The following is a 144,179-nucleotide window of genomic DNA, read 5'->3' as shown; positions in this document are numbered from 1 at the left end:
GTCTCACAGGACACAACGATGTATGCCTCGATGTTCGAGCCTCTGAACAGATCTCTCGAAACATTCATCACCAAACTCTCGAAGTCAACCGAGAGAGAGAGAGGTCAAGAAGGACACTGACAAAGCCGAAGTCATATAAAGACGAGTCAGACGGCTGCATTGATACTTGGATAGAGGTGATGAAGTTACACTTTGAGGAAGAGAGTCTCTCCAAGAAAACAGTATGCAGCGCGCTAACGAGCAACCTGGAGGGTACTGCACTAAATTGTGTAATGGCGAAAAGAGCCAATGATAGAGACAGCGCTCGCAAGATATTCGACTTCCTGCTGAATCGTTTCGGCTCTGGAGTACAAGGGCACCAGGCTATGGTGAAGTTCGAAAAGAGGCGTCAAAGAGCTGACGAATCCATAGACAAATTTTTGGACGACCTTGAATTGCTTAGGAGGAGAAGCAATCCCGATGAGAAATAATGAGCGAAACTTGGCAATTGCTTCGAAGTTCATGGACGGAGTAAAGAGTGAGGAGTTGAAGACGATGTTGGCCACACAATTCACCCTTTCACTTGACCAAGTACCCACACCCGATGATTTGCGTATGAAGTCACGCGAATATTTACTCATAAAGCCAAGGGCGCAGAACCGTTACAGCAATTATGATAACTATAGCGGGACAAACACTGGTGCGAATTCCAGTTGGTACAAACCTCGCGATGACATGGATAAGAGGAGGTCATGTGCGAATTGTGGTTTGATGGACCATCACGTTTCCTCGTGTTCTGCATACAAACAGAACATGAAGGCAATAGGCTACTTTCTCGAGGACGCCGACGCGACCGACGAGGATCCCGAAGAGTACGTCAGAGGGCTCATCATGAAATATGGTCCGAGGTGTTTCTTCTGTAATTTGGAGGGACACTTCAAGTCGGATTGTACTCAATTTTGGGATGCAGTGGCGGACGCGAAACATCCCCGCCACGAAGAGGCGCTTTCGGGTGTCAAGGCCAGTCGAGCACGTCTGATGAACGAGGCCGAGTCTCGGAGAAAGGAGACGATACCGAGCACCTTCACGACCAAAAAGGTAAAGGCACTGCCTGATGAGGTGGTAGCCTCGAACCTGGAGGCAGAGTCGTCTAGCCCACTCAAGGTGGATTACAGCCTGCCGGCAAGAACAGCGCTGCAGAATGTCAAACAGGACCTAGCCACGAAAGAAGTGGAGCAATGGGTAAGGTCGGAGCTGGAGAGCACAGATCTTCGGGAAAGTTTTAATATTCTGGGTAAAACGACGAAAGTAGAAGACAAAGAGGAACCCAGGAAACAGGGACTAAAACTGAACGTTATATCTGGGAGAACTTTCGGCATGACGAAGGAGGGGACGAAAATAAAGTCCATTATCTCAGTCGCAGGGCACCAGGTGGTCAAGAACTTGAGTGAATCATCCGAGATTACACTAGTCCACCTGGACATCTATGCCGACTACCTGAAGGGCAGTGCGAGCGCTGCTCACAACAGGAGGTCCGAGGCTGATGAAAGGGGATGGACATTATATCGATGTCCATGGCCCTTACCCGATTCTAATGAATGTGGATGGCATCAATATCTACACAAAAGCTCACATAACTGATGAAAACGATCAGATTGGCCGGATATACATTGGTCAAGAGGAGCTGAAGGTGAGACGAATCGGACACAACGCGATGCTCGAACAAGATGCGGTGCACATAGGTTGCGAGGCCGATCTGGCCGCACACGTGCTGGATGTGGAAGGCAGGCAACTTTCAGTAAAGGGACTGCTAGACACGGGAGCAGTGGTTAGTGTCATGCCAGTCAAAACTTGAACCGACATGGGTTTCGAAAGGTCGGATCTCATATCGACAAACATCAGGTTGGCAGCTGCCAATCAGGGAGCGATCTATGTGACTGGACGAACCCCGATCATTTCACTGCAGCTCGGAGGAAGACATCTTTGGATGAGCTTCCTAGTAGTGGAGAATTTGGACGAATCCGATCAGTTCATCTTAGGAAGGGATTTCGTGCGCAATTTTGATGTCACGATCGATCTCAATGACGGGTTGATTGGGATCAAGGATCCTGAGAGAAAGTATGAAAAGAGACCCCTTAATAAGATCTTAATTAACCAGGCCAAGGTGCCGATTTTTCTGGATCGAAAAGTTAGATTAAAACCAAACCAAGCCGTAGTAGCGACGTTTAGGATGAGGAACTTGAATGAACTCAGCAATGACAGACAGGTGTGTCTGGTACCAAATCCAAACAGTAAAAGCTCGGCTATTTTAGGAAGAAGCTTCTCACTCACTCAGAGCGGTTTGTGTGTGAGTGTGTTATTGAACACAGAAGCAACAACAGTGACAATACAGAGGGGAAAGAAACTTGGCTATGCTTTGCCTCTGAACACAGACTTTCAGAGTGTGGAGAACTTGAAAAAGTTTGATGTAACTAAATGTGCATTGCATGCGAACCAAGAATGTATAATGAGGAGAGTGAATGAATTGAAATCTTCTAGGAAATTGTTTTCAATGAAGTCGGAAACAGATGATGGGCTGTCTAGTTGTTCCAACTTTCCTGAGAGGCCAACAGAAACAGAGTTAGCAGCAAATAAACCAGTCCTACCTGAGATAGAACATTAGAAGGGTGAAATATCAGACAAGGAACAAGATTCGCTCAGAGCGGTGCTAAATCGGAACGCAGACGTTTTTTCGAAACATAAGGCCGACATAGGTTGCTGTAATTTTGTAGAACACGAGATTGAGATAGAAGAGGGCTCCGTACCTCATAGGGAAGGGGCGAGAGGAATGACCCATAACAAGTCAGAAGCGAGTAGGAAGGAAATCGAGATGTTAATGGAGTACGACATGATCGAGCCGTCGAAGTCCCCGTGGGCTTGTGGCGTGGATATGGCGAGAAAAAAAGGGGGACAACTCAGATTTTGTTGTGATTTCCGTTATCTGAACGCAGTGACTATAAAGGACGCATACCCGATTCCCCGAATCGATGAGAGCCTATCCAAGCTGGGAGACGCGAAGTTCTTCACGACGTTGGATTTGGGCTCTGCGTTCTGGCAAGTGCCACTCAGAAAGCAAGATCGAGAGAAAACAGGCTTCGCGTGCGAGCTGGGATTGTTCCAGTGGAAGAGGATGCCGTTCGGATTGTGCAACGCGACGGCCACATTCCAGCGACTGATGGCCCAGGTACTCACGAGCGTTACTACGAAATACGGGAATCTCATCATGTGTAATATCGATGATGTCCTGATTGCAACACCAACCTTATAAGACCACATAGAGAGGTTGGAGGAGGTGTTTTCTTGCATGAAGCAGGCGGGTCTGAAATGTAAACCCTGTAAGTGTGAAATCCTCAGAGATTCCATAAAGTATCTGGGCCGCCTGGTGGACAAACATGGAGTGAGACCAGATCCTGAAGCGGTTGAAGCGGTGCTGACCTGGAAGGCACCTAAGACAGATACACAGCTGATGAGTTTTTTGGGATTCGCTAATTATTATCGAGAGTTCATCATGGGGTATGCTGACAAAATATACCCCATGCAGCGGTTATTGAGAAACAAGGGCAAAAAGTTCAGTTGGACTGATGAGGCACAAGTTTCATTTGAAAACATCAAACGTGAACTTTGCGAGGCACCGGTCCTCGGCATGCCAACAGAGAAGGGGATCTTCGTGCTGGACACGGATGCATCAGTGGTTGCGATATCGCACATACTTCATCAGGAGCAGGAGTGGAACGGGAGAACGGTTCTTCGTCCGATAGCCTACGGGAGTAAAGTCCTGAGTGATACTGAGATGAAGTACCGGCGCACCAAAAGCGGAGATGTTTGCTGTGATCACTTTCGTGGAAAAATACAGGGCCTACTTGGGGAGTGCTCCCTTCAAGTTACGTGTGGATAATTGTGCCATTGCCTGGCTGAAAACCTATTCGATGGACCAAAGTTATATTGGACGTTGGATCGTGCGCCTGGATGGATACCACATGATCATAGAGCACCGTACCCACCCGTGACAAGCACCAGAACGCAGATAGCCTCAGTAAAAAGACAGAATTTTATGAGCGCCTCGAGGAGAAGCAGGCTAACCAATCAGAAATCAAAGACGGGTTTTCATTTCTGGACAAGGAAACCTACGACAAGCTGCCACTTACTAGGTGGTTAGACAAGTCAGGGCATCCTATACCCGGACACCCTGACCTTCCAGCCAGAGGCGAGCCCGTTCCGTTGGATCTGCTAGTCCAATCCAATTTGCAACAGCAAGAACTTACCAGGCTGGGTATAAACAGCATGGCTCTATTGAACAGGACGGTGAACGTGGCGCCGGACGTCATGGGAAAGCTCCGTGACTTGTTGGACAGGGAAGTGGATAGGCATGATCGTGAGTGGATGGAGACCATGCAGCGGTTGACTGTCACCGAGAGAACAGAGAAGATGCCAGTGTCCATTCGCAGCCGAGGCGTTGAACGGGATTGCAGGTCGATAGTCAACCAGCTGGTGAGCTCGATGCCGAAGGAGGTCTTGTTGAGAACTTCGTTCACTGAATATGGGACACTGAATCAGACCCAAGCCACTGAGGAAGTCAGGATCAAGTCGAAATCTAGCTTCGCTAGGAGAGTGCATTTCACGGATGCAAAAGAAGAATACGAGCCGAGCCCAGATTGTTCGTCCGGGGACGAGACAACGTCCGGGGAGTCTGATACCTTCGAGCCAGTCAAGGACGACTTGTCTGAGGAGTCAGACACCTTTGAGCCCGTGCAGGACGACTTGTCCGGGGCGAGGTTTGTCGAGACCACCTAGGGGCAGAATTTTGTCCGGGGAGTCGGGTTCAAAGCGACCAATGGACAGAATTTTGTCCGGGGAGTCGAGGAACATCTCAGACAACTTGGAATATGATGTTGCGGAATCAGTCGGCTCAAGTGTTGACTCGAGGTCCCAGTCCTGGGACAACACATCTGAAACAACTTCCAATTCCGATATGTCAGAGATCAAAATCCACTCCTTGTTGGTAGACTGGAAGCAGCGCGGGCTGGACCGAGAAAGGCATCAGGATCCAGACAGGGACAGATACACCTCAGATGAAGAGGGCACTGTAGTAGATAATGCCGCAGACGAGCTCGAGCTGATAGCAATTCGAAACGACCAACCAGATTGCTGCCACATGGTACGGTCGTCCGTACCAATCTGGAACCATCTGTGCAGGAAGCGACGCCTTTGAAAAAGATATGGTGTGTCAAGTTGATGGACGATGCTCATGCTCCGGAGATAATGAGTGGGCAAATGAACGTGGTAAAGACGTATTTGAAAGCCAGATACAGGCGGTCAGATCTCCTAAGGGCCCAACGAAATGATAGAATGACGAGCAGTCTGAAGAGATGGTTCGAGAATGGAGCACCTGACAAGGGAGACTTGGAAGAAGACAGCTACAAGATCTTGAAGCAATTCTACCTGAAGAGCAACGACTTGTTGTACCTGAACAAGGACGGAATCGTAGCCTGTAAACGTAAAGAGGAGGACAAGGTCCTTTATAAATACAATTTAATAGTGTTACCACAGTTGTACCAGACCGAATTGCTCTTTCGCTCACATGATCAGATGGGCCATCAAGGCGTGGACAAAGTGTACAACAGGATACAGAAACGATTCGAATGGCCGGGATTGAAGAAGGCTTGTGAAAAGTGGATCGCCGCATGCCTGTCATGTCAGCAGGCGAAGGATCCCAGGAAACTAAGGTTCCCCCTACAGTCAATAGAGTCGTCGGGTTTCAACGAAGTGGTGCAAATTGATCATCAGAAAATCTGCATGACAGCAACGGGCTATAATCAGGTGCTGGTAATGATCGACCATTTTACGAAGTATGCGGAGGCAGCACCCTGCATGACAGCGTCGGCGGAGGAAACATGCGATCATTTGATAAATGTGTGGATAGCGAGGCAGGGCTGCCCCATCACGTTCCAATCGGACTATGGCAAAGCATTCGTGGGTGATCTCACGATGTAGTTAATGAAAAGGTCGCAGGTAGCGCAGGCCCACTCGACCACTTATCACCCGCAAACGAATGGCCTAGTCGAGAGGCAAAATCGTACACTGATATCCATGCTGAGAGTCTATTGCTCGCGTTACATGGATGACTGGGACAAGCACTTGCCGCAAGTGATGGGTGCTTACAACAGCACGGAGCATTCCACCACGGGAATAAGTCCGCACATGATGGTAACGGGTCACGAAAAAGCGCTCCCGTTGACGTTTTTCTACCCTGAATATGAGGGGAAGAGGACATCACCGCAGCAGGCGACAGCAGGGCCTCTTATGCAGGAGGAACACGCAACAGGACTTATGCAGGAGGAACACGCAACAGGCGCAAATTAGACAAAAAAGGAGGTTTGACAAAAGGACAGCCGATGCGAAAGCCTACTCAGTTGGCGACTACGTCTGGGTGTTCCAGGAAGTGGTTCCACCAAAAGGAACCAAGAAATTATTAAAGAAATGGCGTGGTCCATTTCAGATAACAGAGGTGCACCAAGGAGGTCGCTTTTATCGACTGAGCACTGGAAGAGCAGCTCATTACGAAAATATCAAACCACACAATGCCTCGTCAGAGGACAGGTGCATCCCATCGGACATGCAAGAGGGAGATTATTTGATAGTGGATCCTGCTTGTGAAGTGAATGAAAGGGGTACTCGCGACAAAAACGAAGGGAATGAGGTGGTGGACAATTGCGACCTACCACTGGATCTGGAGTTGACCGAGCGAGTAGAGGTGGACGACGAAACTCTATCTTATGCCGAGGAAGACTGGGACTGCCCGGAACAAATCGAAATTGACAAAGGAATACAGCCTGACTTTCCTCTCACCATGGAAACACACCAGAGCAAGAGAGGAAAAAACAAGAAGAAATTTAATCCGTACGGCAAGGATTTCGTTGTAGACAGGATAGTTGTAAGTGATGTCATGGACTCGCTAGTGGGACTGGACAAAGTGGCGGTGCTCGACGAAATCGACTTGGTGAATGATATGGATCAGGATTGAATCGACGATCGATCAGAACCGGAAGTGGAGTTCGAACCAGAAGCGGAACAGACTCATGAGCAAGAACTAACGAATTTGCGCGTGCTCGAATGGCTCCATGATCTGCCGACAGATCCAAAAGAGACAATCCTGACGATTCAGGACGTCGATAAAGACGGCATCAAATACATCAGCCATGACAATACCGAGTCCAACTGGGTCGCACCAGATGGTCCTCTACGTGTTCCACAATCCAACCTTGATCTCCTAGACTTTGGGCGATCGACGGGGACGTCGATGGATATTTTTGTCCGGGGAGTGGGGGTAGGACTCACCCACACCAAAAATCTGATAATAAAAAAATTGAAATCGGCAAGAGAAACCGGAGAACTAGAGACAGAGGGCGAGAATGCTAAAAAACCACCTTTTGGACAAATTTTTGAATCGTATTCTGATCTACCGAACCATTATTCAAAAAATATCGTCATAACGGACAGCGATTTCATACTCACGGAACGCACGTGCGCTTTAGCGATAACCGCGGACGTAAGCTTCAAAACAGCACTAGCGGCTGATTTCAAAAGAGGTTATAAGAACATCGAACTTTTATGGAAACAGAGGCCTGGTGTGGGAGGGATGATAGCTCTGCCCCCTGTTAAATCACAGATACCAGGGAAATATTTATGTTTCCTGGTTACCAAGGCCACTGATAGGCAACACGTAGATCCAAAGAGCTTGGTATTGGCCTTGACTCGACTTAGGGATTTTTTGGTTGAGAGAGGAGTGACCTCTCTCCCGTTACCAGTATATGATCCTAATAGGGAAAGCTACATCGGAGAGAGTTGTACGAACTTGTACATGTGACATTTTCAGAAACTGACATAGAGGTTTACTTGCATAAAAAATACTATCTGAGCATATGCTAGGAATTGCGTTTGGCGATAAGTGATTTTTATTAAGTTACTTGATAAGAATTAGTGTCAGGTTTTAGATTAGGTTAGGTTTTAGGTACAATATTAGGGATTATGTTTTTATGTGATAATATAGATGTGTGATGTTTATGTGTTTATGTGTTATGTTATTGTTATGATATGTTTTATGTTTTGTGTCATAAAAGACCTAGAGTACTCCAGGTCATCAAGGTGACAGCGCTCATTTGTGCTACCCTGACGCAGATACAGGTGGACGATCCACCTTGGTGCTAAATTTTTAAATCAAAATTGAGAAGAGAATTTCAATGGAGAGTTTTAAAGAATTGAATGATGTTGTATCCAAAAATGATGGTTTTAAGTCGCGACTTGTTTTTTACATCTTGATTGATCGGAAATTGATTATTGAATTAATTGAATCGAACGAACCAGGAAGAAACTACACGACAGCAAGAATCAACACAATAAGAAATGGGTGACACGAACGAACTTATGGAATTCCTCTCAGCGAGTCTAGGAGCGACTCTAGACGAGATCTATCAGCGGCTGATCGATTGTGATTTTACACGAGAAGACCCGGGGCTGGCGATGTTTGTGGTCGCGCTCATCAATGCATTAGGACGAGAGGGTCGAGGGAATTGCCCTACAGAAGTCGTGTTGATGTTGGCCTTCGGTGAGTCCGGGACCGCCGAGAGAGGTCGAAACCGACTGATGAGATGGCGGCGTGGAGAAATGTCTGTCCACGACCTGGCTCGTGAGCCAGGACTAGGTGAACAGAGGGACCACCGGCTAGGTGAGGTGCCCTTACCCGTCCAACCTGCGCAGCCACTCATCGGAGCGAAGAGACAACGTGATGGGTCAGGCCCGTCACATTCGGTCGACTCTCCAACAGCTTCTCCTCCTCCGAAGAGAGTGAGGGTGAGTGAAATAGAGATCCAGACGTCGGAGACGATCGAGACGCTGGAGAAGAAGGAGAGATATCAGAGCGAGCTGTGTGCCAAACTCCAGGAGTATAGGGCGATAGCTCGAGAAAGAGACGATTGGAAGAAGAAATATGAAGATCTGCAGGTGGCCTACAAGGAGGATGAAATAAAGCACCTGAAGGAGCTGTATATGGCAAAGGTGAGCCAAGTGTCACAGGAAGTTCTGGCGACAATGAAATCCTCAGAGGGATCCAGCGACACACGCCCCAAGACAAGAGTACAGGAGCTGTGTGCGTCGAGAGGGCCCGAGGCTCCTCAGCAGACACAACAGTCTGCTTCCAGTCAGAGGAACACGATACCAGACCCTTCTGACACCTATCTCGCTCCTCAGTTCCAAGAATCATTCAATCAAGTGGCCAGAGCAACAATGGATGAGATCAAAAGCACCACTGGGCGGACATTGGGTAGGATCGTTCCTTCCCAACGTCGTGATCATTCATCCAATAGCTCGGAGCGAGCACCCGCACGGTAGCGTCCTCGGGGACTGCGCATGGCGGAACCTTCCAAAAGTCCCTTGTGGTAGACATTAGGAAGAATCTGATGGCACGTCACCAGTTCACGCAAGTGGCTGCGGAGCATCCTCGAGCCTGCCTGAATGACATGAGCTGGAACCCCGCTACGAGCGACCAGGTAATTCCCCCAGGAAGTCGCCACTTGATCATCGGAGACAGTTTGGTGAGGGATCTGAATGAGATCTTCGTCTATGGTCAGACTACCACTCTGTCCTTTGGAGGAGCCTCAGTGGCTCAGGTCATCAAGATGATGGAATTCCAGAGCGAAGATCACCTGGATACACTGGTAATAATGCTGGGAACCAACGACGTCTCGAGAGCCCCAGTGACTCCGGAGAGCAAGTGGGAGTCTCTATTGGTATGCCTCCTGAATGAACTAAAGGAGAAGTACAGGCCCAGGCTTGTGGTGCTGTGCACGATACCACAAAACCCGCTGGTGGGCACCACACTGGCAGATTTCATGAATGGCAACGTGACACGGTGGAACGAAATGATCCGTAATCTGGTGAGAAACAATCCTGGCGAGCTGCGACTTCTGGATCTCGAGAACATGCTGCGCATGATTGATCACATCGCGCTTACCAGAGATGGAATACATTTCAACACCCAACGAGGGAGACACTGGGTCAATGATGTATTTCAGACGCAGTTGAGGGAAGTGGAGCAGGAGTCGAGGGCGACCAGTTCTCTGGCTCGGACCAGCTCGACCGGAGGAAGTAGAATAAGGGCAAGCGTGCCCGAATCCCTCGTCAACCGCCTAGGGCCCTTGGCAATGGAGACGGCTGCAGCCACACCCATCGCTCCGAGCTCAAACGTAAGAGAGAGGCTAGGGACTGCTCCTCCTCCCAGAACACAACAGCTTGAAAGCCGACTCGGGAGATCAGTGGTTCAGAACAGGAATAACTCCCAGACCGTGTCTAGGAGGAACGATCCGCCCACCACGGCAAACCCTGCTTCAGCAGCAGGACCGTCTACGAGCGCCGTGCCAGCGGAGAGAGTTGAACCAGGCAGCGTGCTGCTTTGGAACCGATCAGACTCTAGTCATTGGGGACAGTACAAGATGGACATGTCCACGAAGTTGAACATGAATACCCTGACGTGTCGGGAGAACGCAATGAAAATGATTGGCGGAGAAAGTCCCACAGTGTCGCGACAATATCGGATACCGGGCGTGGATTGGCTGCTAGCAGAGCAGGAGCAGTTCAGCTCTACGACTACGCTCCGGCACTCAGACTTGAATGGGTTGCCTCAGGACAATACCTTTGGACCTTTGAATACCCGGTCTCTTAAGGACGTCCGACCGAGAGCCCGGGAACTGACGCCACCTGCTCGCAGGGGCAAGTTTCAGGCAGAGAACAAGCCCTATAACAAGCATCACAAGATGTACAGGCAGTTTGCTAAAACACCCGGTCAGACGCCAGGCGAGTATTTGAGGGACTACCCCCGAACGACCACGGTGGATGGAGATGACAAGAGGTATGGGAAACTGAAGGCCCCAATAGGCGACGGCCTGTTTGCAGCTTATGATCCCTTAGATATGAAAGCTGCCAAGTATCTGATTGTGGCCAGTTCCGATTATCTCTATACGCCCCGTTCTCTCTTTTGGCCCGACGTGATTTTCTTGACGGCGCCTAAATTGGACTGGGGACAGGCAATAGGCATGATGATAGGATTGTAGCACAACTCGGTTGGTGCTAGATGAGGTTCTGGGGTTGGAGCTGTCCAACTTCGCCAGATTGCTGAAGTTAAGACTAGGGGTAGAAGATGATCATCTGTTAGTACAACAGGTGGCTGATGATCTCTGGTTCAGACAGATGGATCATGCAGAGAATGAGCAGGGAAGGACAGTCAGGAAAAACATGACGTCAGCGGAAGAAGATCTCATGGCAATGGCTTTGCGCACGAAGCCGCACAACAACGTATGGTTGTACTTGTCACCAAGGATGTGCACCTTGGGTGAGGACGCGTTCGAGCATGCGCCGGCAGTGATAAAAGAGATACACGTGTATCTGAAGAACTTGTTTGATGCCCGGGAGTTAGCTGGGGGTATGATGTTGAAATTGATGCAGGACGTAAACACGATGTCACTGGACAAGTTCCAAGCTGACGTGCTAGCCACGAGGGCACAGTATGAACGATCGGATGCCATCTTGGTTGGAATGGGACTGGGATGGACGCCATCCTTCCTGTCGACGTGCTATCCGAGGGCATCTCGGAACCTGATCGCGAGTTTCGTCAAGGACATCAGAAAGTTGTCGATTGGCCTGATATTAGCCCTATACGTGACATTTGGTCATGAAAATTTCGTGAAGGGACCGGCAAACCTCTTCACCCAAGCGTTGGCAGATTTGAGATTGGATGGACTCCTGACTCTGATTGCCATGACCTACGGTCGACTGGTTGATTTGCTTGTGCTGTTGCGTTACCCTGAACAACTCCAGGGAAGAAGTCGTGAGTTCAACGCGCAGTTGGAAACCGCCTCGCTCAGGAAGATGAAAGACTGGAGGACTCTCCTGCTCCAATATCTCTTGCAACAGAACAGAAGCGTCACGGGAGAAGATAAGGTGGCGACGGATGCGGGTGAGTGCAAGCAGTATTGTGGCATGCCCTTGCTGACCGATTTGGCTGTCATGATGCGGATCGATCCGTTGGCTCTGATTCACGGACTGCGGGAATTCGTCACTGTGGTGTATGGACCGGTGATGTCTTTCGCATTCCCAGACGTGCAAGTCAAGGCATACAGGAATTCTGTGTTGTATGTCAACCTGGTCTCAGTCGTGGACTGTTCCGTGCTGAATTGGGTAGAGCAGAGGGAGCTGAGAGGGCTGGCCAGCGACGATAGGCTGTTCGGAAGAATAGCGGAGCCAGGTCGGGTGTTGATGGATTTCAACAACCACTTCAAGTGCCGAATGGGCCGTGAGGACCTTTCCCACATCCAGTTTAACCCGAAGCTTTGGAAATTGAGGCCAGTAGTGAAGGATACAGGAGCGGCTATGAGAGTCCCACTCTTGCCAGAAGCCTACGCACACGCGAAAGAGAACCAGCAAGCGTGGCTTTCTGGGTCCAGGCCGCTGCCGGACCAATGCCCTCGATATCCACCGATAAGGAGGATGTTGTTGGGAGTCACATCTCACGTCATTGCCCCTCGCATCGGAGCCGCTCGTGATGCAGAGAAGAGAATGCTGAAGTGGAGCGAAGGGATGGAGCCGCGCTTCATCAGCTGGAATGTTGCAGCCGCGCACACGTTTGACTTCTCGTTTCCTGATGCTTGGAGTAGGAAAAAGATCAAGGCACTACCTTCCAGGAGACCAGAGGTCTCGGCTGAAATGTGGAACGAAGAGTATGCTCCCACAGATGACTTATCAAGACTGAAGTGGTCAGGAGAAGTGAAAGTAGTGATGCTGGAAGTGGCAAAGGAGAGCAGAGGAGGCTCATACATAACAATAGAGGACCTGGCACCAAATGGCGAGGAGTCTGTAGAATTCCTGGTAAACGATGAATTGATTTATCACGCAGGAGACATGACCGTATCGGCTCGGCCGGACTCGGGCATGGACACACGACAAGGCCCTTCAGGACCCAAGCCGAAACCTGATGCAGATGACGATGAATTGATGGATCAGGACGATAACAATAACGACATCGAGGGAAAGACGGGAAAACCGGGTGAGACGGATCTAGGAGCGTTGGAGAGAGACTTGCTAGAATACCGGTTCAGTGAAGACGACGATGGGGAAGTCGATGGGAGTCTATTGCTAATGACGCCATCGTCTTTCATGTCCCCTACAAAGGAGGCGTCGGCCGACTTATCCCCGATGGACCCAATAAGCCAGGCGAGAGAATGCCGAGACAGGGATCCGCAAAGATTGCTCCATGAGTCACCGAGGAGGAGAAAAATCGAAGAATCAATGAGGGTATCCTTCCTGAGTACGCTACCGGAAGAGGAATGGGAGAGATATCAAAGTGAGTTAGAAGGCAAGACAGGGGCAACCTGGAGCCGAGTGAATTTCATGGAAAAGTCATGCGACGTGATACGACGATATGGGACGCAGTCCATAATGAAGGTGGGATTGAACCAACCCATCATGCGTGAGGTCCTGGAGAAAATAGTGAACTCCATGGAGTCGGATGTACTGACCGAGTCAGTTACAGAAGACAGTGCCGATGATCAGCAGGTCACAAAGAAGTAACCTGTCAGACGAGCCAGAAAGGGGCTGAAGCGACTAAAAGGGAAGACAGGAAGGCGAGCCGTGAACCCGAGAGTGGTGAAGTCGAAAGCCAGCGCAGTGGTGGCCTCTCTGACGAGCGCAGGTCGTTCAGGCGAGAGCGGGCAAGGAGATGGTGCGACACTGACAGGGGGAGAAAAAGAGAATCTGATACCCCCTATGCTCTTGGCAGGTCTGACCACGACAGCCATGAAATCAAAGAAGACAGCACGAACCCTGGCAGACACTAAGTTAGAGATGGAGATCATCAGTCAATGTGGATCTGGAGGACTTGAAGATTACAGGCCCTCGCGAACCAACATGGCCAAGTTGAAACTGGAAGGACAACTCGACGTGGTCGAGTACAGTCGAGTCACAGTGCCGGAATCGGTCCACATGGGAGATCCAGCAGGGGGTTATGTGGAGATGTTGAAAGCGAGAAACTCCGCGAGAGGGCACCTGATGGCTTGGAGCGAGAAGCGAGCCATGCAGGAATATCTGAAAGAGCTTACGGAGAATTCAAACTTAAATCGGAAAGAATACGGCACGGTAATGTCCTCTGAAGCGAACGAAATCAGATTGGAAAAACTACTAGAAATTTCTTGGAGGGCGGCCCTCCAGAGATACTTCGACGAGACGATGCATGCACCTGCGACGGTGGCAGCGTACCTGGCTCATCCGTGCACGAGAACTGACCTGCAAGTGCGGTTGGCTTGGTGCTTGATGGGCATCAAGAAGGTGGAATATGAAGCCAGTAATGATTCGAAATCACGGGAACAGGAGCTGGAGTTGATGGAAGCTCTGCGAGCGTTGATTTCAAAAGACGATTCTGCGATAGCATGGGCTAAGCGTAAGGATGCTCTTTGCTTTGTCAGGTTCGTGGTGTATCGTATCCCCACTCCTGTTTTGGGAGAATGTATAAAGATCATTCGGCAAAAGGGAGTTGATTGCGAAAGAAACTTCCTTAGGGCACTCCTGGAACTATATCAGGATATGCCGCTGATTGTACCAAATAGGGAGTCGAATGACATGGAGAGCTATGGCAAGTTGGAAGAGGTGAGAAGATATTCCAACAAAGAATTGAAAGTGAACCGGGAGTTGATTGGAGCAGTCAAAGGACAGAAAGACTTTGCAACACTAGGTAAACTGAAGTCGTTCCAATAGGTGTCTGGCATACCGGGGATGGCGTATAATCCCTTCGTGAATGAAGCAGCCAGGGAAGCGTACTTCGACTATGAGCAAGTCATAGTACTCAATTTCTGGGTTGAACGGATTAAAGAAACTGGAATACTGATGGTGGAACAACCCAAGCTGGGAATTATCTAGGAAGAACGAGTGGTCGAACCCTCGGCTCCCGAACTAAAGGGGCAAGTGAGTTTTGATTGTGGTTCTTGGGACGGTCCCTTGAAAACCAGTCTATTAACGATGTGGGAACTCATGAAGTCTTCTTTGTGTCCTCATCCTAACGCCGGTTTAAACTGGGACATGACGGCGGATATCACGTTAGACCTGGATGATGACGCGAGTTTACATGATCTGGCCATGATACACCATCTGCTGGCCATGAGTTTGACGAAGCGGAAGAGCAACCCATCCACGGAGCTATCCGAGGAAAGTCCATCGAGCAATTGGTTGAAGCAAGGCACATGCTTGGCTCAACATTGTGGGATGGAAGGACATGTTTGCAACTTGGGGCACTGCCTGATTACGCTGAGCGAGCAGCATCGACAACTGGCACGATTGTACGGAAGGTTGAGCATGTCGGATAAGAGTGGCATGGAGTTGGTCGCGGACTGTCATGGGGTGACGGATGTAAACTTGACCACAGCCTTGGGATTTTGTAGCATGACGAATTCGATAGAATCACTTGAGCGCCTGGAGCGTGCCCATGAGCTAGTGCTGTCCCTCAGCGTGGAAGTATTCCCTGGAGCATTGCAGACAGAGCAGAAGATCGGAGGCTGGCGAGAAGCTCTGGAAAACGAAATGAATGTGAAGGATAGTGAAGCCTATCAAAAACCTACTGGTTCGAAATATCTGGTGGGTTCAAGCTCCGCGCCATATTGCAATAGTAGGTATCCTACGCACATGGTGGTGATGGATGCGAGGACGCAGCAGGTGTTGATTGACCAACTTTTCTCTGTGCCAAAGTGCGTGAGGTTGGCCAGAATGTCGGAGAGGTCATATGATTTGTTGGCAAAGATCTTTCGGGCAGTCCCGAAGAGATCTGAAGGCGAGTTGCAAGACGTAGTGGGTGAAGAGTTTCTGAGATTGAACGAAGGTAATGTGAGTGAGTTCCAGAAGCAGAAAGCGAGTGGAGCGTTACCCACTGAATTCCCCACCATAGAAGAGAAAGACGATTTACACAGAATTCTGATGGAGGTGGAACCGTTGCTGGGAGCCTCAGGGTATCGGACCCGAAGGAACATAGTGAGAACCCATGGGGAGTATCCTTGCCATTGCTTGGCGCAGACGTTGTGGTACCCCAAACGCGGGAATCTGATGCTAGTATGGGACGTGGAGGAGTTGTACTCTACGGGGTTGCCAGATCAGAATCAACAGGTTTCAATCGTGGTGGCTAGAGCCATGCTGGCAGTGAGATGGTTGGAGGTTAACGCGGACACAAGTGAGCAGGAGACGGCCGTGCCGACTCCTGAACAGCTGAGCAACGTGAAGATGAGTCATGAATTGGATCTTTTCAGAACCACCTGCAAGGTTCTGAGAATACCCAAAGCCATTGAAAGAATATGGTCAAGGCAAAGATTGATGCCTTGGTTCCGTGCCGTGATGACATCATGGATGTATGAACGCGCGAAGCGACACATGTCGAGGAACACGGAAGCCTATCAATCATTCCAGCTAGATATAGGACCGGGAGCCTATACGAGAGCATTCCTGACGCACAGAAACGCGGTCACCACGGCGGTGAAGCGAGTAGCTGGAGCGCCTTGTATAACTGAAGATGAGAAGAAAGAGGTCTTAACAGCTGACCTAGAAAGAAATGTGAGCCTATGTCTTCACAACAGCTTTTGCAGGAACCGGGAGCAAAAGGTGAATGTGGACTTGCTACCTTGTTGCAAACCGAGGCTGTTGGAACAGGAGAGTTGGGGCACGGCCCGCAACTCCATGGACATGCTGGAGAAAGTCCCAGAAGACAGCGAAGCTGAAGATCAGGATGGAGAAGCGATGGAATGAAGATGATGAACGAAAAGAACAAGTGAAGACGTGAGCAAAGAAGAGAAGAGAAGGAGAAAAAACTTGATTGTCTTTGTGTGTTAAAACTTGAACCAATCAACCAAGTTTTGATTATTGAACTTGTTAAACTTTTTGTTTTGATTTAGTTTGGTCAAACCAGACTTTTAAAATTGTTACAATTGTTAAAATTGTTCAAAGAAAATTTTAGTTATACTACTTATGTATATATATAGAACATAGGTGAGTATATTTACCTATTTAAAAATGACTGAAGTTTTTAACCTGTGTAAGACACAATTTCACTGTGTGGCGACATGGTAAGTTTGAGTAAACTCGCCGAGAAGGGTGAGTAACTCAATAACTTTCCTAGCCACAGAGTTTCTTAGTTTTAATATTGAGAGGACCGCATAAATAACTGATTATACTTGGTGAGTGATGTTAAGTTAATTTTAACGGGTGCGTGGCCGTGCCACGTCCCATTTTTTAATCACAAAGAGCGAAAAGAAAATTTTTGGCAAGACGACGGAAGTAGTCAGAAAAGAAATTTTATCTAGGACACTCCTCATGGTGCAAATTTTGTGAAAATGTTGAAAGGCAATGAGATGTAGTATGATGCCATTTGTGAACACGTAGTGAGTTGAGGTGGAGTAGATAAATTTCATTTTCCTATGCGATTTGTAAGATTGATTATAGAGAACTGGAACACTACTTGACGATAACCCGGTGTTATGCGATCAATACGGACATTGATGGGGACTTGTCCGGGGAGTATGTGCAATTCTGCCAGATTGACACAGCGCAACCTTCCGACGACACGAAGAAAAACGAATAAAAGCCTTATTAACGAAAAAGTATTGCGAAGGAGGGTAGGAATATTCTAGAATTTCTATTTTCAAAATTTCGATCGGAAGGGGAATATTTCTGAGAAATACAAAAAGACGGCCATTTTGACGAAAAAGGACGAAAAAACAGAACAGCGACAAATATTGTGGAAAACGGTCGCACAAGAGATGAAAAACACGAAGCCTCTTATCGTGGTAACAACACACGATAAGACTCTTAGCAGTGGATATTAGTGGAGAAGGAAGCTTCAGTGGGGAAGGAATATTCCACAGAACCCTCCCGTGCCATAAATTGGAAGAGATAAGAACATTATCTCAGGAAGATTACGGGAGCGGAGGCTTGGTCCCCCAGAGACTGTTTTATGTGAAGGGACCATATAAAACTAACTTTGTAGCTACTTGGATGTCGTAGAAGTCTGAATTAACACCGGTATTATTTGATATTTTAGAATATGAGTAGCTAGAAAGAGGAAAGGGTCAATCCATCTCCAATGGATTTAATTTAGAACTGTCACACAAAAACAGGTTAAAATAGGTTGTTCAACAAAAACAGGTTAAAATAGGTTGTTCGAGCCGTGTTTTTAATGGCAATCACGTAGTCTGAGGATCCGAGACTCAGCTATGTGGTTGTGTTTGCATGTAAACGAAAGCTGATCAAAAGTCGTTTGACTGATGGCCTAAAAATTGTAACTTTTTACTTAGCCCTAAACAGACCAGAAAATCAACTGGCAAGGTCGAGACGGTGAAAAACGAGTAGGATTAACATAACTGACGCCTGCCAGTCGTTAATAGGTACTTTTTCTACGCTCCGTCGCTGTGTAGTATTTGGGCGAATGTTACAAAAGTTATTTGTTCTGTGGTTGTTTTAAGAACTTTTGATAACGTCAGGCCTTAGGGGACTTCTCACGAGTAAATTTAACCGGTTCTTGTCTGTTATCTATTGGTTTTCGTTCAGTGCTAGGCCCGAAATGGCTGTGAAGTGAACCAAGTTTTTCATGTGCGTCCAGGTCCACCATGCTATGTACAAGATAACTGGTAGCTACCATAAGAATCATTCTCAAAACAAAAACATTTCAAAGCCATTTTTTTTTATTTCGAACATAGTGCCCGTTTGTGGTGAAACAGTTCAAACCCAAGCTTTCAGCTTCGCTGGGACTCATAAAAGACAATTGGAGTGTGGATTTTCCTTGCGTTTTTTTACTTATCTTTTATCTCCCAACTGACCTGTGCAGTGGTCGCTTTCTCCGGACACTGCCGTATTTGTATGCCTACTGGTTTGTCGACTTATGTTTTCTTCATTCCTTGTGGCCAGTTATCGATCATTTTGCCCAATATAGGTGGAATTAAACTCACAACAAAAAAATTTGTAGACAACATTGGATTTCAAATTTCCCAAAAATTGCGACTTCAGGTAGGGAAGAACGGTTTTATTTTTCCGGACCGTATGCCTAAGCTGTGCGTGTGATGCTGCGCACCTTGCTTGTCATCAATTGAGTTTGATTTCCTTGAGATTGAAGCATGAGCATCGGGGGTTTATCGTCTTGCTTGTCTTTTGCTGCTCGATTTTCCCTTTAAAATGACTTTTTTCTGCCCCAACTGTTTTTCTTAGTGTTTCCGACTCAACTTTGGATGATCAATCCTCTGGATGGGCTCCTATAAATCTTGTGCACCGTACTCTCAATAATCTTTTTTTTTCGACTTCACATATGTAACTACTGAAGTTAAGAAGAGTGCCTTTTATTGTTTGGTTTCGATACCACCCACATCTAATTTGCTTGTTGCCATCTTATTTTCTATCAATGTTCAAAAAAGCGTAGTCGACATTCTCATTATGTGTTTCAACGGTGAACTGTAAGTTAGGGTGCAATTTATTGGCGTTTTGGTAAAACACGTGGTCGCCTACTACTGTTCTAGCAATATCCTCTCCGTACCGTAGGAAAATTTTCAAACCTGTTAAGTTCACCTCATTCTCTCATTCCATAATATATATATTCAAACTTATTCTGATATGACTTTATACTCCTCAGCCGAGATCCCACGACCGTCTTTTTTCATGTCCAGTAATTCTTTGCTCAGATGGTTCTCAATTTTTACAAAAAAGGAATCATTCGTGTTCTCTTGTCTTAATTTTTCCTGATTAGTAATTGGGTAAGCTTTGCCTGATTTGTTTATGTTTTCATGAGGGAAAAACCAATGTCCCTATCAAAAGACATCGTCACTAGTCCGTTTTCAATGAGGTATGTTGTCAAAATATTGGCAAGCCTGTTGTAGTTGATGATACTATATTCAATCATACAGTAGCAGTTCAACTTTAAAAAAGAAACCCGGTGCAAAAAAAATTGACCATCCAAAACTCAAATGCGTTTTCATTCAAGATTGAACAACTATGGTTTTAAAGAACAAATGCAGATGGTTTTTTGATACAATACAGAGCTTGTAAATTTTACAAAGAACAAATTGATCAAAAATTATAATTTGGACGGAAATTTCACCAGTTTTAAAAATGTGAAAGAATTTATACGCACCGAAAAGAGTTAGCGTGTAATTCAATGTTCGAACATGATCAACTGATTCAGCAAATTCTTGAAAGTCATTTTTCTGTTGGAAGTCAAATTGATACGAATTGGATTTTGTATGCTTATTTCGTTAGCAAGAAACTCTTCGGACCAAATATTACCAAAATTGTGATTGATGGAGGCAAATACCTTCAAAAGATAAGGAAGGGAGGCAGCAACAACTTTATTAGCAATGATTCGGTACTGAATTACGCGTAGCAATGAATTACGCAAGGATTCCGTACAGTATTCTAGCTCATCATGGCTGGAAATGATGCGCGGAATCCAAATTGTTTTACTTATACAAAAATGAATCACATGAGTACAAAAGGAAAAGAGTCATTACAACAATCTTAATGCCAATTGATCTCGCGGTTAAAATTTAAAGCAATGAAACTCATTAAGGAAGTAAATTCGCTGCATAAGCAATGATAGCTGTGAATTTGATGCATCAACCAAGTCTTTCGTTTTGAAACCATCGTATTTAAACTGATCTTCTTGCTATCTTTTTGTCACTGATCTAGTGGCTAAAAAAGCTAAATTTTTTAAACTTACAATCTCGGATAAAAACAAGTTGAATTTTTAAAATTGGATTGGAATTGAAGATTTAGATTCCGAAAAAATGTTCCAAAGTTTTCATGCATTTGTATTGCAATGTACTAAAGCTTGTGCACCACCAAAAACAACATTTATTAGAAACTATATTTCAAAAAATAAACCAAAGCGTTTTATAGCCGGAAAATTGATCAAGAATGCTGGAAAATTATCAGTGGTGAAAAAAGTTCGAAAAAACTACCAAAAATTATCCCTGCTAACGAAATTTTTAGATTTAGTTACCGATTAATGTAAATTTGCCGACATATTAAACTCTTAATTTCAACATTGGCATTTTTTAAATAATTAAATAGAATGAAATGACTAAAGCACATAACTGTTCTCATAAAAATTTATCCCAACATAGAGTTTGCGATTTAAGTTTTATTTATCATTAAAATGTATCCATCAAAAAATTGAGTGGTACAATCATTCTTTGGTATATAGCGTTTATGTAAGACTGGCATGGACCTATCCAGCTTTTGCACGGAGCGTAACTACTTTATTTTTTTACTTATTTTGCTCATAAAATGTCCGTGATAGGAATATTATGTAGTGCCTGTTTTTCTCGGTTCGCAAGTGGCCCAAAGCTCAGAAAAGTTACTTCATATGAATTAGCTAATCTATTATATATTTAAATGCGGGCTTCACTATCTCGCCATGTTTAAGCTTTTTCAACGTATTATTGTTGCATGTTTAAGCTATATCGTATATTGCATTGGTTAAGATTTTTTTCGATTTTCCAATTTGATTTTAGTGGTTATTTTACCGAATTTAAATTAAGCAGCCCAATATCGAATCTATTATATATTTAAATGCGGGCTTCACTATCTCGCCATGTTTAAGCTTTTTCAACGTATTATTTTTGCATGTTTAAGCTATATCGTATAATGCAATGGTTAAGATTTTTTTCGATTTTCCAATTTGATTTTAGTGGTTATTTTACCCAATTTAAAGCAGCCCAATATCGAATTAGTGGTTGCGAATTTTGCCTCCAATTTTGAATGTCCGAATCATTTTAGTTAACGAGATAAGACGATTTTTTCAGAAGTTTCAAATAACAAAATAATTTACAAAACTTGAAGTTGCCAAGCCTGTAGTGGGTGCTGTCAGAGTACTCTAAGGAGTTACAAATCTTGCCTCCAAATATGACTGTTCAAATTCTTGTAGTTTTCGAGATATGACGTTTTTTTGTGATTTTTTCAAAAAACTTTCAGAAAACCTATATCAATTTTTTTCCGAAAATTCTGAAATTCCCAACCCTGTAGTTGGGTTCTGTCAGATTATTCTCAAAGATTGCGAATCTTGCCTCCAAATATGACTGCTCAATTCTTGGTAGTCTTGGAGATATGACGTTTTTTGTGATTTTTTCAAAAATTTTCAGGAAAACATAAATTGTTATGATTTTTTGAAAATCTGAAATTCCCAACCATTTAGTTGGGTACTGTCAGAGTACTATCAAGGATCGCGAATCTTGCCTCCAAATATGATTGCTCAATTCTTGGTAGTCTTCGAGATATGACGTTTTTTTGTGATTTTTTCAAAAATTTTCAGAAAACTTAAATTATTATGATTTTTTGAAAATCTGAAATTCCCAACCCTGTAGTTGGGTACTGTCAGAGTAATATCAAGGATCGCGAATCTTGCCTCCAAATATGACTGCTCAATTCTTGTTAGGTTTGGAGATATGACGTTTTTTTGTGGTTTTTTCAAAAATTTTCAGAAAATTTAAATTATTATGATTTTTTGAAAATCTGAAATTCCCAACCCTGTAGTTGGGTACTGTCAGAGTAATATCAAGGATCGCGAATCTTGCCTCCAAATATGACTGCTCAATTCTTGTTAGGTTTGGAGATATGACGTTTTTTTGTGGTTTTTTCAAAAATTTTCAGAAAATTTAAATTATTATGATTTTTTGAAAATCTGAGATTCCCAATCTTGTAGTTGGGTGCTGTCAGAATAATCTCGAAGATTGCGAATCGTGCCTCCGAATATGACTGCTCAATTTTTTGTAGTTTTCGAGATATGACGTTTTTGGTGATTTTTTTCAAAAATTTCCAGAAAACTTCAGAAAGTTTAAATTAAGTATTTTTTAAAATTTGGAATTTCCAACGCTATAGTTCGGTGTTGTCAGGGTACTCTAAAGAGTTGTAAATCTTGCCACATGCGACTGCTGAACGCGACTGCTCAAATGCTTTTAGTTTCCGAGATGTCACCTTTTTTGATTTTTTCAAAATTTCTCAAAGAACTTATCTACAAAGAAATTCAAAAAATATGAAACTAGTAACTTGATGAAGATACAACCTTATTGTCAGCGTACACCCAGGCGTCTTAAATCTTGCCTCATAACTTAAATGCTTAATCCTTTTAGTTTCCGAGATAAGACGTCTTTTTCTATTTTTTTTTTTTCGGGAAACAGGTTTAAAAAAATTCACAAAATCTTAGATTCCTAACCCTATAGTAGGGTGCTCTCAGGGAATCTCAGGGTTTGCAATTCTGGCCTCCAAATTTCTCCAGAGGCCCATTAAGTTTTCCAGATGACGCTTTTAATATGGGACTTAAAAAAAGTTTAAAAGTTTGAAATTACCAACCCTGTAATTGGCTGCAGTCTGAGTACACTAAAAGTTTGCAGATGTTGTTTCCAATAAATGCGGTTTTTCATGAGCTATCGAAAAATTTCGAAGCACCGAAGGTGTGTTAAACGCTAGTATAATTTAACCAAATGTGTTTTGTGTGGAGTTTTCATTTTAAAGGCTATGTATACACCCCTCCCTCCCTTCCCCCCTTCTCTCTCCCGTACCCCCCCCCCCCACCACACCCCCCCCCCCACACACCCCCCCCCCCCCAAAAGGCCAACTTTGGCAGAAGGTGACTATTATTTCCTACTCCTGATCTCGTCATCAAGCAGTAAAGCAGTACAAAATCATGCTATTTCGACTAGATAGAAAGTTCAGTAATTTCCCCTTGGGTAAGTTTTGCTCGTGGAACTTGCTCATCGCTGCTCAAAACATGAAACCAATAGTGATTATGCTGGGAGATTTATTATGGCATGGCAGTTTCTTTCTATCATTTAAAATATCTTCTCTTCTCTTAATATATTGCCTTTGGTTTGATAGTATAACTTTGATTAGTCTCTTATCAGGTTTTATCGGATTTGTATTTTCAGAGATTTCTGATGATGTACATTCTGATCTGATGGTTATGTTTGAATAGTTTGTTCATATACCTGCTATCTACAAAGAAGCGGTCACCAAAATTTAGCTTATTCGAAATGACAACTAGTAATGGACCTTCAGATGCCGTCGAGCTTAAGCGGGAAGTGGGGTTGTTCGGCGGTATTTCCTTTATTGTGGGGACTATGATTGGTTCCGGAATCTTTGCAAGTCCCTCAGGTTAGAAGAGACAAAAATCTGTTTTGTCAAAATATCGTTCAAATTTATTTTTAAAGGAGGATAGCCGATTGCTGTGCTAGTAGGTCAGAATGATCCTACTAAAAGCTTTTTCTACCGAAAAACAAACAAAATCCATTGAAAATTTTATCAAGTGAATTTCTTGACCCAACGGATATGATATGCTTTTAAAATCTCAAAATGCGCAGTTCTTTCTCAAAATGAAGAGTTTAGTTTGTAGCTAATTTGTGTCTGTATAGCCAGAAGTTCTAACGCCGAGGAACTGTTTTTATACAAGCTTTTGCCCAAAAGTGCCTAAAATATGCCGGCGAAACATCCCCCCTTTGCCATAATTGCTTATCATTTCTAGACGTGGAACAAGTAAATTCAGAGTTGGAGAACATAAACTCAAATTGGCTCAATTAATGCTGGTTTGTGGCCTGTTTAGGAGCTTTAGCGGCTTCTGGAAGTGTAGCTCTTGACCTCATTGTTTGGGGCCTCTGTGGTCTCCTGTGTTTAATGGGTGCACTGTGCTACGCCGAATTGGGAACATTAATAACAAAGTCCGGAGGAGAATACCAATACATCAAGGCTGCCTTCGGACCCGTGGCTGCCTATCTGTTCTCGTGGACAACAGTAGTGGTTTTGAAACCATCTGCCTCTGCTGCAATCAGGTAGGTGTGTTTTTTTGTTGACACAGCGTAGACTTTTAGGTTCGTTTGGCATGAAAGTCAGTGGAAGCGCAAGAAAGCACTGTCTTGGAAATCAGGCATTTATGATATTTATTTGTAGGTATTCTTAAAATCGTTGTACTCCGCTTTTCAGTCTGACCTTTGCTGACTACGCTTTAAAGATATTCCCAGATGAGTCGAACTCGTGTGAAGAAGAGATGGTTCAGACAAAAAGGCTGATCGCTATAGCTGTCATCTGGCTCATTGGCTTCATCCACATCTATAGTGTAAACCTATCAAACAAGGTAACTCAATTAAACGATACCTATCGCCCAATCGCAAACATTTTAAACTTAAATTCTACGGCCGTTTTAGTGATAATTTTTAGACGGAAATTATATCGCTTTTTAGAAAGTGGAACTGTATATTTCATGCCACTAGCATTGCTGTTGTCCAGTGTTTATTCTGAAGTACCTCGGTAGATTGCAGCGGAAGAAATTGAAAATACATCTGCTTCTGCGTTGAAATATATTCTTTGCTTCAGGTTCAATCAGTTTGCATGGTTGCCAAAATCCTCGCCATCATCTTCATTGTAATTCTGGGTCTGATTAAAATAATTAAAGGCAACACAGCTACATTAGCAAGTGGATTCGAAGGAAGCGAAACCAACGTGTTCCATCTCTCTCTAGCTTTCTACCAGGGTCTCTTTTCTTATGACGGTTGGAATCAACTGAACTTTCTGACTGAGGAGCTGAAAAATCCTCAGAGGAACCTCCCTCTAGCTATCATCCTCGGAATCCCGCTAGTCATGGTATGCTATCTGCTAATGAATGTCGCATACTTTGGAGTCCTAACTAAAGATCAAGTTCTAAACGAATCGGCACTGGCAATTGTGCTTGGAAATGAGATGTTGCCGAAATATATAGTCTGGGTGATCCCCCTTTCTGTATGTTTCTCGACTCTCGGATCCACTAATGGCGAGATGTTTGCGTGCGGAAGGATTGCTTACTCCACTGCGAGAGAAGGTCACTTACCCAGGATTCTGTCGTTCTGTCACGTCGATTTTCAAACTCCAGTGTTAGGTAAGTTAAAATAGCAATTGGTTGCCCTGATGTTGTTTGATTGGTCCAGGTTTTGCCTGAGTTATATGAAGTCGAAGATAGTAACTATTAGTTTTCTGGTATTTTGAACAGTTTTGATTTTTTTTTCAAAATCTAATCGACCCGGAATGGCGAATGAATAGTTGCGGTAAAGTACATAAATTCTTTCGAAATAGTGTCATTCATGCTTATTTTACAGGAGTTATCGTCACTGTATTTGTGAGCACACTCTACGTACTAGCAGGAGACTTCAATGACCTATTGGAGTACTTCAGCTTCGCCGCCTGGGTCTTCTACTTCATCACTGTTCTTGGTCTGATTGTGCTGCGCTTCAAGATGCCCGACGAACACCGAGAATTCAAAGTGCCCATATTCATACCAGTCATATTCTGCGTATGTGCGCTGTACCTCATAATCGCGCCTCTTATTTCGGAGTTCAGCTACAAGTACATAGGAGCAGTGCTCTTCATAGTTTTTGGATTGGTTTATTATATTCCGTTTGTGCATTTCGAACTGAAACTGCCGTTCTTGCACGGTGTGTTCAAAAAAATACAGTATTTGTTCAGTATCGCGATTTCAACTTATCACGAGGACGAAGGAAAAGGTGATCAAGTTGCATTAGAAAATGTTGCAGAAAAAGAAGCCTAAGTTTACCAATGATTTCATGTCCGTAATTAAACGATGTTTCTATTAAAGATAGCCTCAATCCTTTTTCCAATTTGGTTATAAGATCTCAAAAAAGAGATAATCTCTAGGATGGAGAAATAATGATTGGAACTTTTGTTATATTTTTATATCGCGCAATAAGTCTATGTTTATAACACCTACAAAAGTGCCTTTTATTTGGTAATTTTCAATTGATGATGCTAATTTTTGTATGTCTTGTATTTTGAAATTTAGTACTGTAAGGTTGATTTTGTGCCAAAGAGCCTTTTCAAAATCATGTTCCTCAAAAATTGTCATCATGCAATTCGTATATACCTCAAGTTAGCTAGCCGTTTCTGTGTTGTTTTACCTTTCTTCGTATCAATTTGGACCCAGTATTTGTGTTTGATGCTTTCTCGTGTATATAGTAATCCCAGATGTGATTGTTTTTCTATAGCTTCGTGAATTACAACAGCGCTATTCCGTTACCCTTAAACTGGATTCATACCTGTGAATGCTTTTTAGTTGTATTGATAACGTTTACCGTGTCAAATATGATTTCGCAGTTTTGTTTTGGAGGAGAAAATAAAATCACCCATGGGACTCGTTGACGAGAAACGTGTTATTTTTATGCGTAAACAACAAAAACATCGGAATCGTTGACGAGAAACGTATATTTTATGCGTAAACATTGTTTGAGAGTAATGAACGTAGTGAGTACTCTTATATAGGTCTTGCTGATTTTTTTTCAGGAAAAATTCTTACAATTTGTTCACGCTCAATTTTGATTTTTCGTGGTTTGACTTGTGGTTTCTTTTCAAGTTCAGTGCATTTCTATTGTTATGAGAAAGGCAAACCATTATCGAACCACAAAAAAGTGATCGACTTCTAATTTCGAAAATGGAAATTAATTATCAGATTTCCCAGCGAAATAAAAGTTGTCCCTATTAATCCTGTTTTCTCAAATTGGGTTAATTTTAACAAAAAAGTGTCCATCATACTTTGTTCTACAAATTCAAAGAGCTGTAAAGCCATCTATTTTTTTTCGAACTGTTTTTTGAAGAAACAAGTCAGTTTTTTTTCAGTTTCCTTGCGTTCATTACTCTTTTCAATCTGTCAGTTGGCTATGTTTAATTAATTGAAAACGGTTGTGGTGTAAAAGCTCAAAATTATTAAATTTCATCGCTCCAAGTTTTTGTGAATGAAAATAAAGTCAACCAATTGAAATAACGCACTGAAAACACCAAGAGACTGAAAATGTTTCTTGAAATGTGAGCCGTGTTTTTGTTTTGTTACCTCAAGTTTGCCGTTGATTGGCACCGAAGTCGTCTTAGAAAAATGCTAGGGATCTGACAATTGTAATGAACGAAGTTTTCAGCTCGAAGAGTGGAAAGGAAATATGGAGAAGGGTCCGTTTTTCCAATGTTCAAGAACGAAGTGATTTTCTTTTATATATGTCTCGATGATTTTTTTCGAGAAAAAGTCTTATTTGTCAAGCTCAGTTTTTATTTTCCGCTGTTTGTCTTGATTTCTAATTTTTTTATAGAGTAGTGAACGTAGTGAAGGCTCTTATATAGGTCTTACTGACTTTTTTTTCAGGAAAAGTCTGAATAACTACAGATGTGCATTCATACTATTGATGCATTTATGAATGCACTTAGGTATATAAGCACTTTTTAAGTTCAATTGAAATTAATCTGCTCAAAGTGACGTAAACAGCACTCTCCAAATACAAACGTGGAAATGGCGGGAAAAAAGGTGAACGATTTTTAGTTTCGAAAGTGGAATTTAATTTTTAGATTTTCAGTGGATTAAACAATTTACTTGTTTTCCAGTTTTCTCAAGTTGGCTTTATGTTATCTAAAAAACGCCAATCATAAATCTTTATAGAAATTCAAAGAGCTTAACTGGAAAACTGAGATTTTTTTAAAGAAAGTGTTTTATGTTTACTTGCGTTCGTTACTCTTTTCCAATCTTCGATCGGCTATGTTTTTTCATTTTTTTTAAATTGAAGCCAAAATCGACTATCGAACAGCAAAAAAGAAAAGATCTAAAAAATGTGAATGACTTCTAGTTTCACAAATGGACTTGATCCAGTTCTCTCTAAATGGTATAATTTAGATCTCACGATATACAATATTTAAAACTCCAAGAGCTTCAACGTGATTGCTTTTCTTCGAATTTCGAAATGTGGAAAATTTTAATCAAGATAAAAAGATAACATTTCAATCAATTTTTCGGTTTTCTTGTTTTTATACAGTTTCCAACTGTCTGTTGGGATACTAATAAGTCTTGAAAAAATTATGTACAAAAAAGTTCTGAATGTCTGTACCCCCAGCGAAGTTTGTTACCTCGAGGTCAATTTCCGTATTGACTTTTAAATATTATCAGATCCGGATCTAAAAAAATTGCACATAGAAACCTAATATGAAAATTGGTCATTCATTAAATGAAAACCCTTCCAATCGTGATTCGAGTTCAATTTTCATTTGCCGACAAGAACGACCCGTTACTGTGCAAGTAGCGCAGAATGTTCCGACCATAGAATAAAAAAATACAAAAAAAAAGTTTTTGGTTTTTTTTTAATATAGGGTCGTTTTTTTTCTGCGTGGCGTGATAAGAGGATCTGAACGAAAAACTGGAACTTAGAAATATTTGACATTTAAAGTAAAATAAGTAAAAATTGTAGAAAAATCACTAAGAAAACAAAAAAGTCAAAAAAAATTATTTTGCAGAAATTTTTAATTTCCAAATGGCGCTAAACAAACTCCAAAAACAACTTTAAGCCTCTACAACTAAGTTCTTTCGGCCTAAATTAAGCAAAAAAGCTATTATAAGCCTGCTCGATTGCATTATTTGCTCGAGTTTAGACTTAAAAAAAACCTGTTTTTCTCGATACTGGACTACTTTTTGGAGTTTCTTTAATGCAATTCTGATCACGACTGAAAGTGCTTTAATATGATATATCACTCGAACTATTCCCACTTGTTTTTCTCGAATTTGGCACATTTTTTGGAAATCGCTCGCCTTAATCGGTCGGGTCGAAATTTAAAAAAAATTTAAACCCGTTTTTCTTGACACTGGGAATGTTGTTAATGTCGTTCAAATCGCAACTGAAAGGGCTTTAATATGATATATCACTCGACATATTCCAATGATTATTTGTTAGACCTGATTTTGCGTTGAAAACAAAAAAGAAAGAACTAAAACACGCGAATACAAAGTTCCTCCCCATTATCAATGGTCGGAACAAAAAGTTTGTTTTAGTGTCGATAAAAAATGGTAATTGAATTAGATCTTACATAATTAGATTATGAAATTAACATGTGTTTCAAATTTTTATAGCTACAATTTGTTCACAAACGAAAAGTTTCATTCTTGAGTATATATATTTTTTACTTCACGTTATTGCGATACTCGAAACCAATCTTAAAACCAATCCAAACACTTTTTCACGCCTGTATTTTCGAGGGGGAAACTTTGAGTTCAAAGACGGTTAAAGTAGCTTGAATTGATTCACGAAAAGTTTTCCAAGCATAATTTTCAAACAATGAATCTTCGAAATATTCAAATTGATCTTAAAGATTGAAATGGTTCGCTAAAACGTATGAAAGCTATTCAAGTGACTACACTTCCGAATGATTCATTTGGTTGGGGAGCTTTATTTATTTTGCGACAAAAAAACTTGAGCAAATTCAAGCATGCTCAGCTTCAAATTATCTAGTTTCAATATCAGCTCATTTGAAATACCAATTAGAAGTGTTAAAACAGCGATGACTAAATTAGCAAATCATTTGAAAATATCAGGTTTTGATCAAATCAAAACATTTAAGTGATGGGAAGAAGCTATGGAATATGTATTGATGTTTTCCCCAATTTTAAGTTTCTCAAATAAGCTCGTTGGGGGATTGACAGATGTTTTGTCATATTGGTGCTCGATTGATCTTTACTCAGTATCTGAAAAAATATCAAAAATGTGTGTCGAAAAAGTTTTCCGTTTCTGACACAAATCTGACAAATGACACGAATCTGACAAATGACACGAATGTTTGAAGTTATCACCTTTTATTTTCCGTTTTAGGAATGTTCTAAAGAGAAGAGCTTTTCGACCGTTAGGGTTGATGAATCTGGGATAAATGTGCAATGTTCTTACTAGAGAGTGTCTGCTCCTGTAAGTGTTTTTAGTCACAAAAGCGGATACCATAAGAAATCTTGGAGTGATGTCACGATTTGAACTGCAGCGGAAACTTTTTTAAAAATTGAAACTGTGCCGGCAAAAATCGATCTAAAGTTTGGATGTCTGGACTATTTATATTCTATATACAATTTGAAGCTGAGAGCCAAATATCCAATCAATTTTTGATGTCTTCTTTACTTTCAGATATGGACAGAATGATTTGACAATTTTTGTGTTCAAAAATAGCGTAAATTAAGAGTGTCAAAAATAGCGTGTAGCCATGAACGAAGACGTGATGACGAAGTATTATGAGCGTGAGCGAATCACAACTGTCAAGTCTTCTGTGTTCTACCTGATGATGGCAGTTTTCATCGGATTTCCAATCTGGTGGCACACAACAACAGTGTACAGGGCTCAGCTGCCGGAGGCAAAAGTGAACGAATTTGTTTCGAAAACAGTCCAGCTTTCCATTCCATTGTACGTTTCATTCGCAAGTAGAAATAATGCGATGACTGATGAATTCAAAGACCAACTGACCTCTTTGTTGCAGTATGAACTGGCTATGACGTCACGAGAACAGCAATTGAGAGATGGCAAGCAGCAGTCGGCTGTCAAATTCAATTATGACGTCATAAGGGAGGATTGGCTAGGTGAGCGACAATTAAATGAAGGTACGCCTAAAAAACAAAAGCAACATGCTTTGGTCTAAACTAGTAATAGCACACGATGAAGTTGTAATGATATTGTTTTTTGAGTTACCTCACTGATTGTCTTGTTATCCAAGATAATCACTCAAAATTTTTGGCTCTTTCTTTACCCATCCACCAGAGATAATTATAAAGTTTACGGTGTTCTTTTTCATTTTACGGGGTTTTAAGCATAAGAGGACAAAATTTGTTTGAAATTGGATAATTAACCTACGTCAGTTTTAATCACAATTGGACGAAGTGAACAAAAGTTAATTATAACAAATCATGGGTTATGTGTGTGCGTGCATGCGTGGAGCGTGTGTTTGTGTGCGTTGGAGCTAGAAGAGCCAATTTTTATATACAATTTTCAGTTAATTAGTTTTCTTACTAATTTTTCTGAACTTTCTGAAATTGATCACTAACAATAACCAAAATAATTTGTTCGGTCGCTTTTTTTGTTGTTCGAAATGTCGTGGCCACAAGATTCACTCAATGTTCTATCTAGGCGGAGTAGAAAAGCATGAGAAAATGGATGGATACCTGGACGTGGTTTTTGACGTGCTGGGAGAAGATCAGGAAGTGACTTTGAGCGAAACAGAGGATTATCTCGCTGAGATCGACCCGAAAGCAAAAATAGTGGAAATATTCATAAGTGAAATAAATGTTGATCACCATTTTAAAAGTAATGAACGTAGTGAGAACTCTTATATAGGTCTTGCTGATTTTTTTTCAGGAAAAATTTTAAAAGTTTGTTCACGCTCAATTTCATTTTTCGCGGTTTGACTCGTTATTTATTGTTAAATTCAGTGCAATTCCATTGTTAAAAGGAAGGCAGACTCCACTATCGAACAGCAAATGTTTAAAGGTCACGAAAATAGTTATTAGTTATCAGATATCCTAGCGAGATAAAAATTTTGCCTATTGATCCAGCTTTCTCAAATTGGGTTAATTTTAACAAAAAAGTGTCCATCATAATTTATTTTACAAATTTTAAGAGCTTTATGGCCATCTATTTTTTTCTTCGAAATTCAAAAGTTGAAGGTTTTTGAAAAAACGCTTCAGTTTTTTTTTTCAGTTTCCTTGCGTTCATTGCTCTTTTCCAACTCAGTTGGCTATGTTTTCATTTAGAAAAAACAAATTATGATTATTACTGCTACAAGTTTTATTTATGTCAAGAGTCTTTTTGCTCATCTTTTTTTAGTATTTCAATGGGCTGCAAAATATACTAAGATTTAGGCATTTATAGCAAAAAGCTTTTAGGTAAGCGCTACTTGGGGTCAGGTCAGGGGGAGTGATGTGTGGGGTAAAAATTAATGTTTCATAAAATTAATATGCAGTTATGTAAAACTTGACTGATTTTCTTTTTATGCAGGAGACTTAAAATGCAATCTGGAGATCCTCGTCGCTAAGTTGTGCAAATTTATCAAGTACAGAGTGATCGGAGAAATTACATTATACAACGAGTATACATCCAACATCAGAGTCCAAACGTTTGACTTCAACAAGAAAGAGGAATACCGACGCCATAAAAAACCCGAGAAGCTTCTGGGGCCGAAACGAGAATATGATTTGGTGTTCACTCTTATAAACCCAGAACCAGAAAAGTACGATCGCAAATTGATCCGCTGGGATATTCAAGAAGCCGTGGCAAAATATTTAGAACCTTATCTTCATAGCTTAAGACATGTTGCAACGTTTAACGTGGCGTCTCAGATTATTTATCAAGTTAATTTGGGATCAAACCCGTCTCAAGATTACGGAGATGGTAAAGTGGTGTGGGCATTTTCAGAAGTGGATATTCCCCATTTGATCACGCCTGTTGAAAGGAAAATTGGGTTCACAACTTCAAATCACACTATTATTAATTTGGTAACTTATATAACGCCCTATGAGTTCAATCCGTGTTATTTTCAAACCGGCGCTGGAGACCTTAAATCATTAGCATACTACAAAGGATGGGGAGCTGTCGATTTGCATAATGTGCAAAAAGAAGTTATCGATTCAAAGAAACGAATTAAAATTGACGCCTTGAGGCAAATAGCCACATTCATTCCGGTAATTGATAATTTTATTGGTTTGCGGAGAATTGAAACGTTCAATCTTGCTCGTCAGTTTCAAAATAAAAAGCTTTCGATCTCAAATTTAGACCTGGAAAACTTTTACCGGAGAGTGTCTTTGAACAATCTTGCGACATCGCTTAGTACAATGGAATCTCTTATATCTTTATGTGATCATGTGAGAAACATGGTTATTCGTGATGAAATTAAAGATAATGTTGAAAAAGCAGTAAGTTTGATTGACGAGGCCCATAATGTGCTTGCAACAGGAGGCAAATTATCAGAAGCTCTTGAAAAATCCTCGATTGCAACTGAGTTAGCTGAAAAAGCGTTTTCAGATCCAACCATTTTGGCAATGCTTTATTTTCCTGAAGACCAGAAATATGCTATTTATGTGCCGATGTTTGTGCCAATGTCTTTGCCTTTGTGGACGTCAATGGGCATCGTGTTGGGCTATATTAAATCCAGAAAAGCTGGAAAAGTAACGGTCGAAGAAAAGCAATAAGCTTCAATTATAAGCTGTTTTATGGTACTCCAATCAATGCAATTGATATCAAATCTCGTATTGGAGATCAAAAACTGTGAAAAATTTATTTATGCTGAACTGAAATGTGATACACACAATTCAGTGCTTCAAAACACTTGTTGAGATGTTGATTTAATCTAAACTATAAATATATAGCTCTTTGTTTTCGGCTGATGGATAGCCGGTGTTCTACAAGTTCAAAAAAATTAATTCTGAGGTTTTTTGAAAGAGTCAAACTAATTTTTGAATGCATTTATGGAACAATAGGCTTTTTATGGAAGCAGGAGATTCATTATAAGGAACAATATCCGTATTACTAAACTGCTAATTATTTCATTGTAGGATGGAATTTTGTTGCTAAAAACAACGGGGATACCAAAGAATAATTGTGAATGGTTCTAATCGTAGCGGATTTCGGTTAACTTGAGCTTTTTAACGTCTTTCAGATCCCGTGTTGACCAACAATGCCTCTGGCAAAGAAAGATAAGAAGGTGAAGGGAGTGAGCAAGTACAAGATCGACCTCACCAACCCCATTGATGACGGAATCATAGACATCAAAAAGTTCGAGGCGTTCCTCAAGGACAAAGTAAAGGTAGGCCACTCACGTATCAAGAAATTAAGAAAGACTACTGCGAAGCTAGTGTAGGATGATATTTTCTGGTGTTATCAGCCATGTCAAGTTTCAAGTTGCCAAGCACATTGTTGCCGGGGAATAATATGATAAATATGACTCGAGCTCGAATTTGACCGCAGCAGAAATTTCCGAAAAAGAACGTTTGAGTTTAAAAATTGCAAATTATACTCGATTTTCTAGAAAAATTATTAATCAAAATGTTACAAGGCAGATTTCAAACAATAAGCTTTCTGTTGTGTGCAGGTGGACGGCAAAACTGCAAACTTGGGAAACAAAATTTTGATTACAAGTGACAAGAAAATCATCACAGTGACTGCCAACGTTGAGTTCAGCAAGAGATATCTGAAGTACCTCACTAAAAAGTTCCTGAAGAAGAGCGACTTGAGAGATTGGCTCAGAGTTGTAGCGACTGAGAAGGACTCCTACACGTTGAGATACTTCGACATCAACAACGACGAGAATGAAGACGATGACGACGAGTGATGTGTATGTTACGTAATCGTTGCGTTGCTCTTGCGCAATTGAGTAACTGTGCGACTCATTGTGTATAAATTGGGAGTTGTATCGATTTTATTTAGAATGAATTGAAACATTCCCAAACTTTCACTGTTTCCCGAAAATAAAAGTATAGTTTATTAAAGAGGTTTCAAAGGCTTCAGTCATATAAGATAGTGGAAAAATTCGATCGTACGTGTAAAAATGAGTATGCTGAGTGAACCATTAAATTTAAGTTTTGGTTAATTTATTTTCTGTTGAATAAAACGCGAACGCAATTTTGTTCAAAAAACGCAAGTTTGCACGTGTTACTGAGCTCTGTTTTTGCTTTAACGCAACTTCTCTTGCAGTTGCTTTCCTGAATGGACCAGAAATGCTTTCTGATTCTCCAAGATAACGTGAAACAGTCCCTGTTAACAGAGATGTTTAAATGGAACCGGTTTTTTATTAAAATAATTTAAAATCAAAAGAAGTCTTGCTGTTTTGTCAAAAACAGATGATGGGGTTTTTCTGCTGTTGGTTTTTATATATTTTCGCCAAACTTAAATTATTTTGTTCGCTTAGTTTTTCGCCCAAGAAAATTAGAGCGACTCGAGAATTAACATTATAAGTAAAACGGAGCAGCTTTGCGTGCTTAAGTATGTCGTAGAGTGTAGAGTTACTCCAAATAAACCATCTTGCAATAGCAGTTGGAGAAACCATTGTGCCCTCGTCATAAAATGGGCGGATTGAAGTTTGGCGGTGAGTGTTAATTGCTTTATAGTAGTCACCTCAATGAATAGCGCTTCAAGTATGGTATCATTGCTCTTGCGATAAGCAAACGTGTTGCAACTGGGTACTAGACTTTTCCTCGTAAATAACTATGTTCACAGGATGACTGAAATTGGTTGCCATCTCTAAATATGTACTTTTGTTCACTTCAGAAATGAGCATGTCAGCATTTTTAATACATGTTGTATTCGAAATGCGCTTAGTTGTGTTGGCTATAAATTTACAAACTTCGATTGTAGTATATCAGATTTTTAAAAGGGTTTGGCTTACATTATATTGAGCAAACAAAGATTTTGATGTAATTTTTTTTTTGGGGGGGGGGGGGGTGGGTTGAGCTGATAATTTTCCTACTTTTTTTTTTAAAACAGTTTTACTAATGATAATCTACGGCTTTCGTTTCATTTTTTGGTGTATTTTTATAATTGTGGGTTATATTTTGTTTATTACTTTCCAGTGTTTTGATTCCAAAAATTCATAAATTTTCTTAAATCTTGCGGAAAATTGGCCTGAAATTTTGTTATTCAGGCTCAAATGTAGTATTAATGAAATGAAAGTTTTTGAAAAGAATCATTTTTCAAATTTTTAGCAGAATTGTTTGATAAATCTGCTGTTAAAGGGTATCACTCCCATGGATTTAATGGGCTGCAGGTTTATTGACTTGAAAGAATTCTATTTTTTTTTTCGTTTTATGGAAAACTACTATTTGTATAGTATCTGCCTGAACTCGTTTCTTCTCAATTTGTATGAGTTTTTAATGTCTTTTTGCTTCAACTTTAATATCATAAAAGTATGTTCCAAATGAATGGACAAAGTCCTCAATATGCACTGTATCGACAAAGTACATGGTTTGTGAAAGCTGTGGGTGTGTTCAGTTTTTTTTCTAGGATCTGAAACTACGGTTTGAGACATATCACAAGCTGTTGGTGTTACTTTTTTGTATAAGTTTTTTTTGATTAAGAGTCGATGGACGAAGTGAAGACTCTTATATAGGTTTTTGTAATTTTTTTGCGTTTTTTTTGGGAAAAAGACTTAAAATGCTCTAATAACTACAGATGTAAAGTGTTCTAATAAATACAGATGTGCATTCATTGATATTAATGAATTTAAGAATGCACCTAGGTGTATATGCATTTTTTGAATTCAATTAACATTCATCTGCTTAGATAAATTAAACGCTCCAAATACGAACGTGGAAACGGCGTGAAAAATCGTAAATTATTTCTAGTTTCGAAAAAAGGAAATCGCTTTTTAATTTTCACAGAGGAAAAAAACTTTAACTTTTGCTGAAACTGCGATAATTTTATCAAAAAAGTGTCAATCATAAAGTCGTCTTGAAATTCAAAGCGGGTTGAGGCTTAAATTGTATTTCTTATTTTGATATCCGAAAATCCAAAAAGTGTTTTTTTTTTTTCAAAATTAAGTCAATTGCTTTATTTCCTGGCTTTCTCGGTTATTCAAGTAGGTTTAGTTCGACTATAGTTAGTCAAGTAGTTATACTCAGCTCAGTTATTTGCGTTCCTACTCGAAATAATTTATTTGCTTCCTATTTACATTATTGTGATAGTGTCGTTAATCTTCATCTGCGAAGCGAGCGTATCAGTACGAACCTTCTTTTTTTTCATCCTAAGTCGCACGATTTATTGCACATTTAAGCTTTATCGTAATTTGTAAGGTTTAAGAAATTTCATTTGGCACATGTTTATGAAGTACCTATGTTGGTCTGTTTAAAGGCCAAAACAATGCAAGGGTTGAAATGTTTTTTCAAGTCGATGTTTCAAAGTGTTGGAGCGCGAATGCTTTAAATCTTAATTTTTCCGATAGTCGCAACGGAAAACTAAAAAGAGTTTTGTATCACAATTTAACTACATTTGAAATTACCAGCCCTGTTGTGGGTTGCTGTCAGGGTACACTCAGGGTTTGCATATCTGGCGTCCAACTATGATTGCTCAAAACTTTTTGGTTTTCGAGATATTGCGTTTTTTCAATTATTTTTTCAATTTTTTTTTTCAAAAATCTTGAATATAAAAAACTAACCGAACTGAAAAATCTCAAACCCATAGTAGAGTGCTGCCAGGGTACACTCGGAGGTTGCAAATTTGGCGTCAAAGTATGACTGCTCAAATCCGTTTGGTATGACGTTTTTATGATTTTTTAAAAAATTTTCTATGAAAAAACTTACAAAAAAGATAATGGAGCTTGAAATTTTCAACACTATAGTATGGTGCCGTCAGGGCACACTCAAAGGTTGCTTATTTGGCGTCCAACCATCACTGCTCAACTTCTTTTGGTTTTCGAGATATGGCGTTTCATATGAGTTTCATTACGAGGCCAAACTGCACTGGATAGGCGCACAATTTTGTGTCTGTATGTTTCTGGATTCCATAGACAAACTTTTAAACATGTTCCAAAATGTCAGTGGATTCCACTTACGAAACTTCCGTGGATTCCGCGTACAAATATCTGAAACGTAAATTTTGTCGGCACATTTGTTGTGTCTCGGATTCCACAACAAGCGAATAAAACTAGTTGTTCTGGATTCCGCAACTGTAAGTGGATTCCACAAAATGTAAGTGGCATCCGCAAATGTAAGTGGAATCCGCAAAATTTGTAAATGGAATCCTCAAATGTCAGCGGATTCCGCAAAATGTAAGTGGATTCAGAATTTTGTATATTACTGAACTTGCATATGAACAATTGCTAGCTAGAGCTGGAGTTCTTATCTATAGCAATGCGGAGTTTAAAGGCAAGGACTTAACGATTGTCATCGGAATCCACGAACAAATCTCAAAACCTTTGTTAACTAAATAGTTGGATGTCAGCTTTTAGTATTTTGGAAACGCAACACCGAATAAAATCAATTTTGGGTTGAGAGTGTATGGAAATACAACACTAAGCATATCGCCAATTTAGGTCAGTATTTGGGATTGCGTCAATCCCAAATACTGCTTTTGGAAGCCTAACACCGAATAATATAAATGTTTGTAGTCCATGGCTTGAGAGTCTCGGGAAACACAACGCACAGCATATCGCTGACTTAAGTCAGTATTTAGGATTGCATCAGTGTTTGGGATCGAAGTTCAGATCGAAGTAGGTCAGTAATTGGGATCGGTAGGTCAGTATTAGGGATCGAAGTTCAGTAGGTCAGTATTTGGGATCGAAGTTGAAAGGATTTGAGATCGAAGTTGGGTTGACAGGAACTGAGACCAAAGTTTCAACTGGTTGTTGATCAATGTAGTAATTGAGATATTTTTTTTCTGTTGACCAGTAAAAAACTATTCGAACTTGAAAACCTCAACCCCATAGTGGAGTGCTGTCAGGTTACACTCAGAGGTTACAAATTTGGCGTCCAAGTATGACTGCTCAAATCCTTTTGGTATGGCTTTTTATAATTTTTTTATGAAAAAGCTTTCTAAAACGATAATGGAGCTTGAAATTTTCAACACTATAGTATGATGCCGTCAGGGCGCACTCAGAGGTTGCACATTTGGGGTTCAACCATCACTGCTCAACTTCTTTTGGTTCTCGAGGTATGGCCTTTTATTTGAGTTGGAAGCATATAATTTTAAACGCTATACTACACATACATATGTGAACGGAATCCGCAAACAAAATGCGGATTCCACTTAGTTTGCGGATTTCACTTACACGTTGCGGATTCCGCTTACAGTTGCGGAGTCCGCAACAGCTCAATTTAACTATACAAATGTTTTATTATTTGTTTGTGGATTCCACAAACTATTCTGGATTCCGCAAGTACGGTTGCGGATTCCGCAAAATCGCCTATTTTCGGAACGATTTTGAGCGGTACAGTGTTTTAGGTATTTGTTTGTGGAATCCAAAACAGCGAAGAAGATCAAAGAAAAGTAGCAAAGTTGCGGACTCCGCGACAAATCTGATTTTGGCCTGTTGCGGAATCCGCTTGCAATGCACAGAATGCACAGTTTGGCTATGCATTTATCCAAAAAAACTTAGATATAGAAAAAAACTAAACTTACATGAATTTCTCAACCCTATTGTTGGGTACTTTCAGGGTACACTGAGAGGTTTCAAATCTAGCATCCAAGTAAGAACGCTCAAATATTTTTGGTTTTCGTGATGTTCTGTTTTCTTATGATTTTTTCAATTTTTTTTATTATAAAATTTATATTTAAAAGAAAACCAACAGAATTTGGAATTCTCATTTATATGGTGGGATGCTGTCAGAGTACAATCAGTGGTTGCAAATCTAATCCTCAAATTTGACTGCCCAAATATCTCTGGTTTTCGAGAAATGGCCTTTAATGATTTTTTTTGTCAGCATAGAAATCTGGCTTCTAACTTCTACTGCTCAAGTTTTTTGTTTCCGAGGTATGGTTTTTTAATAATTTTTTCAATCCTTTTTCAAAAAGCAAATCTGCCCTCTAATTGTCTCTGCTCAAATCACTTTGGTTTTCGAGATATGGCGTTTTTTATGAAAGAGAAACCCCTGATAGATGAACCCAGTTTATCTTCACAGTTGCATTAAAAATTGCTGTTTTAGAACATGTTTTAGGAAGCTCTTTTTAAGTTCAACGATCTATTTGAAGCACCGTAGGTGCGAGTCGTGCGTTAGTTCTGTTTTAAAAGTTAATTTAGTTGCTAAAGACCCACAGGGAAAACAAATGTTTTCTTTCTTTTTAAGTGGTAAAAAGAGGATGTCAGGCAAAATTTTATCTTCTTTGTAGATTGTGAAAATGTTTGCAGCTCCAGGAAAGAGTTTTTCGGAATCAACCGAGAAAACGAATTGCAGCAGTATTGTGAGCTCAAGCGACCTTGGCAAATTAGCCGAAAATCCCTTAAACACTGGGTAAATATCTTTTTTTTTGGACAGAAAATAACTTTTATGAAGATTTTTGTTTGAATTAAACTCAATGATTTCGAGCTATTCTCTTGAAAGTTGAAGGATTATGACACTATGATCTCCACTTGCGTATTAACTTGCATTGTGCTCTATAGAGAGGATTATAAGAACACATTGAGTTTTCATAAAGGAAAGCCATTGTTTATATATTGTTTGATCAAAGAAATTCATGCATTTTCGATGATGTAGTCCGTATTTAAGCAGATACGAATCGCCAGTTGCCTGTTTTAGTTTTGATGGAAAAGTGAATTTGGACCTAGTACATCCTCTCCAGAACCTAAACCCACAGGTGAGTTATTGGTCTATGAATCAGAATCAACTGTATATTCTTTTTCAGCGACAAAAAAGTGCAATTGTTCCATTTACGCTACAGTATTTGTATGCACAAAATAAGTTTTTCTTTATCTACTGAATTTAATGATCATTATTTCTCAGGGAATAAAATTAGAATCTGTATTAACAATGATCTGGAAATTCGGTGCTTATGTTATAAACGATTAATATCTCTCATGACGATAGAAAAAAGTATCAAACAGTATCAAATGCTTGTCAGTCATTTCTAAACAAGCTAATTCAAGCATAAATAAACAAAAAAAATCCAAAATTTCTTATACAGGCGAAGCTACACTTCGCAAGAACAAGCAAAACAACTGCAAAAAAAAAGGTCCTTAAAATAGAAAAAAAACGAAATTAAGTAAATAAGGCTAAAAAAAAATAATGAGCCGAATATGGAACTCGAACCAGGAACCATCGGATTATCAAGCATTGTCTTCCGTAAATACCAGGCGCTTGATTAGAGCGGATAAACACGTGCTACTGAGCCCCTCATCGATGAAAATAAGCCCAAAAATTGAACACAAATTTGTGAGTCCGTTTGGAAAAATTGAACTCCAATTACAACACAGACGTTTGCTTGAGTAAATAACATAACAAAACAACGAACAGTATCAAATGTACCCAGTGGTAATATATATATATATATATATATATATATATATATATATATACATATAATATATATGTATTATGGAATCAGAATCAGGATTATAATAGCGCCATTATAGAAGCTGCTAAAAATGTTGCGAAATTTTTTGAGCTTCAGTATTACTACTCTTCGAGAGTGGTCGTTAGAACAAGTGTATATAAGGATAGGTAAAGATCGAGGTATGTGTATTCAGAAGGAGGAGAGGGAGTTCATGTTGCAGCAGCTGAGACACTCAGAGGGACTTCATCTGCCCATGAAGATGCGCATGGAGGAGCGAGTGCTGAGCAAGGTATGAAAACTACAGATGAATCAAACATACAAACCTAGACAACGCGTATGCTTCATCGCACGAATGCCAGAATATTAAAGAAATACTTTGTCAAAAAGAAGAGACTGGAAATTTTTTGGAGGAATATACCAAATGAAATTGCCAAGCTTGATTTTAATAGAATCTTTGTAAGTAAATAAAGTTTCATGACCATAGTAGCTATTTGTTTTTTTTTGTAGCACGAAAGACTTCCCTGTTTGAGAAGCAGTCACGTGCTGTGGGAATCCCTCACTGGCTACGATGAGCAGATACTCCCAAGAGACATGTTCCAAGGTCAGTTCACTCTCTCAGTTCACATCTTGTTTTTCGCGAAGGTTTTCGAAATTTAAAGGCTTCCAAACAATTGATGTTTTAGTTGATGGTTCTCGGGAACTGTTTTTCTTTCTACTTCTACTCTTGATGACTTGATCTTTCATGTTATGCAAAGTTTGAACTATTAGCTCTATGCAAGTAGATTGAAAAGAATTTTATACAAAGCGCGGGCTTGATTCGAGGTCTACTCATCCGTCTTGTCTTTTTTCTCTTGGATTGATTTTTGTCTTGTAGTTTTTTTTGGCATGTTTCAGTTGGAACTATAGTTATATCTTATGGACAATACGTCTGCCTAGTTTGTGACAAAGCCATTTCAAAAAATAAGGCAAGACGAGTTCCTGTTGTTTAGATTACCAAATGCCGGAAGTGACAGGAGAACCCCACATTATGATTGAGAGCTGTGCACGATATTGATGATACACTATTTGAACTGATAGAATCTAGTTGGAGCGGCTGAGCAATTATTTAATGTGCCGCTGAGTTGATATACAGTTTGTGAAAGTTGTAATTGAAACCTTTAACACTTTGTTTTAAATGAGAACATACAGTGACAACTCCTGATTTATTTTAACAAAGTTTCTTTCGAGTGTTACTGAGGGAGGTTATGTCAGTTTTCACTAATCTAGAATGGGTAGTTTGGTTTGTTTTGAGGAAAAATTTTGAAGTTTCTTCACTCTTCAAGCTTTTATATTCAATAGGCTTGAGTTTCGATTTGCATTGAACCTCACTTTTTGAATAAGCTTCTCAAATGGAGCTCAAAATCTGATCTCTGAGAAAAAATAGGAATTAGAGCGCTTGATTTTAAATTTAAAATGTTCCGATCATTTGAAAAATGTGGAGAAACTTTGTATTCGGGTGTGTTTTAGTTTTTTTCTTTTTTTGTTTTCAAAATGAGTTTCCACAAGTAACCATCGGATTGGTTCGATTGGTATATTATATTAATGTTTTTTGTTTTTTTTTCAGTCGTGATTTGAATGACATTTAAAAAACCGGTTTGAAATTTTTGATTTTTGGTCTAATTAAAGTTCAAAATTCTTCGTTTCTATTCAAAAACTGTTTTCCAGATGGCCGTTTTGACTATCACTGTCGCATTTGCTTATATTCTATTTTTTCACCCAGGTTTTTTTTAAATCACACTAAACCGAAAAAAAACGACATTAATTTGAACAAAAAATTTGTATTGTTTTAAGGCTATGGTCTGAACTTTCTGTGCTACTTGCACAGTAACCGGCTATCCTTGTATCGAATTTTGGAATCACCGCTTGTTTTGTATTTTGGAATCACCACTGAGAAAGTTTTTTTGATCATGATATTAAGTGTTATGAACGAAGTAAATTTCTTATATATGGTTCTTGATGATTTTTCTTTGATGTTTTAGGAGAAAACATTAATATTTATTCACGCTCGAGTTTCAATTTTTACGATTTCTTTTTAAGTTGACCTCCTTTCTGAAGTTAAAATAAGGTAACTGAACCATCGAATATCAAAAGTGAAAAAGTTACGAAAGAAATGAATCACTTCGTTTTAAAACTGGACATCAATTTTGTGATTTTCCAGCGGAAAAAAATCTTGTGTATTGAATTCAAAGTGCTACAACGTCGTGGAAATTTTATTCGTCCTATTATTTCCGCTCTTTTTTGTCGGCTTAGTGAATTTCTTAGCTTATTTTTTGTTGATAACATTTTTCTTTGGCATTTTTTCTTTTCGGATCAATTAATGTCTAACCACGGGTTGTTGGCTTAGTGAACGCTCGGAAATTACTAAAAGGTTGTTAAATGCTAGTGGTTTTTCATCTGTTTTGCTGAGATAGAATTTTTTGTTTTTCCAAAAAAAATTGTTGATTTTTCAAGTTTTTGGACAACAATTTCTTTTAGCATTTTTTGTTTTCGGATCAATTGATGCCTAACCACGTGTTGCTGGCTTAGTGAAGATTCGGAAAATACTAGCAGCTCAATGCTAGTGGTTGTGCTTCTCGTGTTTTCCTGAGGGTTAATTTTTTGTCATTCGAAACAAATTGTTGGTTTTTCAAGTTTTTTTTCGACATCATTTTCTCATCTCACTGTCTATTTGGTAGTTTGCAATGCTACGTTTTCGTTGTATCGCAAGTAATGCGAAGCTCCGCTTCGCCTCTTCGTACACTTTTCCAACTGTATATTGGCTGTTTTCATATTGAATTTTTTTAATGAAAGAATTGCCAATCAATGCTTCTTGAGTTAGAAAGAGCTTGAAAGTGATGAGCTTGTTTCTATCAAACCCGAAATTAGGAGAAAAAAAAACAAAATCACACGTTTTTGATAACTTTCAGTTTTTTAATGCTCTTCCGAGTTTTCTGTTGGTTATTTTTTAGCTGTTGCTTTTTATCTGTGAACTGACGGAACTGCTGGTCGATAGTATCTTTCGGGTTTTCGTTTTAGATATGCGCAAAATTTAATTATCAAGAGTTATCAAATCGTTATCTAAATTTTTCCGATATTTATCGGATGTCGGATTTTTTCAGCTTGGTCGCTCAGTGTTTAGTTCGTTTCCGCTTAGTTTCTTATGAAACAGCAACAATCTATACCTTATTTATTTGACGTTTCACTTGACACATGTTAAACAAGTCTCAATGTTGACGTATTTAATTTTTTAATTTTTTTCAGCTTGTTTTTTTTGCATTTTTAGTGAAAAAGTTTTGCACCTTTAAACTATATCGTATTTTGTAATGCTTAAGAAATTTCACTTAGCAGGTGTTTAGAAGTCCCTAATTTGGTCTGTTAAAATGCCAAAACATTGCAAGAGTTGAAATGATTTCTCAAGTCGACGTTTCGAAATCTGTTGGAGCGCGACTGCTTTAACTGTACATTTTTCCGATATTCTCGATGTAAAACTTTTTGGTTTTCGAGATATTGCATTTATTATGATTCTTTGTTTTTTCGAAAATCTTAGAAATGAAAACAAAAAACACCAAGCGAACTTGAAATTTTCAAATCTATAGTGGGGTGCAGTCAGGGTACACTCGGGGGTTGCAAATCTGGCGTTCAAGTATGCCTGCTCAAATCTTATAGGTTTTCGATGTATGGCTTTTTTTATAATTTTTTCAATTTGTTTTTCAGAAAACAGATATAAAAAATATGTCCAAACTTGAAATTCTTAATTATATAGTAGGGTGCTGTGAGTGTACACTCAGGTGTTGCAAAACTGACCTCCAAGTATACAGCTCAAATTTCTTTTGGTTTTCGAGATATGGCGTTTTTTTTATAATTTTTTCGTTTTTTTTTCCGAAAAACCTAGATTTAAAAAAGTAAATTCTCAACCCTATAGTGGGGCCCACCCAGGGTACATTCAGAGGTTTCAAATCTGGCCCACAAGTTCGGCTGCTCAATTTTTTTTGGTTTTCGAGATATGTTATTTTTTTATGATTTTTTCAAAAATTTAAGATATCAAAAAAATAACCGAACTTGAATTTCTCAATCCTATGATGGGGGCTGTCAAGGTACACTTAGGCGTTGCAAAGTTGGCGTCTGAGTATGAATGCACAAACCCTTTTATTTTTAAAGATATGGCGTTTTTTATGAATTTTTAAATTTTTTTTTTCAAAATTCTTGGATATAAAAATTAACCGAACTTGAAAGTGGGTACACTCAGGCGTTGCAAATCTAACGTCCAATTATACTGTGCAAATTCTTTTGGTTTTCGAGATATGGCGTTTTTTATCATTTTTTCATCCTTTTTTCAAAAAAAATTAGATTTGAAAAAAGTAATAAAATATGAAATTCTCAACCCTATAGTGGGATGCTCCCAGGGTATAGTCAAAGAATTCAAATCTGACGTCCAAGTTCGACTGCTCAATTACTTTTGCTTTTCGAGACATGTTGTATGATTTTTTCAATTTTTTTTCTTCAAAAAATTAGATATAAAACAAATTAACATAACTTGAAGTTCTCAACCTTAAGGCGGGGGTTTATCAGGTACATTTCTGCGTTGCAAATCTGGCCTTTAATGTGACTTCTCAAACCCTTTTGGTTCCCAAGAGATGGCGTTTCTCTTGATTTTTCAATACGTTTTCAAAAAATCTTAGATTTTAGACAACTAGTAGAAATTGAAATTTTCAACCGTATATTGGGATGGTGCAGGGTATAAAATAGGGTCGCAAATCTATGCTATAATTTTATCTGCTCAAACGATTTTGATTTTCGAGATATGGCTTTTTTTATGAAAAAGAAACCCTTTGATAGATGAGCCCAGTTTATCTTCAGGGTTGCCATAAATTAGGGTCACTGAAATATCGTTGTTTTGGTACATGTCTTCGAAAACTCTTTTTACGCTCAACGATTTATTTGAAGCATCGTAGGTGCGTTTTTTGCGCTAGTATAATTTAGTTCGCCGCTTTTTACAGGGGATTACGAGCTTAATAGATTGACCGATTTAATAAAAAAAAGTTTGCAAAAGTTGAGGATTATGTCAGTTTTAGTGCTCTTCGCTTTTCAAAATATTCAGCCTCAGTTTTTTAATCAGGAAGAAACATATTTTTTCTATCGGAGAGCTGCATTAAATGTGCCAACTGCTTTGAAAATCAACTTGGTTTGTAAAATCATTCAGTTTTCTTAATTATTCTGGAATGATGCTTCAGTTATTTGGTGTTTTTGATTGCTATGCCTAATTTTGATTTTTTCTTGATTTGATGTTCAAGTGTCATTTAGTGTCATGAAGACCAGTGGTTTGCGCATGGGTAGGATATATTTTTTTGCAGGCTTAACTACTGCTTAAAAATTGGATATTTAGCGTTTTCGATTAAGCGTCTCGAGATTATTAGTATTTGTTGTTTTGGCTACCACAGCCCAGACTTCAACGAAACTTCACGAAATTCTTATTAATTAAGAAAATCTCGGGCATTGTACATTGTTATATTCTACAGATATTTTTGATTCAAAGGTTTTCACGGGAAAATGTTTGTTTGGAAACTTTAAGCATTTCAGTCTTTTGCATTTCAAATTTAAGGTCAATTTGTTTTTGATATCAATTTATCAGAATTTTTGAAAACAAAGATTCAGAGGTGCCAACAGAGTGATATCATGGGAGCTTTTGACAATCTTATATGTAATATTTGTTCCGAAAACTTCGTGACAACTGCTTACCAAATATTACGACGTGAATGTCAAAACCTCGTGACAAGTGCTCATCAAAATTTGCAGCATGAATGCCAAAACGCGTGCTTTCAGGCCAAAACAGAAGAATTTAAATGCATTGATTTGAATATTGCATAGAATTGAATTGATTTCGAATTCTCTGGATGGCTCATTGTTCCGACCATTGAAAATGGGGTGGAACTTTGTATTCGGGTGTTGTAGTTTCTTCTTTCGTATTCTTTTGCCCGCAAAATCAGGTAACACAAATAATCATCGGAATGGGTTAAGTCGTGAATCAAATAAAAGCCTTTTCAGTCGTGATTCGAACATGTTTTTTTTAAAGTTGACCCAGTGTCGAGAAAACCCGAGTTGACTCTTTTGAGTTTTAGTCTAAATTCAAATGAGAATGGGTTATGGGTCCTCGAAATGGTTCGAATAATTAGGAGTAATGAACGTAGTGAAGACTCTTATGTAGACCTTGCTGATTTTTTGTTGGTTTTTTTTCCACGAAAAAGTCTTTAAATATTGATGCTCTTAGGTATAATCTACTTTTTGAGTTCATTTAGAAATTCATCTGATGAAAGTGACGTAAATAGCACCCTCCAAAAACGAACGTGTAAATTGCGCCAAAAAACGTGAACGATTTCTAGTTGCGAAAGTGGGTTTATTTTTAAGATTTCCCAGCGGAACTATTGGTCCAGTTTTCTAAAGTTAGGTTCATGTTATCAAAAAGGCGACAATAATAAATTGTTTTAGAAATTCAAAGATCTGAAAGGGAATCTATTTTTTTCTTTGAAATTCGAAAGTTGAGATTTTATCCAAGAAATTCAGTGAATTTTTTGATGTTTACTTGCGTTCATTACTCTTTTCTAATCTTCGATTGGCTATGTTTTAACTTATTAAAGTGGTTTTAGTCGTGATTCGAACGACATTTGAAAATTCAAAAAGTTGTCCGGTTTTCCAGAAAAACCGGTTTGAATTTTGTGAGTTTTAGTTTATTTTCAAGCGAGTAACGCGATCAAGTATCGTTTGTTAGATATAAATTTAGTCATTTGACAAAAAATGGTTTACCAAAGGAAAACTAGTTTTGGACGCTTCAGTTAGTGCATCATTGGCAATAAAGTTTTCTAAAAATTGGAAAGTTTAGTTTTTTTCTAGTTTTTTCTTTTTTGTTTGTCCAGGCTATCCTTGTTTCTTCTTTTTCTTGTTGCATGCCGTGTAGTCTGAAGCAAAATAATTCTCGAATCGTATCTGGCTTCTAGACATGTATGAACTACCTAAAAGAAGCGCAATTGATGTACGGAAGCTCCTCTTAGAATCAGAATCTCCTTTGAAAATATGCGCTCCTATGGTCCGTTTTTCTAAGCTTCCTTTTCGTTTGCTGGTGAGAAAATACGGCTGTGATGTAACCTACACTTCTATGATTATGTCCGATAGCTTTCGACTGTCTGCTGCCAAAAGGTGGGTAAACTATGCATGACACAATAAGCAGACAAACATGCTTCTAGTTTTATGAACAAGGAAGGTTTTGGACTGGTCAAAGTAAGAAACAGCGAAGAATAAATGGTTTTTGAAAAATAGTTTGACCAATTGAAAAAACAATCGCTCATTTTGTCTTTCTTGAAATTTTTTGAAATATTACATTTTTTATGTGGAGAAATATATATTATCTTTGAATGTTGAAGTTTTTTATGCGGAGAACTGTAAATGTTTATCTGTTTTTGACGATGTTAACCAAAAGGTCGCACGAGTTTGTAACATCTCAGGACGAAACTGGACCTGTCATAACTCAGTTTGCGGCCAATACAGTCGAAGACTTTATTGGGGCCAGTCAGCTAGTTGTGGGCTACTGTGACGGGGTCGATCTAAATTGCGGGTGTCCTCAAAAATGGGCAATGCACGAGGGATACGGAGCAGCTTTACTCTATTCGCCTCAAAAGATTTTCGACATCGTTCGACAGTTTCGCAACCAAGTTGAACATGAGGCGGCATTTTCAATGTCAGTAAAGTTGAGATTGCTATCGAGTTTAAACGAAACTGTTGATCTCTATCGCCAAATTGAGAAATGTGGCGTCTCGTTTATAGGCGTACATTCGCGAACTCATCAAATGAGAACAGAACCTGCCGATCATGACCAGTTAGCTGAAATTAAGAAATCATTACAAATTCCCGTAGTTGCAAATGGAGATTGTTTTAATTTAGAGGATTACCGACTTATTTCTGAAAAAACGAAAGCACATGGAGTCATGTCAGCCAGAGGACTTCTAGAAAACCCAGCTCTCTTCGCTGGTTATGAAAATACCCCCTTGTGTTGTATCGAAGATTTTCTGAAATTATGCGTTAAATATGGATTCAACTTTGTATCGTTCAAGAAATTGTTTTACTGGATGATCGAACGTAATTGTAGCAAGTCAGAACGACTCAATATTCTTGCATGCAACTCCATGTCTCAGTTTTTGGACTATTTTAAGGATAATTTCAATAGCGATTTCTCTATTCGTTAAATTAAGCGTTTTTTTATTTTTTCCCAAATCGTCGAAACTTTGATGCTTGAAGTGAGCGCTTTTATTCGAGGAGAAAGAATATGCAAGGCTGAAACATGGATGGAATCCTTCGCCGATATAATGAAAGGTTGAGTTTTACTGTGCTGTGAAAATGTTTTGTGATTGTATAAAGCTGCAACTCAAATTAACTTGAAAATTGGTTCTCTTACTGTTTTATTCTGAATAGAATAAAAAAAGCAGGAGTTTGAGGCGGCTAATACCATATGTAGCGGACTGGTGGGCAGTTAGCAAAAGCTTATCGATTTAATTAGCAGAGTGAACTTTATCGAAGTGATTTTCAACTCACAGTTAGCGGGTCAAATAGACAATTGATTTGCTGAAACTCGAAAGATGTGATTTTTAAAAAACTACCATTCTCAATAACTGTTTTTTGCCTCCTTACTGATTTGCCCTAAATACAACTTGCTCTTTGCGAACTTGCACCATAATTAACACTTCTAGTGGACTCTTTATTTTTCAGATTGATTACGATTTAGGAACAGCAAAAGCTAACGGTTTGAGATAACTGGCTCGTTTTGAGATATGAACAGAAAATATAAAAAAGGGACATTTGACAACAGTTTTTCTTATAAACTACATATCAATTATTGAAAAATCAACCTTATTTACTTAAATACATATCAAGTGTAAAAATCAATCTATTTTACTACTAACTGCGACCAGCCTCCCATCATAAGTCTGCTCTCTCGCTTTGTTCGCTTGAAATTGGACGAAAAATTTTTGAAAAATTCAAACACTTTTTTGCTGAACACCTTTTTGAAAGCTTTTTAATGTGGTTCGAATCACGACTGAAAGGGCTTCAATATATATCAATCGACCATTCCAATGATTAAGAGTCATGAACTTCGTGATTACTCTTATTTAGGCCTTGGTGATTTTTTTTCAGGAATTGACTCTTCGGGTTTGACTTTTGACTGGCTCTTTTTTTCAGGTTTGACTCTTGATATCTTACAAGTTCAGTTCATTTCCTTTGTTAAAAGGAAGGTAAACTCCACTAGCGAACAGCAAAAGTGTAAAGATAACAAAAAATGTGATCGACTTTTAAGTTCGAAAGTGTAATTCAATTTTCAGATTTCCCAGCGAAACGAAAAATTTGCATATTGATCCAGTTTACTCAAATTGGGATAATTTTTTTTACAAAAAAGTGTCAGTCATAAATTTTTCTAAAAGTTCACACAGCTCTACGGCCATTTATTTTTTCTTTGAAATTCGCTACTTGAAGTTTTTTTTTCAAAAAGCAAGTCAGTATTTTTTTGCACGGAGAGAGAAAAAAGAGGAAGTTAAAAGACACACAAATACAAAGTTACTCCCTATTTTCAGGAACAAGGATGAAGGAACAATGGACGGACCAAGGATTAAAGTTCAGCCTAAATTATCATCAAAACCATTATTTTTTAAAGGTACACGCAAAAATATGAAAATTAACCTACAATTAGCGCCATTGGAAAAAAAACGAAACACTAATGTTTTTATCTTGCGTTTTTCCATGTCATTTTTGGCTCTCTTTGATAAACTTGTACAATTTTTATTTTCAAAATTATCGGTATCAAAAGAGCGCAAGAATATATGAGAAAATAAATTTAATTCTGAAATTGTGTTCAAGCTTCTTAATTTGATTCAAACTAGAAAATTGGCGTTTTTTAAGTTTAAAATTACAATTGAATTAGCATCTGCAAGGTTTCAAAAGTTTCTTGAACTTGTTTATAATTCAATGTTTATTCTGTTCTCAGTTTAGAATCAATGTTTCAATGTTCATGTTTTTTGATTGTTTGTGTTATAAGATTTTCAATTAGGTAGTTTTATCAAATCCTGTACTCGAAGTTGATTTCCTGTAAACAATCTTGTAATTCGTTGTAAGTCGTTTTGAAAATGGCATGGTGCCATGTTTAACAAAGTTGGTTTTTCATTTTCCATGGGCGCCATTTTTAACCGTTCAGTAATTTGTAACAGTTTCAAATTTTTCAATTTCTGAAACTTTCTAGAATTCTGTAGAAATGATGATCCCTTAATTAATATTAGTAACCTCTTTGCTTAGACATTTTTTTTTCGTTGGAAAAAAAACGAGTCGATTTATTTTTTTCGCAAACTTAATTTAAGTTAATAAAACAAAAGAAATTAGTTCAAATGATGATAAGCTGTTGATCCATAGCTTGCGTAAAAGAATTTAGTTTTAGTTAACAAAACGATTCAAGCTATAAAAACAACGTAACGTTTTATTGCCCGGTAGCCGGCTCAAAAAAATTGTAGTGAATCGCTTCAAGCTGTGAAAAAAACTTTAAATATTCCTTAGCTTTTTTTTTGCTCAATAGCTTGCTTAAAATACTTTGCTTAAAACAAACTAGAGTTTTTTCGATATGATTTGCTCTTAAAATTTTTAAAAAGTTCCTTTTTCTGGAATGGCTTGCCTATAAAAGCTTGAACTTTTTGCGATTTGATTCGCTCTATAAAATAGTTTGCCATTTTTCAAACTTTGGCCGCTTGAGTAGTTTGCATAGAAATCATGAATTTTTCTTCAAATCATTTTTTAGGGTTAGTGTTAGAAGTAAGTTGATTTTTTCTTTGAAGTTAGTTAAAATGTTTCAATTTTTCATCGCTTCAATAGTTAGCCTAGCCAAAACTTGAATTTTCTGCGAACTGAGTATTCCATAAATATCTTTAAAAGTTCCGAAAATCTTTGCTTGAATAGCTTGCTTAGAAGATATCAAATTTTAGCAATTTTTTCCACTACAATATAACTTGAATCATTTTAAGATTATATTGGCCTGCTTAGAAAATAAAACTACTTGCGAATCGACTTAATATTAGAAACAACTTCAAAAAATTCAAGTATCATCGCTTGAATGGTTTGTTGAGGAACACTAACTTTTTGAGAATCGATTGAAAGTATGAAAGAACAAGAAAATTTCAAAAATTGCCTGGTTTGAATGGCTGGCTTGGAAACAACTTCAGTAGTTTTAAAGTTTCATCGATTGCTGGAAAAAACTTTATTTTGATGCGCATCGAATGAATATCAAAGAACTTGAGTTGTTTCATAAGTTTCAGTGCTTGATTGGCTTGCTCAGAAATCTTGCTTTTTGCTAATCGATTCAGTGTATTCTAACTTTTAAAGTATCGAAATTATTTCCCTTGAATGGCCCGCACTCAATAGAAAACTTATTTTTTGCAAATCAATTCAATTTTTGAAATGATATGAATAATTTCAAAAGTTTATGATTTGAATGACTTGCTGGAAAAACAATTGTTTTGCGACCGATTCACGGTAAAATTCAAAATATTTTTGCTTGAATGGCTTGCTTAGAAAAACTTTCCGAACAGGTTCAAGCTAAATCACTTTGAAATATTCCAAAGTTCTATGGCATGCATAAATAGCTTGAATTGACAACCTCAAACTTTTGCGAACCAATTCTGGATGTAGAATTGGTAAGAATAGTTAATTTTTTGCGAGCCGATTGATTAATGGAGGCAAGCTTGCAAGTACATAAGCATTCACTGAATACGTTTATTGCTGCTGGAAGAGTTCTTGCTGCTAGTACTTAGTTGAAGGTTATCTATCTATATCTTATATATATCTTATATATTAAATGAAACTCCGAATGCGCTATGGACGCAATGTTCAACTGAACGCAATGTTTTAGCATTAGAATGCAACGCTTAAAAATTATTGAGGCTTAAAGCTTAAGATAAGGCCAAGAATGTTCTAGAACTTTCAAATTTTCTTAAGTCTGGAATAAATATTCTACAAATTTTTTAGACAGGAGTTCAATTCTTTAGACAAGATGAACTCAATTCATTTTCAAGGCTGGATATTGTTGCCTGTCAATTTTTCCGAAATTTTGCCTTTACATATTGATTTAATTCTGAAACGAACCAAATAAAAACAGCAACCTCCTTGCTCGAAAAAAAACTAGCTGTTTTCAAACTGATTTGCGCTATGAAATGTTTTGAAATATTTCAAGGTTTCATCGCTTGCGTAGCTTGTTTAGAAAATCAAAGTTTCGCCATCCGATTTGCTTAATGAAACATTTTGAAATATTTCAATGTTTCATCGCTTGCATAGCTTGCTTAGAAAAACAGAAACTTTTCGCCAATCGACGTGATCTGTGAAAACTTGAGATAATTTTTAGTTTAATTGCCTCAGTAGCTTGCTTAGAAAAACTGGAAATTCTCGCCAGTCGATTTTCTCTATGAAACATTTTGACATTTTTTAAAGTTTCATCGCATGAATAATGTGCTCAGAAAAATGTTGAAATATTTCAAGTTATCTCATAGACCGAACAGTTTTGCGAAAAGCTTAATTTTTTTTAAAGTAAAAGTATAATACCATTGCACACATTTTTTAAGCTAGCTTTTTTCGCAAATTGATTTGACCTTTTGAAATAACTTTAATAGCGGGCCTAGATAAACTAGTTTTTCGCGAACCGATTCAGTCTATGAATTAACTAAATCAAAGTTTTATAGCTTCAGAAGCTTGCTAAGAAAAACTTATAACTTTTCGTGAACCAATTTGGTCAACGAAATAGCTTGAAATTTTCAAGGCTTTTCGCGAACTGACTCGATTTATGAAATCAGTTGAAATAATTCGAAATTTCATAGCTTTAAAAATTTGATTAGAAAAACTTCAAGTTTTCGCGAACCGATTGAGTCTATGAATTAACTTGAAATAATTCTAAGTTCCATAGCTTTGGAAGCTAGCTGAGAAAGTTTTATAATTGTCCGTGAACCAATTTGGTCAATGAATTAAATAGAAATGAATTAAAGTTTCATAACTTGAATTCCTTGCTCGAAAACAACTAGCTGTTTTCAAACTGATTTGCGCTATGAAATGTTTTGAAATATTTCAAGGTTTCATCGCTTGCGTAGATTGTTTAGAAAAACAAAGTTTCGCCATCCGATTTGCTTAATGAAACATTTTGAAATATTTCAATGTTTCATCGCTTGCATAGCTTGCTTAGAAAAACAGAAACTTTTCGCCAATCGACGTGCTCTGTGAAAACTTGAGATAATTTTTAGTTTAATTGCCTCAGTAGCTTGCTTAGAAAAACTGGAAATTCTCGCCAGTCGATTTTCGCTATGAAACATTTTGACATTTTTTAAAGTTTCATCGCATAAATAATGTGCTCAGAAAAATGTTAAAATATTTCAAGTTATCTCATAGACCGAACAGTTTTGCGAAAAGCTTAATTTTTTTTAAAGTAAAAGTATAATACCATTGCACACATTTTTTAAGCTAGCTTTTTTCGCAAATTGATTTGACCTTTTGAAATAACTTAAATAGCGGGCCTAGATAAACTAGTTTTTCGCGAACCGATTCAGTCTATGAATTAACTAAATCAAAGTTTTATAGCTTCAGAAGCTTGCTAAGAAAAACTTATAACTTTTCGTGAACCAATTTGGTCAACGAAATAGCTTGAAATTTTCAAGGCTTTTCGCGAACTGACTCGATTTATGAAATCAGTTGAAATAGTTCGAAATTTCATAGCTTTAAAAATTTGATTAGAAAAACTTCAAGTTTTCGCGAACCGATTGAGTCTATGAATTAACTTGAAATAATTCTAAGTTCCATAGCTTTGAAAGCTTGCTGAGAAAGTTTTATAATTGTTCGTGAACCAATTTGGTCAATGAAATAAATAGAAATGAATCAAAGTTTCATAACTTGAATAGCTTGCTTCGAAAAACTTAACGTTTTTTGCGAACTGATTCGGTTTATAAATGAACTTGAATTGTTTTATAACTTCTGGCTGAAAAAGCTTGCTTAGAAAAACCTAAATTTTTAGCCTACTGATTCAGTCTATGAAATTACTTGAAAAGTTTCAGAGCTTGTTAGCTTAAAAGTCTTGCGTATATATGTTTTAACTTTTCCCCAACTGATTCCCTCTATGAAACAACATGATTTTTTTCAAATATTCCTTGCTTTAATAGCTTGCATGGAAAAACTTTTTCGGGAATTGATTTGCTCTGTGAAACATCTCGAACTAAATCATTGTTTCATCGCTTGAATAGCTTCCATAGAAAAACCTGCAGTTTCGCCATTTGATTTGCTTCATGAAACATTTTGAAATATTTCAAAGTTTCATAGCTAAAATAGCTTGCTTAGAAAAAATTCAATTTTTCGGGAATCGATTTATTCTATGAAAATAGTTTTCCAAACTGATTCACCAAATGGCTCAATTTAAAATTGCTCAAAGTTTTATTACTTGGATAGATTGATTAGAACAACAACTAATTTATTGCGAGCCGATTGATTATTAGAGGCAGGCTCGCTAGTATACATAATTTAACTGGCTTTTCTCTTAATACATTTAAAAAGTTAAAACTCCAAGAATCGCATTGTTTAAATTGTTTATTGCAGCCAACATTTTAAATAATCTATGCGAGTGTTAAATTATGATTTTTTGTTGAAACGAAAAATTGAATGCTGTTTTCCAAGGTTATCTACGGTTTTAATGAAACATCTGTTGGAGCGCGAATGCCTGAACTCATTTTTCATTGTTTTTTTTTCGAAACGCGAAGTTTCAAAAAAAAATCCAGGCTATCATGCATTTGAATTAGCAACCCTTTCAGACTATCATGCATTTGAATTAGGATTTTTTTTTCAAAGTTTTCAAAATATTCAACGAAATTTGAAATTTTCAGCTCAAAGTTGAGGTGCTGTCAGGGTAATCCCAAGAGGAGCTGTAAATCTGGCATCTAGTAACGGTTGCTCATATTTTTAGTTTCAACCAAAAAATGTCAAAAAACAACTTACGATTTTTTAAAAAATTCATCAAGTATGAAATCAAATATCTCAGTTTTATGGGTTGGTGCTTTTAATGCATATCGTAGTATCATATTTCTTTCTTTTGATTTAAACAATTTTGTTTTTCTGAAATTTTTTCTGTAATTTCTAATTTAATTGATTCTGATTTTGAATAATTTGCTTTATTTTTGTTTTATAGTTTCAACTTATATTAAATTGCTTAGCTGATCTCTTATTTTGTAGCTTGGAAGGCAGAATGGGCGTAAATTTTTGATCAAAGTTTTTTTAGTTCAAAATTATATATGATATACGTGGTTTTCATTATTTTATGCAAAAAAGCTCAGTGTGTTCCTTTGACACCGACCAGCTTGTTTTCAGCAGATGAAGTTTTTTTAGTGCGCTGAAATGCATTTTAGCGCTTCAAGTGTTTTATTTAGCACAGTCAACGTTTTCAAATAATTATTATGAAAATTGAAGTACGTCACCCTTTCATAATGCATTTCCTTCCAGGTAATGGTTGCCATACTTTTGATATTTCGCTTTTCGTGATGCTTCAATTTATGTACAAATTTTAAAATTTTGTTCGTTTTTCCGCAATGTATGTTTAAATTGAGAATCTGAGAATTCTGGTGGATGTTAGACGCATCTGTTGTACGATAGCTTTTCTCAAATTAAAATGCTGAGGTCCAACTCTTATTGGTTTAGGAGGCACAACCTTTATTGTCAATCTATACAAAATTTACTTGACGTTTCACTTGAGACGTTTAAGAAGTCCCTATGTTGACGTTTTTAAGAAGTCACTATGTTGACATATTCAAGCTTTTTGAGCGTATTATTTGTTGCAATTCAACGAAATTTATACGTTTAATTTATATCGTATATTAGTAGTAGTAAAATAGTATTAAGGGTTTATCCCAAAGTATAGTTTAATGAGTTCTGAGTTTTCCATTTGGGTTACAGTTTCGGCATTGAAACATTATTTGCCATGTCCAGCTGTTCGTTTCTGAATATTTTGCGAAGAATTTCCAATAAATCTCTGCTATGCCAATTTTTCTTATCTCCGATAATTGTTATGGCGTATTTCGAATAATGATGTTGGAGAGTGCTGGGCATATAACGAAGAAGTCAGCATTGGTCTTCTGTAAGCGAGTTTCTGGAACTTAAAGTTCATTACTATCATTTTGTCTGGTTAAACTTTGGATGGATGTAGCGTATTGGTTGATGTCAATTTCATAATTATTCCGGATAATGGATATGAAAAGTAGGTCGTGCATTTCGATGACAGGAGGAGAAGTCTAAGTTTCTGCAGTCTTTCGTTATAAGGTGTATATGAGTTAAGCGTCCATTTCGTCGCTGTTCGCTGGACTTTTTCTATCAACGTAAGGTTAGATTTGGAGTAGTGTGTTACTGATGTGCCATAAACTACCATCGGTACAACATATCCTGAGTAGGCATTGAGCTTTGACGTTAAGGGACAATGTTTTGACAGATTACGTTTCAATGAGTTGAAGGCCGATAATGACTTATGACACCGCTTAGATGCATTAACATTCCATGAAAGAATTGGGGTAACAAATATTCCTAAATAATTTTCTTCAGTTTCACTTTTAAGAATGTTTCCATCGATTTGGCCTTTTAACTCATTTTTGAAACTGACCAGAAAGCACTTTCCAACATTGAGACGCATTAAGTTATTATTACACCAAATTATCAATTGACGCAGTAGCGTTATCAAGTTCCCTTTTGCTTACAGCAATAACCTTGAAGTCGTCAGCCTATCCGAAAGAGTTCTCAAGAATGTTTAAAAGTTTCACTTGACACGTGTTTGAGAAATAGCTAAGTCAGTCTGTTAAATGGCTAAAACATTGAAATGGATGCTCATGTCGACGTTGTAAAATCAGTTAGAGGGCGAATGCCTTAACTCTTTATTTTTTCTATATTCGCAATGTAAAACTATCAAATTTTCGTTTCACAATTGATCTAAATAAATATTATCTCAACTTTATAGTGGGGTGCTACCGGATGGCATTATCAAATTACCTTTATCTTGCAGCAATGACCTTAAAGTCGTCTGCATATCCGAAAGAATTCTCAAGAATGTTTAAAAATTTCACTTGACAAGTGTTTGAGAAATAGCTTAGTCAGTCTGTTAAATGGCTAAAACATTGAAATGGATGCTCAAGTCGACGTTGTAAAATCAGTTGGAGGGCGATGCTTTAACTCTACATTTTTTCTATATTCGCAACGTAAAACTATTAAGTTTTGTTCAATAATTGATCTAACTGGACAATATTTTCTCAACCTTATAGTGGGGTGCTACCGGGGTACACTCAGGGGTTGCATATCTGGAGTCCAAGTCTGATTGCTCAAAGCCTTTTGGTTTTCGAGATATGGCGTTTTTATGTTTTTTTCTTTTTTTTTTTTCACAAAAATTTGATATAGAAAAACTCAGTGAACTTCAAATTCTCAACCCTAACGAGGGGTCCTGTCAGTTATCTATCGGCGTTGCAAATCTGCCCTTTAAAAATGATTGAATAAATCCTTATGGTTTTTGTGATTTGGCGTTCTTTTCAATTTTTTTTTCATATAAAATAAGGTAACCGAACTTGAAATTCTCAACCTTATAGTGGGGTGCTGTCAGGTTAAACCCAGGAGTTGCAAGTCTGGTGTCCAAGTATGAATGCACAAATCTTTTTGATTCTTGTGGTATGGCGTTTTTATGATTTCTTTTTATTTGTTTAAACAAACTTAGATAAAAAAACAAAATTAATGGAACTTGAAATTCTCAACCGTATGTTGGTGCTGTCGCTGTATACTCAAGGATTGCAATTATTCTCTCGAAATCTGACTGCTCAATATCTTTTGGTTTGCGAAATGTGGCTTTTTTCTACGATTTTTCCATTTATATTTCAAAACACTTGAATTAAAAAACTAACCGATCTTGAAATTCTCAACCCTAATGGTGGGATTATGTCAGGGTACATTCAGGTGGGTACTCTCAGGGTACGAATCAGGGGTTACTGGGAGGGTCTCTGTCTTCTACTATCAGGCTACAAATCAGGGGGTACTGTCAGGGTCTCTAACTTTCACTGCTCAAATCTTTCTGGTTTCCGAGATATGGCGTTTCTCATAATTTTTTATTACTTTTTCAAAAAAAACTTAGATTTAAAAACAAGTAATTTAACTTGAAAATTTTTACCCTATGGTGAGATGCTGTTAGGGTACAATATAGGGTAGCAAATCTGCCCTTTAATTTTTTCTGCACAAATCATTTTGGTTTTCGAGATATGGCGTTTTTCGTGAAAAAGAAACCTCCTGACAGATTAGCACTGTTTATCTTCACGGTTGCATGAAATTAGGGTAACTAAAATAGCGCTGTTTTAGTACATGTTTTAGGAAGCTATTTTTCGCGCTCAATGAAGCACCGTAGGTGCGAGTCATGTGCTAGATTTTAACAATTTGAGAAACTTGGAAAAAGTTTTTTGCTCGTCATAAGATTTGTTTGTTTTCAAATGAGATGTTAAGACTGATATAGCAACTGGCGTGGTGCTATCATTGAGTATCAGAGAAAGTAGTGTTTGGTTTTCAGAATATCAGTTGGATTGAAACTTTTCTTTCAGATTCGGGAGCCTTAAATTTTATCAGCTTTTCCCTGCTTTAAACTAAAAATTGAAACTTTTGCTAGATGCTACCAGTCTCTGATTCAAGGTCAAATTTTTGAATTCAAACATGAATGTTAACGTTAATTAGCTCACGGTTTTTATTGCTAATGACTTGAAACGCTTTCAAAAAAATTGTTTTTGATTCTTCATTCAATTTAATTGGTTTTTACAACCATGTTGTGTGCAGCAGATTTTGAGTGCAATTTTTATACCGGATTATCAAATGACAAGAAACTCAATGAAGAAATTCTGCCTTTGATATTACCAGTATGATAATTAAGTGTAGAAAAAAAAATTGCACAATTTTTCTAACCTTCAGTTTAACATTTTAAATAAGAACTCGAAAATTTGATAGACGGTGCAGTTATGAGATGGAAATTCAAGGTTTAAAGCTATGTAATATTTGAAATGTGTTTTTTTGTAAAGTTTCTTCAGATTTAGTTGTTTCAAGTTTACCGAAGCGCTGAAACTTTTATATGTCTTATAGCTATGTTATACGGTCTGTCAGCTATGTTTCTCACATTCAGTTCAAATTAATTTCAATCACCTTCACCAATTTACCATTTTCGTAGAAACTTAAATAAATTTGTTTTGCAAAAGTTATCGTTTCTACCATTCAGTATCTCTCAATGCGCAGCTGAAGTCGAGAACTTCGATCCCTTTCATTCGCATGTCATCTTTGCAGAAGTTGACAAAAGTGGCCAAATCGGACTTCATCCATTCCTTTAGTTCTCTCAACTGGTACTTGTTGAGCACCGAGGCCGCCTTTAGAGCCACAGTTTCAGTGCAATCCTTGGAGATGGCCCATTCTTGCACGTCGCTGTCCACTTCGCCTCCCATTTTGAAGTTTAGTTGAAAAGTTGATGATCACTTGCGATGCAATAGTTTCTAAAAAGCTAACTGGGAAAAGCTGACTTAACAAATATTCAACTATTTGAGCCACTTATAAATTTAAATGTCTTATTTCACCCCAGAATTTTTTTGAAGCATGATGATAGGTTTTGTCGCATGAGATGCTGAACCCCCCACACTAAATTGAAAATGAAGTATTGTCCAACTACCGAAAAGCTGAATCAGTTTAAGGAAATAAGCATATTGTTTTTCCAGTAATGGTTTCGGTTGCCAAAAAAGTGTTTGATACACTAGTTCTAGTTTTCTAATAATTCAGCTGATTAAATTTGAGTTCAACTTACGCAAACTTACCCAAAACTAGAATAAGAGGCAATAAAACTAAGTAGATGTTGCAAGAGAGAGATCGGTACGCAACATTGCTTACCAACATGTGCAGTGTTACAGTTATCGTATTTCAACCTGCTGTCTCTTTTTTCATTGGTTTACATATCATTTCCTCATTTAAATTGTCATGTGTTATTCAGGCTTTGCTGCAATGTTACATCCAATATACTGCATTAATGTTCAATAAATGGGTATATTTTCAAGACTTATTTCAAAGAATGTAAACGAAACAGCATTATTAAAGCTCGATCTTTTATTGCCCGTTTATTCAATAAAATGGCAACGCCACAGGCTCTTTCAAAAGATAGATCCGGAAAAAACTTCCTGATTTAATGCTGGATCTGAGGAAATCCTATTTGACGAATGTCTTTCATTATCCTAATCTATTATATATTTATATGCGGGCTTCACTATCTCGTCATGTTTAAGCTTTTTCAACGTATTATTTTTGCATGTTCAACAAAAGATTTTTTGCACGTTTAAGCTATAAGGTATATTGCAATGGTTACGATTATTTTTTCGATTTTGCAGTCTAAATTCAGAGTTTATTTCATCAAAATTGAAAGTAGCAACCCAATTGTGGGATGCTGTCAGGGTTTTCCCAGGTTTTGCGATTCTGGCCTCCATATATGAATAACCAAATCCTTTTAGCTTACGAGATACGGCAATTTTCGAGATAGAAAATTAAATTTAAAAAAATTCTCAATTTTTGAAATTCTGATCCTGTAGTTGGGTGCTGTTAGAGTACTCTCAGGGGTTGCGACTCTTGCCTCCAAATCTCACTTCTCAAATCCTTGTAGTTTTCGACATATGACGTTTTCATGATTTTTTTCAAAAATATTCAGAAAAACTTAGATGTTAAAAAATTCCACAAAACGTTGAACATCTCAATCTTGTTGTTGGAAACTGTGAGGGTACTCTCAGGGGTTGCGAATCCTACCTCAGAATATGACTGCTAAAATTCTTGTAGTCTTCGAGATATGACGTTTTTAAGGATTTTTTCAAAAAGTTTCAGAAAACTTTTTTTCTTGAAAATTTGAAAATCGCCTATGTTTAGTGAGGTTCTGTCAGGGTACTTTCAAAAATTGCGATTTTTACCTCCAAATCTGACTGCTCAAAACCTTGTAGTTTTCCAGATATGACGTTTTTTTGTGATTTTTTTCAAAAAATTTTCCGAAAACAAATTAAAACTTTTTCAAAATTTGAAATTTCTAACCTGTAACTGGGGACTGTCAGAGTAATCTCAGGGGTTGCAATTTTGGCCTACAATTGTTAATACCCAAATATGTTTAGCTTACGAGATACGACGATTTTTTTGATTTTTTTTTTTCAAAGTTTTCAGAAAACTCAAATTACAAAATAATTCACAAAATTGAAATTCCCAACCCTGTAGTTGTGTGCTGTCAAAGTTATGTCAAGGATTGCGAATATTTGCCTTCAAATAAGACTGCTGAAATCTTGGTAGTTTTTGAGGTGTGATTTTTGTCTGGTTTTCAAAAAAAATCTTTTTTTTTTGAAAACTTAAGTTTGAAGTTTCTCAAAATGAAGTTTCCCAACGTTTTAGTTGGGTACTGCAAGAGTACTCTCAGGAGTTGCAAATCTTGCGTATAAATGCGATTGCTCAATTGCTTTTAGTTTCCGAGATGTGACGTTTCGTAGTTCATTTTAAATTTTTTCAAAGAAGCTAATAAAAAATCTTGAAAAAAAAACTTAGCAAAATTTGTAATTATGAATCCTGTAATTACTCTCAGAAGGTGCAAATTATTTTTCAATACATGCGGTTTTTATGAGCTGTTAAAAATTCGAAGCAGCGAAGGTGCGTTACACGCTAATATACATGATCCGCATCGATATATTTTTGATTTAAAATCAATTTCGATTTTGTTCCGATCAACGAAAGTCAGGAAAAGTTTTGGATTCGGTTGATTGCTTTGTTCCACACAAAATCAGGTACACAAATGAAAGTCACGTGGGGTTGAATGAGGCATCATATTTGAGCTTTTTCTACCGTGATCCGATCTACAATGAAAAAATTACATTTTTTAATGTCGATAAAAATAGTTTCAATATTCCGCTTTTGACCATTTAGACTGATGAATAGGCGAATTTATACTCAATACTAAAATGTTATTGTGGTGGTTGTTTCTTTTGGGTATTAAGCAAGTTGTGATTGGCTGGCTACATTTCACACCCTGAAATAAAAAGGATTAACAATTACGAAAAAATTGAAACTTGAAAATGTATTTGCAGTTTCAAGGTCGTTCTGAAAACGTGACTGGTGTTGGTAATTTTGCAACTCTTCAATCGCAAACGGTTATTCTTTTTGTCCCAAACTTTCAACGGTGGAAAAGAACTATTAATGAGTCTCTTTTTTTGAGTATTTCTAGTGCATCTAGTGTTGTAGCATATTGAAGCCCTATTGGTGGTGATTCGGATTTTTAAAAAGTAGATTCTTTTAATGAAAAAAATCGTTTCTGTCTTGAAAAACTGGTCTGCATAATTTTGATTTTCAGGCTAAGTTAGACGAAATTGGCTGCGCGGCTGACCTGTAAACGTTAATGTTACTAGAATGTTAACGCAAATTTTCACGTTTTTAAACCATATCTACCTTCTTGTTCAATCTTGTTTTTTTACCTTATTGATTTGCGTTATCTAAAAAAAATTACAGACATCAAAAATTTTAGGCATCAAAAATTGCATCAGTCATTTATTCAGTATTCTGGTCGAAATTCATTCTTAGATGTTTCTGAATCGCTGCTTCTCGTAGTTTTACTATCCGCAAAGAGTAATTTCCAGTGGTTGATATTTCGGCTGGATTTTTCATATAAAAACAGTAAAGGTCCTAACACTGAAACTTGCAGTATACCATACCTTGTATTTTTGATAGACGGGATGAATGACTGATTTTGAGCAGACTGTTTTGTTGCTATTTTTGCTGAATTTTTCAGCTTGCAAAATTTTTGGATGTTTTTCTCTGCTAGTAATGCTAGTTTTCTGTCAGAGTTATCTCTTCCGAGAGTTCTGTGTACGTACTTTAAGTGGTTTTTAGTACAAGTATTTTAGCTCTCGTTATTTACCCTTTCGACTTTTTTCACTTAAATAATTTTGTTCACAGAATAGAAAATTTTATTGGAATGGTTAACCAAGACATGCTCAATTATTGAAAGCTCACATAGAACTATCTTATCGTAGGTAGTAAATATGTGTAGTCTGATTCCGGTAGTATTTTTTCTCAAATAAGTTTCTGGAAAAAATTTTGATGCTTTTTCGGATTCGTGGTTTTCGGTCTAGTTTACGTCGGTTAGTTTTCGTTTTTTTTTATTTGAGTTTATTTTATTTAGTAATGTTTTATCGGTTTTATTTATGATCATGGATTTCATATTGATTTTAAATGTTTTTTCCTACTATAAAGGGAAGTTCTGTAATTTGTCAATTTTCAAAGTTTTTTTTTATTAAGCGGTTTCAACTTATGTTTTATTGGCTGAATCATGAAGTTCCTGCTTGACAAAATCAGCTATTATGAGAATGTCGGGGATTTAATTCATGTCTTTTTATCTTTTTGAGACGCTTTGAATTTTTTTGCATTTTTCGCTTAAATTGTTCTTGGCAACTACTAATTCGATTTTCAAGCAATTGGTACCAATGAAAAGACCAGCTACTACATTGTGTGTCTGCATATATCCCTAGTCTTTTTATTTTTTTCCGCCTTCAACGGCTTTCGAAATATTCATTGGAGAGAATATTTGACTCAATTTTTATTAGACTTCGCTGTTCATTTTCAGAGACCACCTCGCCAAATCTGGTATTAAGGGGAAAATGTTTTTTCGGGGATCTTTTATGTAAAAGCCGCTATGACTTTATTTATATTGAAAAAACTCATGACCTCAAAAAAGGCCATTTTTGACCGTTTGAGCATCTTTTCAAACTTTTCGCCCTTTATTTTTCTGGAAAATTAATATCTCATATCTGGGATTAATGGTTAAATCGATAAAACTGGTTTTGGGGTTTTTCCTTGCACAAGCGGCTACACCTTTTGACCTAATTTTTTATCTAAATTATTGAAGGCCTCACAAAATACATTTTTTTGACTGTGCTCAAAAACTACACTCCCAAATCTGGATTTAAAGAAACAATCGGAAAAAAGGCTACGCCCCAATTTCTGTACCAAAGTAGACTTAATTTTCCGAAAAGTTACATTATTTGAGTTTTGATCGTTTCTTAGAATTTTTTACTTTTTCAAACACTGCCCGCCAATTCTGAGGTTATTGATTGATTTGAAAGAACATGGTGTAGAGATGTTCCCTGCATAAACGGTTGCGCCCTATTTTTTTTGAGGAAAAATACCTGCTTTTTTCTCATTTTCCGAAATTTTTATCGTATCCCACCAATAAAACATGTTCTGTAAAAATTCTCTCAACCTTATAGCTCAAAATTTTATTATGAGAGTTCTTTGGTTTAGGCTCTAGATAGTTGCCGTTTGATAATCGAAGTTAATTATTAGAGCGATTTTTTCAAGCATTTTTTTCCAACTAAATCCAACCTCCGTCTCTTTTTATATTCACTTTTTTGAAACGCTATGTTTTTGTTGTACCGCATGTGTTGAGAAGCTCCGCTTCGGCTCTGTGTCAAACTTTTTCTTCGTTATTTTTCAAAATCCGTAGTGATCAATAAAAGATGTCACAGCTCAGTTGTTTTCTGGATATGAAGTGATCGAATCATATCAAGGGCTTGTTGTTTTGCGTATTATGTTAATCTCCAATGGAATTTTTTGAAAAATAAATTTATATTTCGTACTCGTCAATAATCGCATCTGATAATGTATTGAACAGATAGATCATCTCAAAGTCACCTACCTAAAACTTGTCTGAAATAAAGTTGGAGAAAAAAGATGGATGACTTAATTGACGGTGGTCTTCAAACAACGGATGATCTTAATTTTTTCATCCAACGAGTTCGATTCAAGTACATAGTGAATAATTTTTCTCTTTTCACAAATGCCACTACACCAAACTTGATTTTAGTGATTGATAACTCTTTTCGGATATCTTCTATGCCATTTACATTAATCTGATCATTTTTCCTAAGACAAATTTCACAGAAAGCCACCACTGCTAGTTTGTTCGAAGTTGAAGCAACAAACAACCCTAGTTGGGCATGATGATTTTGCAATATTTTGCAATGTTGCCATTTAAATAGCTTCTACTAGGCGAAGCGAATTTCATAATATCAGTTTATATGTTTAAATAGCGGCATTGATGGGGGATTAGAAGACTTGAAAAGTCTGGAATTTTCTTATCGTTTTTTTTTTCAAGTTCATCTTTTTTTTTCAAATAAATTTTTTTTATAGACAGTAGTGGCAGTCGGAACATGTACAATTTCTCATTATTACCAGCTGTCTCACTGGATAACAGAGGCTAGCTGAATATGAATTGAATGGTCCTTTTGTCTTGTTTCTATGTCTGTAGGCACTGAACTAAATCGTGCTGATTTTTTCTCAAAAGTGTTCAAAATATGTGAACTCACTCAAGTTTGATTATTTTTTCTCTCAATTCGATTCCATTTGCTAAAAGCAAGACAAAGTACGTTCTCCCGTTTAAAATGTGCAAATGGCGCAAAAAAACGTTGCGCAGTTTTTATTTTGATAGTGGATTTCAACTTTAAGATTTCGCAGCCCTGAACTTGCCAATTTAAATGTTTCTTAAAATTTCGTGAGCTTGAGGGTTATAAAAAAATTTTTCTCTGGAAACTCATTTCCAAAAGAATCAGTTTTTTTTGGTTTGCTTTAGTTCATTGAAGTTTCTCCAATTGTCTGTTAACTATGTTTCTACTCACTAGCCTGAGCTGTTAAAGAGCTGCTTTTTAATGTTCAAATAGCCTATGTATTCAATTGTACGTCTAACAAATGTTAATCTCGCAAATTCCTTGAAAGTAAAAAAAAATCTGTAATGTTTTTTAACCTTGTAGAATCACTTTTTCCGTGTAGCGCGAGTAATGCGGAGCGATGCTTTGCCTCTGTAAAACTAATTTAATTCTCAAGCATGTTTTGCTCTAAAATTTTTAGGAGGAACATTGTTAATGGAAGTTTTGCTTAAGTTTTAGCATATTACAAACTTTAAACAAAGAATAGGCGGTTCTTGTGCAAGTAGCACAGAATGTTTCGACCACAGTCGAAAAAGCAAAAACTTTTTTTTTCAAATTAGTGTCGTGGCAGGAAAAAAAGTTAGGCATATTTGACAGTCATAGTAAAAAAGGCCATTAGGCAAACAGTTTTTGAAAAAAATCAACTAGAAAAACAAAACAAAAATTGTAATTTTTTTTTAATTATTGGAATTTTTAACCTTTGTTTACAAAATGGCTCTAGAAAACTCCAAAAACTACCTTTTATTTGAGTACAAGTAAGTTTTCACGACTTAAACTCAGCTTAAATAAGCTATTGTAAGCATTACGCTCACACCATATTAGTTCGAAATTAGACCAAAAATCAAAAGTTTCAAACCGGTTTGTCTCGACACTGTGAAAAAATGTTTAACATTTTTTAATGTCGTTCGAATCACGATTGAAACGGTTTTAATATGATGTATCACTCGCCCCATTCCGATAATTATTTGTGGTACCTGATTTTGGGTGGAAAAGAAAAAGAAAAAATAACTAAAAACACCCGAACGCAAAGTTCCTCTCCATTTTTCAAATGGTCGGAACAATAAATTCCACTTTGAGATCTACTCTGAATTTTTTATAGGTGTTAAGCAATCTAATAAATGTTACTTTTTTCATTATAATGTCTAAATAGATAGATAAGTTGGACAAGCTCAAATTTGAAATTTAGTTTTTTCTTTTAGCGTTTGATAAGTCGAACTAATCAGATTATAGTGTTGTAATCGATCATTCGGAATGCCGCAAAATATTAAAATTGGAACGTATAACTAACTCTTTTTAAGTCGCTAAATAAAAAGTGCCAAGTGCCGTTTTTTACAAATTGGGCTTTCAGGAGAACGTGTGCATAATCGAAGTTTCAATTTTTTTAAATCAGCAAAACAAGTATGATATAATTTGTTTGCAAATTCCAACAAGGGTAGCCGGTTACTCTGCAAGTAGCACAATATTCCGACCAGTCTTAAAAAATTACAACAAAATTGTTTTTTCAAATTAGTGTCGTTTTTTGGGCGTGGTGTGATAAAAAATCTGAGTGAAAAAGTAGAGCTTAGTCATTTTCGTCAGTCATTGTAAAATATGCAAATTGGAAAACAACTTTTGAAGACAAATAACAATAAAAACAAAAAAAAACTACACTTTTTCTCGACACGGAAAATCTTTTTGAATTTTTTTTGTCCTTTGAATCGCGACTGAAAGGGCTTTATTATGATATATCACTCAACCCAGTCCGATGATTATATGTAGTAGCTGATTTTGCGTGGAAAACAAAAAGAAAAAAAATACGAAGTTCGTCCCCATTTTCAATGGTCGGAACAAGCTCTTCCAATTCTATCACTGATGGAACTATCATTGAATCGTCGTAAATATGGTCAATTGGATACTCCAGGGTCCCCTAGCTCTTTCCAAGCAGTCCGATGTCTATCTTTTACAATTCTAGATGATGAATGTTGGTAAACCTTCTGCAGTGGACCACAGTGGGAGGAGAGAGATAGTGATATTTGGAGTGACAGGTGTCACTGGTCAAATCGTGTTTGAGAATGCCCTCTCCCGATTCCAGGGCAGTGAGGTTGCAGTGGCTGGAAGGAGTAAAGCCAAAATAGAGAAAGTGATCGCTGAGTCAGTAAAAATCAATCCCTGTTAGTGATATAAGACTCTTGTGTTTTAAACTAACTTTAATGTTGTCGGATATGTGAGAAAAGATTTTGATTCTTAGGAAAGATGAATCCTTGTGAGCATTGGAAAGCTACCAGTCGTCTCACCGTAGAACCAGAATAAAATTTCAATACTGAAGAAATGTTTTTAAATCATTTTTAGGACGCCAAAAAGTTTTCAAAAAACATAGCGACCTTATATGAAGGACTTCCCTACAATTGTAATTATCTCCGTTTTTTTAATAGTTTATGACAAATTAATGGCGACATTTTTTCTGACCAACGAATCACTCAATTCAGCTCGTAAAAATGTATCGGAAAACCGATGAACCTTGAACGCAATATTTTTGACCGATTAAGATGCCCAAGGTCACCGAATTTGTGAACAATTCTGAATTAACTATCAGTCAAATGTGTTTTATAGCGTACGAGGGAGAAGCGAAGGACGTGTTGTTGTTGGAGGCTGATGTGGCCAACTACAAGTCCCTGGTGGCCATGTGTAAGTCTGCCAGACTAGTGCTCAACTGTGTCGGACCGGTGAGAGGAAAAGTTCAAAAGAACTAATTTTTGTTTAAAAAGGTTCGTTCACGATCGAAAGCCAGAAACTTTGTTGATCAAGCCGACTTCATTTTTCAACAATTCGAAAGAAATACGCGTCAAAGTGTGTCAATTTGGACAATTTAAGAGCCGCCGATTGTGAAGAAATTTTGGTCACATCAGGGTCTTTAGTGGTTTGGGAGAGCTCGGTAAATCAATTTGTTCCACCTAAAAAAAGTCGACGTTTTCGAAAATTTTTGTGGTTGTGAAAATACATGATATTTTCAGTTGAACGAACTCATATGCTGAAAACGTTTTGATGGATATTTGTTGTTTTTAAGTTCCGCTTCTATGGTGAAGAGGTTGTGAAGGCAGCTCTTGAGGCCAAAACTCACTATATGGATGTCAGCGGAGAGCCTCACGTAAGTTGAATTATGAAGAAGTAGAAAGATAACTTCTCTACGAATTTGCCGAATTTGACTTGGAAGAAGATTTTGAGAATTGAAAGAAGATATAGTGAAAACGTAATCGGCTCAAACATAAATAAATCGTTTAATCATGGCAATATTCTATAAAGTGTTTGAATTTTATAAAAACAATTCAATTAACGTGTAAGCAAGGCTGCCAACTGGTCCTTTTAAACTATGTTTTAAATCAGAAAATTAGAATTACATGGAAATCTGTTTTTTAAGCTTCTCATGTTGGTTTTTGACAATTTGACTGGTCGTTTTTTTTCTAGACAAGCGTTGTCAACTTTGTACGTATCAAGATAATCCTTTAGCTTTTTTGTCTTGTGTAGTTTCTGGAGTTGATTGAGGCGAAGTGGTCTGACGAGGCTAGACGGGAGGGAGTGTGGGTGGTGGGTAGCTGTGCTTTCGACTCCATCCCAGCCGATGTAGGACTCATGCATTTCAAACACGAGTTTCCAGGTAGATCGCCAACACTTTTATCCCCATGGCCGGGAGTAAGATGAGGAATTATCAAAACGTGTTTAGCTGCTTACATGAAAGTTTTGGGCCTTGAAAAAATGCAAAACGCTTCTTTTCTAGTTCCGCTTCATGGATGTCAGTGGAGTCAGTTAAAAATTATTGTTTCTACTTTCGTTATGATTCCAATTTTAAACAAGCGAGGTTGGAGCGTTGTATTATACGGTCAGTAAACTTTTTTCCAATCCAGTAGATGATCAAGCTTTTATCTTTATGAAGGCGTTTTATTGGGTAATGAATATCTGAGAAAATAGAATAGTAAATACAGTTGAAAACAAGGTGAGGTGGATAATTTTAGAGAAAGTGTCTGTTGTCCCTAGTTCTGGATGTATGTTAAACCTGTAGTATCAGCGTCTTCTTGTTCTGATCAAAATTTTTTTAGTGTTCTCGCTTTTTCCGTTTTTATGATTCCTTTTTGCAGTTTTATCGCTTGTGTGCGAATGGCTACTTCATCTTTGTTAAGGGAAACTTTGAGAAAGGAAACTATTCTGAAAACAATTACTGTGCATATTTAAAGCGTACATCATTGGTTGCTCTAAATATTTTGTTTCCGTGTATGGACTCAATAAGTCCTCATGAATCACTTCAAAATGGATTGTAATGAGCCGTATACTAATCAAATTTTACATGGAAATTGTGAATGGCTATGTCAATTTTTGTTCTTTTTTTGATGAATCGGTCTCATGGGTCTTCTAAACTTTTTGAAGTTCCGGGTTCATTTAAAATTAGACGGGAAATGTTAAAAGTTTGTTCTTGCTCAATCTAATAATTCCGTGGTTTGACCTTTCATTTGAAGTTTAAAGTTCTCTGCAAAAAAAAATCAACTTTTTTGGTTGAAGATAAATTATGCTCTCCGATCTTTATAGTGCTAGTCTTGCAAGAATTTAGGCATGAACTTTCAAAATTCCAAAAAACATATTACCAGATAGTTTTTCTGACTTCGTCGAAAGAAAGTTAAAGAAAACAAATGGCTAGCAAAATATCTAACTGTTCTTGAGCTGTATATACGTGTTATCAAAAATCATTCTGAAATCTTTGTAAAGAATTCACTTGGAATTTTTTTGATGAATTGAATATATCAACTTGAGCTTTCTCAACGTGTTAGCTTGCAACTTTTGAAAAAATCAAAAAGGAATACTCAAAGAGGATCACTTCTTTACAAGCTGCTGAAGTTTTTCAATATTCTGTGACAAAACAGTTCGTTAGCGATACATTTAGATAGTTTTTTGAATGTTCGTAATTTTGCTCGTGGTATTTGAGATGTGTACACTTTAACTAATGAAGATTTCATTAATTTTGTCTTTGCAGTTTGATGGATTGCATCTTCTTAATTATATGCAACCGAGTCTTCTTATGAAAATTTTTTCGAAAAATATATACATTTTGGAAACTCTATTTGGACTTATTAACCGGTTTCTCCTGCATGGGCTCAGTAGGCTGTCTACAAAGCATTTAGCCCCAATCGGTTACGTTGGGGAAAAGGGCTCTCAATGGAGAGAGAGTACGGCCAGTAAAGGTTTATAAGTTTTAATGAATCAGCTCAAATTTTGTAGTTAAATCGCCGCTTGTAGGATCTACGGCTATTGATTTTTCAGAATGTAACAACCTCAATTAAACTTTTAAATTTTGCTTGCGCACGAATTAGAACCTAACAATTTCAAACAAATAACTCTCGATAGTTCAAAGATTGTTTTGCATTTTAGCCGCAGTATTGGAAGCGCGCATGCAATTGTATAATAGTTAAGAACTAGACTGCTCATATATCAGGGCAAAGCCCTGATTGTTCCGACTACCCCTCAATCCATATCGAATAGTTTTTGGAAAAAAGAAAATATTGAGAAAATTGACTGAATAAAAAAAAACCATTTTAAGCGTAACAAGACTGCTCGTATATCAGGGCGAAGCCCTGAATGTTCCGACTAGTTTTTAAGCCCAATTTAAACGTTTTTTTTTGTAAAATTGACAAAATAATTTTAAAAAATTAACCAAGGTTTTCTTATATTTTTCCAATTTATCCCCCACACCCTAATGTAAACTACAGAGAGATGCATTCAGCGTCTTGTATTCTGATGATACGACCAAATGCCTTGCCTAGATTCGCTTTGGAACGCAATAATCCGCCCCTTACGCGTGTTATAGTACACACTATATCGCGTATTAATTTTCCCAAATTAGCAATTTTCAAAACCCCATAACTAGCGAAAAGGATCAAAGGTGAAATATCAATTTAAGTTTGAGCTCAGTATAACAATATCTGTCAGATGGTATGAAAAAATTCCGTCCAAAATGCTTAGTTAAACAGTCGACAATTGGATGAATAAAAAACACACCAAACAAACATTCCGCACTTTCTTCGAAAGTCGGAACAATAATTCCGTTTTCTTCGAAAATCGGAACAATAAGTTCAATGGATTTTTTCTTTTTGGCATGTTTCTTTTTTCTGTGTTTGTTTTCTGCGCCCTCCACCATAGGGCAGCATTCAGTAGCCCCAATGGGTTCGTCAGCTGTCTAATTGTGTTTAAATTCACTGTAATTATGATGATTTTTATACTTCAAGCTAGATACTTGTAATTTGTTACTTATTGAAATTCAAAAGCAAAAGGTTGATGTTGTTTTTTTATGAAAACTTAACATCAGAAAATAATTGAATAATCGTTTTTTTTTAGTTTAATTGAGTTGTTCCAAATGTCTTTGGTTTTGTTTTACTAATTATGCATGTTTAATCCGACCCAATGGCATGTTAAAAATAACCGTATGATATTGAGCGTGGCATCAAACGAAAACCTTTGGTTTAGTCTTCGTCTGTTAAGACTTATGGTTTATTTCCAAAAATTTTAATTGATGGCAAGAAAAGTTGTTTGAAGATTTTTTAAAATATTTTAGGTTCAATTTATTCTGATAGATCTGACAGAACTTTCAGTTAATTTCCCATCCGTCGCTCTCAACCGTTAAATGGAACGGTTCGAAAGTTTAGTGGAACTTTAAATGTAAGTCATAGGATAGGTCTTTTTGATCTGCCCATTTCACAAAGGGATTGGAAGGAGCAATGGCGTAAGGTGGATTTATTTTCGCCTAATTATAGCATAGACACTTAGCATAGTGGTATGACCGATTTCGGCTGCAATAGTGGTACCACATGAAAGTTCTAGACACAAAAAACGGCCATGAGTAGCAAGAAAAGAGCTTCGCTCAACAAAATAACACAGTCTGGAATGTGGGGAGATAATACTCGTGGACTATCCTCGACAGGACTGTCAAGGCCTACTGATGATGGCTCCTCTGCGATTAGCAGGAATCACGTTATTTCATTGTTCCGTCTTTCGAAGAAAACGGAATATTTATGCTCGGTGTGGTTTTTTTTCAGTCAATTTTCGCCGATCGAAATTACAGTTTTCGACAAATTTTTTATACCCCATTGAAGATGTGCAATTCCTCAGTTCAAATGTTAAAAGATATTTTACCTTCGATCATTGTTTGGAAAGTTCTGGGGGTTTGAAAGTTGCGAAATTGGCCATGTTCTGGACTAAATTATGCTCGCTCTGAAGAATTCATTCATATTGCTGATAGCGTAATGGAATTATTTATGCGTGGTGAATTATCCCGCTCAAGAAAATCGTTCCAAATTGAATTGAGGCTAGCTAATCAGATCAGTCGTATTAATTTCGTACAACTCAAAATTTCACACTTTGATTTTGTCCAAAATTTGAAGGTTTTAAATATTTTCTTTTCCCAAAAACTATTCGATATGATTTAAGGGACAGTCGGAACATTTGCGCTGATATAACGAGCAGTCTTGTTATTAACTATGACCATTTAAAGCTTGTAGGTGGTCAACTTTAGTTTTTTGTTACGTCCCATTCAGCAGTAATTTAGATTCCAAAAAAGTTGTATCTGTCGATGAAGTTTGAGTTTGATGTGATATGTTTTTTTATTTCCAGTCCAAATTTAAGAAATTTGTGACGCTGAAGTCAAATTTGGTGACACGCAATTCATTTCTACTGCAGTTTTTACGTAATCATTTACGTCATTCGGTGATATATTACAATAGGTGGTAATTTACAGTTAAATAACTGGATCGCTTTTTGTTATACTTCGCACAGTTTTTATAATTTATTTCAAACGCCAAATTTTATGGCTTAAGTGCAAAATTTGAGTTTTTGAGTAACATTTCATGTGGCAGAGTACTGTATTTACAAAAACTATCTTAGCAGCGTGTACAAATGATTGAAAATGAAATGATTATGTTATGCATTGTAGTTCTCAATTTTAATACATGTACTATAATTAAAATTACCACCTATTGTAATATATCACCGGTCATTCTTGTATTTTTTAGTTGAACTCAAAAACTTTTTACTAGATAAATGACAGCAAAGTTTTGAATTTTTGAAGTCCCCTACATGAATTGCTGTAGCCAGAAAATTCTGTGCTGCTTGCACAGCTACCGCGTATTCTAGCCGAAATCTTGAAAAGACTATAAAAATTTGAAAACTGCGTCTGATTTTTCTGCAAATAATTGCTTTATCCAGATTAGTTTATGCGGCTTGCGCTGAATTTGGTTGCTCTTGTTTATGTTTGAGTTAGTTTTTCTAAAATAGAGTTGAGAATCATTTAGACTGAAGCTGATTTTGATCAATTTCGCAGGTGAACTGACAGGAGTGGAGAGTTATCTCAAGTTTGAGCCAGGACCCAGTGGATATATTGCAAATGATGGCACGTGGCAATCAGCCATCCATGGCTTCGCAAATCAAGGCCAGCTGAAAGCACTTAGGAAGAGTCAGGGACTTGAACCAGTCAAATATTACGGTCCACGATTGCCAAATCGGTAATGCGAACAACATCTAGTATGTCGAGGGGTTTTCCAAAGCCCTCATATGGTGCTTTTTTGAGGCATCCATTTTTCGGGGCTTTTTTGAGGCAAACCTGAATACTTTATTGGGAGCCAATATACACTTAATTTGAGGGAGCAGCACACTCAATTGCTAGAAAGGCCATCTATGCGCACAAAGTTTCTGCACAATGGAAAAAGCGCAATCTAAAATTTCGGAAAAACAGATATTACCTGGGAAAATATCTTTTTTCGCGGAAATTTTAGGGTTGGTCGGGCAAAAATGGGTATCATAAAAAATAACAAAGGGGGAAACTTTGGTTGGTGAGGTGATCGAATCCCTGAGCGTCCGACCCCTGGAGATTATTTATCTTAAAAAGATGAGAGCTCTCCCTCTATCATCAAAAATTTTTAAGCACGCCCCTGAATACAGAACAGTTTTTCCTAAATCTTGAAACAGCTTAGCACCATAGCTGAATTTTGACATGGTTTGGATTAGGGCGCTCTTTTAAGTGGCTGTCATGAAGTTGCAATGATTTGTTCTTTTTAATCACTTCAGTGTTATTTCAATCATCGAATAATATAACCAGTAAAATTTAGGGCTAAATTTATTGAAATAGTATACAAGAAGCTGGGGACATTCCATCGAATTTTTGTCTTAGGTAGCTGAAATTAGTCTTCGTGTAGTTGACTTTATGAATGTCATATTGTTGATTAATACCAATATGCTTATTTAGTGGAGCCTTCTTCAGAGATCCCAAGTTAGGCTATTGCATTCCATTCATGGGCTCAGATGCGTCAGTGGTGTTGAGGACCCAGAGACATTTAGCACTCCGAGAAAGAAGTGATCCCGTAAGACCTCCTTACTAAGTGTCCTTCTCGTAAATTTGGGGTGGAACAGTTGTTTTTTTTTCTAATTCATAGAAAGCAAGAGCACCATCCTCTGACTTAAGTTTTAGGCAATTCAGGTTTAATCATTATGTATATTGACATAGATATATTTTCCTTCGGACATACATTTGCTCTGATTTCTTTCTGTAATATTGTGAAAGCATATTGGGTTCGTGCTTCAAAGGTAAACTGTATCCGATCCTCTGATTCAACTGCGAGGAGTTTTAACGTAACCGATGTTTTTTTTTCAAAAAATGTTAGAGAAGACATGTTAACGACTAAGTGGTATTTTGGAATGTTTTAGATCAGATTCAGACCCTATGCAGTTATTGGAGGCGTGTTCAACCTCATTTTGATGATGTTATTTGGTTCTATCTTTTCGCTTTTTGCCAAATACTCAATCACCAGAAGGCTCCTTCAAAAGGTACTGCCACCAAATATTCTGTTATCTTGGTAATTTTCACAGAGGCTATATTATTTTTTTTAAATTCAATTTAAACAACACAAGCAAACTCATCGTCAAATCAAATTATAACATAAAAGTGAAAATATATATATGTACAACACAAGGAAACTTATCGTCATTTCACATAGTAATAGTTAATTACTATAACACAGTAAACTTATACCTTTGTCAAAACTAGCGGAAAGCTTTCTTTTTGTTTCAGTATCCGCGATTCTTTTCTTGTGGTTGTTTTTCCAAAGGAGGCCCGACTCGAAAACAGGTAAGAAATGCGAAGTATATACTATGTAGAATGATTTTATTCCAGTTTTCTTCTGGCAATTCCTTCTGGTCATTTTTCAAACTCTAGAACTTTTTAAAATCGTGTAATTTTGAGCGTTTTTTGTGCGAGTGCAGTGTTATACGATCAGTTCATTTTACAGTGCTGATTTAAATTAACCGGACAAAATGCGTTAAGCTTGAAATTTAAAACGCATTTTGCTCAAATTGGGTTGAGTTTAGGTGAAAACTTATAAGACAAAACTTGCTTAAAATTTTAGCTGGATTAATATGGTTTAATTTGTTTTGCGAAATTCGGGCCCAAAATTTTACCCCAAAAATGGGTCATTTTGGCTTTTCTTAGTTAATCAAAAATTACGCCGAAAATACCCAGTCGATCACAGACATAGTTATATCAAAGTGAGCTCCTTACATAGCCCAACAAACTTTAAGAAGGGTATATTCTCCAAAACATTGTATAAGTTAATTTATTTTTGTTTGATAGACAAAAAAGGTCGTTTTTACTATATAAAACAGCAACTTTTTATTTAAAAACAGTTTTTAAACGATTTGCAAATTTTTTTTGGAGAATATACCCTTCTTAAAGTTTGTTGGGCTACGTAAGGGGCTCACTTTGATATAACTATGTCTGTGATCGACTGGGTATTTTCGGCGTAATTTTTGATTAACTAAGAAAAGCCAAAATGACCCATTTTTGGGGTAAAATTTTGAGCCCGAATTTCGCAAAACAAATTAAACCATATTAATTCTGCTAAAATTTTAAGCAAGTTTTGTCTTCATAAGTTTTCACCTAAACTCAACCCAATTTGAGCAAAATGCGTTTTAAAATTCAAGTTTAACGCGTTTTGTCCGGTTAATTTAAATCAGCACTGTATCCTTACGTCAGTCGCACATTTAAGTGCAAAGTGTAATCGAAATAGTTTTTAAGGTACAACTTTTTCGTCTTTGAAGATATCGACAACCTGAGCTTAAATTTAATCAACATGCCATTATTTTTCGTGCAGTTCTGAAGGTTTGAAATTTGTCAATTTGGCATTTACTTATGATACTCAATGCGTACAGGTGACTTTTTCAGAGCTGCGAATAATTCAAATTCAAACGTGTTCACCCTTGTAATTATTCATTTCAAGACAAATTGAGCTACTGGGTCATCTTGTTACTGGGTTACCTTGTTACCTTGTAAAGTTGTTACCTATTGATCAATTTTTTCTCAAATTTGGTTAATTTTATCAAAAACGTCTCTATCATAAATTAGTCTTAAAATTCAATTAAGATTTAAGTTTATATATATTTTTTGAAACTCAATCAAATATTTTTTTAGTCTCAGTGTTCATTGACTTTTTTCAACTGTTTGCTAGCCATGTATTTCTTTTTACAGTTTTTTGCTTGTATTTACGTCACCTATCTGCTTGAGTTAAAGCTAGCGAGTTGCTTGTTTTTTATTTTGGTAGCAACGCTGGTTTATTAAATTAGAAGACTACATAATAGTAAATGGTTTCATTTAACGATTTCAAATTTTTTAACCGAATGAATCAGTCGCGTTGAAAGAAAAACGTAAATTATTATAATGATCCAAAAAATACTTCCTTGAATTGATTTTTGATGTATTTTCGCAGATGTCGGAGGCGTCTTTTGCAGTGTACTTTAAAGGACAGGGCTTCGTCAGTAGCTTCGAGAGAGATCAGAAGAAACAACCCACTGTGCATGCAACCTCAGTATTCCGAGGACCAGGTAAAGTATTTATGCGACCTAAGATTTTTTTTGCAACAGCAATGAAATAAATTAAAACTATTGTTTGGTCGTGGATTGTGTTCACGCTCAAATTTTATTTTTCGCAGATACACTTGTGATTTTTTTAAGCTCACTTCGTATTATGCCCTTTGATAAAATCCTTGCAATTGACGCGAAAAGATGAATGATTTTTATTTTCAACTATTGATTATTTCAAAAACTCATCAGAATCAAAAAAATTCTTCCGGCAATTCTTCTTTTTGTTATTTTATTTTACTTTAATGCGGGTAGATAAATCAAAACATAACAACAGAGATGAAGTAGAGTTTTTCATTACTTGCGATACAAAGCAAGTACAGCATAGAAAGTGAGTCGACAATAGCAAAAAAAAAATTGGGCGAAAAAATGAAAATAATTTCAGAAAAACAGTCGAAAACACAGCCACCAGAATTAAATAAGATTTCAATAATTACGGAGCGGCCAATAAGCCGAGAACAAGTGAGTAGATGCCCATTGAGCCGAAAGCAAGCAATTTTCGGAAGAAATTGTTGTCATAAAAAAATTTTGAGCATTTAAGTTTTAAGATGCTGAAATCTTGCTAAACAAACTATCTTGAATTTTTTTTCAAAGTCAACCATGTTTTGCCTCTTAAGCAACACAAAATAAGGTAACTAAGCAAAAACCATTTAGGCTTAAATGTTTTTAAAGCGAAAAAAAGAATAAAAAGGAAAACCAAGGAAAATATACAACATCAGGGCTATTAATTTTACAAAATTTTGGAATAAATTAAAACCATTTGCATCTACAATGAAAAAGGTTGACAGCGGAAGAAAATTCCTCGATGTGGAGACTAAGCCGACAAAATATAAGCAGACAAACGAAATCCGATAATTCGTTTTTTTTTGGTACAAAATTCCATTTCATACATGCTGAAAAAAAAAGTTTGACCGGGACTTGAGCCCCAGATATTAGGGTACAAATGCATCCGCGTTACCTCTAGGCCATAGTCTATAAGGTCTCAAAATTGCTGAGGTTCTATAATAAAGCAACTTATTTTACAACTTTATAAGAAAAGTTGTTTACAGGAAAGTTCTCGATTGCAAGACCATTGCTCTCGCAAGTGTAAAGATTCATGAAATTGAAAGACCTCTGAGTTAATAAATTTTTTCCTCAAAACTTGAAAAATTATGCTTTTTTCTGTTTTCCTTGATGTCGCTTAGATATGTCTTAATATTGGAACGTTTCAACTTTCTGACTTTTGAGTAATGGTTACGTAGCACTATGTGTGCATTTCATAAAGTATAATTTGTTTCGTGTGCTATAGCGTATACGCTTTCTTTGAAAAAACAAAAGCCAGGAATCAGTTGGCTCGAAAGAAAAACTTTTAAACTTTCCGCATAAAATTTGATTTTAGCACTTGTTTTTGAGTTCCTTTTTTATTTTGAAAACACATTTGTCAATAAACCACATGTTAAGGCTTGTTGTAAGGATACAAGCTAGAAAACATTTTGAAGTCAGAAAAAAGGCAATTCAATTGGATGAGGTTTCCGAGCATACAGTGTTTCACACCATTCACACCAATAAGCTAGGGAGCTTAGTGTTAAATTACTTATCTAATTTTTGTCAACCCAACTCACAACTCATTCCGTGGCACTTTTTCTGCATACCATTGGCAATTTAATAGAATTTGTTCTATTTGTTTTTTGTTGGCTTGTGTTTGCTTTTTGTCAAACGACCCGAAGTGACACTCCTAGTCTCCAGGTTGCTGTTTCGATCCCGGTACATCTCATGTTGTTTTTTCAAGGCTTACATTAATCTTTTTCTCTTGTGTTTGCAAGGTGCAGCTTTTCTCATGGTTTTGAGCTGCATTTTTAAAAAGATTTCTGGCAAGATCGTAATGGCGTAGTTAAAAGTATATAAAATGGATTCATACTGCATACTACGATTTCCTGCCTGAGATTTAAGAATAAACGATACGTGAAAATGTAAGAGGCAAGGGCTGAGAGGTTACAGCAGGTGTCTCCTTTTCCGAAGGAGCAATTTCGAATGTCGTAGTTTTTCAAGTTTTTATTATGAAATAAACTTAATTTTCTTTCAAGCATTATCTTTATTTTAATGCACATTTTCTTTTTTGCTGTTTTTTAGTTTTTCCGTTTCTTTTTTTTTAGTTATTGTTATTTAGCATCCCATGATTGACTTTTTTTTCTAGGTTTCGGTTTATTTTCAGATATTTTTTAGATGCTGCGTACATTGGAACATCCATCATATTTCTAGAGGCAGCCCTATGTTTGCTGAAAGAACCAGACAACATGCCAAATGAGTATGTATGAAATAGCACAGAATGTTACGACTTGAGTATTCTTCATGGTTCTTGAGTTCTTGGTTCATGGGAGAGATTAAAATTCAACTTAAGAAATGGACAAAATGAAAATATTTACAAAAATATTGGAATGATCAGAAATTGATCGCAGAACAGGATCAGTTGCTCTGCAGTAAATTAACTAAAAATCATTTTCCGACCAATTTTTCTCGCGATACTGAGAAAAGTTGTTGAAATATCTTTTTAGTTTTAGATTTACGACTGAAAGGGCTGCAATGTAATACCTAACTTGTGCCCCTGTGAGCTTTTTTGAACTATCTAAAGTAGAGAAAAGCCCCACCCTACGCCATAGTTACTCCTCGTTCTACGAGAGTGGTCCTAACAAGAAAAAGCTCGGAGAAAATTCGATTTGCATTGGGAAACTATGGCTCAAAATCGTTTGAGGCTCTTCAAACACTCTTCTGTTGAAGTGATGTATTTAACTATGTCTACCAGTGAATACATGATTACTATGTATAACAGTAAAATGTGTCTGGAAAAGGGGTCACAAAAGCATAGCGAAAATTTCTATAGCAATAGATTTTATCGCTAAAATTTTCATAACAGTTTTACATGTAAACAAAAGCCTTAGACGGTAAAAAATGCCGATGCGGTGTGGAAAATGGGCCGAAATTCTTTGGCAAATAGCTAAATTAGCAATGCACTAGTGGATCTTTTGCAATCCCTTTTTTGATTTTGCCATCAATTTCGAATTACTATAATGGCTTTCGATGTTATACTCCGAACTCACGGTAAAAACATTCAGTGTGAAAAGATTTATACAACTGTCATTCAAATTGTGATGTGACCAATTTTTAGACAATTTTACATTACATTTTGAAGGGTATGGTGTGAAACTTGAAAAAGCCGAGAAAATCTTCAAAAAATGTCTAATATAGCAATGTGATTTTTTCTAGAGGTGGAGTGTATACGCCTGGCATTGCTTTCCGAGACACCACTCTGATTGAACGACTCAGAGGCTGTGGATTCCAGATTGAACTCGTCTCGTCCTCGGAAGACGAATCGTCTGATGCCTAGAAATGTAGTGAAGAAAAACTGACTCTTCTAACTTAATCATTTGTTGTAATTGAATCTATTTCCGCTGTTTTCTTCACACATTGGAGAGACACTGTTTTTCGATATTCATTTGCAAACTTATTTTTCTGAGCATCTTAGGAAGCTAAAAAGAACTATGGCAAAATAGCTATTTTAAATCATCAAAATGGGACGATGGAGAAAATGTGACTCAAATGTCGAGTTGTTGTGGTGCAGTGGTAGTGATAGTTGTCTTCCAATCACATGGCTACAAGTTCGGTACGAGAAATCACATGTACGCTGCGAGAGGCGAGCTTAGTTTTTCTTACTAAGCTATTGTTTAGTTCAGCTTAAATAGATCTCCGGGTTAGATCTTTTCGCGCTTAAATTGCACAAAACATTTTAGTCTAAATTGCGTTTATAATCATGATAAATTAGTTTCCAAGTATATGCAAAACAAATACACTTGGGAGAACGTCAAAGGTGTTTAGCCGGTCGAGTGACGCCGTAAGAGTAAAGATAATTTTGCTTATCAATAAATCATAACATTTTTGATTTATCTTACAAAAATGCTTGTCTAAAACCAAAAAATAAATATAAAAAAACGCAAAACATTTTGTTCTTTTACCGAGTTGGATGCAGGAGGCAAAAAAGAAAAGACACGACTTTTCAGAATAATTCTAAAAAGTTTTGTTGTCTATTATATAAAGATCTCGAAACTGATGCAACATTTTTTTAAGTCGTTGTTGTCCTTGTGTCCACTGAAATTGATTTATCAAATTTTATTTAAAAGTTCATAAGTTTTTCGATCCTGAAGCTAATTGTTCTGTTTTGATAGGTATCGGCCTTCTTCTTCGACTTTAGACAAATAAATGTTTTGGATTTGTTTTTCACTAATTGTTGAGTGTTCGTTTATTAAGTTGAAAAGAATTCGTAAAATTCTGTTTGTGCTATAACAACACTTTTTGAATCAGTTTTATTTGCCAGACCATATAACAGTTTTCCATATTATATCACTGGTTGAATACAAGCCTTATATGAAATTTAAAAAGATTTATGACTCCAAAAAAGTTTGTAGTGATAAATTTTGCCTGTGTTTGATGACAATCGATTTATCAAGTGATTTATATTTTGCTTGTGCTCATGAGTGCTGTCCAATGTAACCCCTAGATATTTCATTTCATTTGTTATTTAAAATGCTTTGTTGTTCAAAATGATCTTGCTGTTTAATTTTGGCTTCAATAGTAGAACTTCATTTTGACCTTCCTTAACTGTAACCTTATTGCTCTTCATGTATAACGAAATGCGCTGTAATTCGTCAGAGATTGATTTACCTTCATCTTTAACAATTTTAAACAATGTTTTGTCATCTGCGAAAATGGTTATTTTTTATTTAGTACAAAATTCAGGAAGATCGTTCACGTAAGGCAGAAACAGTAAGGGACCAAGCACCAAACCGTGGGGCACCCCAAACTCTATCGAATATTTCTGTAATAACTGTTTTTCAATATCAATATATTGGTATCTGTTTTCAAGGTGCGACTTCAGAATTCTATGAATTGGGTATCTAGCGCCATATTGATAACATTTTCCAAGAAGAATTGAATGATCAACGGTATCAATTGCTTTGGACAAATCAATAAAGGTACATGCGACATCTTCTTTGGCTGATAAACTTTTCGAGATAGTCTCTATAACATCCAAAACTGCTTCAACTGTTAATTTTTTTAATTGTTATACAAAATTGATTGGCCTTGAAAAATTTTTGCGATAATATAAAATTTTTCACTCTGCTACAAATTGGCTTTTCAAGCTCTTTACTGATTACTGGAAGAAGAGAAACTGATCTGTAATTTCCAGAGTTATCTTTCTTTCCACTCTTAAAAAGCCGTGATACAAGGGCAAATTTCAAAATTCAAGGAAAGTACTGCCCCTGAAGGCAACGATTGAACAGCCTAGCAAGATAAGTACATACTGCGGGATTTATTATATTATTTAGATAAATATTATAGCCTTCACAGTCTGCTGATGTTTTGTTTTTCAAACTTAATAAAACAAAAAGTTTCATGACTGCTTGTTTTCTGAAAGAACATTGACTCAGTCACTGTTTTCACGGTTTCTAAATTCATCAGTAGTTCGAAGTTTTTTCCTGTTTGTTTCCCTATATTTACAAAGTAGTCGTTCATGTTATCGGGATTGAAATCTACTCTTTGATTCATGTGAACACCATTAAATTTTTTAGCTAATTGGAACAAACTTTTTGAACTGTCTTTGATTGATTTTTTTTGTTTTCGTAGTAACTAGTTTTAATTGTCTTGATTCACACTTTTGCTTTATTTATATAGTTTTTAAAAGTTTACCAAGCTACCTGCGATTTTTCCCGGAAAAATTTTTTAAAGAGTTTTTTTTCTTGCTGCTATATTTTTCGCCCGATTGCTCAACCAATCCTAGTAGTTAGGGCAAAAAAAATTTCCCTTTTCTTGTAATATTTCGTTCAATATTGATTGTAAACTTTCGTTTAATTTAGAAGCTAGTTCAACAATAGATTTAGAAAAAATTCATTTTTAGTTACCTGTAATTTTTGTAAATAAAAAAATTGAGGTCTAGTTTTTTTTCTTTCGATTGAAGCCTCTTGAATGGTCTGTTCAATTTCTTCATCGTGTAAAATTAATTTTGTTCTTTTCACTAAAAGATTCTTCCGTTTTTTAGTATACACCAAGATGATCTGATAATGATGTAACTATTGTTTCAGCTGAGCTTGAACAATTTGTGAAAAAACATCGATCCAGATCTGTGATTTAGCTGTTTCTCTAGTTGGGTTGCTTGTTAATCTTGGCTGCATTCATTGAAATAATATGTTGTTCAAAAGTTTTTTTTTTAACTTTTCGTGTCTTTAATCATACTTTTTTTTAATATTTCCGTAAAGTATGTGTTTGCAATTAGTTTGGCTTTTTACACTCCGCGTGTATTCTTGAATAATGTCTAAAGTTCCATCTATTACAACATTTGGTGATTTGTAAAACACAGTTAAAAGCAATTTTTCTCCCTCTCTCAACATTTTCACCAAAAAAAATTGTAATTGATGGCTTACAGTCATCTTTAAAAATCGTGTTGATTTTTGATTGACATTCCTACGCCCCTGCCTCTTTTTGTTCTTTTGCAGGCAAGAATTTTTTTGATATCCATTTAGACTTAGCGTATTTTTGTTTGTATTTTTATTGCACCATGTCTCGGTTACTGCTATTGCCAGTGGTTTGTTTTCCAGTTCTGAAAAAAAAATCCCAAATAACTAAAACTTTTATACAGTGATCTTATATTTCGTATAAGTACGAGCCGAGACGTGTACTTCTTTTTTCAAAAATTTATCAATCCGTTTTGTCCTCACTGCGATTTATGTTTCGATTTTATTCTTCTCGATTTACTTTTTCCTTTCTTTCCCTTTTTTATTTTATTTTCCATTTAGTGTGTGTTTTGTATAAAACTTGAGACGAAATTGTAGTTGTAGAGCGGAAGTCGCAGAATAACCTATTGAGATTCTGACAAAATCATGAACTCAAACACACGCTTTAATACTTACACACATATCGTCTGAGTTCTGCCTGAAGCAACACCGCTGAAGTCGTAGTTAGGCATCAAACTTATTCTCACTTGCAGGATGGTAACCGCGGAAGTAGCAGTGTTCCATTCTATAAAAAAGTACACCTGAGTGACGTTTTACAATTTGTTGCCGCGGGAGTCGCAGCACTCAAAGGTGGAGATAAAAAAACACACACAAAAAAAGAAAAAAAACACTATCCCTTCAATTTACTTTTTTTGATTAGTTCTTTCTTCGTTATTTTTAAATAAACTTTACAAAAAATCAATTGAGAATTTTTTTTTTGCTTGAAAATTTAAAAAAAGTTTTATTTTCGCTCTGATAGTACATATACCAAATCAGTATTCAACTATCTTAACAAATACACTCTCTGCTAAGTTCAGCCTTTCTGACAGAAATTTCATTGTCAGTTCGTCTTCTTAGAAGAAGCTGCTAGTAAACAAACAAAAATATTTCGAGTTTAATTCAGGAACTAATTCCTTCCAATGTTTTCCTTTTTTTTCCTTCGTTATTTCCACAAACGCCTTTTTTGCTTTCGAGATAGAGACGCATATAACCGCATTATTTGCTCTTCATCATCCAGAAGTCGTCTTTTGTTTCCTTTAAAACTTGGTTTTATCAGCAGCCTAAATGTTTCAACTCGCTGTTGTTGTTGGTGCTCACGAATAATTGGGTTCTTGAGAGTTTCTAAATCTTCTTCAGTGTTAATTTTTGCATGAAATGGCGTTCCAGAACTCGGTTGACATAAATAAACACTGCGTAATTTTGAGTCGAAGTGATGAAGTTTTTACTCTCAGCCAGTCGTTTGATACTTGAAATGATCGATGGCATCAATCTAGTTTTTAAACCACCTCTATTTGTCATAATATGGTAGGTTTTCAACCTAATTTCACTGACTCTCAGTTTCAAAACTTCATCCAGAAACCAGAGCACTTTAGTGAATGAGCAAATCTTTTGTATCGCGAGCATCAAAAGGAGGGTTATCTACAATGATCGAATCTTTGGAAGAGTATATCATTCTTGTTCTCTTAGTCTGATGTTTATATCATCGCAAAAATCTTCAATTTCATTTACCTTAGGCATAAGTTCTAATTTCGAGATAAGTTTTCCAGATAAATTTTTCGATGGTTTGAGCAAATGTGTGTCAATGCTCGGACTTATAAGCAGGGTATTTACTATAACTGATAAGAAGGGTTGTTTTGATGTCTATGTTGTGCTAAATTGAGTTATTCTGCTTTTTACCGGATAAAAAAAAATATTCTCCAGATAATTTCCAGTATTTCGAACAAATTAGGTCATTTATTGGAGATAATGGCTCCAAACTATCCTGTATATACTCAACAAGATAACCACTATACCATTTTACCAGGGTTCTGGTCTGTTTTTTGTACCTGGATTTGGTTTATTTTGCTTTTTTTTCCCGGATTAAAAAATTTTTGCCTTTCTTCGAGAGCTTTCCGAAATTCGAACAAGTTTTGGGTCACTCATTGGATAAAAGGGCTCCAAATTACAACGTTTTGACTCAATGGGAAATTTCCTAAAACTGTTATTAAGAATTTTGGTGTCTAATTCATGCCTGATTTTGAGTTGTTTCGCATTTTCCGGATAATAACTAGGATATTCCGAACACAACTAGGTCATCGATCGGATGTAAGAGCTCCGAACTGTCTTATATAGACTCGCCAAAATACTTCTTATTACTTTTTAGAATGATTCTGGTATCTATTTTGTGCCTGAATTTGAAATAGTTCGCTTTTATCCTATATAATTACAGTTATTTTCGATATTTGTTCCGATATTTCAATCAAATTCGATTCGGGGCTGTGACTTTACGCTCGGTAAAAACATTTCGACTCAACAGGATCAATCCTACACTTTTTAAGAAGGGAGGTGATGTTGATTTCCAGTCTGCATTTGATATAGTTTCTTTTTTTCTGGTAAATCGGGAACATTTACCGGATGTTTTCTTAACGTTTTGTCCGATTAACTCGACTAATTTGGGTCAAGGTTTGATTACTTACTCTCAAATAACTGACATTTAGTGTAACCTTTGTGTTTACTACAACTTTTATGAAGAATTTTTATATCATTTTTGAACCTGATTTTGACTTATTCTGCTTTTTCCTGTTATTTTTCGTTAGTTTGGAATTTGCAATGGTCGTTAAGAAAACGCGTTGAATAAAAAAACAACGAAAGCGCGTTGAATAAACCGTTGAAAAAAAAGCGCGTTCAAAAAAGCGCGTTTAATAAATCGACCGTTCTCTGTGATAAAGCGACCGTTTCTGGCTGTTCGTTTTTACCTTAGTGTGTATGGCAAAGTGAATTGCTGAAAGAACTTTAACCCCATTCTCGCAGTAATAAAAAAAAGAAAGTGAAGATCTGGTGAAAGATTAAGAGTCGATCAAAGTAGTGAAAACGTTTATTAAGTTCTAAGTTTCTACAGTCTAAAAGTTTTCGTTTTTTTTTTCAGGAAAAAGCTTCACATTTGTTCACGCTCAAATCTAATTTTTCGCTGCTTGACAAGTGATTTCTTTTTAGGCTCATTTCATTTCTTTTTTGAATGGAATGTAAACTCCACGAAGGTCATAAAAAATGATCGATTTCCAGTTCCGCAAGTAGAATTTAGTTTCCCAGCAGAATTATTATTTTAACTATTCTTCCAGTTTTCTCAATCGGGGTTAATTTTGTCCAAACGTGTCCATCATCAGTTGTGTTGAAGTTCAAAGAGCCTTAGGACCATAAATTTACTGTTTCCTGGCTTTCATTGACTCTTTTTCAACTGTCCGATGGCTATATTTTTCTCGTAAAACTTATTTGCATATTTACAACTGAGTGTTTTAGGTTTAATTGCCGCACACAATTTTACGCGGTATGGAACCTGATTTAAACTACATTTTATTATTGGATAAATTAGATATTTTACCACTGTAAAATATTTAATATTAACCAATCATAATCCATCCAACTAACAACCCACTTATTTGTAAGTGCTGAAATTACTTGTAATTTTACTACCAGAGAGATTTGAATTTAACTTAGAAATTAGTTACCTCTCCAAGAGAACTTCAGCAGTCGCAATAAGCCAGTATACTCTAGATCTATTGAGCCTAGCAGAGACTAGTTAAACACCCTGAGACTAGTAGATATAAGAGTAAGATTAGGATCGGTATGAGACTAAGAAGCTGCACGAATCTACCTGGCCGAAAATAAGATAGCGTGACGAGCAGACGGTGTACCCTATCCGAAAAAAATCTATGAGTTAACCTCAAGGACCTAACTCATCTGGTGCGACCATAAGTCTCGAATAAGACCTTAATAGCTTAGAAGTAACCATTTTTAGATTAGAAAACAGACAAAACATTTTCAAAATGTTACACGATAATAACTTAATTGAAATGTCTCTACGACTCAATAGATCAGAGCCGATATTCCACACAATACTAGAACTACCCGGTATTGGAAAAAGACCTCGGACAAGCGACGATATACGACTACATAGAAACTTACCAATTAGTTTCATGGTTGTACGGCAAAAGCCAACACAAACTTTTATATTTAGAATCTTATTAGCAATGAACTTAGATTTTCATTTGCAAACATAAAATTTTGATGGAAATCTTCATGATTATTTCAAGATTAATGTACAATATTGATTGATAAAAAGATTTCAAATAATTTTCTCAACTTCTACAGTATTATATAAAACATTTTTGAAAAATATTTATTGAAAATAAAAATAAAAATTAGTAGCATGACAATAAAGTAGTTAGTAATTATAAATCATCTTGTTGTTCCAGCTTCATCACCTAAACATAACAGCAATCATAAGCTAACTAACATCATTAAAACTAAAACTTTTTATCAATAAACTTAAACCATTTTAAACTTAAATTTGCTTAATTTTAAACCAGATCATCAAGGCTTATCCTTGGATCTTAATAAATTTTCTATCTCATTAATTTTAAATTCTGATCATCAAGGCTTATCCTTGGATCAAAAAGAACACTTTTGTTCTCCCCCACCCACTTATCAAGTGTCTAACGACCTCAAACGTCGATTCACTACCCAACCTTTTCAAAAGACCCAAGACTAATGGAAATTTTTAATAAAACTAACCATTTAAATTAGGCTAAACAGTGAAGAACTTGGTTATTCATCCTTCACTTGAACCCTCCTCTTATCAGACCCAGAATAGATCTTAGACTTAGTTAGTATAAAATAGTATCTAACGAACTACTTGCGTTCTAATTATACCTGAACCTTGTGGATCGATTTACTATTCTCCAACCCTTGAACACAATCACTACCCCTAAGTAAGATTAAGTAAGTTAACTTAGACTAGCCACGAGAAAATAAAAAATCCTTCTCCGGAATCGATATACTTTTCTCTCCAACCCTGAACAAAAAGACCCAGGTTAAGCTAACCAAAAAATCGTAAGGACTAACACTCTAGGAAAATAAAAAATCACTAATAACTTCTTGCATCCCTCATCCTAAACCTTATGTCATTCAAAAATTTAGGAAATAAACAAACAATCGTTTTATACAATTGTGAAATAGACAACCAAAAATACGATCTTGTAATAAACCCACATACACAAACATTTGGATACATTCGAACAAAACGACAAACAAAAAAAAAGAAAAATTATAAGCAAACAAAGACAAATCACACGAAAAAGATTTTCGAAAAGTAGGAACGCATTTCCCGAATCAGAAGCCAGCAGTTTAGACGAACTTTACAATTTAAAGGAATCAATAAATGAAAAATTGCCCCATCCATGACAAATTATATTTTTCCGATTCAGAAACAACTTCAAACTCATCAAAAAGAGGAAAAAGAAGAATAAAAAAGCAATATATACACAAACCAGTACACCTATATAATTGGAATCAACCAATTAGACATATTGATAATCAGTCATCGAACGAAAAAATGAGCCACACTCAAAGTGACGAAAGTCCAGATGAAGAAGCAGTTTTTCCCTTTCTTATAGATTCACTCGATGATAGAGGACAAACACGAGTTTGTAAAAATTTACTCGTAAATTTGTTTGAACCAGGAATCAGTCCATGTAAAGCAGAATTCCCGGATGTAAAAATCAAAAGACAAATTATAGAACATGATTTGAAAGACATATGTAATCTAACACAATAATACGGAATCTACACCATAGAATTCAGCACACCACGAACAGCTCATAACAAATATGTAATTCAAACAGACGATATTTAATTAGAATTTTCAAAAGTATTCATAGAATATATCAGAAGTAAACAATATCATAATTCACAAAGAGCAAACTCCATATTCACTAACGAAATTTTTGCAATAATATATAGTTATATATCATATTAGAAAAAACAGAAGTTCAAAGTATATCACGAACCGAAACATCCAAACAAACAAAAGTAAGAAACGAAATCACAGTATTTTCAACATTTTTACATATAATCCGCGAAAAATTCACCAATAACGATGTCTCACAAAACACTAAACATGATTTGCAAAAAATTTTAGCATGGTTTATAATAGATTATTTTATCCACAATCTAGATTTAATTTCATAAGCAAGAAAAAATTTCAGACCTCAAAATACCAATGACGACACTGTCATTGCAGAACAATCAGATTACATTTGAGACCCTGAATATTCTCATCCAGCATTTATAAATATTCCACAAGATATCTCGAGTCAAGCAAAAGTACAATATCTTTTCACAGAGATTATGTAAAAGTAATACCATTAACGATTGACGCAACACCATTATATTATAATACATTTTTACCTGATACACGAAAAATAGCTTAAATTCAACAGTCATACATAATGAAAATCTCAATGGAACCAGAAATCTTACACAGCAAGATATTCAAACACCATCACACTTCATAAATGAAGAAATCGTTCAAACAACAGTAACAACTACACAACAAAGTATTTCACCAATACACCCAAATCTGACAACACCAAAAAATCCGAATACATCACTAACACAGGTAACCTTACAATCAACCGTTAGACCTTCGGTTGCTCCAAAATACTCACATATGGACTATCAGACGTATAGATCAATGACAAAACCGTCAAAAACACGAAAAACGTTCACAAAAAACACTTTTGCAGAACACCAATTCAGTAAATTTTCCAGATAATCCACACCCTCCACAGGATTATAGTGAAAATTACCCATTTCTTCAACAAAATAAAAATAAACAACATACACCATATAACACAAACTATTTATCATCTGATGACGATGATTATCATCAACCACATATTTTTGCACCATATACTAAAGAATATCGCACACAGAGACCGCGACAGTCTCAACCATCTCAAAATATGAAAATTTACCCACAAAATCCAACAGATAAACAAAATTCACAACAAATGCATATACAAAACCCATTTAACACACAATCTTTTCAACCAATACGGCCACAAAACCCAATGACTATGCATTCTTACCAACCGACTCAAATGCAAAATGAAATACCGCTTCCATATACTTTCAACAACATGAAACAACGAAAAATCAACTTTCAAACTTTTCACAAATGCCAAATGCCGCAGAATCACTACAGATGACTATGAATACATACCTAATGGGTGGATCGTCAATAACATCGAATAAACCATTAATGGTACTCACAGGAACAGACCCTGAATATTCTGTAGAAGATTATTTAAATGCAGTAACAGCAAAATTAATTTTAAATATAGGACCCGAACCAATTAATACACCACTCCATCAAAATTGGATACATAGACGCACAGCGTTAAAACAAACAACACTAGATGGCGCAGCCCAAAAATAGTTTTCAGTTTTACCCATAGAAATAAAATCAGATTGGAAAAGATTTACACAAGAGTTTTCAAAAATGTTTGATTCTGAAAGAAACAAACAACATCAAAGAGTTTTATGCAACGAAATACGCAGATTACCAAACGCAACAATTAAACAATTAGCAGTTCGAATCGAAACACTAGTTCGAAAAGCATATTCACTTAATACTCATGACTACAAAAACACAAAAATGACAGAAATTTTAATGATGACCTTAACACCTCAATTAAGGAAAACAGCTTTAAAAAAAGAGAGCATCTCATCCTTCCTCAATTCGAGAGCAAGATTTAGATTTTAGAAAACTAGTAGATAAACTAGAACCAGCAGAAATTACACGAAAACTTGAAAAAAACAGAAAATCTAAAACTACAGTCTGTTAATCAGATCGAAACAAATACTACGCATATAAATAACATACAAGGATCAGACACAGACCTGATTGAAAAATCACTCAAATATTAAACATCTATGAAAAGCATCCAAACTTTAAAGGCAAACCATCTTTCAAAAAATGGTCTAATTACTGCCGACGATACGGACACAGTATCGCCGAAAGTAGACAAAAACAACAAGACAATCAGAATAAACCTCAAAAGCAAAAAGAACCAAATAAATCATTCTATCAATAAATGAAAAAAGATCAAAATCTACCAAACAAGAATATATACAGTAATAATAGTTCAGGAAAACCACTTCCAAGTAACTCATATTACTCAAGAAATCAATCACCATATTACTCAACTTATAGAGGTAGATCGCCCGAACGAGGAAATTCACGAAATTTCTCACAAAATAGATATAGCCGATCGAATAGCCAAAATAACCAAAATAACTATTCGCGATCGAATTCAAACACAACAGAATTTGTTTCTAAATCCAGTTCCCATTCAAACCCAAGGAATAGACACTATTCCAAAAATAGATCCCGAAACTCATCATACAACAGAAATAGAAATTATTCACACAATAGAAATAGAAGTTATTCAAACAATCGAAATCAGAACTATTCAAACAATAGATCAAGGAATAACTCATATAATAGATCGAATTCTCCCAGATCAAATGATAACTATCAAAACAAATCACGAAAGATTTCACAAAATTGAAATTCAAGTTACAATAATCGATACAGAAATTATTCCCAGACACCGCATAGGAATAATAACCGTTACCCCGATTCTAAACATCGATACAGAAGTAACACACCAAAACATCAAAGACACATTAATCAAGTGCAAACAAATGAAGAAACAATTTCAGACCCCCCAGGTATTGATGACACAGGAAGTAATGAATTACAACTAAATCACATAAATTGTGAATCATCGGATACTGAAAGTGATACAGATAATACCATCTCTGTAAATATGATAACAGTCGAAAACGACTATGAACCTATCATATACGAACAACCTTTCACTTCACATATATACGAAAATCAATTGAAACTCCTTCATAGTTATTACATTGGACCCATTAATAATAATACACAAACTACACAAGAAGTAAACGAAATTAACACGGTAATTAAACCTGATAAAAAAGATGAAACACAATGCTCAAACACAAAACATATTTATCAAAATATACAAAAGAACAACCAAGAGAAAAAATTTGGACCATTCCATTTCTCTTAGAGAGCCCAAGAAATAAAGAATTTCAACCACCAGATCTTGAAGTTGATTTTTTAATCGACTCAGGAGCAGAATTAAATATAATTAAAATTCCCACATGGAATGAATTTAAAACACTGCATCCAAATTTAACACCTCTTGAAGCATCTAGTAAATTAGCAACAGCACAAGGATCAACATTAGTAAACTATGGAAAAATTCAACTATTCCTTGTTCCCACAAGAACAATGGAACAAAACAAGATTCTGAACAAGCCATTTAAACAAACATTCCACATTACTGATATTAAGCACAATATCATTGGCATACCATTTATTACTAAATATATACCAACAATAAACATCTTAAATAGTAAAATCCATATCAAAGACAAATATACAAAAACTAAAAACACAGCCTTAACTTTCTTCCAAAGATTAAGCAAACAACCACCATTTTTTTCAGAATTTTACCCCATTTATAATCAAATATGAAAACACCTGAAACCACTATCAGGAAATATATATAAATTTTCAATGAAACAAGTTCATCAGTATGACAAAATTCAAAACAAACAACAGCTTTTTATGTCAGACTTCGAATTTAAACCTATTAACAAATAAAAAGAAAATCCAAGAATATCTTGGAATGTTGAATTTCTTAAGTAAATATGTTTCCAAAATGCAATTATACTTAAAACCTTTCTATAACATCCTCAGACAACAAAATAATTTTGAATGGACCACTGAACATCAAACACGATTTGAAGAAATTAAAAAGCTTTTGACAGAACAAATTTCAAACGCAATTCCAGATCCAAATCAACCATTCTATGCAATGTGCGATGCTTCAAATATTGGCATCGGCGCAGCATTGCTACAATCACAAATTAATGAATCAAATTAAATGAATCTTATATCAGCGAATTCACGATTATTCACACAAGCAGAGCTACGACTCTCAGCTCTAATGAGAGAATGTACAGCTATAATTTATACACTTACAGAATATGAATTTCTGATACTTGGATCAAAACACCCAACAGTTCTATATACAGATCACAAACCAATTATATTTCTCTTTACACAAAAATCAAATCCTAATCATAGAGTTTATAGATTTCAATTAATTCTAATGAAATTCCCAAACTTGCATATAGTTTGGACAGCAGGAAGAAACCTTGCATTACCAGATACATTAAGTAGAAATACGCCACCTAAATTACTTACACGAAAAACTACAGTTGAAATACCACAAAATATTAAATTCTATCTCGCAAAAAAAGAAACGTCACCCCGACTAGAATGCAAATACGCAGTAAAAACTGACATTGATCAATCACAAATAAATAATCTACAACATTTTCCACTCTACTTAAATTGCCAAAATAATCACTATGAAGTTGATTTACTAGGAACATCAACTTTTAAACCAATTTCATACTCACATTGGATAAAAAATAATACTCAACAAAAGAGAACAAAACAACACTCGCATAAAAAGACCTTTTTCCACTAATTGAAAAAGAAACTTGACCGATAAAATAAACTTATCAGGACCACAAACAAATAATTCAAAATACACAATGAGCCAAGTTTTTGACCTCCATGAACCACTTGACACAACTCCCCTATCAAAACTAGAAATTGACAATATTTTTCTACCCCCAACAGATAAAATTACACTTGAACTTTTAAAACAATATCAAAATCTCGACCCAGTAATTAGACAACTAAAATCATGGCACAAATACAAAACTAAGCCCGTAAAAGCTGATACTACAATTTTAGGAAACAAAACACTCCTCCGATATTTCAGAAAATTTAACAACACAACAATTAATGAAAATACAGATCTTTTAGAATATCAATTAAATGATTCTAAAGTTCCCTGTCTACCTTTAAGTATTATACTCATAGCATTTAAAATCTCCCATACACAAAATACAAAAGAACACTCCGGATCAGAAAAAAACATACTCTAAATTTACACAAAATTTTTATTTCCCAAATGCACCAATTTGGATAAAAGTATTATGCAATGATTGTATAATATGTCAATTGAACAAACCGTATCCAAATCAAAAACAAATAGCACAGAAACAAGATTTTAAATGACAAAGTTTATATTTTAACCATCGCATTTCATTCGACACAAAAAGACCAATCTCACCATCCTCAGAAGGAAACTCCTACATTATGGTCATTGTTGATGCATTCACACATTTTGTAGCACTCAACCCAGTACCACATTGTATTGCTTATTATGCTTACACAACACTTTATAAACATTGGATAGCCAAATTCGGATTACCCGAAATCCTAGTTATAGACAACGGTACAGAATTTATAAATAATGAAATCATCACACTATGCCATTTATATAACATCAAACATAAGTCACGTACATCTCATGCACCTTGGACAAATGGTTTAGTAGAAGGTATGAACCGTTCACTACAAGAATATCTCAGATGTATCATTAATGGAAATGATACACGATACACAGAATGGTCAGCAGATATAAATTTATTTCCCTTATCATATAATTGACAAATTACGACAACTTTAGGAATGTCACCATATGAAATGGTTTTTAATCAAAAGCCACGAAAATCAATTATGTTTACAGCAAATGCACAGAAAAATGCACAATGTTATTGCCAACCAAATAAAGATTCAATTTGTTATAACCTACCTTTACACACACATGATGAAGATCATTTTCATCATCCACAAATTCTTAAATTAGCCTCCGGCACACATACTGAATGGATATTAAATAGAGATAAAAAACACAATGAAATTTACCAAAAAGTAACAAAGAAATTGTTACAAAGGCAAAACATTAACAACCAAATTAATTCACGCTTTACGCCAGCCACAGATTTAAAAATTGGAATATTTGTCTTAATACCTAACTTTAATACGCAAAAAGGAATCTCTAAAAAATTACAACCACTTCAAAAAGGACCATACCAAATAATTGCCAAACCCACTGACGTGACGTATAAACTCACAGATTCAACCAAAAAAGAAATTGTTCAACATCGTAACAATCTGTTACCCTATTACCCGAAAGAATACGCATTACGCGAATTAACTCAATTATATTCCTTCACATGTTTAAAAGTCATTCAAAATCATCCACATACAGAAAAAGAAATAAATGAACAGGACAACATTCATCATAAAAAACAAAATCAAAAACAAACCACAGCTCAAAACAATTCAAAAAACGCCAGACCCAAAAATACCTCAAAAAGAAAGAAAAAACAGAAAAATGATAGAAAAAATTTTACCACAAGAACAAGTAGAAAAATCGGAACACAGAGAATTATCACGACTTAGAAATCAACCACGCAAAAATTACAAAACATTCATCCCAAAATCTAAAATATTAAAGAAAGTTGAATTTCAAAAACAACTTTGATTTTAAAAATAATTAATTTTTACACCTCGAAATCATTTTGAACTTTCATTTTTCGAGATAACATGCTGAAACATACGCAACAATTCTAGATCAGATTCAGCCAATAGGATTCACTCAAATCCGTCACCTTCGTTATCTCTAACACCAACCTATTAGCCGATAGATATTAAACTCCAGGCATATCTATAACTATAACTTTACAACCTCCAGGTCAAAAATAAGCAACCCGCTAACGTTTGACAACTAAAATAAATACCACCATAATATTACAACCCTCCCCTATCTAATAACGCAAAGATCAACAATATTTTCCCAACTCAGACCTCAAAAACCCTCCAACCAAAAATGGCAAATTAGCCATAAGTCAAAAAGGACCATAATCATTTGGCCTTAAGTACAAATATTTCAAAAATACCCCAGTTCACCCAACAAAAAAAAATAAAGCAAAGAAGACCTCCCGAACACCATAAAATTAGCCCCCAACAATTTTTCACAAAACTCAACCCACTTGTCAAAAAACCAATAAATAATCAGACGACACTTGAATATCGCCCCAAACAACAAAAAATATTCGATGAACGAATCATTTCTTAAATGCTTTTCTCTCAAACAGTCAATATCTTAAAAAATACAATCTTAAATCTTTTCATAAAATTTTCATTCTATTCAAACTTTTGCTCATATTTTTTATTGATACTTTTGAAGCTTTAATAATCCTTTTAATAATTTTTTGCAATATTTTTTAAATTTTCTACTCCCTATTTGAAATATATCTCCAACTTTCCCAAATCATTGACCACATTCACAGGTACGATAATTCAAAGTCTATTTAAATGATACGAACAATTTTCAGTAGAACAGATGTTTTTTTACTATTCGTAATCTTCATCACATTTTTATCCTCCCTAATCATGACAATATGCAAATGTGTAAAAAAGGCAATAGTCACATTCGCTCTAGCAACAATACTTTTAATTCTTTTCATCGAAGAATATTACAACAAACATAAATCTTCCCACTAGAAAAAGATCACTTGGACACATTTCCAAAATTGCTAACCAACCACCACAACATCAGTCTTCACCGACATCCTCCCAAGAAAACCCAGTCATACCCACAACTACTCAAAACCCCCAAACATCCACACGAATTTCTTTCCAAGATAACCCGTACACTTTCGAAGAACGGCACGCTCGCTTATCTGAACCATTAGAACCAGTTCAGCGACAAGCACCCCTAAGTGAACCAACGTATAAATTGTACCCCCCATTACCACACAATTTAAATAGAATAAGACACAGTAGTCAAAATCAAAGTACAGTCGAAATAAATAGACAAATTATACATCTACGAAGAAATAGAAATTTTCAAACCCCTGGAGTTCATTTTGATATAACCCAATCACCAACACCAACTGCTTCAGAAAATTCAGATAATACATTACCAGAAACTCCTCCACTCCTTTCACAACGCAGCACCTCAAGTATACCCTCAGATTAATTAGGTTCAACACCGACATCTGAACAAATACGTGAAAATCCCTTTAACCCCCCCCCCCCAATCCCACCGCACGACTACCATATTGGGCAACACACTCATATACACAAGGTGAACCAAACTTGGTAAACGATCCCATTGATATCTCTACTGATACAACACTATCATCAGAAACATTATCACTCCCGTCAACACCATCATTAAGTCAAATCTCACCGACACTTTTCCCTTTAAATTTTCCAAATAACCTCGACGCTAGATATCGAGAACAATCATCATCAAATATCCCTTTACGATTAGATTGGAACACATTCATAGCACCTCCCCCATTATTTGGACAACATCAAGAAAGTAACCGACTCCACAGTTGCGCACTCAATAGATTACAATGTGGGCAAGATATCCACGAAGATATTCGAGAACACAATATTCAAATACTTCAACAAAATAGTCTCCAATTAAAATTTGAAATCACGATCAAACTTAATAATTTTGTTCAACACCCCTTCCCATTAAATCCACCAAATATAACAGCTCAATCGCTACCACCACCATTTATAACCACTTAAATAAATTATAAATACGACAGATATACAAAAAACACAATTGGATACATAACATTTTACAACCCATACTCCGGATTATCATACACATGTATATTCTAAAAATATTAACATTTCAACACATCCTTTTTCTCATATTTTGCGACCAAAACACAAACCATTCTCATCGCACAGGACCCCAGGACTTATTAGTAACACACTATGATTGTGAACAAAACGAACAAAAAACACTACACAAATATGCAATAAATCAAGTATCACAATGCGAAACAGAACCACAAGCTATAGAAACTACAAATGTAGTAGCAACATTGTACTCAAAAGCCCGAGCAACAACAGCCACAGGATATAAATTTACAGCAACATTTTCCGAAAAGAAAGTACATTGTTCACAAGTCTCCAACGGAAATAAGAGCCGACTTGATCTCGAATCATTTTACCAAAGTAATATAGAACGTCTTTTACATCTAAATCCCGACGATTGTAAAAACGAATTACTCAGACTAAATCTAACAAGAAACAAAAACACAGACAGAAAAATAGTAAATTTTCAAGTCTTTGCCGATTCTGTACATCAAGCAGAGCTTGAACGATATCAAGGACACATTAAATTAGACGAAAAATACCCATATTACGGCGCACACGGACGATTAACTTATGACTTTTACGATAAACACTGGATACCACACATTGGAATAAATGATCCTTCAAACTGCAAAGCAGATACAAAAAATAAAGGATATCAAGAAATAATGTTTTTTGATCGGAAAATACAACTTGAAAAAATACAACTCACACGAGATTTAACTGATAACACCATGATCTATCAAGGAATTAGATTACCTTGCAAAAATGATCAGGGTTATTGTGACCCTACAACAAGGACCCAAGCAACAATTGTTTGGTTTCACGAAGATACATGCACAACATTTTAAGAAGCAAAAATACACGCTCGAATGATAAAGTTTCATGAAAAAAATTTTATTGGATCAATCCCATACGAACAAGTGAACCCATCTCGTAAACAAAGCACTGATTTCAAAACTATTCATGATATAAAAAATAAATTAACACGCTTTCAAGTCTATCAAGAAACAGAATTTGCATGTAAATATAGCAATCCACTTTATAAAACACAATACTCTGAAATATTAGTTGAATACGAAAATGGATTCGACATGACCACTGGAAAAAACATTTGACCCTTATGCCACAAGTCACCCTATTAACGAAGGAACATCATACGTCTCAGTTAACGTTTATAAAAGCAAAGGTCAACCTGGTGGAAAACTAAAACTATATGACAGTAAAAGCACACGTTTATAAGAACTATCACTAATGAATAGCACCTATTTTGGTAATATTCATTATGATATCCACTTAGACATGAAATTAGACTATACAATTAGTAGAATTTTCCAAGAAATGTCACTTTCTGAATTAGAAACACTTCATCAACTATGCGAATTAGAACGAACACAATTCCTACAATCACTCGCACTAGCAGTACTAAAAATACCTTACGCAGGATACTTATTATCAGGAAACAGATCAAATTTTCTTGATTACGAAGGAAACATTTTATGGTTTTATACTTGCACCAAAAAAGTATCACCATTATATGTTTTTGAAGACAAACGTTGTTATAAAAGAATCCCCATATTCTATAAAAATAAAGTACATTTTGTCGACACACTTTCAAGACGAACATATTTTTGGGATACCGCAGTCCCATGCGGATCAGAAAATAGCCACAATGTAGTACAATTAAACCCTGATGAAGATAAATACTACCTACTTACACCATACCCTACATTAATGCAACCACTTAAAAAATTTTCACCCGAAAGTATCAGAGCTATCGCTCGTAACCCAAATATTGATTTACAATCAATCGGAATAAATTCTAAATCTGATATCCATCATCACATTAGAACACAACAGTTTCAAGAATTATCAACTTAAATGGACACAATACAACGACAATCAATCGACCAGAATTTAAGAAAACTTGCCGAAACCGCAGGATTTGCAGACATTTATACACAAGACTATAGCGGATATTTTAAAGATATCAAAGACTACATATTTTTAAACGGTGAAAAATACAGACCACAAGATATTTCACCTATAAATATTTTCAGTTTTGTTACCTTAAAAAAATGAAATTCTAGCTTTTCTAGGATGGCCCTATTACATCTTAGAAAAATTAACTATCTTATACGCCATGTTTAATTTTATAGGATTTCTTTTCTCACTGGTAAAAGGAATCTATAACACATGCGCTATACACACACAAGTAAACCGACAAGCAAGTGTAGCACGTAATTTTTTGGAATTTTTTCATCATCAATTAACAAAATACTCCTAGATGCACAAATAAAAGAATATAACACAAAAATATCCACAAGACAAAACACATACGACGAAGAACATAATAATAAAGAAATAACACCTACCGCACCACAGTTGCCACCCTTACCACAAAACCATCCATTATCATTAGTTCCCCGTAATTTCCGAAACCTAACAAACACAACTAATCCACATTCTTGACCAAATACAACACAAAGTCCCGTCCAACACATAATGACACATCATTCACAAAATAATAATACATATGAACAAATTATAGAACAACCTCACACCACCACTTTTCAATCTCAAAAACATCATTTTTTTAAGCCCACGATGAGCCGACAACTTGGATCCCTCCATCGCTCAAACTCCCACCCAGCCAACCTCCAAACTACAATCCCATTAATTCCACTTTTTGCTTTCCCACCACCCGATTTTCCAATTATTCATATATCATCCAGCACGAATTCTGATTCTAACTCAGATATTTCAGTTTTTCATACTATCTCACAATTTAATAACGCTAATGTAGAAACCCCCGACGAATTTGCAGACCCTGAACCATCTCCCTCTACCCATACCCAGACCAACTCCTCAGGTTTTTCAAAACCCCCTTTTCAACCACTCCCATCCGTTTCCACTCCTTCTTATGCTTCCCAAGTAACCCCAACCTATTCTCCACTTCATTCTGACAGATCATATAATAATTCTCCAGATACCCCCCAAATTTCGCAGGAGCTTGATAATTTTATTACTTAACAACAACAATTAATACATCCCAACACCCTTACAATACATCAATTATCATCCAAAATAATATTCTCAAATCAACCTACCCTCACACCCTCCTCAGCTTACACGCCATCATTAGAACAATCATCCACATCCACTGAAACACCTACCAGTACTAACCGAGCTTATCGCACTTTTAAACGAAAATTTCCAAATCACCCATTCCCAACCAAACCCGGAACAGCCCGCGAATATATCAATCACCCGGAACACACAAACACGGAAAATTTTATCGAAATCACATTACCCTCATTTCCGCAATATACATTAAATACACCTACCAATACTAACGACACACGTAATTTTGTTGATGAGCACCTTTTAATGCCAACACTTCATTGGACATTTTATTATAATTTTACTACTCCCCTTTGCCTACCATTAGCTAATACTCATGACAGTATCGAGAAGAACAAAAACATGTTATATATACTCACCACAACACGAACACCTCGACAATTTACTTTCGTTGGATATAAAAAATTATTAAAAACATCCACCGCACCCCAAACTAACGATTTTGCAATAGAATACTACGATCATAATATCATCCGCCCTAATCAAGATCAATTTTTAGATGAAGACCGCTTCGCATACCCGCAACTAACAGAAAAATTTTTCATTAAAACATCATACGTATTTACACTCAATATTTTTGATAGAAAGCATGATCATATTATTTCCGAATCACTAGTTGATATTCAAGCTTACGAGAGCTTCTATGATAAATTTCAGTTATTTTTACTAACCTTTCACTTTTTTTCACCACAGGAACGCGATTTGCACTGTTCCCACGATATTATGTTACGCACTAAACAAACGCACACATATACATATTATCGTTTTATACAAAATCATTTTGATTTGCACACTCCATCAAGACAACCTCACCATCGTTTTCAGTTTCTTAACTCAAAATACACGTCACCATTTTTTCTAAATTTTACATAGTGCAATAAAGATACTAACCTACACGGCATCCTCCGCAACTATGACCCAGTTACCCAAATGTACATATTCTGTCCCATCACAAAGACCTTCAATGCTGAAGAGTCTAGACCCTTCCTTATCCCGCATGAATTTTTCACACCTATTGAAATACCCATATTAGAATCCATTCACAAAACTAAATATAACCATAAAACATATAACCTCATCCAAAACACACTTTACGAGTTCGCAGTAGGCACAGAAGAAGTAAACACCATCAAGGCACTTCAATTGCTTTGGCCACTGCTACAAACTAAAAACATCATACGCATACTAGCCAAGTTACTAACAACATCAGACATGATTCACGACATCTTCCCCCACGGCGTTTTCCCAGAAGACTAAAGTAACTATAAATTAAAATACTTTTCACTAATAAATTAGAAATTGTACTAGCCATTTTCTATCAATGTTTGATTTATTCGTTTAGTCTTCACACCACAATCATCTACAAAACAGAAAAAAAAAAGAAAAATACAAACTTGTTAAATTATATTAAACCCATTAATTTTTTGCATTAAATAATGTAGTAAAATTCATAACAAATGTGGTAATTTTATTTAAAAATTATTTCCCCATAAAGCAGTAAAATTGAAATACGATGAAAATTTATAATTTTAATTTTCCCCAAAAGCAGTAAAATTCAATTTCTATGCAATAAAATAAAAAATTGAGAAAGCAGTACTAACCTTTTCAATATTTTCATTCATTCGCACAAGAGTTCTATCCAAACTCGCACAGCTCGCCCACGAAGAATTGTTTAAATAATGATTTTAGGTTTCAAGTTTTTACTATTAATAACTCTAACACGCGATAACAAGTTTCAAACTTTCCTTTAACCCGGTTGGAAAGGAATTCTACACTAAACCAAACTAACCAACGCAGCTTACTAAACACGACAAATCATAAAATAACAGCATGACTAAGAAAAGAAAACCAACGGTACCCAAACCGGATTAACCCAGCTTAAAACTGGATGATTTATTCTTTTGAAGACTATGATAAAGTCTAAGAAAGAAATAATAAAACACAAAAAGTCGCAAGACAAACCCATACCAAAAACAATTTGATTTTTGAAAAAAGGACACAACCAAAGTAACATAAAAAAGACCAACATAAAACCAACATAAAACGTTATCACATAACAGGACCTCTCAAACAAACAGCATGCAATCATACTCCCACTCCTGGCCTAACCCACCAGAGAAGGACGTCTTGAGCATGCTCTATAGCCGGCCTAACCCACCGCGCTACATCCACGCTTTGTGACCACTCTTCTATTTTTAATAAGAGGTACTCAAGGGTGAGTAACTCTTCCGAATAACTGAACTAAAACAAAACGCTTTTGTGAAAACGACTAACTAAATTCATGACTAAAAAACCAAATTAAACTAAATTTATAAATTGTAAATCATACTTTGCAGTATATAGATCATACACAACAACAAAGACGATTATCCAAAGACTAGATGATCCCGTCACACTCGAACAAAAGAATGGCTAAACACAACCGACATGCCGTCCACAATCACGACTCAAAGGATTTAGAGTACGACTTGACTTCGCAGTAAAGGACTTCATTGAACTAGACCAATGACCACCTCGATGCTCAACTATACCTACAGATCCGAGTTACAAGGCATCCCTTCCAAACACGATCTTCACGCCAATCCCAGACGAGGTTGCACACAAAATAGTTCTCTACTAATACAGAAAAACCTGACATAGCAAACTATTTTGAAATCGGATTGATTTTATTGGGGATCACAGTCGTTGTCAAATGACAAGATAACAACTTCATATCCACCATTGCAGCGTCCTGGAACGTTCTTCTTCAAGAGGAACCGGATAAAAAAATGATGTTCGCGTAATACCAACGTTCATCATCCATCCTTCAATTGCAGAGAAGAAAGATAGTTCTAAAAAACTCTGTAAACCCCGGATGGGTGGAACCTGATTTAAACTACATTTTATTATTGGATAAATTAGATATTTTACCACTGTAAAATATTTAATATTAACCAATCATAATCCATCCAACTAACAACCCACTTATTTGTAAGTGCTGAAATTACTTGTAATTTCAGCACCAGAGAGATTTGAATTTAACTTAGAAATTAGTTACCTCTCCAAGAGAACTTCAGCAGTCGCAATAAGCCAGTATACTCTAGATCTATTGAGCCTAGCAGAGACTAGTTAAACACCCTGAGACTAGTAGATATAAGAGTAAGATTAGGATCGGTATTAGACTAAGAAGTTGCACGAATCTATCCGGCCGAAAAGAAGATAGCGTGACGAGCAGACGGTGTACCCTATCCGAAATTACTCTATGAGTTAACCTCAAGGACCTAACTCAGGTAAGAGCAAGTAGATGTAATAGTTCGTCGTATTTTTACCGATCTTCGTGTTTTTACCAATCTAATTCGCATGTTCAAAGAAGTATAATTCAAATATCATTGGCGGAAGCAGGTAGCTCGAGGCCGAGAGGTGTGGTTCCTATCACATGATATCCTGAAATTTTTTGTATTTTGTAGGTTTAATTTTGTATTTTGTTGTAATTAAAGTGTTCCTTCTTGCAATTATTTTTTGCTCGTGTTTGCGATGTGCAGATACGCTTCACTGTTGTAAAACATTGCTCCTGGATAATTTTTGGTAGTCCCCAAATTTGATTTGAGTCAATCGTATTGCGTGTCTTTCTGTTTTTTTTGGTCATCCGTGTTCAGTTTTTGAAGGGTTGTTGAAGGTTTTGCCTATTTTTTTATTTAAACTCTACTTTCAAAACTATGAATATTAGAGAGTTGAGAAATAAGACGATAAGCAAATTAGGCGGAGGTACTTAAAAGGAAATTAGATGATTTGGCAAAACTGCAATTGTGAGAAAATAGACGAAAGTAAAAGAAATTAAAATTGTTTTGAGACAAACTGCGTGAGAAAAATAAAGTTGTTTGCAGACAAAAATTAAATTTTGCTGGCCAAAAATTTTACAAGTCATCATGCATAATTTATTCAATTCAAAACTCTCCTGTAATATTCTGATTTGACATTTTATGTTCAATTAAACTAATTGTTTTGATAGATATTGACGTTTTATATTCTTTTTATATTTGTGAAACTCGACTCTAAAGAAAAAATTTTGTTGGCCTTTTCCTTTTCATAGCTTTTTTGTGTAAAATGCCAGATCTGAAATAAAATTGCGTCTAATTTCGTTTTGTAGCATCTGTCTAATCTGCTTATCGTCTAATTCTCTAGACCCGAATATTATCACCCTACATTTTCTCGGTACCGATCGGACTTAAAAGTAAATAAACAAGGATCTGGTCAGGCTCTATTTCAAACTGCAATTTTTTCATGTTCTCAGACGTTTTTTGGATGTCAATTTTTTTTTCAGAATGTCGAATCGGAATTTTTTTCCGGTAAAAAAAATGTTGTGTAAAAATCACTAAATCATCTGCTCTGCACTTATCAACCGAAAAACATAGTTTGCTTTTGTTTGCATTGTAATTTCCCAACCTTTTTGATTTTTGTTATTTTAGATTGTAAATGTAACAACTCGGCTTTGTAAGTTTTTTGTTTGATTTTGATTTTAAATGTTACAACTTAGTCTTTGTATTTTTTTGCTGACGAAATTATTCGTTCAATGTTCCGACCATTGTCTATTGTTCCGACCATTTGAAAAATGTGGAAGCACTTTTTATTCGGGTATTTTTTATTTTTTTTTCGTTTTCCACGCAAAATCATGCACCACAAATAATAATTCAAATGAGTCGAGTAATATACCAAATTGAAACTCCTTTAGTCGCAATTCCAACGAAAACTAAAAAATGGTTTATAATTTTTGCTTTTTTCAATTTCGAGCTCATTGCGAGCTGGCCGACAACAGCCGTGAAAATTTTTGGGACCAAATTAACATCCTCCACCCCCCTCCCCGCAAAGCCGTTTGGGGGGAGGATGTTAATTTGGTCCAATTTTTGAAATAATTAAAGCCGGGAGAACTTGAGTTTTCAGCGCCATTTAAAAAAAAATCTGCGAAAAATTTGGAAAATTTTTTTTTCATTTTTTCTGTTTTTTTTTTGTTTTTCTTGGGAATTTTGTACAAAAATATTAGAAAATTTAACGTCTATTTTAGTATGACTCTAAAGAATTTCTACTTTGATCGTACCACGTAGAAAACACTACACTAATTTGCTAATTTGAAACAAAAATGTTATTTTTTAAAGGCTAGTCGGAACAATCTGTTCTACTTGCACAGTAACAGGCTCCCTTTCTTAAAAATGTATAGGCTCATTTTTAAATGGAAAATACCTCATTTTGTGTCGTTTGGGAGGGCAAAAAATTCTATGCGTGCGTATGTTCCGAGGGGACTAAAATTGTTGAGTTTCAAATGGTTTAACGTTTATTCATGTAATCATGGCATCTTTGGCTCGGTTGTCTAGCCAAGTTATATAGACCTCGTGTTTTTCTTTTCATGGCAAAAATTTGCGAACTCTTTTCTAATTTAGTTGTTTAAACCTCATTTTCTCTATATTATGTTGCCATGATATATTTCAAGCTGAAAAGTTTTCAAGTTTTACATGCACAAGTTTTTGTGCACTATAATTTAGTAATTTGACGGCTCTAATTTTGACTCAATTTGAGAAGCAACCGTAGTTAGTGTATTTTTATGGAAATTGAGCGGAAAGCTCAACGATTTAATAAAAGTTTGAAAACATGATCATTTATGTATGTATAAAAGAGTAGACGCGCCGCCGTTGAATTTCCTATTGCAAATCAAACGTGCTGTATAATACCAAAATGAGCTGACCATGAGTTTGAGACTTGCCTGATAAAAATCTGACTTTTGTCCCAAATTTTGTTCATTGTATTATGCCTTCTTAAGTTTGATGAGAGGATTCAATGCCACTCTGATTGACCATCAATTCTACTTGTTCATTTTGACTGTTAACACCATATTTGGTGTGTGCAATAGATATAGATCGGAGGAAGTATATTTTGACCGCCTTCGGTGGGTCAAGATTGATTTTATTTCGATTGTTCGCTTCAAATGATTGAAGATCAAAATGCTCTGGAGCACCTTCAGCAAAAAAACTTGTTTTTTATTAGAACGTTTCCTTGAAAGTCTCATTGTTTCACCACTTGGGAAAAAGATATCACACTCGATGAAATCTATACTACCAAGGCAATAGACCCAAATTGTTTTCGAACCGCGGAACAGTTTTATTCGGGTTGTAAATCCAGACACATATACGGACAAACGTTTGTGAGCAAAATTAATATTAGCCGTTGAAATTTTAAAGCCGTCGGTCAAAAGAGAGTAACCGGTGAAGAGATAGTGCTGGGAGATGATGACCACGAGAAGTGCAGGGAAATGTTGACTCAGACACCCGAGTATTAGCATTATCATATCTCAAAAAAGCTACACTTGCCATGCAGTATTTCGAATCGAGTTTCCATGTAGATTTTACTGAGCCAAAAAAAATTGTTACGATCGGCGGTAGTTTCCAATTGGAGATTTGGTCTATTTGGTGAGCAAATGGGCACAGTTTTTGATCAGAAGGATAATTCAAAATTGTGGTCAGAAGTGGTCTCAGTTCACAATATTTTCCGACCACATTCTTAGAAAAATGCAAAAACATTTTCTTTTCAAATTAGTGTCGTTTTTCCGCATGGTGTGATAAAAAGATCTAAAAAGAAAAATAAATCACTCAAGCATATTTGACAGTCATAATGAAAAGGCCATTCGAAAAACAGTTTTGAAAAAAATTGACTGGAAAAACGAAAAAAATAATTGTGAAAAAAAAATTTTTTAAGTTTTTTTTTTAATTTTCGAAATTTTTTGCAGTTTTTGGAATTTTTGCAGCCAATAAATGCCGCTAAAAAAACTCCTAAAACTACTATTCTTTAAGTAAAAATAAACTTTCACGGCTCAAAGTAAGCTGAAATAGGCTATTGTAAGCCTACACGCTCACACCATATAAGTTAGAATTTAGACCAAAAATCAAAAATTTCAAACCGGTTTGTCTCCACACTGAAAAAATGTTTGAAATTTTTTAAAGTGGTACAAATCATCATTGAACGGAATTTATTTAGATATATCACTCGACCCATTCCGATATTTGCTTGTGGTTTCTGATTTTGCGTGGAAAACTACAAGAAAAACAAGGATAGCCGGTTACTGTGCAAGTAGCAAGGAATGCTCAGACCAGTCTGAAAAAATTACAACAGATAGATTTTTCCAATTAATATCATTTTTTCGGCTTGGTGGGATAAAATAATCTAAGCAAAAAAGTAGAGATTAGGCATTTTTTTCAGTTAAGTAAGTTATGCTAATTGGAAAATAATTTTGAAGAGAAATAACAAGAAAAACAAAAAAAAACAAAAAAAAATATTTTTGATAAATTTTCCCAAGTTTTTGAAGTTTTTGATTCATAAGATGAAGCTAATAACTCCTAAAATTAACTTCATCAGAGTTAAACTAAATTTTCAAGGCTTAAATTAAGCATAAATAAGCTAATATATAATTTCTCACTCGCTCCAAATTCTCGACACCGGTAAAAACTTTTTGAACTTTTCTGATGTCGTTTGAATCACGACTGAAAGAGCTTCAATAAGATATATCCCTAAGCCCAGTCCGATGATTATTTGTGGTAGCTGATTTTGCATTGAAAACGAAAAAACTGAGCGCTTGCTTTGTTCGCTCGGAAAAAGACAAAAAATCAAAAACTTCAAACCCGTGGTTCGAATCACGACTAAAAGAGCTTTAGTATCATATATCACTCAACCCAGTCCAGTCATTATTTGTTGTACCTGATTTTGCAAGGAAAACAAAAAGAAGAAAAAAAACTAAAACACCCGAATACAAAGTACCTCCCTATTTTCAATGGTCGGAACAGAAAACTAAAACGCACTTAAATACAAAATTCCTCCCTTTTTCAAATGGTCGGAGCAAATACCTACTATAAATTTAATTGACATAGTCAAACAAGTAAATGTCACCCAAATCCTGCTAATGGTATGTTATGCCACGACCTAATTATCAACGCTCAAGAAAATTTATCTGAAGCTTATTAACCTTAACACTCTTAGGTTATTTTAAGTTGGACAAGGTATTTCTTACTTTCCAACGAAAGCAGCAATCCTTATAAGAATAAAAAAAGCTTCTTCAGAACTTTTGAGCAACTAATTTTAGTTAGTGATAAAAAACTATAAACTTGCGTTTTTTTTCTCTAACTGAAGATTTCATTTCGGGACTGGAACTTTTTTGCAATAAAAAAACATTCTGTATGGTATCAACAAAAAAGATCAATTCTGTTTACAAATCAACAAAAAAGATCAATTCAATTCAGGCTGGCTTCTAAACAAAATTATAATTTTTACTTGTAAGATAAATGTAAAATTTGTATATGTATATACATATGTGTTTAAAAGCACCAAGTATTTCCAAAACTGGTATTTGTTCGTTTAATGGTATTAATTAATCAATACGTTCGAGCTTGTATTTTGACTATTTTTTATCAACCTAAATTTTTTTAACAAATTATTCCATTTTTATGCAGATAATTTAGCAATCAAAAACTCGATTAATTTCCTTAAACCTGTCCAGTACTTACTTTTTTGATCTTTTGTTTAACCTCTTTTCATCACTTTGAAAATTTTTTGTTTAGTTTTTCAATTACAAAATTGTGTTTTTAGTAGGCAGATCAAAAATTTTCAGCAAACAATTTTTTTAATGAATTTTTCAATTCAATAAAGTAAATCACAACATCTGTCAAGTTTTTCTTCACAAAGTAGGTCGTACTCGTCAGTCTATTTATCAATTCACACAAGCAAAATAATTTGGTTGAACATCTTATACAAAAGCAGGCTTTTACCAAAGCCTGCTTTGGTTTTAATCTACCGAAAAACTTTCCACAAGGACGAAAACGAGACAGAACTAAGGCTTTTAAACAAATAACACGTGCCAATAACAGCAAGTTTTCCTTTAAGATGTAAATTCATCTAATTTTTCTTGCCATTTCGGAAGTAGAACCGATTGATTGTGAAATTTTGTCTAATCTGATTACATTTGTTTTTTTTCTCGGATATTTATAGCGATACAGACTTTAATGTATCGTGTATGTTAGACTTCAAAAGAGGCCAGTCTTTTTCCGACAAAAACAGGAAAGCATGTTGAACAATTTGAACGTGATTTCCCAAAACATTTCGAAAATTTTTAAAATACAGCTTGAAAATTAATGGACCAGGAACTGTCCTTTAGAGGTAACAATGGTAGCTCAGCAAGAATTTGGTCTGATAACAAAGAGTAACTGTTTGCTTGAAGACTCGATACTTTTTTTTCAAATAAAGTTATCATCGAATCGCATCGAATCATTGCTTTTTTTCTGGAAGTCAAATAAAATATAGTTCAGTTCTTTGATTCTGTTACAAAACCTTTCTTGTACACTCGAGTTTTCTAGGTTTCCTCGAAAACAAATTTTCCTTCAGGCACTGGTTTATCGCAAGAAGTAAAAAGCAGTCGAAAATTTCATAGCTTAATTTACCCAGGCAGGCAATCATTATTCGTACTGAAAACCGGAAGGAACCTTGTATTCGGGTGTGTTTTATTGATTTTGAATTTTTGTCTTTTTATTTTCCGCGAAAAATCAGGTACCATTAGTAATCAATGAACTGGGTTGATATATATATCATGTTAAAGCCTTTGCTTTTTCAGTCGGGATTTGAACCACATTAAAAAAATCCCAATTCTTTTCTGGTGTCGAGAAAAACCGGTTTGAAATTTTTAATTTTTTGTCTTAATTCGAGCAAAAAAAGGAATTGGTCAGGCTTACAACAGTTATAATGCCTAGTTTGTGCAGAATTTGAGACCCTAAAATATAAATTTAAGCAAGTAAAACTAGTTTTTTGAATTTTGAGCCTCTTTTCGGGACTCTGCAAAAAAATTTGAGATTTTTTTTTTCATTTTTGTTTAGAAATTTTTGTCAATTTTCTACAAAATCGTTTTCCAAATCGCCCATAGAACTATGATTAAGTGAAATGCTGAAATTTGTTTTTACGTCAGATCACAACAAGCAGAAGCAGAAAAAACTACTCTAACATGGAAAAAAAGTTTTCTAAACCGTAGATTTCTAAAGACTATGGTAGGATTCCTCTGTGCAACTTAATCAGCAAACGGCTATTCTTGTTTTCAATCGCTTTTTCAGTGATGTTAAATGTGCCAGATTTTTAGGCTTTCATAATAATTAGTGAAAAAAATATCGCAAGAAAAATGACGCTTTTTTTATTTTACGAGATAGATCCAAGAATACTTCGCTAATGATGGTGGAATCACGATTATACCAAATTTAAGGAATTTGGCTCAAGATTTGAAAAAAAAACTATTTTGAGGGAAATCCATTTTAAGAGAAAAAACTTTTGAAAAACATAGTAACTTAAATTACCGTTCCGTTAACAAAAAACTAGATCTTATGAAATAGCGCACAAAAAAAGAATTCATTAAAAAAATAATGCAAAGTTTTGACTACAAAAGTAAAAAGTGCTAGAAGTTTTGGATATCTTTCTTTCAACAATGAGCTAAAATGATTGTTTTGACAAATTATATCAATATTGATAAGCGCACTGTATAAAATTTAAAAAAAAAAAATTGGAATAAAAAGTTTTCGACCCACATTTTAAGGAGAACGAAGCTATGAAACGTTTAACCTGATCAAAATACACTTTGATAATATTCAAATTATTGACTCAAATTTTGGAAGAAATAATGTTTGCTGAAAATCTAAAGTGAAAACTGGAGTATTGTTGAGTTTTTTTTCTTGTATTCAAAAGTTTTGCTCTTTGAAATCATTATTCGTACTGAAAATCGGGAAGAACCTTGTATTCGGGTGTGTTTCATTGATTTTGAATTTTTGTCTTTTTATTTTTGGCGCAAAACCAGGTACCACTCATAATCAATGAACTGGGTTGAGTGATATATCATTTTAAAGCAATTGCCTTTTCAGTCGTGATTTGAACCACATTAAAAAATCCCAATTTTTTTCTGGTGTCGAGAAAAACCGGTTGGAAATTTTTAATTTTTCGTCTTAATTCGAGCGAAAAAAGGAATTGGTCAGGCTTACAACAGTTATAATGCCTAATTTGTGCAAAATTTGAGACCCTAAAACATAAATTTAAGCAAGTAAAACTTCTTTTCGGGACTCTGCAAAAAAAATTTGAGACATTTTTTTTTCATTTTTGTTTAATAATTTTTGTCAATTTTCTACAAACTTGTTTTTCCAAATAGCCCATAGAATTATGACTAAGTAAAATGCTGAAATTTGTTTTTACGTCAGATCACAACAAGCAGAAGCAGGAAAAACTACTCTAACTTGGAAAAAAGTTTTCTAAACCGTAGATTTCTAAAGACTATGGTAGGATTCCTCTGGGCAACTTAATCAGCAAACTGCTATTCTTGTTTGCAATTGCTTTTTCAGTGATGTTATATGTGCCAGATTTTTAATGTTTCATAATAATTAGTTAGAAAATATTGCAAGAAAATGACGCTTTTTCTTTTTATTTTACGAGATAGATCCAAGAATACTTCGCTAATGATGGTGAAATCACGATTATACCAAATTTAAGGAATTTGGCTCAAGATTTGAAAATAAACTGTTTTGAGGGAAATCCATTTTGAGAGAAAAAAATTTTGAAGAAAAAGTAACTTTAATTACCGTTCCGTTAACAAAAAACTAGATCTTATAAAATAGCGCAAAAAAGGAATTCATTAAAAAATTAATCAAAAGTTTTGACTACAAAAGTAAAAAATTCTACAAGTTTTTGGATATCTTTCTTTCAGCAATGGGCTAAAAAAATCTTTTGACAAATTATATCAATATTGATAAGCGCACTGTATAAAAATTTTTTAAAATGAGCAAAATAGTCCAGAATTTTGAGATGTTTAAGAAAGACTTTTTGTCGAATACAAAAATAAAATTTTCTGATTAAAAAGTTTTTGACCCATTTATTCAGTAAGTTTTTCCAGCAATTACATTGTCCAAATTAATTAAAAACTGGGGAAAATTGTTCGGCCCTAAAAGTCTACTTTCACTTAGCCTTGTCAGTCTTTTTTTTTTCAATTCACTTGTTTCTACTAGAACCAACTGGAGCCAACTTCTGGCAAACAATCAACTCTGGGCTAGGAGCTGGCCAGCTGCAATAAAATTTATGCCATGGCAACTTACATTAAAAGACAAGTCGGTGTCACAATTAAGAAAGAAAGTGTCAAAAACTAACCCATATTCGGATTCAGCTGTTCCGTGCAAAGGAGAACGAAGCTATGAAACGAGTAACCTGATTAAAATACACTTTGATAAAATTCAAATTGTTGGCTCAAATTTTGGGAGAAATAACGTTTGCTGAAAAACTTAAAGTGAAAACAGGAGTACTTTTGAGTTTTTTTCTTGTATTCGAAAGTTTTGCTCTTTGAAATCATTATTCGTACTGAAAATCGGGAGGAACCTTGTATTCGGGTGTGTTTTTTTGATTTTGAATTTTTGTCCTTTTATTTTCAGCGCAAAACCAGGTACTATTCATAATCAATGAACTGGGTTGAGTGATATATAATTTTAAAGCATTTGCGTTTTCAGTCGTGATTTGAACCCCATTAAAAAATCCCAATTTTTTCTGGTGTCGAGAAAAACCGGTTTGAAATTTTTAATTTTTCGTCCTAATTCGAGCAAAAAAAGTAGTTTGAAAGGCTTATAACAGTTATAATGCCTAATTTGTGCAGATTTTAAGACCCTACAAAAAAAATTTAAGCAAGTAAAACTAGTTTTTTTGAATTTTTAAGCCTCTTTTCGGGACTCTGCAAAAAAATTTGAGACATTTTTTTTTTCATTTTTGTTTAGTAATTTTTGTCAATTTTCTACAAACTTGTTTTTCCAAATAGCCCATAGAATTATGACTAAGTGAAATGCTGAAATTTGTTTTTACGTCAGATCACAACAAGCAGAAGCAGGAAAAACTACTCTAACTTGGAAAAAAAGTTTTCTAAACCGTAGATTTCTATAGACTATGGTAAGATTCCTCTGTGCAACTTAATCAGCAAACTGCTATTCTTGTTTTCAATTGCTTTTTCAGTGATGTTATATTGCCAGATTTTTAATTTTTCATAATAATTAGTTAGAAAATATTGCAAGAAAATGACGCTTTTTCTTTTTATTTTACGAGATAGATCCAAGAATACTTCGCTAATGATGGTGGAATCACGATTATACCAAATTTAAAGAATTTGGCTCAAGATTTGAAAATAAACTATTTTGAGGGAAATCCATTTTGAGAGAAAAAAAATTTTGAAGAAAAAGTAACCTAAATTACCGTTCCGTTAACAAAAAACTAGATCATATGAAATAGCGCAAAAAAGGAATTCATTAAAAAATTAATCAAGAGTTTTGACTACAAAAGTAAAAAGTTCTACAAGTTTTTTGATATCTTTCTTTCAACAATGGGCTAAAAAAAATCTTTTGACAAATTATATCAATATTGATAAGCGCACTGTATAAAAATTTTTTAAAATGAGTAAAATAGTCCAGAATTTTGAGATGTTTAAGAAAGACTTTTTGTCGAATACAAAAATAAAATTTTCTGATTAAAAAGTTTTCGACCCATTTATTCAGTAAGTTTTTCCAGCAATTACATTGTGCAAAACTAATTAAAAACTGGGGAAAATTGTTCGGCCCTAAAAGTCTACTTTCACTTAGCCTTGTCAGTCTTTTTTTTTTCAATTCACTTGTTTCTAAACTGGAACCAACTTCTGGCAAACAATCAACTCTGGGCTAGGAGCTGGCCAGCTGCAATAAATTGTATGCCATGGCAACTTACATTAAAAGACAAGTCGGTGTCACAATTAAGAAAGAAAGTGTCAAAAACTAACCCATATTCGGATTCAGCTGTTCGTGCAAAGGAGAACGAAGCTATGAAACGAGTAACCTGATTAAAATACACTTTGATAAAATTCAAATTGTTGGCTTAAATTTTGGGAGAAATAACGTTTGCTGAAAAACTTAAAGTGAAAACAGGAGTACTTTTGAGTTTTTTTTCTTGTATTCGAAAGTTTTGCTCTTTGAAATCATTATTCGTACTGAAAATCGGGAGGAACCTTGTATTCGGGTGTGTTTTTTTGATTTTGAATTTTTGTCCTTTTATTTTCAGCGCAAAACCAGACACTATTCATAATCAATGAACTGGGTTGAGTGATATATAATTTTAAAGCATTTGCCTTTTCAGTCGTGATTTGAACCACATTAAAAAATCCCAATTGTTTTCTGGTATCGAGAAAAACCGGTTTGAAATTTTTAATTTTTCGTCTTAATTCGAGCAAAAAAAGTAGTTTGAAAGGCTTATAACAGTTATAATGCCTAATTTGTGCAGATTTTAAGACCCTACAAAAAAATTTAAGCTAGTAAAACCAGTTTTTTGAATTTTTAAGCCCCTTTTCGGATTTTTTGAGAACTTTTTTTTGCTTTGTAATTTTTGTCAATTTTCTACAGAAAATTTTGTCCAATTCACCCGTAGAACTTTGACTAAGTGAAATGCTGAATTTTTTTTCTACGTCAGATCACACCAAGCAGAAGCAGAAAAAACTACTCTAACTTGGAAAAAAAAGTTTTCTAAACCGTAGATTTCTAAAGACTATGGTAGAATTCCTCTGTGCAACTTAATTAGCAAAAGGCTATTCTTGTTTTCAATCGCTTTTTCAGTGATGTTAAATGTGCCATATTTTTAGGCTTTCATAATAATTAGTGAAAAAATATCGCAAGAAAAATGACGCTTTTTTTATTTTACGAGATAGATCCAAGAATACTTCGCTAATGATGGTGGAATCACGATTATACCAAATTTAAGGAATTTGGCTCAAGATTTGAAAAAAAAACTATTTTGAGGGAAATCCATTTTATGAGAAAAAACTTTTGAAAAAAATAGTAACTTAAATTACCGTTCCGTTAACAAAAAACTAGATCTTATGAAATAGCGCACAAAAAAAGAATTCATTAAAAAAATAATGCAAAGTTTTGACTACAAAAGTAAAAAGTGATAGAAGTTTTGGATATCTTTCTTTCAACAATGAGCTAAAATGATTGTTTTGACAAATTATATCAATATTGATAAGCGCACTGTATAAAATTTAAAAAAAAAAAATTGGATTAAAAAGTTTTCGACCCACATTTTAAGGAGAACGAAGCTATGAAACGTTTAACCTGATCAAAATACACTTTGATAATATTCAAATTATTGACTCAAAATTTGGAAGAAATAACGTTTGCTGAAAATCTAAAGTGAAAACTGGAGTATTTTTGAGTTTTTTTTCTTGTATTCAAAAGTTTTGCTCTTTGAAATCATTATTCGTACTGAAAATCGGGAAGAACCTTGTATTCGGGTGTGTTTCATTGATTTTGAATTTTTGTCTTTTTATTTTTGGCGCAAAACCAGGTACCACTCATAATCAATGAACTGGGTTGAGTGATATATCATTTTAAAGCAATTGCCTTTTCAGTCGTGATTTGAACCACATTAAAAAATCCCAATTTTTTTCTGGTGTCGAGAAAAACCGGTTGGAAATTTTTAATTTTTCGTCTTAATTCGAGCGAAAAAAGGAATTGGTCAGGCTTACAACAGTTATAATGCCTAATTTGTGCAAAATTTGAGACCCTAAAACATAAATTTAAGCAAGTAAAACTTCTTTTCGGGACTCTGCAAAAAAAATTTGAGACATTTTTTTTTCATTTTTGTTTAATAATTTTTGTCAATTTTCTACAAACTTGTTTTTCCAAATAGCCCATAGAATTATGACTAAGTAAAACGCTGAAATTTGTTTTTACGTCAGATCACAACAAGCAGAAGCAGGAAAAACTACTCTAACTTGGAAAAAAGTTTTCTAAACCGTAGATTTCTAAAGACTATGGTAGGATTCCTCTGGGCAACTTAATCAGCAAACTGCTATTCTTGTTTGCAATTGCTTTTTCAGTGATGTTATATGTGCCAGATTTTTGATTTTTCATAATAATTAGTTAGAAAATATTGCAAGAAAATGACGCTTTTTCTTTTTATTTTACGAGATAGATCCAAGAATACTTCGCTAATGATGGTGAAATCACGATTATACCAAATTTAAGGAATTTGGCTCAAGATTTGAAAATAAACTGTTTTGAGGGAAATCCATTTTGAGAGAAAAAAATTTTGAAGAAAAAGTAACTTAAATTACCGTTCCGTTAACAAAAAACTAGATCTTATAAAATAGCGCAAAAAAGGAATTCATTAAAAATTTAATCAAAAGTTTTGACTACAAAAGTAAAAAATTGTACAAGTTTTTGGATATCTTTCTTTCAGCAATGGGCTAAAAAAAATTTTTGACAAATTATATCAATATTGATAAGCGCACTGTATAAAAATTTTTTAAAATGAGCAAAATAGTCCAGAATTTTGAGATGTTTAAGAAAGACTTTTTGTCGAATACAAAAATAAAATTTTCTGATTAAAAAGTTTTTGACCCATTTATTCAGTAAGTTTTTCCAGCAATTACATTGTCCAAATTAATTAAAAACTGGGGAAAATTGTTCGGCCCTAAAAGTCTACTTTCACTTAGCCTTGTCAGTCTTTTTTTTTCAATTCACTTGTTTCTACTAGAACCAACTGGAGCCAACTTCTGGCAAACAATCAACTCTGGGCTAGGAGCTGGCCAGCTGCAATAAAATTTATGCCATGGCAACTTACATTAAAAGACAAGTCGGTGTCACAATTAAGAAAGAAAGTGTCAAAAACTAACCCATATTCGGATTCAGCTGTTCCGTGCAAAGGAGAACGAAGCTATGAAACGAGTAACCTGATTAAAATACACTTTGATAAAATTCAAATTGTTGGCTCAAATTTTGGGAGAAATAACGTTTGCTGAAAAACTTAAAGTGAAAACAGGAGTACTTTTGAGTTTTTTTCTTGTATTCGAAAGTTTTGCTCTTTGAAATCATTATTCGTACTGAAAATCGGGAGGAACCTTGTATTCGGGTGTGTTTTTTTGATTTTGAATTTTTGTCCTTTTATTTTCAGCGCAAAACCAGGTACTATTCATAATCAATGAACTGGGTTGAGTGCTATATAATTTTAAAGCATTTGCCTTTTCAGTCGTGATTTGAACCACATTAAAAAATCCCAATTTTTTTCTGGTGTCGAGAAAAACCGGTTTGAAATTTTTAATTTTTCGTCTTAATTCGAGCAAAAAAAGTAGTTTGAAAGGCTTATAACAGTTATAATGCCTAATTTGTGCAGATTTTAAGACCCTACAAAAAAAATTTAAGCAAGTAAAACTAGTTTTTTTGAATTTTTAAGCCTCTTTTCGGGACTCTGCAAAAAAATTTGAGACATTTTTTTTTTCATTTTTGTTAAGTAATTTTTGTCAATTTTCTACAAACTTGTTTTTCCAAATAGCCCATAGAATTATGACTAAGTGAAATACTGAAATTTGTTTTTACGTCAGATCACAACAAGCAGAAGCAGGAAAAACTACTCTAACTTGGAAAAAAAGTTATCTAAACCGTAGATTTCTATAGTTTATGGTAGGATTCCTCTGTGCAACTTAATCAGCAAACTGCTATTCTTGTTTTCAATTGCTTTTTCAGTGATGTTATACTGCCAGATTTTTAATTTTTCATAATAATTAGTTAGAAAATATTGCAAGAAAATGACGCTTTTTCTTTTTATTTTACGAGATAGATCCAAGAATACTTCGCTAATGATGGTGGAATCACGATTATATCAAATTTAAAGAATTTGGCTCAAGATTTGAAAATAAACTATTTTGAGGGAAATCCATTTTGAGAGAAAAAAAAATTTGAAGAAAAAGTAACCTAAATTACCGTTCCGTTAACAAAAAACTAGATCATATGAAATAGCGCAAAAAAGGAATTCATTAAAAAATTAATCAAAAGTTTTGACTACAAAAGTAAAAAGTTCTACAAGTTTTTGGATATCTTTCTTTCAACAATGAGCTAAAAAAAATCTTTTGACAAATTATATCAATATTGATAAGCGCACTGTATAAAAATTTTTTAAAATGAGTAAAATAGTCCAGAATTTTGAGATGTTTAAGAAAGACTTTTTGTCGAATACAAAAATAAAATTTTCTTATTAAAAAGTTTTCGACCCATTTATTCAGTAAGTTTTTCCAGCAATTACATTGTCCAAAACTAATTAAAAACTGGGGAAAATTGTTCGGCCCTAAAAGTCTACTTTCACTTAGCCTTGTCAGTCTTTTTTTTTTCAATTCACTTGTTTCTAAACTGGAACCAACTTCTGGCAAACAATCAACTCTGGGCTAGGAGCTGGCCAGCTGCAATAAATTGTATGCCATGGCAACTTACATTAAAAGACAAGTCGGTGTCACAATTAAGAAAGAAAGTGTCAAAAACTAACCCATATTCGGATTCAGCTGTTCGTGCAAAGGAGAACGAAGCTATGAAACGAGTAACCTGATTAAAATACACTTTGATAAAATTCAAATTGTTGGCTCAAATTTTGGGAGAAATAACGTTTGCTGAAAAACTTAAAGTGAAAACAGGAGTACTTTTGAGTTTTTTTTCTTGTATTCGAAAGTTTTGCTCTTTGAAATCATTATTCGTACTGAAAATCGGGAGGAACCTTGTATTCGGGTGTGTTTTTTTGATTTTGAATTTTTGTCCTTTTTTTTTTCAGCGCAAAACCAGACACTATTCATAATCAATGAACTGGGTTGAGTGATATATAATTTTAAAGCATTTGCCTTTTCAGTCGTGATTTGAATCACATTAAAAAATCCCAATTGTTTTCTGGTGTCGAGAAAAACCGGTTTGAAATTTTTAATTTTTCGTCTTAATTCGAGCAAAAAAAGTAGTTTGAAAGGCTTATAACAGTTATAATGCCTAATTTGTTCAGATTTTAAGACCCTACAAAAAAATTTAAGCTAGTAAAACCAGTTTTTTGAATTTTTAAGCCCCTTTTCGGATTTTTTGAGAACTTTTTTTTGCTTTGTAATTTTTGTCAATTTTCTACAGAAAATTTTGTCCAATTCACCCGTAGAACTTTGACTAAGTGAAATGCTGAATTTTTTTTCTACGTCAGATCACACCAAGCAGAAGCAGAAAAAACTACTCTAACTTGGAAAAAAAAGTTTTCTAAACCGTAGATTTCTAAAGACTATGGTAGAATTCCTCTGTGCAACTTGATCAGCAAACGGCTATTTTTGTTTTCAATCGCTTTTTCAGTGATGTTAAACGTGCCAGATTTTTATATTTTCATTAAAATTAGTTAGAAAATATCGCAAGAAAAATGACACTTTTTTTAATTTTACGAGATAGATCCAAGAATACTTCGCTATTGATGGTGGAATCACGATTATACCAAATTTAAAAAATTTGGCTCAAAATTTGAAAATAAAATAGTTTGAGGAAAATCAGTTTTGAGAGAAAAAAAATTTGAAGAAAAAAGTAACTTAAATTACCGTTCCGTTAACAAAAAACTAGATCTTATGAAATAGCGCAAAAGAGGAACTCATTAAAAAAAATAATCCAAAGTTTTGACTACAAAAGTAAAAAGTGCTACAAGTTTTTGGTTGTTTTTCTTTCAAAAATGATTTAAAAGGAATCTTCTGCCAAATTATATCAATATTGATAAGCGCACTGTATAAAATTTTTTAAAAATGAGTAAAATAGTCCAGATTTTTTAAGTAAGGCTTTTTGTAAGGCTTCTTAAAGAATTTGGCTCAAGATTTGAAAATAAACTATTTTGAGGGATCTATTTTAAGAGAAAAAAACTTTGAAGAAAAAAGTAACTTAAATTACCGTTCCGTTAACAAAAAACTAGATCTTATGAAATAGCGCAAAAAAAAAGAATTCATTAAAAAAATAATGCAAAGTTTTGAATACAAAAGTAAAAAGTGCTACAAGTTTTTGGATATCTTTCTTTCAACAATGAGCTAAAAAAAAATCTTTTGACTAATTATATCAATATTGATAAGCGCACTGTTTAAAATTTTTTTTAAATGAGTAAAATAGTCCAGAATTTTGAGATGTTTAAGTAAGGCTTTTTGTCGAATACTAAAAAAAACTTTGGAATAAAAAGTTTTCAACCCAATTTTTCAGGAAGTTTTTTCAGCAATTACATTGTCTAAAGCTAATTAAAAACTGGGAAAAAATTGTTTGGCCCTAAAAATCTACTTTCACTTAGCCTTGTCATTCTTTTTTTTTTCAATTCACATGTTTCTAAACTGGAACCAACTTCTGGCAAACAATCAACTCTGGGCTAGGAGCTGGCCAGCTGCAATAAATTGTATGCCATGGCAACTTACATTAAAAGACAAGTCGGTGTCACAATTAAGAAAGAAAGTGTCAAAAACTAACCCATATTCGGATTCAGATGTTCAGTGCAAAGGAGAACGAAGCTATGAAACGAGTAACCTGATTAAAATACACTTTGATAAAGTTCAAATTATTGGCTCAAATTTTGGGAGAAATAACGTTTGCTGAAAAACTTAAAGTGAAAACTGGAGTATTTTGAGTTTTTTTTCTTGTATTCGAAAGTTTTGCTCTTTGAAATCATTATTCGTACTGAAAATCGGGAGGAATCTTGTATTCGGGTGTGTTTTATTGATTTTGAATTTTTGTCTTTTTAATTTTGGCGCAAAAACAGGTACCATTCATAATCAATGAACTGGGTTGAGTGATATATCATTTTAAAGCATTTGCCTTTTCAGTCGTGATTTGAACCACATTAAAAAATCCCAATTTTTATCTGCTGTCGAGAATAACCGGTTTGAAATTTTTAATTTTTTGTCTGAATTCGAGCGAAAAAAAGGAATAGGTCAGGCTTACAACAGTTATAATGCCTAATTTGTGCAGAGTTTGAGACCATGAAAAATAAATTTAAGCAAGTAAAACTAGTTTTTGAATTTTATAGCTACTTTTCGGGACTGTGCAAAAAAATTTGAGAAAATTTTTTTTCGTTTTTGTTTAGTAATTCTTGTCATTTTTCTACAAAAGTTTTCCTCCAATTCGTTATATACCTCTGACTAACTAAAATGCTCAAACTGTTTTTACGTCAGATCACACCAAGCAGAAGCAGAATAAAACTACCCTTATTCTGAAAAAAGTTTTCTAAACCGTAGATTTGTAAAGACTATGGTAGGCTTCCTCTGTGCAACTTGATCAGCAAACGGCTATTCTTGTTTTCAATCGCTTTTTCAGTGATGTTATATGTGCCAGATTTTTAGGTTTTTATAATAATTAGTTAGAAAATATCGCAAGAAAAATGACGCTTTTTTTTATTTTATGAGATAGATCCAAGAAAACTTCGCTAATGATGTGGAATCACGATTATACCAAATTTAAGGAATTTGACTCAAGGTTTGAAAATAAACTGTTTTGAGGGAAATCCATTTTGAGAGAAAAAAATTTTGAAGAAAAAGTAACTTAAATTACCGTTCCGTTAACAAAAAACTAGATCTTATAAAATAGCGCAAAAAAGGAATTCATTAAAAAATTAATCTAAAGTTTTGACTACAAAAGTAAAAAGTTCTACAAATTTTTTGGATATCTTTCTTTCAACGATGGGCTAAAAAATTCTTTTGACAAATTATATCAATATTGATAAGCGCACTGTATAAAAGTTTTTTAAAATGAGTAAAATAGTCCAGAATTTTGAGATGTTTAAGAAAGACTTTTTGTCGAATACAAAAAAAAAGTTTCTGATTAAAAAAGTTTTCGACCCATTTATTCAGTAAGTTTTTCCAGCAATTACATTGTCCAACACCAATTAAAAACTGGGGAAAATTGTTCGGCCCTAAAAGTCTTTTTTCACTTAACCTTGTCATTCTTTTTTTTTCAATTCACTTGTTTCTAAACTGGAACCAACTTCTGGCAAACAATCAACTCTGGGCTAGGAGCTGGCCAGATGCAATAAATTGTATGCCATGGCAACTTACATTAAAAGACAAGTCGGTGTCACAATTAAGAAAGAAAGTGTCAAAAACTAACCCATATTCTGATTCAGCTGTTCAGTGCAAAGGAGAACGAAGCTATGAAACGAGTAACCTGATTAAAATACATTTTGATAAATTTCAAATTATTGGCTCAAATTTTGGGAGAAATTACGTTTGCTGAAAAACTTAAAGTGAAAACTGGAGTATTTTTGAGTTTTTTTCTTGTATTCAAAAGTTTTGCTCTTTGAAATCATTATACGTACTGAAAATCGGGAGGAACCTTGTATTCGGGTGTGTTTTATTGATTTTGATTTTTTGTCCTTTTTTTCCGCGCAAAACCAGGTACCATTCATAATCAATGAACTGGGTTGAGTGATATATCATTTTAAAGCATTTGCCTTTTCAGTCGTCATTTGAACCACATTAAAAAATCCCAACTTTTTTCTGGTGTCGAGAATAACCGGTTTGAAATTTTTAATTTTTCGTCAGAATTCGAGCGAAAAAAAAGGAATTGGTCAGGCTTACAACAGTTATAATGCCTAATTTGTGCAGAATTTGAGACCCTAAAAATAAATTTAAGCAAGTAAAACTAGTTTTTGAATTTTTTAGCTACTTTTCGGGACTGTGCAAAAAAATTTGAGAAAATTTTTTTTTCGTTTTTGTTTTGTAATTCTTGTCATTTTTCTACAAAATTTTTCATCCAATTCGTTATATAACTCTGACTAACTAAAATGCTTAAACTGTTTTTACGTCAGATCATACCAAGCGGAAGCAGAAAAAAACTACCTTTATTTGGAAAAAAAAGTTTTCTAAACCGTAGATTTCTAAAGACTATGGTAGGCTTCCTCTGTGCAACTTGATCAGCAAACGTTTATTCTTGTTTTCAATCGCTTTTTCAGTGATGTTAAATGTGCCAGATTGTTAGGTTTTCATAAAATCGGGAGGAACCTTGTATTCGGGTGTGTTTTATTGATTTTGAATTTTTGTCTTTTTATTTTTGGCGCAAAACCAGGTACCACTCATAATCAATGAACTGGGTTGAGTGATATATCGTTTTAAAGCATTTGCCTTTTCAGTCGTGATTTGAACCACATTAAAAAGTCCCAATTTTTTTTCTGGTGTCGAGAAAAACCGGTTTGAAATTTTTAATTTTTTGCATTAATTGAGCGAAAAAAGGAATTGGAAAAGCTTACAACAGTTATAATGCCTAATTTGTGCAGAATTTGAGACCCTACAAATTTTTTTTTACTATGGTAGGGTTCCTCTGTGCAACTTGATCAGCAAACGGCAATTCTTCTTTTCAATCGCTTTTTCAGTGGTGTTATAAGTGCCAGATTTTTAGGTTTTTGTAATAATTAGTTAGAAAATATCGCAAGAAAAATGACGCTTTTTTTATTTTACGAGATAGATCCAAGAATACTCCGCTAATGATGGTGGAATCACGATTGTACCAAATTTAAGGAATTTGGCTCAAGATTTGAAAATAAACTGTTTTGAGGGAAATCCATTTTGAGAGAAAAAAATTTTGAAGAAAAAGTAACTTAAATTACCGTTCCGTTAACAAAAAACTAGATCTTATAAAATAGCGCAAAAAAGGAATTCATTAAAAAATTAATCAAAAGTTTTGACTACAAAAGTGAAAAGTTCTACAAGTTTTTGGATATCTTTCTTTCAACAATGGGCTAAAAAAATCTTTTGACAAATTATATCAATATTGATAAGCGCACTGTATAAAAATTTTTTAAAATGAGTAAAATAGTCCAGAATTTTGAGATGTTTAAGTAAGGCTTTTTGTCGAATACAAAAAAAATTTTGGAATAAAAAGTTTTCGACCCATTTTTTCAGTAATTTTTTCCAGCAATTACATTGTCCAAAACTAATTAAAAACTGGGGAAAATTCTTCGGCCCTAAAAGTCTACTTTCACTTAGCCCTGTCAGTCTTTTTTTTTCAATTCACTTGTTTCTAAACTGGAACCAACTTCTGGCAAACAATCAACTCTGGGCTTGTAATAAATTGTAACCCATATTCGGATTCAGATGTTCAGTGCAAAGGAGAACGAAGCTATGAAACGAGTAACCTGATTAAAATACACTTTGATAAAATTCAAATTATTGACTCAGGTTTTGGAAGAAATAACGTTTGCTGAAAATCTAATGTAAAAACTGGAGTATTTTTGAGTTTTTTTCTTGTATTCAAAAGTTTTGCTCTTTGAAATCATTATTCGTACTGAAAATCGGGAGGAACCTTGTATTCGGGTGTGTTTTATTGATTTTGAATTTTTGTCTTTTTATTTTTGGCGCAAAACCAGGTACCACTCATAATCAATGAACTGGGTTGAGTGATATATCGTTTTAAAGCATTTGCCTTTTCAGTCGTGATTTGAACCACATTAAAAAGTCCCAATTTTTTTTCTGGTGTCGAGAAAAACCGGTTTGAAATTTTTAATTTTTTGCATTAATTGAGCGAAAAAAGGAATTGGAAAAGCTTACAACAGTTATAATGCCTAATTTGTGCAGAATTTGAGACCCTACAAATTTTTTTTTACTATGGTAGGGTTCCTCTGTGCAACTTGATCAGCAAACGGCAATTCTTCTTTTCAATCGCTTTTTCAGTGGTGTTAAAAGTGCCAGATTTTTAGGTTTTTGTAATAATTAGTTAGAAAATATCGCAAGAAAAATGACGCTTTTTCTTTTTATTTTACAAGATAGATCCAAGAATACTTCGCTAATGATGGTGGAATCACGATTATACCAAATTTAAGGAATTTGGCTGAAGATTTGAAAATATACTATTTTGAGGGAAGTCCATTTTTAGAGAAAAAATTGTTCAAGAAAAAGTAACTTAAATTACCGTTCTGTTAACAAAAACTAGATCTTATAAAATGGCGCAAAAAAGGAATTCTTTAAAAAAATAATCAAAAGTTTTGACTACAAAGTAAAAAATGCTACAAGTTTTTGGATATCTTTCTTTCAACAATGGGCTAAAAAGAATCTTTCGACAAATTATATCAATATTGATAAGCGCACTGTATAAAAATTTTTTAAAATGAGTAAAATAGTCCAGAATTTTGAGATGTTTAAGTAAGACTTTTTGTCGAATACAAAAAAAATTTTGATTAAAAAGTTTTCGACCCATTTTTTCAGTAAATTTTTGCGACACTGGAAATCTATAGCCTATTCCAATACATGGGAGACCGCATACACCCCTTCCCCCCTCCTGATCCATTATCCTCACATCCAGCACGAGAGGAACGGTCCCCGAATTATCGCTTCACGGGTATAATGATGTTGTAGCAATCACATGGTTGTTGGTTCAAATCACACGAACGCTGCAATTCGTAGAGTGAAATCTTGCAAGCCATGGTTCGCCTAATGGGCTCTAGTTAAGTGATTTCTTGTCAACCTAAATAATTGACTTCCAGATTAAGCCTTTGACTGTTTATTTAAATAAAACCCACTCCACAGAATCATGGTTTCCAAGCAGTTTGATTATCTCAGGGGAAATGATCAATTTTAAATGTTAGTTCACAGACACCATTTCGTTGAATGAGCAATCATCGCGATCATCGGTTTGTTATAAAGCCACAACTAATATTAGTTCATGGTTTTAGCTAGCATCATCATAACACCATAGTGATATACTACTTTGACATCACTATACAAATCAAGATATACTCAATTCAGTGTGGAGTTGATATAGATTTCTGTCTAAATGTCGATATCACGCCAAAGTACTTAAGAATCTTGCTCATAACTAGTTTCGAAGCATATAATTGGGCTGCCATGATCTTGAACGCCAGTCAGTTGCTCTCAATATGATTGTCCTAAACGCCATTCAAAACATCGCACCATGCTTTCGAAAAGTTGAGTCTGGACTTGCAATCTCTATTTGAACTTTGAGCCACTCTAAATGAAACTCATTTGCCTTATCTTTTCGGCAAATCACTTGAAAACCGGAATAATTGAACTTAATAAATTGATAAAAACGCATATCAGCTTCCTGTTTACTGATCATTCAAATTAGTGTTCAGATTATGGAAAGAACTTATAGCTCTAATTAGGTTACAAAAATTCTAAAATTTTGCAATATTTTGCTTTCCATATCCGTTACAATATCTTCAGTGTTGTAATTATGGCGTCCTACGCACAGCGAGGACTTACAAATGAGTACAGTCCCAATCTACAGGTCAACACCCATCCAGGTAAAAAAATGAAAAAACGAAACTTCGACGTCAACCAAAATTCAAGTTCAGTGAAAAATTCGAAAAACCTTAAAAAGAAAACCGTTTGGGATAATTGCGACAAATTGGGTCACAAAATATCGGTTGTCGCGAACTTTGACAACATTTTTGGGCTATTTCATTTTTTGAATTCATTTGTTGTGAAAAATTTAGAAGCAAAACATTTTGAAAAGGTCAGTTTCAAACGTTAATGATGTGACGAAAAATTATCACCGGCAAAAGATTATCGTTTTAATTTTGAACCCAGGATATTCATTTCTTTTTAATGGTACAAAAATATTCTTCAAAAATTACAAACAAAAAAAGCAACAAAAGTTTGAACTTTCTGAGTGTCATTATTTTTTGTGAAAAAAAAAAACGTTGGCGTAGCCGTTTATGCAGAATAGTTTTCTAAAAATCATTTTTCTATCAAACTCAATAGTTTCGGACTTGGGAAAAGGCTTTTGAGACAAACAAAGCTTCAGCAAACTGTCAACAAACCAAAAAAAAATGAAATAAAATGACTTTTCTGAGTGCGATATTTTTTTGAGAAACAACTTTAGGAGGTAGCCGCTTATGCCGGGTAGTTTTCCACAACCCATGCTTTCCATTGAACCCGAAATCTCATATTTGGTTGTGTAGTTATTGAAAAATGTTTGAAAATTCTAAAAAAAAATTGTGTCGAAAATTCCTCCCACACAGTTTTTCGTAGGCTGCAGTAAGTGAGATACAGGAAAAAACTACGGGATTTATGCAGGCAGATTTTTAGGTTTTTGTAATAATTAGTTAGAAAATATCGCAAGAAAAATGACGCTTTTTCTTTTTATTTTACAAGATAGATCCAAGAATACTTCGCTAATGATGGTGGAATCACGATTATACCAAATTTAAGGAATTTGGCTGAAGATTTGAAAATATACTATTTTGAGGGAAGTCCATTTTTAGAGAAAAAATTGTTCAAGAAAAAGTAACTTAAATTACCGTTCTGTTAACAAAAACTAGATCTTATAAAATGGCGCAAAAAAGGAATTCTTTAAAAAAATAATCAAAAGTTTTGACTACAAAGTAAAAAATGCTACAAGTTTTTGGATATCTTTCTTTCAACAATGGGCTAAAAAGAATCTTTCGACAAATTATATCAATATTGATAAGCGCACTGTATAAAAATTTTTTAAAATGAGTAAAATAGTCCAGAATTTTGAGATGTTTAAGTAAGACTTTTTGTCGAATACAAAAAAAATTTTGATTAAAAAGTTTTCGACCCATTTTTTCAGTAAATTTTTGCGACACTGGAAATCTATAGCCTATTCCAATACATGGGAGACCGCATACACCCCTTCCCCCCTCCTGATCCATTATCCTCACATCCAGCACGAGAGGAACGGTCCCCGAATTATCGCTTCACGGGTATAATGATGTTGTAGCAATCACATGGTTGTTGGTTCAAATCACACGAACGCTGCAATTCGTAGAGTGAAATCTTGCAAGCCATGGTTCGCCTAATGGGCTCTAGTTAAGTGAGTTCTTGTCAACCTAAATAATTGACTTCCAGATTAAGCCTTTGACTGTTTATTTAAATAAAACCCACTCCACAGAATCATGGTTTCCAAATAGTTTGATTATCTCAGGGGAAATGATCCGTTTTAAATGTTAGTTCACAGACATCATTTCGTTGAATGAGCAATCATCGCGATCATCGGTTTAGTTATAAAGCCACAACTAATATTAGTTCATGGTTTTAGCTAGCATCATCATAACACCATAGTGATATACTACTTTGACATCACTATACAAATCAAGATATACTCAATTCAGTGTGGAATTGATATAGATTTCTGTCTAAATGTCGATATCACGCCAAAGTACTTAAGAATCTTGCTCATAACTAGTTTCGAAGCATATAATTGGGCTGCCATGATCTTGAACGCCAGTCAGTTGCTCTCAATATGATTGTCCTAAACGCCATTCAAAACATCGCACCATGCTTTCGAAAAGTTGAGTCTGGACTTGCAATCTCTATTTGAACTTTGAGCCACTCTAAATGAAACTCATTTGCCTTATCTTTTCGGCAAATCACTTGAAAACCGGAATAATTGAACTTAATAAATTGATAAAAACGCATATCAGCTTCCTGTTTACTGATCATTCAAATTAGTGTTCAGATTATGGAAAGAACTTATAGCTCTAGTTAGGTTACAAAAATTCTAAAATTTTGCAATATTTTGCTTTCCATATCCGTTACAATATCTTCAGTGTTGTAATTATGGCGTCCTACGCACAGCGAGGACTTACAAATGAGTACAGTCCCAATCTACAGGTCAACACCCATCCAGGTAAAAAAATGAAAAAACGAAACTTCGACGTCAACCAAAATTCAAGTTCAGTGAAAAATTCGAAAAACCTTAATAAGAAAACCGTTTGGGATAATTGCGACAAATTGGGTCACAAAATATCGGTTGTCGCGAACTTTGACAACATTTTTGGGCTATTTCATTTTTTGAATTCATTTGTTGTGAAAAATTTAGAAGCAAAACATTTTGAAAAGGTCAGTTTCAAACGTTAATGATGTGACGAAAAATTATCACCGGCAAAAGATTATCGTTTTAATTTTGAACCCAGGATATTCATTTCTTTTTAATGGTACAAAAATATTCTTCAAAAATTACAAACAAAAAAAGCAACAAAAGTTTGAACTTTCTGAGTGTCATTATTTTTTGTGAAAAAAAAAAAACGTTGGCGTAGCCGTTTATGCAGAATAGTTTTCTAAAAATCATTTTTCTATCAAACTCAATAGTTTCGGACTTGGGAAAAGGCTTTTGAGACAAACAAAGCTTCAGCAAACTGTCAACAAACCAAAAAATGAAATAAAATGACTTTTCTGAGTGCGATATTTTTTTGAGAAACAACTTTAGGAGGTAGCCGCTTATGCCGGGTAGTTTTCCACAACCCATGCTTTCCATTGAACCCGAAATCTCATATTTGGTGTGTAGTTATTGAAAAATGTTTGAAAATTCTAAAAAAAAAATTGTGTCGAAAATTCCTCCCACACAGTTTTTCGTAGGCTGCAGTAAGTGAGATACAGGAAAAAACTACGGGATTTATGCAGGCAGATAGGGGGAGTAGGTGGTTTTTCAATCGAAATCGTTTTTACGAAAAATGGTACGGTAGTTTATTAGAAGAGAAGAACAAAAAAATCCAAGTCGTCTCAAAAAAAAGTTTTTAAAAAAGCAAAACTCATACGTTTTTATAATACTTGTTTTTATCAAACAGGAAGTGTTCAAAAGAAAAACTTGAAAAAAACTGAGATTTGAAAACAAAACTTGTTTGAAAAGCGTACCACATAAAAAAATTCCGAAAAAAAAACGAAAAATCAGCTGACGAAATTAGAACAAAATTCACAAAAATTATAACAGTTTTTGAATACCTATAATTGAAAAAGTTAAATACAGTCTCAAATGAATTAAAAATTAGTTGCTTTTGAATTTTCATGAAATTGAGCATGTCAGAAGAAATGAAGCAAAAATGTGTAAGAAAAATTGCTTAAGTGAAAAAAGTCTATTTTCTAAGTCTATTGCTCTCGCAAGTGAAATAAATCAATCACTCTTTTAGGCCGCCAATTTTTTCATCTTCGCCAATATTTTTTTCGCCGCAAATTTATTGTTGTTTATTAGCTTAAATGACCCCACGTGTTAAGCTAACCTAATACCAGTCAGAACAATGTCCGAAAAAAGCATATTGCGACCAAAAAATTTAGCGACGGAGAACATGTTGCGACTGTTTCTGATAACATTACGCGAACTTGCTAGCCCCTAATTTGAAACTTGACAGCGTTATTCGGATTTATTAGAGAAGTATTGTTTTTGCAGTTTCGCAATATCTTTTTAACACAATTTAATATCAGCTTCAAATAAAAATCACATTCATTGTTTTGATATATTTTTAAAGGCAAAAAAACGCCATTTTGTGGTCAACTTTTTCCAAAAAGCGCATAAAACGCTCGTTTTGACTTGTATTTTCAAAAACACATGATTTGTCAGCGGCGCAGAGAGTTCGGTGAAATGAATTCAAATCTGGTCTTTGTAGTGACATAAGAGAACTCAAGTTCAAACAAGGTTATAAGTTAGGTAGTTTGGTTGAATTAGAAAAAGTGTGAATTAAATTTTCTTATATCTCTCTCTTCGAGAAAACCCTAGATCCGGTCTTAGGTAAAAATTTTGTTAGAAAAACCTCAAAAACTCTCAGTTTCAATAGTAAAAAGGATTCTGAGCAATCCTAAATATTTTTTTTAAAAAAAGATAAAACAAGCCAAGAGTAAGTTTTATATCGAACTATCAACGATCAAATAAATAAAATCAGTTGCAGGCTGTGAGAGAACTTTTTTTCTCTCTCACAATTTATTTCTCGGGTGGTACAGTGCTGATTTATTTTATCCGACAAAAAACATTAACTTTGAAAAGCGTTTTTCTCAGATGGGTTGGACAAAAATTAAAAGATAAAAAAAACTAAGACTTGCTGAGATTTTCAGCAGAAATAAAATGGTGCAATATCTTTTGCGAAAGTCGAGTCCAAAAGTTAACTCCAAATTAAAAACGACGGCTTTCGGTTCATTATAGTCAATCAATAATTACACCAATTTTTATCTAAAAACAACTTTCGTATTTTTGAAAATTTTGTTGAGTTATGCAAGAGGCTCATTCTGGTATAATTTTGCCAGCAATTAAACCATTTTTTGGCGCAGTTTTTGATTGACTAAAAACCGATAATGATCGTTTCTGGGGCTTAACTTTAAATCAGAGTTTTGCAAAACAAATTGCCCCATTATAATCCTGCTGAAATGTTAAGCAAAATACCACGTGAACATTCTACACAAAACTCAAGAAGAAATCAAAAGGAACACAAGACTGCTGTCGTATCTGGGAAAAGACCTAAAAGTTCCGACTGCCTTTTAATATCTATTGAGCAGTAATAAGAAAAAAATTAAAGGTAATAAAATGAAATGACAAAAATTTTTTTAATTTCAGTTTTTTTTTCCGAAAAATTATCCCCCATTTAATATACAAAGTGTTAGATTTCGCTCCTAGTAACAGTTCAATTATGGCAAATAAGCTTCCTTTAACCAATTTGGAACAATTTTTAAGAGTGATTAACTCTCCGCTTACGCGTTAATAGCTTAATTATATCGCGCCCTAATTGTCCCGGTTTGGCCAAAATAGCAATATTCAAACCACCATAAACTTCAAACCCCCATAAACTTCAAACCCCCATCATCTTTAAGCCCCCATAAACAAAAAACGATCTCAGGCAGGTAAATATCTTTTCACATTTAAGCTCAGGACAACAATAAACTTTGAATGATATAAAAAAATTTGTCAAAAATGGCTAGTTAAAGAGTCGAAATTTGTCTGAAGAAAAAAAACCCTCCCGAGCACAAATATTCCGTTACTTTCGTTACAAAAGTCAGAACAAAAATTTCTTCAAACATTTTTCCTTTTATTTCGATTAAATTTTTTTTATTATACTCTACGTCTTAACAATCGAAGACTAAATTAAAGATTTTAGTATGATGCTAAACTCAATATCATACGAGTAATTTTGAGGTGGCATAGGGTCGGATTATACATGCACGATTAGTGAAATAAAAACAACGAAATTTAGAAAAAATATTCAAATGTATATCAAAAGTTTCACGGGAATTTGGAACTCTATAACGAGATTGAACTGGAAATGCATCAGGTTGTATCCAAGTCTTTTTTGATGCGGTAAGAAATGACAAAATACTTTTACTCAATTTTGAGAGGATTTTCAGTATTATTTAAAAGATTTTGAAGCCTGGAACTTAGTATTGAAGACGCGATCTATTTTGAACGCAGCAAATAGCCCGTTAATTTTTTTAATAATAAAATTAGAACAAACTCAAAAGAAAACTATTATGCTTTATTAGTTCCCAGAGCTGCGTAAAAAAACTACAGGAAAATGGATAAGGATGAAAATTAAAAAGGAAAAAAAGGAGGCGAGAATCTTATTGGGGAAGCAAATTTAAAAAAGAGCAGTATTAGTATTATAGCGAAGAAAAAAATTTTTTAGACTAGGAGGTGAAACCACCTAGAGTTTGTGCATTTTCCGCACTCCTCTAGGTGATTTCTGATTTCTGACAGCTCATAGTGGCATTTTGCGCTGCTTTCATAGCTATAAAAGTTTTTGTAGTTAGAAAGCATTAATTTAAAAAAACAAGATCTTCACAAAAAATAAGTACATTTCAACAAGTTAAGAAACCACGCGAAAATAATGCTACACAAAACATATGGTGAACAGAGACAAAAAGGAAACAGACTCTAAAAGTTTTTCAGTGTTTTTACAAAATATCAGATCTCTGCCCCGAAACTTTGAAGAATTTCAATTAGAAGCAGAGAAGTTGGCCCAACGTCCACAAATCATCTGTTTAACTGAAACCTGGATAAAAAACTCTGACAATGATATCTTCCAAAATCAACGATACCAACCTCTCCATAGTTGCGTTAGAGTGAAACGAGGAAGAGGTTTTGGCATCTATGTTAACACCGGGACAGACCATAGTCTAACAAAACAAAAAAACATACCAATATTCGAATCTTGCCAGAGCTCATTAAAATTCAATTAAATCAGAAAATTTTAGTAACCTGTATTTACATTCCATCAAATTCTCTAAGCAACGATGCTTTTGAAAGCCTGCAAAACTATTTGGATCGAATAACGCTAGAGCTTGAAATTGAACACATAGTTTGTGCTGATTTCATTGTAAATTTTCTGTTAAATTCGACAAGTCGAATGAAAATGGAGGATATTATGATGGGAAATGACCTTTTAGGAAACAAAACGGGCTGCCTCCCAACAAGAGTGACAGAACATAGTAGCACATTGATTAACTTTTTTTCTGGCCATTCAGTTTCTCAACCAAAATTATCAAAAAATCAATGTCTGATAATTTTGATGTTCAATTTTTCTTAAATTTCCTGAAAAAGGATGTTTTTAATGAAAAAATTCCTCTAGAAACTGAAGCAAGTTTAAGAAAGGGAGATAAGTGAGACATTATGTTTTTTTTTGCACCATGAGGTATCGAATTCCGAGGACCCGCAAACGTCTTCTTGGATTTTAGAAAAAATAAATTTGATCCTTATGAAAGCAGTTGATACGTTTTTTTTCAAAGCGATTACTAGTACAATCAGAAAAGCATCCATGGATTGACAATGAAGTGAAAAAAAAACTGCCTAAAAAAGCGGCGGTTACGACAAAAAAGTTTGAATGTTAAGACAACGGATGCCCGGAACAGATATATAATTTTTTTAAATAGAATGGTCAAAAACCTAATCATCCGTAGAAAAACGAAAATACTATCAAAATAAATTAACGCTTGATTCTAATTCTAGAACAAAATTTTTTAAAATCTTTCCTAGAATTGAGAGGCAAAGAGAAATTTTCCAAGTCGCTAAATCTGTCTAAGGAGGACACTGAGAAATTTAACGAATACTTTGCAAATATTGGCGCCAGAGTTACACAAAGCAAACCAACTTGCATGGAAATTAATGTTATCCGTCAGCAGCAATCGTTATTTTTGAAAAAAAAATGATTTAATTGAAAGCATTGAAGTCATCGAAAGTCTATAAAATAGATATAGTACGGATTGCTATGATATCAACACTGTTCTCGTCAAGCATTTAAAAGTTAGACTAGCGGGCACATTTACTGAAATTCCTAATGACTGCCTAACACCAGTAAACTGCCCAAATTGTTTAGAAAACTCAAGAAATGTACCAATTTTCAAGGAAGGAAAAACTGATGACCCCTCAGACTATAGACCAATCGCTTCTTCCAGTTTTGGGAAAAAGTTTTCAGTGCTTTAATTTCAGACGAGCCTTAACATATGTAGACAAGTTTGATATCATCCAAAACACTCGTTTGGCTTCAGATCGAAAAAGAGCACTGTTGACGCCATCCTTACATTGTTAGAAGAAAATTCAACATCGCTATCGTACAAAAAACTAACTGTATAGAATCATTTTTTAGACCTAACAAAGGCTTTTGACACGGTTGATTACTCTAATCTGCTAATAAAATTAAAACTTATGGAATTCAGAGGGCCTGTCTTAAAACTTTTGGAATCTTACCTTGGCAATCGCTATCAGTGCATTGAAAGCAACTTTTGAAAGACCAAACTTAAACTGGTATCTTTTGATGTACCTCAGGAATCTATCTTTGGCCCACTTTTTTTCATATTTCACATAAACGATCTTCAAATAGCCACAAAAAAAAAAAAATAAAGAAGTACTTTTGTATGCTAATGACACTGTTCTGAAATCCACAAACAACAAAGACTATATTGCTCTTGCACATCAATCAGCTTTGCTTGAAGTAAACGATTGGTTAGAAAAGAACAAATTGACACTAAATGTCAAAAAAAACAAAGACCATGAGCCACTGCCGGACCAAAAAAATGAAAATAGACCTGTAGAGTATTTTTTAAATCACAACAAAATAGAAGATGTAGATCGTTTTAAATATCTTGGAACTCACCTTGACTGTAAATTGAAATTTCATCAGCATATTGATAAAATAAAAAAAAATTTTGCGATGCTGCGGAGTGTTTTTTCAATTGAGAAATTTTCTAGCTTGACAGCAGTCAATATTTGCGTATAAAAGTAATCATCCAATATGGAGCTTTAGTTTATGCAAATACTGACAAAAACAAACTGTTAGAACTAGAAATGAAAATCAGAAGGCTAATCAAAAAATTTATAAACACAGAATGGATTCAATCACCGAAACAATGCATGAAAAAAATATATACTGTAAGAGAGTTTTTTGCGTACAAAGTTTTGAAATTAACGTGAAAATTATTCGAAAAGATTGCCAAATTGATCCATTGAGATAATACATTACTGAACAAGAGTTAAACGTGATATTTTCAAAAAAAAAACAAATCAAAATTTAGCTTTATATAGAAATAAACTCAACAGAGGTTCGGTTACACCTAAAATTTAAAAAAGCGTTTAATTTGATGTAAATTTTTTCCCGCTTCGGTCAAATTCTTGATTGGGGCTTCTCGGCTTCAATTGAATACTTTTAATGTTGAATTTTTGGATAATTACATTCTAGGTTAATTACATTTTGGATAATTACATTCTAGGCATGCCCAGCAAAACGGTTTTACTGGGCATGCTTTGAGACATTTTTTTGCTCAATATTTAGAATTTGTTTCGTTGGTTTCTATGTTGTCGGTAGAAAAGACTACCCGAGAAAACAAAAAATAAAATTATTTTCTTGTAGAGGTTGGTTGTAAGGTGCAATGAATAGGTTTACGTTAAACAAATATTTACCGGTAGAAAGTCCATTGTATTGGATCGAAGAAGTTAACTAGATTATATTTATACTTTTTTATAAATAACTCTGTAACTAGATATCGTTTGGAAACAATTTTTTATTATGATTTTTATTATCCTAAATTGACACTTTTCAATCGACAATCAACAACTTGGGATAATTTACGCGCGATCTGTTGCGCTCATTGATTTTGAAAGTTTCAACGCATCGAACTCCCCTCCCAAAAAAAATCATTGATCAAATTAATTGAACTGAGGCGGGGTTCAGATTTAAAAAGATCCCACCATTATGTCAAACGTATTTGAAAACGATTACCAATTACTATGATTGTTTCTCTAGACTCGGACGACTCCACTTTCTCGGATTCGGAGGCGGAGCACGCGGAGTTGCTGCACGGGAGACACACAGTGGCCCTGGACGGGAGGGGGGAGGAGAGTGAGGTGCAGAGGGGACTCTACAACAGGCACGACTTCGCCGTCAACAACTTCAACCTCGTCATCAAACTCAACGCATACAATCTCAGGGTGCATTGTTACATCTAAAATCACAGTGAAGTTTCGAGTAAAACAGTTTAAGCGATTCATTTTTCTCAGGATAAGGGATGTTGACTAAAAAAAACCATCGGGTTAAAGAATAAATATAAGGGTATAGGAGCCCTAAGAATTTTGAGATAATTGAAAGATCGCTTTGAGTTCATTTAAAAATTTTGAGAAAATTGTAGGTAAAAATTTCAAAGAGCAGAACAGAGAAATTTTCCCGCATAAAGAAATCCGAGAAGTACTTGGCAACTTATGATATCCATTTTCTCCGATGTAGCCACGAGCCAATTTTAAAATTCTCCTTTTGAGCTTCTGCTTTGCAAAATTAGTGTAGCATTGATAAGAACAAATTTTTGTCATTTTACCACAGCTGTATCCAAGAAAAAGAAGGGTTTTGGTTTGGCTTTATTAGCTTTCCTCAGTAAAGAATCAAAATTGCGTCTGATTTCGGAGACAAATGATTTTTAGTTCCCGATTTTTGTGCTGAAACACATCAAGCAGGGTGTCTTTTTTAATTTCAGATGAAGCGGAAAAAGATGAGTCGCCTTTTGCCTTTTGGGGGCGTCCGATCCAGGCATCTTTCATCGCGATTCGAAAAAAGAAACTTCCAAAACCTGGTCGCCCTTTTCATTGGATGGTTCTGTGGAATGTCTCCCCCTTTAATGATGGTTATCGTCGCCTACTCTCAAACATTTTGGCTCGATTTTTTCATTCTTTATACAATGCTCAGTTTGATGATACTACACGTGATTTGTTTCGTTTTGTTCATGCGAAACATGAAGATGTTCATCAGATCTCCTTTTATGGTACCTGTAACTATTACGTCACAGCGGTTGCATGGCTTGCACAATAATTTTGACGATCTGACACCAGACGTGTTTGCAGACTTGAGTGTCGCCACGTGCCTTCCGGATAGGATTCTGCCGGATGTCATTCAATACATGGCATTGTTTGATGAAGGTAATTTGAGATTTAAGATCTACTTTTGAAAGCTTTTTATGATGTTGCTTTGACAAAAAACCTGAAGTTTATTTTCAATAATAATCAAAATCTTACGCTGAACTCACATTCAGTCAAAAAAACTTGATCGAGAAAAACTTTATCCTGAAGTTACCTTAGCATTTGGATGAGAAGCAGTAGCTTGCGCTAAATTTTTTTTGACATGGATTTTGAAAAAGTTGTCCCTTTATAGGCCAGCTATTGCTGAAAAAAATGAACGAAAATCATATTAAAGGACAATCTTTGGCAAAAAAGATTTATATCGCCGGCCAGGGGCGGATCTAGGATTTTCTCGAGGGGGGGATTTCAAAAAAAAATTTTCGAAAACTTTTTCGACCTTTTTTTTAGGTCGACCGAAATGATTTTTTGAGCTCTCAATAAGCCCGGTTTAGTCCCTGTTTTGGTCAAATTTTCTGCGCCGCAGGCAAAATTTTGAAAAAATAGTCCAAAAAACGCGTTTTTAGGCACTTTTTGGAAAATTTTAACCAAAAAGCGCCCGGCCTCCCCTCAAAATAAGTTATATTGGTGCCAAAGGCGCCTTTAGAAAAATTTTAGGGTCGGTCGGCCAAAAATGAGTTTCGTAAAAAATACCAAAGGGGGACCCTTTGGCTCGGCAGGGGGTCGAATCCCCGAGGGGCGAGAGGGAGAGGCGTCTGCCCACCCGCCCTAAATCCGCTCCTGTCGCCGGCTATTTTTGGAAGATAAAACCGTTTTTCAGCTTTTCTGGATGATCTGGACCAAAAACTGCGGTTTTTCGGTGTGCGTTTTTCTTTCGAAAAGTAAAATTTGGCTTCCAAGGCAACTAAAAATTTTTAGGGCAGATCACTCAAAAATGGCTTCATAAAACAAGACCAAAGTTGGTCTATATAAGCCTAATGATCATTCGGTTCTGTTTTTTCACCTAAAATCTGGTAACTGAAATTAGTGTCAGACTTGGTTGAAGATCTCATTGAAAAAATTTATGCTTCTGTTTGATTAAAACAGGTTTGTCAAAATGTATGGGATTGGGTTTTTTTTTAAGACGCTTTGAAAGTTTTTTTCACTCTTTCAAAAAAAAAGTTTGTCTCAAAAACTCTTGAAACGATTTTCAAAAAAAGTAGTACCAATGGGATGTCCGACCACTCTTCTGTGTGCCTGCATATTTCCTGGGCTCTCTTTACCTTACCCCGTTTTATACAGCCTTCGAAAAAGTGTAAGGGGGAAAAACTGACAAATATTTTTGGTTTTTTGTACACTTTCTCAAAAATTACCCTCCAAATCTGAGACTTTGATTTCAATGGAGAGAACAAAATGGGGAAATTTTTCGGCATTACCGGCTGCACTCAAACTTTTTTACACAAAAATTTATGGCTCTTGAAAAAAAAATCGAAAGAATCGGTCAACAAAATTTCGATTTTTTGACCGTTTTTCGAAACATTGACTTTCTCAAAAGCTACTCTCCAGAACCTTAAATTTTGGTTTCAATGGGTAGAACGGGTTGTGGGAAGCTCGCATGCATAATTTTTTACGTCCAATTCTTCAACACAAAAAGATCTGGCACTCAAAAAATCAAACTTTAGGTTTTTTGGCCGTTTTTTCAATTTTTTTTTAGATTTTTTTTCTCAAAAACTATGCTCTTTAATCTGAAATTCTTGTTTCATTGTCAAAACGAGCTGTGAGGAGCTTCTTTGCTTAAGCGGTTACACCCCAATTCATTTGAATAAAAAGTTATGATCCTCGGAAAAGTCAAATTTTCTGATCCTTTTCGAAACTTGTCGAAAACTGCCCACCCAAATCTCAGGTTTTTGTTTTCAATGGGTAGAATGGGTTTGAGAGACTCTTTTGCATCAGCAGTTACGCCCAAGTTTTTGTACACAAAAAAAAACCCTCGGAAAGGTCAAATTTTTGAATTTTGGACCGTTTTTTGACACTTTCGGACTTTTCTCAAAATCTAAACTCCCTAATCTGAGATATTGGTTCGAATGGGTAGAAAGACTTGTGTGAATCTCCCATGCATAAACAATTAAGTCAACGTTTTTGAACACAAAAATTTTTGACCTTCTGAGAAGTCATTGTTTTGAAATCTTGTCCTTTTTCTAAAACATTTTGACCTCTCGAAGCATCTCAAGCTGACATCAAGGGTTCAGGTTGTGAGAAACCTCCGTGCATAAGATGCTTTGCCTTGAAGTTTCAGCAAAAATAATGAAAACACGAATTCTAAAATTTTTGAGATTACCTACTTCATCCCGAATCAGCAAAACAAATTCAAAAGTTATCAAACTAGTACCTCCAACTTTATCTGCGCCTACAGTTCGTGTTTGTTAGAAACACGTATTCTGGAAAAAAAATGTATGGGACTGGGATTTTTTTTGAGGCGCATTGGAAAATTTTTTCACTTTTTACAAAAACTTGATTTTTCTCAGACAGTTATCATCCAATTTCCGATAAAGTGATACCAACGGGAAAACCACCATTTACCCTGTGTGTTTGCATAATCCCCTAGTCTCTTTTTACCTTAAACCACTTTCCGCAGCCTCCGGAAAAATGTGTGGGGTGAAATTTTGACACAAATGTTTTTAAATATCTTTACATTTTCTCATATGCAACCTTCCCAAACTTGAGAATTTGATTTAAATCAAAGGAACGCGTTTCTAGACCCTGGCTTACATCAACGGCTATGCCCAATTTTTTTAAATACAAAATTCAAATTTTTATGGCCTTCAGAAAGGTCAAGTTTTCAATTTGTTGGTTGTGAAACCCTCCGCTGCATTAGTGGTTACGCACAAACTAATTTTTTTTGCACAACAAACTTTGGCTCGGAAAAGTACAATTTATCAATTTGTCGAAAGTTTTTTGAAATTTTTTGGCTTTTCTCAAAAACAACCCACCCAAATCTGAAAATTTGACTTCAATGAGTAAAACGGATTTTAAGAAGCACACTCGCACAAGCGATGACGACCAGTTTTTTTTACACAAAAATTTATGAGCCCCGGATCGTTCAAATTTTCGATTTTTTGCCGTTTCCTGAAGCCTTTTGATTTTTCGCAAAACTACCCTCCGAGCTCTGAGATTTTGAGTTTATTAGAAAAAAAGTTGAGAGAAACTTTCCGTGCAAGCAATCTTGTCCAACTTTTTTTTAGCAAAAACGTTATGGCCTTCAATGGCCTTCAAAGTCAATGTTTTGATTTGTCGTCCGTTTTTTGAAATTTTTTGACTGTTCTCGAGAACAACTCAATCTGATATTAAGGGTTTAATTGAGACAACAAGTTGTGGAAAGGCTCCGCGCATAAAATACTACGCCTTAAAATATGTAGGAAAATTCTCTGGGAAAATTCCAAAGTCACAAAAAGTTTTACTTATTATTTAATAGAGCAACATTACATTTTTTGGATGAAACTGGGTCTCTAGCCGTAATTTCAATTGCAATAACAGATTACAAGCATTAATAAGCAGTTGTTTAAAAACCATGGAGCACTATCTCTGCATGAAAACTTCAAAACGCTCATATCTTCTAAATAAACTTTATTTGAAAAAATGTTTTTCTTAGTAAATTATAATTTTTGGTTTTGTAGCGAATTGCAACAATTTTTACAGGCTGATTTTTTTTCTCGCTACTTGCAAAAAAACAACATTTTTAGAAAAATGTTTTCAGGACTCTGGGTCGGAACCTTCTATGCTAGTTGTAACTTCTAACGCACTGAAAGCTGATACTTTAAAAAGAA

The 144,179-nt window shown here is 35.3% G+C and overlaps 7 protein-coding genes across 9 annotated transcripts in view; all 7 read left to right on the top strand.

The window, feature by feature from the left end:
- The first annotated feature begins 23,960 nt into the window (after positions 1 to 23,960).
- LOC134841376 (b(0,+)-type amino acid transporter 1-like) lies at positions 23,961 to 27,202 on the top strand. The gene is made up of 5 exons (XM_063857325.1): positions 23,961 to 24,222; positions 24,668 to 24,893; positions 25,045 to 25,195; positions 25,435 to 25,972; positions 26,190 to 27,202. Exons 1-5 carry the CDS (start codon positions 24,102 to 24,104, stop codon positions 26,636 to 26,638), a joined length of 1,485 nt encoding a protein of 494 aa, XP_063713395.1. The 5' UTR covers positions 23,961 to 24,101; the 3' UTR covers positions 26,639 to 27,202.
- Positions 27,203 to 31,020: 3,818 nt separating this feature from the next.
- On the top strand, positions 31,021 to 34,300 carry LOC134842552 (GPI transamidase component PIG-S-like). 3 transcript variants are annotated; one of them, XM_063858943.1, is made up of 3 exons: positions 31,021 to 31,462; positions 32,007 to 32,183; positions 32,874 to 34,300. In XM_063858943.1, exons 1-3 carry the CDS (start codon positions 31,093 to 31,095, stop codon positions 34,061 to 34,063), a joined length of 1,737 nt encoding a protein of 578 aa, XP_063715013.1. In that variant the 5' UTR covers positions 31,021 to 31,092; the 3' UTR covers positions 34,064 to 34,300. The 3 variants fall into 3 exon arrangements, with proteins under 3 accessions (XP_063715013.1, XP_063715014.1, XP_063715012.1); XM_063858944.1 differs by having other exon boundaries at positions 31,021 to 31,483; positions 32,007 to 32,153; XM_063858942.1 differs by having other exon boundaries at positions 31,021 to 31,483.
- Positions 34,301 to 34,527: 227 nt separating this feature from the next.
- LOC134841378 (large ribosomal subunit protein eL22-like) lies at positions 34,528 to 35,325 on the top strand. Its single transcript, XM_063857326.1, has 2 exons — positions 34,528 to 34,677; positions 34,963 to 35,325. Exons 1-2 carry the CDS (start codon positions 34,549 to 34,551, stop codon positions 35,200 to 35,202), a joined length of 369 nt encoding a protein of 122 aa, XP_063713396.1. The 5' UTR covers positions 34,528 to 34,548; the 3' UTR covers positions 35,203 to 35,325.
- A 5,366-nt stretch (positions 35,326 to 40,691) lies between these two features.
- LOC134842746 (proteasome maturation protein-like) lies at positions 40,692 to 43,015 on the top strand. The gene is made up of 5 exons (XM_063859225.1): positions 40,692 to 40,810; positions 41,096 to 41,153; positions 42,043 to 42,138; positions 42,357 to 42,450; positions 42,839 to 43,015. The coding sequence occupies exons 1-5, from the start codon at positions 40,698 to 40,700 to the stop codon at positions 42,901 to 42,903; spliced, it is 426 nt and encodes a 141-aa protein (XP_063715295.1). The 5' UTR covers positions 40,692 to 40,697; the 3' UTR covers positions 42,904 to 43,015.
- Positions 43,016 to 48,487: 5,472 nt separating this feature from the next.
- LOC134841563 (saccharopine dehydrogenase-like oxidoreductase) lies at positions 48,488 to 82,776 on the top strand. Its single transcript, XM_063857594.1, has 12 exons — positions 48,488 to 48,498; positions 69,381 to 69,582; positions 70,022 to 70,134; positions 70,476 to 70,556; positions 70,934 to 71,063; positions 75,765 to 75,945; positions 76,686 to 76,800; positions 77,144 to 77,263; positions 77,508 to 77,564; positions 79,198 to 79,312; positions 81,551 to 81,632; positions 82,589 to 82,776. The coding sequence occupies exons 2-12, from the start codon at positions 69,384 to 69,386 to the stop codon at positions 82,707 to 82,709; spliced, it is 1,314 nt and encodes a 437-aa protein (XP_063713664.1). The 5' UTR covers positions 48,488 to 48,498; positions 69,381 to 69,383; the 3' UTR covers positions 82,710 to 82,776.
- Positions 48,860 to 50,505, top strand: LOC134842254 (tRNA-dihydrouridine(20a/20b) synthase [NAD(P)+]-like). The gene is made up of 2 exons (XM_063858518.1): positions 48,860 to 49,055; positions 49,336 to 50,505. Exons 1-2 carry the CDS (start codon positions 48,943 to 48,945, stop codon positions 50,096 to 50,098), a joined length of 876 nt encoding a protein of 291 aa, XP_063714588.1. The 5' UTR covers positions 48,860 to 48,942; the 3' UTR covers positions 50,099 to 50,505.
- Positions 82,777 to 131,488: 48,712 nt separating the features above from the next.
- LOC134842214 (uncharacterized) overlaps positions 131,489 to 144,179 on the top strand; it is a 15,206-nt gene continuing 2,515 nt past the window's right edge. Inside the window, exons 1-3 of the mRNA XM_063858444.1 lie at positions 131,489 to 131,919; positions 139,280 to 139,464; positions 140,001 to 140,439. Of these exons, the coding sequence (XP_063714514.1) occupies positions 131,850 to 131,919; positions 139,280 to 139,464; positions 140,001 to 140,439 (694 nt within the window). The 5' untranslated portion in view covers positions 131,489 to 131,849. The remainder of the gene's footprint in view (positions 131,920 to 139,279; positions 139,465 to 140,000; positions 140,440 to 144,179) is intronic.

This window comes from Symsagittifera roscoffensis, chromosome 3, assembly GCF_963678635.1.
Source record: "Symsagittifera roscoffensis chromosome 3, txSymRosc1.1, whole genome shotgun sequence".
Classification (NCBI taxonomy): domain Eukaryota; kingdom Metazoa; phylum Xenacoelomorpha; order Acoela; family Convolutidae; genus Symsagittifera; species Symsagittifera roscoffensis.
This window is presented reverse-complemented; position numbering and strand designations above follow the sequence as displayed.

Bases quoted from the DNA above. Each gene is read 5' to 3' on its own strand.
- LOC134841378 (XM_063857326.1), top strand. From the start codon at position 34,549: ATGCCTCTGGCAAAGAAAGATAAGAAGGTGAAGGGAGTGAGCAAGTAC. The intron at 34,678-34,962 runs GTAGGCCACTCA...TGTTGTGTGCAG, and splicing joins TCCTCAAGGACAAAGTAAAG to GTGGACGGCAAAACTGCAAA.
- LOC134841563 (XM_063857594.1), top strand. From the start codon at position 69,384: ATGATGAATGTTGGTAAACCTTCTGCAGTGGACCACAGTGGGAGGAGA. The intron at 75,946-76,685 runs GTAATGCGAACA...ATGCTTATTTAG, and splicing joins GGTCCACGATTGCCAAATCG to TGGAGCCTTCTTCAGAGATC. The intron at 77,565-79,197 runs GTAAGAAATGCG...GTATTTTCGCAG, and splicing joins GAGGCCCGACTCGAAAACAG to ATGTCGGAGGCGTCTTTTGC.
- LOC134842254 (XM_063858518.1), top strand. From the start codon at position 48,943: ATGGTCCGTTTTTCTAAGCTTCCTTTTCGTTTGCTGGTGAGAAAATAC. The intron at 49,056-49,335 runs GTGGGTAAACTA...GTTAACCAAAAG, and splicing joins CGACTGTCTGCTGCCAAAAG to GTCGCACGAGTTTGTAACAT.
- LOC134841376 (XM_063857325.1), top strand. From the start codon at position 24,102: ATGACAACTAGTAATGGACCTTCAGATGCCGTCGAGCTTAAGCGGGAA. The intron at 24,223-24,667 runs GTTAGAAGAGAC...TGGCCTGTTTAG, and splicing joins AATCTTTGCAAGTCCCTCAG to GAGCTTTAGCGGCTTCTGGA. The intron at 24,894-25,044 runs GTAGGTGTGTTT...TCCGCTTTTCAG, and splicing joins TCTGCCTCTGCTGCAATCAG to TCTGACCTTTGCTGACTACG.
- LOC134842746 (XM_063859225.1), top strand. From the start codon at position 40,698: ATGTTTGCAGCTCCAGGAAAGAGTTTTTCGGAATCAACCGAGAAAACG. The intron at 40,811-41,095 runs GTAAATATCTTT...TGCCTGTTTTAG, and splicing joins GAAAATCCCTTAAACACTGG to TTTTGATGGAAAAGTGAATT. The intron at 42,139-42,356 runs GTATGAAAACTA...TTTTTTTTGTAG, and splicing joins AGGAGCGAGTGCTGAGCAAG to CACGAAAGACTTCCCTGTTT.
- LOC134842552 (XM_063858942.1), top strand. From the start codon at position 31,093: ATGAACGAAGACGTGATGACGAAGTATTATGAGCGTGAGCGAATCACA. The intron at 31,484-32,006 runs GTACGCCTAAAA...TGTTCTATCTAG, and splicing joins TGAGCGACAATTAAATGAAG to GCGGAGTAGAAAAGCATGAG. The intron at 32,184-32,873 runs GTAATGAACGTA...CTTTTTATGCAG, and splicing joins TGTTGATCACCATTTTAAAA to GAGACTTAAAATGCAATCTG.